General features: G+C 39.2%; 1 protein-coding gene across 3 annotated transcripts; it reads left to right on the plus strand.

Annotated features, from left to right (window-relative positions):
- The first annotated feature begins 13723 nt into the window (after positions 1 to 13723).
- Positions 13724 to 116925, plus strand: TP63 (tumor protein p63). 3 transcript variants are annotated; one of them, XM_047875897.1, is made up of 12 exons: positions 13724 to 13894; positions 32973 to 33227; positions 84312 to 84498; positions 87026 to 87141; positions 87915 to 88024; positions 88693 to 88829; positions 90924 to 91006; positions 93300 to 93436; positions 107089 to 107246; positions 109378 to 109522; positions 110843 to 110936; positions 113947 to 116925. In XM_047875897.1, the coding sequence occupies exons 1-12, from the start codon at positions 13853 to 13855 to the stop codon at positions 114241 to 114243; spliced, it is 1761 nt and encodes a 586-aa protein (XP_047731853.1). In that variant the 5' UTR covers positions 13724 to 13852; the 3' UTR covers positions 114244 to 116925. The 3 variants fall into 3 exon arrangements, with proteins under 3 accessions (XP_047731853.1, XP_047731854.1, XP_047731855.1); XM_047875898.1 differs by having other exon boundaries at positions 88693 to 88817; XM_047875899.1 differs by lacking the exon at positions 110843 to 110936 and having other exon boundaries at positions 113947 to 114106.
- Positions 116926 to 126749: the final 9824 nt, after the last annotated feature.

The raw sequence follows: 126749 nt of genomic DNA on the forward strand, positions 1-126749 counted from the left end.
AGCATTTATTTTAATTGCTATTTTACAGACATTTCATCCTGACTTTATAAACTTCATTAGTTTGTTGTGGTTATTGTTGTTTAGAGATGTCTCTTCCATTCTATCAGGATGTCTGAGGACAGATACTGATTCTTCTTTGGTTTTATTGTAAGACCATGTGCAATGAAGTATTCAGTTAATATTAGAAATGAAATGTGTATAGGTGCAGGTGTGTGTGAGAAGCAACAGAATGGTCTCAACCTATGATCTCTAACATCCCTTTTAGCATTGACATACCCTAAACGGATCTATGACTTAACCTTAGAATATAATTAAATCAATTAATGTTTATTTAAATTTAAAAAGCCTTACCTTTTATTTTTCTGTTTAGATTTCCAAGTTGGGAAGGGAGAGGAGGTAAAACTCAAGTTTGACAATTTTCCCAGTGATGTGAACCGATAAGCATTTTTGACCTGTTTCCCTCTAGAGTAACAGTGGAGGCATAAAGGGGAGGAGGTCTGATGGTTTGAGGATCATGCATGAGTTTTAATCTACCTTCATAGTCTTCTAGCTATTGACCATGACTAAGAACTGACTATGGTTGCTAAACAAAAATTGAAAGAATATACGCCAATGAGAAATCAGTTGGGAGACAAGATGCTGAATCTGTCTTTTAAAGAGATGCTCAGATTGAAGCCTCAGAGTTCTTGTTTGGTCGTAATCTCACTCATAGATTCAGGATATAACACTTACACTGTCATTGACTCAGCCCTTCAGCACTAGCTTAAATCCCTTAACTTGAAGAAAATCTATCTAAATCATAAAACCCAGTGAATAAAAAGGAATAATTAAAAGAATAGAGATAAGCTTTTGATTAAGATGAGAGTAGTCCACCCACTACTAGCTTCATTTAGCAACTGAATTACAAATAATTACACAGCTTTATTTTATTTTTTTATTTAAAAATTTTAAGGCTTATTTTATTTCTTTTGATAGAGATACAGAGTGTGAGCAGGGGAGGGTCAGAGAGAGAGGGAGGGGGGGAATCCCAAGCAGACTCTGCACTATCAGCACAGAGCCTGATGTAGGGCTCGAACTCATGAGCCATGAGATAGTGACCTGAGCCGAAGCCAAGAGTCAGACACTTAACCGACTGACCCACCCAAGAGCCCCACCTTTATTTTTATTTTACTGGGGCTGTTCTGTACCTTGTGTGTGTGGGGGGGAGTGAACTTTTGTTCAGGTTATTTATAATGGAACCTGACTTTGCCACATGGTTCTGTGATTTGAACTCAACAATTTGAAGTGTACTGGTTTCCAGCTGAAGAAATGATTTCTGCATTACTATTAGGAAGTTATTAATACTTTGCTTTTCTTTACTTTTAAGCAACACATATTTTAATCCTAAAGTAAATTCCTGTCTTTACTGGAAATTACCTGTATTTTTTAGATGCAGTACTCCTGGGTCCTTTTTCTTTTTCTTTTTCTTTTTCTTTTTCTTTTTCTTTTTCTTTTCTTTTCTTTTCTTTTCTTTTCTTTTCTTTTCTTTTCTTTTTTTTTAATCTCTTTGTGACAACTGCTGCAGAGTTATCCAGTTAATGATCAATGCAGGTAATGTGTTGTTACAAAATCAAACCAGCGGCCTCCGTAGGCCAGAAGATCTGGCTTAACCACCTGGGTCACAGAGGCACACCTACTTGGTTGCACCACTTTTTAATCGAGTTGTGAATCAGGCTTGGGAAACTGGAACTAAGTCAGTTATTGTGTCTGTGACAGTAGGAACCTCAGGAGATCAACATGAAGGAGAGGAAAACTGCTAAGTGGGAACGAGTATCTTGGGGAGTCATTTCTGGCAACAGGGACCTCTCTTTTTCTCCTGCTGAGCATATAAACAGATTGATTTGCTCTGAGACTAGACTTTCTCCCCTTCTTGGGGCCTGCGTGTGGGAGGGCAGTCTTTTTTGCACAGGAGCACATGCAGCCTTAAGCATAGTTTGTGTGTAAACTTGAATATAACATCTAACCCCTCTGTAACCTGGCTTCCACATGTGAGAATTGGGTGTAATAAGGCCATGACTGCTTCACAGATGTATCTCAAGGCTTGAACCAGAATGGTCACCTGGTGAACAGAATTTGAATACCTGTTATGTACTCTGTCCAAGCCGCACGGAGTACAAAACTAAGTTGGGCATCACCCTTGCCCTCAGGCTCATATTTTAGTGTGAGATTCATGAAAACAGAACAAAAAATAATGAGATGAGCTCTATAATAATGCAGGTATTTCCAGGATTGGGTCATTTGAGCTGAGATAAGTGGATGCCTAGAGTAGACATTTGATCCACAGGTGTCAGTGCAATGCTGGGTACACAGTGGACACTCAGATGTTGAACAAAACGGAGGAAACAAGTTATATGGGTGTTGAAGAGCTCACCTGACTTTGCCTGCTGGAGAGAATAGAGATGCAAGGGTGTGCAGAGATGCAAAATTGTGAAATATAAGAGCTACATGCTCTGAACATTAATATCTAATGTTCTTACTGCAAAACTCCAAACTACTGCATCCTTGTTAGCCCATTAATAAGAGTGTCAATAAAATACGCAATTAGGACTATCCTAGATAGAAAGATAGACTGTTTTAAAGCCAGAATTCATCATGGGGTTTATACCACAACATTTTTAGGTTCTCTCTTTTTTTTTAAGTTTATTTATTTTGAGAGAGAGAGAGAGAGAGCTAGCATGTGCATGAGCACACATAAGCAGGGGAGGTACAGAGAGGCGGGGGGGGGGGCGGAGAGAATCCCAAGCAGGGTCCACACCATCAGCACAGAGCCCAATGTGGGGCTTATTTCATGAACTGTGAGATCATGACCTGAGCCAAAACCAGGAGTTGGGCACTTAACTAATTGAGCCACCCAGGCACCCCTTAGGTACTCTTAAAGTTGGATTTGGTTTTCCATTTTTGTAGACAATGCCCAGGATTTACCTCCAGACCTTATTTACTAGGTCCTGCCTTCCAATTCTGTGAATGCTTCACTTTCTTCTCTATTCAGGGTGCCTGGGGCAAAAATGATACCAGGAACCATGTTTTCAACTTTATTATTTTTTAATTTTTATGCCTTTTTCACTATTATTTTTAGATCAGGGCCTCCTATGCCCTATACTTAGAATGAGTGGAAAAGTGTTCCAGTGACGGGCACTTTTTCTCCCATGGCCTGTTGTCACAGAATGAAGATTACAGCAGTCTGGTGACTTTGGTGCCTGGGAGAGCAGCCAGTACATGCTGCTTTGCCAATTCTGAGAAACACCGTGGTTTGTCATGCCTAAATTATCTCCACCCCTCTCCTGGAGGTGGCAGGGATAGTGATCCTGTGTCCAGCTAGGTCTTCAGGCTTTCTCCGTCTCTCTCTTTCTCTCTCAATCATTCTGACTTATTTTTTAAAAGTAGCTTTCCTTGTTGAATTTTGTGATAAACAGCTGTTTTCTGCCCAAGCAGACCTTATCTAAGTTGCATAGTAAGAGAGAAGTTAGTGCCCCTTAGGAGCCTATGGAGAATCTGAGAATGTCAGGCCAAGAAGGGACTTTAGAAATCCCATTAGAATTGGCCAACCCTTTGTTGTACTTCCAGGGGACTGTACTTCCAGAGAGGTGTCAAGGTCACATAGCAAGTCACAGGGTGCATAAAGTGAAACTTAAAAATATATATAAATCGCATTTACATACACCATTTTTTCGTACTTCAGATGTAGACATAGTGCAAGTGTGAATAATGTAGAAGAGAGAATGAGTAGAAACAGGGCTCCAGGAATGTTTAATTCATCCACCACAGTCTCTGAAGTATAGGTGATGTAGATATAATGGAGGGAGATTCATGGATGAGCTCATGGATATTTTCCCAAAGTGACAAACTGGTGACTTCTCCATTCAATTTCCTGGAGCTGCACTGGGTTTACCAGTTGAACACATATCCTGTAACTAATGGTGAGTGCAGACCAGTGATTTGAAACCCTAAAAGGACATTGGGATTCTCAGAGGCAAAAATATGATTATTCCCTGGAGATCATCCAGGACTCCAAAATAAATACACCTCCTTTTTATTTTGCCTAGGGATTTTTTTTCCTGGAAAGGGTGGAGAGAATTTACGTAAGAAAGAAAGCTGAGTTGCCTCAAAGTACAGCCTCCAGGAAGAATGAGGCATCCATCACCCAACCTAATATTCCTGCTGAGGAAAGAAAAATAGAGGAACTAAAAGTGAAGCCTAAAATCTCTATGGCTGGAAAGTTGATAGAAATCAACTTGTCTGTAGAATCAACTGCCTCACAGGCTTTTTAGGAAGGAAATACCACAAGGAAAAGATGTGAGATATAAAGTTGATAGGGAAGTTGTCTGTCTTCATCAATAGTAAAATTCAGATTTATGGTTAAATAGACAAACACAAACTTCAAGGAAACTAGAATCATAATAAGATAGGGTGCCAAATATATAACAAAACTAACTCCAATGAACAGATTGGAAACTGCAAAATGGACAGGGAAATGTCTTGTTTTGTATAATATAATCAATCTACTGTCAGAGCCAGAACTTAACCCAAAATCCATGACTCTTAGGATGATACCCTTTCATGCATGATGCTTAAAGGCAAGATGGGCTGCCTTTCTAGGGTTTCAGGTAGGGTAAATTATTTAAAAGCTGGTATTGTATTGGAATATATCTCAGTATTGAACCATAAAGAAGGGTGACATGTTATGCAATTGGCTTGAATGAATATTTGTTCATAAAATATTCAAAAAAAGGGACTCACTTAAAATCACAGAGGTGGGACCTAAACCCCAGTCTTCTGCTGATGATTCCAGGGCTCTTTCCTCTATTCCAAGCTGACAATTGACTATAGACCAGTTACTCTGGCAGCAACCATTTGGAGGCTATGACAGGAAAAGAAGGAAAGATAGTCTGATTAAAATGATCTATTGAAACACTAAGAAATCTAGTATTTATGGAAATACGAATTTATAAAGGATATTCAGTAGCCATGTTCAGAACTACAGATAGGAATAAATAAAAGAATAAAATGGTACTGAAACCTATTTAGACCCTAGTGTAAACTAAGCACTGCTATAGAATTGGTTAGGAAGCTAAATGTTATAATACGGCATGATGTTTTGATTTCATAGATGAAGGTTCTAAAAACCTAAGTGAACACACCAGTATTCAAATGCAACTTAGTCTGATTTAAAGACTTGCACTCTCAAAAGCAGAGTGGTCAACGGGGATGGAGATGAATATATTCATTTTAATGAATAGTGTATAATAGCAATAGAAGGAAATTAATTTTGTTTTTTGTATTTTTGCTCTAAACTACTAAAGAAGTTGAAATAATAGTAGCTGCTAATGACAATGATGTTGCAATAGGGTAAACTCTGTTTTATATAGTCGGTCTAGAGATAAATTGGTATAATGTCCAGAAATGAATGTAGTATTATCTGTTGGCCCTTAAGCTACTGAATGTCTTTACATTGAATAATCCAGCTTCTAACAATGTATCTTAATTCATAACGTAGTACTTTTTGCTTTATAGTGTTAAAGAAAAATAGAAGCAGATGAATGCCCAATTACTATAAAATGGCTAAATTAATTCAATGACATCATACAGCAATTTTAAAACAGTGTTTCAAACAATACTTGTGATGACTTGAGTATTCATGTTAATAACTTCAAAAAATAGGAATGCACATATATTTGCACAGACACATACATGCATACTTAACAAATACATCTTTAATGTATGCTATCTTATGTACAGAGTTGTATGGAGTATTAGTATCTATGGAAGAGAATGTATCAAACTATTAACAGTGGTTACCTCTAAGTTCTGGGATTGATGATATAAAAGAAGTAATTTTTATGTAATAAAGTAATCAGAGTTCTTATTTTAATATGTATAATACTAAAAAAGGGAAGAAACTTGGAAAATATATGACAAAAATGTTCCTTATATTATTAATGAGGAAACCACTAGTGTTCCAACGGGGTAGAGATTGGAGGGGAAAGCAAAGGATGTTAACACATCATTTAAAGAAGAAATGCAAAGGGCTAATAAATGTATTGAAATATATTTAATCTTGCTCATAATCTAGGGGATTGATATTAAAATAAGAAAATAATTCTTTAGGTGCCTGGGTGGCTCAGCCGGTTAAGCCTGCAATTTCGGCTCAGGTCAGGTCATGATCTCCTGGTTCGTGAGTTCAAGCCCCGCATCGGGCTCTGTGCTCTCAGTTCAGAGCCTAGAGCCTGTTTTAGATTCTGTGTCTCCCTCTCTCTCTCTGCCCCTCCTTTGCTCACACTCTCTCTCCCTTAAAAATAAACGCTAAAAAAAAAAGTGAAAAGAAAAAGAAAATAGTTCTTTTTTATTTGTAAAATTAGAAAAGATAATCCGTAGTACTGTGGCCCTTATCCTCCTACAAATGCAATCGATGCCGCCTTTTTGGAAAACAACGTGATTCTATACCCGTCAAGCAACTTAAGTTCATAACCTTTGACCCATTACTTGTTTTTAAAATTTACTGATTTATTTTGAGAGAGAGCGAGAGATAGAGAAGGAGAGTGAGAGAGAGAGAGAGGGAGGGGGGAGGGAGAAAGAAAGCAAAAGTGGGAGAGGGGCAGAGAGATAAGGGGGAGAGAGAGAGAATCCCAAGCAGGTTCTATACTGTTAGTGCAGAGCCCAATGTGGGGTTGCACAAACCATGATATCAACCTGTGCCAAAATCAAGAGTCACATGCTTCACTAACTGAGCCACCCAGGTGCCCTGGCCCAGAACTTTTAATTTTAGAAATACTTAACATGGGAAATGCTCATAATACTATGATAACTAATATGTATATGTATATATGTATTATATCATACTATATTATATCTATATTCTTTATAGATATTCTATATATGTTCTCTCTATATATTCTATATATGATTTTAAATTTGTTTATAGAATACATACATAAACAGAGAAAGAAGATCATGGCAAGTCTTAATAATTCTCTCTGAGAATTATGCTTGCAGATGGTGTTTAAATTTAATTTTTAATTTTTAATTTTTTATTTTTGCTTCTAAATAACCCATTATTTTTGTAATCTCAAAATTTTAAATGCAAATTAAAAACAGTGCTAGGAGAGACGATCTTTGTGCATTTGTACATCTATTTACCTGGACTGTTTTTGAATCCTTCCAAAGTGAGGCACTATCTAAATAGGGGGAAGTGGTTAACAATACTGTTATTAGTATAATCATAGAATGGGGCATCTGGTAAAGGAGCTACAAACATGACATTGAAGAAGGGTTAAATATTGGGGTGGGAAGAGATACGAAGACGTAATCTTCTCAAATGGCACAGGGTTTGTGTGGATTTGGGAGTCAAAGTATATAGGTTCTAATCTTGATTTCATCACTTAGTATTTGTCTGTATTTCAATGTTTTCATCTTCATTTGTGACATAGGAATAATAACTACCTGAATCATAATTTCATATGAGAATAAAATAAGTTCGGGGCACCTGGGTGGCGCAGTCGGTTAAGCGTCCGACCTCAGCCAGGTCACGATCTCTCGGTCCGTGAGTTCGAGCCCCGCGTCAGGCTCTGGGCTGATGGCTCAGAGCCTGGAGCCTGTTTCCGATTCTGTGTCTCCCTCTCTCTCTGCCCCTCCCCCGTTCATGCTCTGTCTCTCTCTGTCCCAAAAATAAATAAATAAACATTGAAAAAAAATTAAAAAAAAAAGTTTGCGATATATCAAGTGCTTTGAAGACTACCTACCCCATTAAAAATACAAAGAGTACAATGTCACCATTTTACGTTTTACTTGACAGTTTACAAAAATAAAGCATTATAGCCTGAGTACATCTGAAAGATTTAGGACAGAACTTGGCTCCCTTTCTACGTCTGTAAGACTCATTTTTCAGAGTCTAGCTAGTGGCCCCAAAATGGATGTGATCTTATATTTTGCTTTAGAATTTAGCTGAAGAATAAAGAGAGCATTGATTTGGTGAATTAATTAAGTGATTTTCAGTAGCTTCTACAAATGCTAACTCTTCTCACCTCTCCAGAGCAGGAGGAAAATGAAATCACTTGGGATGGATAAGATCACTGAAAGTTACTTGGGGTGTCCTGTGTTGGCCATCCTTTATGGTGGCTGGCATTGAAGTGATCTAATTGATTTTGTTCTGTGGCAGCTTGGAAAGTCCCAACATTTCTTAGCTTTCACACATGTTCTATAAAGCCCCAATCATTTTTAGCTAGCAGTTTTATTATTCCGACAATTTTCCTTTTGACAAATAATTATTAAGAACTTGAAGTACTATACTTGGATCAAAAGCATCATTTGTTTTCCCTTTTCATTTTAATTAGATACTGCGCATTGATTCCCACAGGAAATGCCTCTGGGTCCTAATAAATACTTTGAGTAAAAGAATCTACTGTTTAACCTTCTAATTCTTTTGTACAGAATTAAACTGTTCAATTGAACTTATATCCGTCAAGCTTTTAGACCTTCCATGTAATATGATGAACAAAAAATGTACTCCAACCTCAAAGTTCACACCTGCTGGGGGAGATAGAAAAGTGTACAAAATTTTGCCTAGTCAGATAATATCTTATTACTTTTTAAATATGTATTCTTATAAAATAAGAGAAGTTTTAACTTAGGGAATTGGATAATTCGTCATGCAGGTGGCATTTAAGGAAAAGGAAAATGTATTAATTGATCAGGTAAAGAAATGAAAGCATTCTAGACTGAGGAGCCAGACTGAGCAAGAGGGCAGAATGGTCAGCTGGGGCCAGCATGTGGCAAGCAGAGCGGAATATATGGAAAGGGAGGCGAAGAGGATTGCTTGGAGCCAGACTGTGAAGGGCCCTGAGTGTCTGCAGAAGTACAGTTAACCCTTGAGCAACATGAGGGTAACAGGTGCCAGTCCCCCAATAGTTGGAAATCTGCATATAACTTTTGGCTTCCTTAAAACTTAACTACAAATAGCCTCCAGTTGACTGGAAGCCTTACTGATGACAGAACAGTCGATTAACACATATTTTGTATGTTGTATGTATTATATACCATGTTCTTATAATAAAGTAAACTACAGAAAATAAAATGTTATTAAGAAAACCATAAGGAAGAGAAAGTACATTTACTGTAGTATACTGTAAAAAATCTGCAAATAAGTGGACCTGTGTAGTTCAAACCCATGTTCAAGATTCAACTGTAGTTTGTTTTGTTCCACTGGCATAAGGGCTGTTGGTTAGGAAAGATACAGTGATGGGAGTGGGGCTCTAAAGGGAAGGGGGAAAGTAGGGACACTGCTAGATATTCATTTTTCTAGATTTGTCATTAACGCATAGAAAGCTCAATATGTTTAAAATCAGAATATTTAGAATATTCTTTCTTGGAGTCTCAGCTTGCTGCTATGAAAACAGGTCATCAATCTGTGTTTACTTTAATAAATGTCTACCTAAATCTGGCCAAATTTACCCAAACCTCTTTAACTTCTCTTTTCTCTCTATTCAATAGAACTGAGGGCTTCATAAGGGAACCCACTACAACACCAGTCTCCAATTTGTAGCTTCATGAAACCTAAGCATTTCCCTACCCTCTACACCTAACCTACCTCCAACCATTGAGGGCAGACGTAAATCCAGGAACACAAAATTGCTTCCATTTTTTTTTTCTTTCTTTACTTTTTAGAATGTCGCAGGTACCATGTTATTCCCTACTCAGCTTCACACAGAATGGATTAAGAAATTCAAACAAATGTTTTAAGTGTCTCAAGGATTTATATAGTTGCTTCCATAGAGGTATAAAATGGAGCCATTGATATTTGGTATATTATAAAGATTACATGTCAAATCAGAAGGAAAAAAATTGGTAAATGAAAAAGGTATGTTACCTATTCTGGGAGGGAGAGGATCTTCATTTGTTTCTCATACCAATATAAATTCCAAAGGATTGAACAATTTGCATGTAAAAAAACACATCAAAAGCCTTAAGAATATGAGATGATAATATGGTTGCAGAATTTTATAATGTTGGGCTGGGAAAGGCCTCTCAAACTCTGAAAAATAGTAAGTCATAAGGGAAAAATTGATAAATCTGACTATAGAAGAATTAGGATTCATCTACCCCAGAAAGCAACCCATAAAACCACATAAAGTTTGCAAGACCAGACATACACCAGCACACAGCAAAGTATTTCCAATGTTTATGATAAAGGGTTATTATCTATATTATACAAAGAGCTCCTACATGAATAACTGTTAAGGAGAACCGTCAACAATATGTAAACAGTAGTATTTCAGGAAAGCATACATGCTAATCCCACATCTTGGGTGACTTCTCTTCCCAATGCACTGGATTCACAACAATGATGTTTCCACCAATGTACTCACCGCTCATTCTGAGGTCATGAATCTTTGAAGAATCTGAGTGAAAGCGCTGAGAATGGAAAGTTATGAGAGCTAAATACAGTTGTTCTGACTCCTGAGGACTCAGGAATCCCACTTCAAGCCTTTGAGTTTGTTTATTTATCTGCAAAATGGGGATAATGATACTTACATACATCACTAAGTCATTAGGAAAATTAATGCACATTACTAAACCTTTGAGATGCAAGGATAAGCATTGTTGTGTGGGGGAGTGCAAGGCATTGTTGCTTCTCTGTAATCTGTTTAAGGGAATGCCTGATATTTATATTCCAATTCTGAAATCAAACATCTGATGCACTTTGGTTAACTCTTTTATGGAAATGTTTGTGCTAAGTTCAAATTTAGATGAATTGGTAACTATTAGTAAATTTTTTATCAGGAGGCTACATAAAGCTAAAAGCACAGATTTCCCCCCACAATACATTGTACCTATTTCTTTAGGTCATTTAAGCATCTTAGAGTCTGGACAACCTGACTGCTTCAAGTATACAGTTTGGAGATGCACAGATTGTTGTATGAAATATACAAGTAAAAAAAAAGAAGAATGCAAATAACCCTCCAAATCACTTCCTTCCTTGGATTATGGACAGACACTCTTATCTTTGTAATGGTCTTTAGAAATCATTTCGTTCTGCCCCTCATTTCACAAATGAGGAACCTGAATCCAGAGTGGTTAAGTGACCTGCCCCAAAGGCACAGAGCTAACTAAAGACAGAGCTGGGATTACAACCTGTATCTCCTAGTTACTCCTGTAACCCCCAGTCCTGTGTTCTTTCCCCTCAGCTACCCAGAGCACCCAAACAGCAGTGGCAGATAGGGAGATAAGATACACATGGCTTAGATTTTGTCCAGAATCTTAGTAGCTATGTTAGATACAGACCATCGTCCTCAGACTTGATTATGCTAAAGGCTGAGGTGGTCAATAGAAAGAATTTGGCATTTCAGTCCATCCAATCCTGCTGGGAATCTTTTGATTTTGTAAAAGATGACATTTGTTTACATGTTGATAGAATATTATCAACATTTGAGTCTGTGAGGCCTAGATTTAGGGTTCAAATAGTTATGCTACCCTATTATTGTAAAAAAAAAAAATGATCCAATATTGACTTTCTGAGCAGTTATCCTTAATGGAATTTACTTTACGGCATTGATTGCCAAGCCTGACTCATTCAGAAATGCCTCATGAGCTGCACAAAATACAGCTGTAGAGGTCACATCCCTGCAGAGTCTGATTCAGTAGCTCTGGGACCAGATCCACAAATCTGTTTTTAAGAAGTACTCTGGATGATTCTCAGGGTCACCCAAGTTTTTGAACCACTGGAATAGAGCACAGATTAAGGAAGCAACAATCGGCTCTTCACTGTTGACTCTGAAGCTGTCAGTGGGTGTAGAATTTAAATACATGGTGCAAATAATTATAATTGTGTTCTGTAAGTAATTTCTTCTCTCTTTTTTTCCCTTGTACCCAGAGCTCATGTCGTTCATTACAGGCAGTAAGAAGTCATTTTTTCCCAATACTTCAGAGAAAAAAATGAACATTATGTCTGACATAAATTTGTAGTGTCACAGAGTGTTGTCATATTCTTGGACTCTTGAGATCAAATGAGGTTATTGAAAATATTTTTCAAAAAAATATTAGTGACTGGGGGCTTTAAAATAAGTGTGCCAATAATCACATCATCCTTTATGTGCATGTATTTAATGGGTGCAAAATAGGAGTAAAAAGGGAGGCAAATCTAAGTTCATGAATATATTTGCACACTTTATTTCTAAAGTTTATAAACTGATGTAGCCTGGCTTCTAATTTTCTTCTAGTCATCTTATCTTTTAAATTTTTTAATGTTTATTTATTTATTTTTGAGAGAGAGAGAGAGAGAGAGAGAGAGCAAGAGAGCACAAGCATGAGTGGGAGAGGGGCAGAGAGAGAGAGGCAGAAGGAGAGAATTCCAGGCAGGCTCTGAGCTGTCACACAGAGCACGATGCAGGGCTCGAACTCACAAGCCATGAGATCATGACCTGAGCTGAAATCAATTTTTAACTGACTGAGCCACCCAGACACCCCTAAATTTTGGAAAAAACCTAAATATCCACTTCCAGCTGTCTTGCCAGTTGTACCATTCAGGCAGGATACAGAGGGACATGGCTTTCCAAGTGGGGGGGTAGGGAGTGGTGTTTTGATATAAATCTAATTGAATTACATAGAATACTCAGCAGTAACAAGAATATTCTAGTGAATCAAACAATAATCATCAGGGTGCATTTCATCCTCACTACATTATGGCAACCAAGGTTAGGCCAGATTCTACAATACGGTTTTTATGTATTTATGTAAATATATTTTATGGCAGAGCTAACTGGTTTCTCAAACTTTAAGATTTACTCTTTCTATTTAAAATTTATTATCCGTTTATAGAAAAGATATTATCATTGAGCATTAATGAAAACTAGATACAATAGAGAAAATAAATATTCAAATAGATAAACTATTGTGTTGATTCCATGTCCCAAGAAATAATGATGGAAAGAAGCAGTGCTTTTTTTTTTCCTTTTAAGAGCTTAAAAAAAAAAAAAATGGGCACTTTTCCCAGGGTTTCTATTTCCTGTACATAATATGGATGTTTGTCTTTACAAGTTAACGGGACCAAACGTTTTAAATTGTTCTTTAACTATACTCTGAAAAATCCAATGGCTTATGTTGGCATAACTTTGTATTAAACTATTTCTCTGTGGAGAATAAGTTAAAAACTTTTTAGCTATCAGGCAGTGGATTTTAATTTTTACATTGAGGAACTATAACCATGGAGTTGAGTATTTCTTCCTAATTTCTAACTTTGTGGAGTCATTCTTAAAACTCCACATCTAGTTAAAAAAAAAAAAAAAAAGGCCTTCCAAAAGCTTTCCCTGAAGTTTTACTTTTCAGTTGCAAAGTGTAAAATAACCTTCTGAAATGCCTTCTCTAAGTCCTGGTGGTGGTACAGGTTTGTGGTTTGTTTGGGGAGATTTTGTTTTGTTTTCAGGAGAGAGTGCACTTTCTTGTGAAAGAGACAAGGGAAAGTTTTACCTGTCTCTCTCCTGTTTTTTTTTTTCTTCTTTCTTTCTTTTTCTTTTAAAGATTGGTGATAAGGAATTCTAACTACTTAATGAGATGGGAGAGGCCTCACTCCATTGGAGTGAGGACTCCAGGTGGAAGTTGATGGATTGGACAGGTAAAGACAAGAGTCCCGCCCCCTCATGCCTATAGTTGGGTATATATTAGGGAACCTAAAATTATGTACAGAGAGAGAAAGAGAGAGAGGGACTTGAGTTCTGTTATCTTCTTAGTAGATTCCTATTGTCAGGGTCTCAGAGGGGGTGGGGGGGTTGGCAAAATCCTGGAGCCAGAAGAGAGGACAGCGGCATTGATCAATCTTACTGCTAACATGTTGTACCTGGAAAACAATGCCCAGACTCAATTTAGTGAGGTAAGGATTTTAGATTTTAGCACTCCATTTAGAGATGCTTTTTTCATTTTTTTATTTTTAAACAAAAGCTTACATATTTGTGGTTCTTGGTCACCCAATGTAATGGTTTTGCAAATCGTGTATAGGAATCTCCTTTTCTTGGTAAATGTTTTCTGTGGTGACTGTAAGATTTTTTTTCCTTTAAGTGGGAAATGAAATAATAGGAGAAAAGACAAAAGAGAAATTTCTGGGTAATGTTATGTATTTGAAGAAACCCAATATTCAGGAGTTTGTAAAATCCCTTTTTGGAAGAACAGACTGGAAGAGAAGCTCACATTCTGCTAGATACATTGAAATGACTCCTCTGTTGTGTGCTCACGTACCAGTAAGATAAATTAGTTGACTGTGTCTTAACTCAGTTAAGTTGTCAGTTCTATCTCCAGACTTCATCCTAAAAGCAAATGAAGCTTTTTCAAAATAATCCAGGTGAGATTTTTTTTTTTTTTTTTTTTTGTTAAACCATCTTTGTTTTGAATCCTATCAATCCAGAGACCCATCGAAAATCTTCAGGGGACTTCACTAATGTTCCTATTGTCTGGTGATTGACTTAAGACTTTCACTGTGTAATTACAAAGTTATTTTTGGGCAATGCATGATTAAATATTTATACATGCGTACGTGGCAAATGTGTATCATCGCATATAGGATTGGAATTGATGATTTGGCTCTCTGATCTCTCCTCAAATTTGTCTCAGGGATTTAAATCACTGGGCAAATGGATATAGGGGGAAAAAAAAAAACTCCTGAAGAGACTATAAAGCTTTGAGGAAGTTTCCTATGGTTGAGGGAGGTCTAACAACAATATTAGTTTACATTCCTCAGAATAGGGCAGCTGTGTTGACACTAATCAGATTGGGGGAGGGGGGGACGGGTAGTGAGCGTGAGTTCAGTTTCAGATGAAAATGCTTGCAGGGGAATGCTTGGAAAAGTGGACTGGAGGACTGGAGGACTCAAACTGAGCTTCTTAAAAATCAAAACAAAGTGCATAGGACTCGGTGTGCACGGCAAAAGGAAGAATCGCACAAAGGGCAGCAAAGCAGGGCCTGCGTTGTCATACTGACCATGCTATCGTCTAGACACCTGGACTGTGTAAATATAGCAGGGGAAATATCGAGTTATCTACAGAAGGAAAAGGAAGTGCCTATTTTCCTTTAAAACATTCAAGCAGGCTTGCTCGTCCTCAGTGGAGAAACTTGAGTTTCTTGTTTGGCTTTAACATTGAAAGTTAGCTTAAAATGTTACCAAACAGTTAACCAAAAAAAAAAAAAAAAAAAAATGGAGGTGACTTTAAAGATTGATCCCACCTTGGCGAGTTTTCATTACTAAATAAGTGGTCTGCCGGTCCTGTCATATCTGACTTTATGTTTGTTAAGGAGCTATTTCACACACATATTTATAAGTAGGCTGGGATCTGACTTTGGCTCCAAGTAGAAAGGGATAGAAAGAAAAGGTGGTTTAGAGATATCTGTAAGAAAAGTATGAAGATGCCAAGTGGAAAGTAATGACTATTTCTCATGAAGGAAAAAACTGCGTAAATGTGCATAGAAGATAACCTGTAGGAATGATTGCCTTTTATGGAGGCAAAAGAGTCATGTCATATGTGAGAGTGTAGCACCCTTATCATGAGAGAAAATACCTTTCCATGGTTTGCATTTTTCAAAACTTTAGGTGAATGTGTATAGTCAGGTGCCCAAGTGATCTGTTTTCTCTTAGAATGCTTTTTTTTTTTTCTCTTAGAATGCTTTTAATGTGTATAGAGGATATCTATGAAAGAATATGGCTGAATTTCTCTAACTTCCTGCCTCTTTTTGCGTGTTGCCATTGTGTATTTTATATCCTTCCAATAATGTGTATATTATGCATAATTTTTATAGCTTGATTTTCATTCTATTACTTAAGCACAGCTTTCTTTGCTGTATAGTGTTATGTTTTAATATCTAGTCCTCCATAAAAAATGCAATTCTATATCTGACTATACAAAATATCCTGGGACCGCATGGCCCTGAGAATCCGGGAATTTAATATAAAAGTTGTAATGTTTCTTAATTTATCTTATGATAACGTTTCTTAGTAACCCTTGATACAGAAAGAGTGATCTATTATCCCACAAAAATTGTTAAAAATTGGGTAGATTAAGAATAAAAGCCATCTGGCTGCCCATGAGAATGAAAATTAGTTTGAAACAATAACCCACTCTCTGACTTCAAATAGTTTTTAAAATTAATTTCCTAGTAGCTTCTTTGGGTTGATAAAGACAATGTAAGAACACTGTTCTTTCTCTACCCCTTTTTCCACATCTCCGCAATTTTTTTTTTCCCTCCAAGCAGAGCTAGATTTTGGGAAACTGTTAGTGAACAGTTAGTGAAAGGGTCTGGAAGGGAGGAGAACATGGGCAGGATGTAACAGGCAGAATTTCCCTTGGGTTACAAGGGAAAGAGGCTTCAAGGAAGCACCACTCTGGTGTGTCAGGCGCGGAATGACCCTGCCTCTGGGACTGGTCTCAGTCTTGGAGAAAAAGTCTCAAAAGAAGGGAAATACTTCACAGATTAAGTTTCAGTTCAACCTTCTTGCCAAAAAAACCCCACGAAAAAAAACAAAAAAAAAAACAAAAATAAAAAACAAAAACCAAAACTGGGCTGTGTGCGTGCATGCATGTGTGCGTTCAAGAGAGAGCGAGAAAGAGAAACAGAAAGAGACTCCTAACTCCTCCTTAGAAGGACATTTAGGACATTTTTATTAAAAATGTCTGTCTGGGTTCCTGTGTGAAGATGGAAAGGTACTTTAGTGAATGGGTTCCAGTATTCTAGAAGTAAATGGGGCTTCAAGGCTCCTATACAGAAACACCTCATTTTATAAATCAGGGTTAATGATCTCTCTCTCTCTCTGTCGTAGAGAGAGGTATAGGTGGATAAGTGAGTCCTGTTGACTTACTTGAACCTTTTTTCTCTTTCACACCAAGAGAGACAGAAAGCATTCTGAAAAGAGCTTTTGTGATCCATAGTAAATGCTCCAAAAAAGTTTCCTGAAAGAACTGATGTGCAAATCTACTGGAGAGGAATGGTCAAGGGAAAAAGTCTTTCCTCCCTAATACAGTCTCCACGAGACATTTTTCCCATGGGAGTGATTTTTTTTCTCTTAATAGTTAATAAATGTATTATCTTAAGTTTTCTGATGTTTAGCACCATATGTAAAAGCATAGTAGGTTGGAAGCAGAATCTGCAGATTTAATTCAGCTGTCAGCCAGGCTGTGTTCCTCTTTCCATGCTGTAGTCTTAGATTGCATTGCTTCTTTTACAACTGGTTGCCCTCAAGCGCAGAGGGGACTGGGAGAAAGAGATCTTAGATCACAGATGAGAGACCATACCTTCTTTTGCTACTATTGGAAAAATGAGTGGTGATAATATATCACTTATCCTTTACCTAGATAAGGAAAAGCATGTTTGTTTTGTTTTGTTTTTGTTTTTTTGTTTTTTGTTGTTTTTTTTTAGGAGAGCAGTGATCCTCAACTGGGGTATGGAGAGTATACTGAGAAACATGAATGAATGTCTGGTTATCTATGGCAACCAAAAAAATATTGGTTGCTTTTGCACCATGCCACATACATCTTCTGAAAGCAAAATTACTAAATTTTCCTCAGATGATGAATAATATCAATTTGGATTCTGTATTCTTCCCATGAAGGGAGGATCTGTCTGAAGTTAGTAGGTGTTACATTAAGGAAGGCTATGGGTCAAACAGTTAAGAAATATGTTGCCCCAAATGTTCCCAAGCTTTCTTTGAGGTGCGTATGATAGCTTTGAGTGAGAGCTGAGCTTGTGGGATAGAGGAGTATAAGTACAAGTCCTCCCTTCATAGTAATATTTTGAAGTTAAGCTCCCCCCATTGAATACACTATTTATTCTTTGAGTCAGTTTATGTCAGTAAATAAGAAAGGATAAACACAGATACCAGAAGACCCCTCTGTAGTCTTATTATTTTGAAGATGAAAAGTTTTCCAAATGATGGACTCAGAATTCTCTTTTGAATGTATGAGGAAAAAAGTCAGATGTCTGATGTAGCATTATTATTCAGCACCAATGTGGTGGACTGAGTTGCTTATGCAGGACATCCGACAGAGTAGTGGATTTGGCTTCTGAAAGAAAATGGATTGAAGTGTCAAAATTAAATAGTTGATGCAAACATTAGGTTATGAATTTGAGTCCCAATCTTCTCTTAAGAACACAATTTGGAGGCGCAAAAAAATAGTAAAGCGTAGATTTTTAATGTACTAACTCTGTAAACATCTTATAATTTTCACTGATACCTTTTGATGAATTTGAATTTCATCAATATTCGTGAGTGCTAGTATGGGGGGAGGGAAACTTTGGTTAGAGGACCACCTTACTCTTTTCACAGAAATGTTTCCTGAAGCATCCGTTATATAGAAGATGGTATGTAGGAGGGGAAGAAACAGTTCCTACAACAAGAAGTTTACAGTTCATAGAGGAAATGAGTACATAGAGTTATAATACAGGGCAGATCCTCATTGTCATATGAGAAGTATGAGCAAGATATATAAAGGATCAAAGAGAAAGAGAGTACCTTGAAACAGGAGGATCAAGAAAGTCTATATGTATAAGTAAATTGCAGCTGCACTTGTAAGGTTGGGTAGAAATTTCTAAGTCCTTGAAATATGAGAGGGAAGGAGGATTTAGGGTGAAGAAACAAGCATCAGCAGAGGCACAGAGCTGGGGTGAATGCTGGTGTGCCCAGCAATGTCAGATAGCTCAAATGGAAGTGAAAGCATGAAAAAATTAGGAAATAAAGTTAGAAATATAAGACAGAGTGTCTCATGGAAGGCCAAATCACATTTAATAGTGTGGCAGTGATGAACCATGGAAGGATTTTGAACAGAAGAGTGGTATAATTGGAGCTGTACTAGGGGAACACTTGTTCAAGACAGCCTAGAAGTATAAAAATGCATTTCTCTGCATTGCACATTGGCCATCTTGCAAGAATATCCATTGCTTCTCTGGGAACTTTGGAAGGGTAGAAATGGGTCATGTCTAAAGTCTTATACAACTTATACATTCTCTGCGCATTACTCTCTTTAATAGCTATGGTCCCTGCCATGGATAAGTTGGAAACAATTGGTTTTGGTTTGTCCTAATTTATGCATGCCATTCAAATGTAATCATGAATAGCACCACTTTCTCTTTCAAAAGTGTTCCACTTACAAGACAAAGTATATGATCACCCTACAAATGAAGGCCCACTCTTTATTTCATTATCTCCTCCACCTCCACCCCAAAATGGAAAAGTAGTATAAATTTGTTGGTAAACAGATACAGTAGTTTTGATATCCTATCCACAAACCATTTAGATTATTTCCACCATGAAAGAAGCATTTCCTTACAACCCAACATTTACTAGGGGCTAATTAAGTACAGTCATATTGCTAGGCAGTGTAAGGAAAGCAGAAGTGAACAGTTGTAGCCTCTGGTGTCTGAGAATTCGCAATTCTAGGTGAACGTAAGGTATCATGAATGACTTCAGTATGAAACAGAATGTGGTAGGAGACACTAAAGACTTTCAAAGACAATGAAATGGTTTCAAACTGCTCAGGTTGAAGGTAATATTTTATGTAGTTTGAGGACCAGAATTCAGCCAAGTTGCAGAAGGAAGGTCATTCTGAGTAGAGTAAAATTAATAAAAATATAAGGAAAAACTGCATAGGACCAGATGACCAGATGCTGATATACCAGCATGATATATTGACTTGAAAAGAGAATGTTGATTTAAACACAGATCTGTATTTAGCATGTATGTCAAAATGGAGAGCTGTTGTAGAAATAGCAACAAAATATGGTAGGGATTCCATGTTCTGAGAACTAGAACCTATGAATGTTTTGAAGGCATGGACAAGGTTCAGAATCCATGATTCAAAACTTTGTCTACATGCTGTAGGAGTGACAGGTGTCATCCTGCAGGGAAGGAGAAAAAATAGCCCACATGATTTCTTGGGCTAGGTGAAGTTGAGAGTTTCCTGATCCCATTCCTGAGACCTCTACAGAGACAGATAAATTATCTTATCCTTATAGGGACTCAGTAATTACATTGTTATTTTTATTTTTTACTTTTTTTTTTAACATTTATTCATTGTGGAGAGACAGAGCACAAGTGGGTGAGGGGTAGAGAGAGGAGACACAGAATCTTAAGCAGTCTCCAGGCTCTGAGCTGTCAGCCAAGAGCCTGATGTGGAGCTTGAACTCACAAACCAGGAGATCATGACCTGAGCGGAAGCTAGATGCTTAATGGACTGAGCCACCGAGGCACTCCAGTAATTGCATGCTTAAATTAATCAAAGCTGGAACAGAATCCAGACTGATTGCTTCTATTATTTAGGATTAACTTTATTAAATAGTTATCTTAGAATCAGGATGAGAAAACCATTTCTCTGGTCACTGCTAGAAATGCAAATAATAATCCCGGAGGTAAATGTGAGAGAATATACCAAGTATGATATTTTTCCTACATGAGAATCCCAACCAGGAAATAATAGAGCAGAAGCAAATGTGAATGTCTCATTTAAGAAACAAACACCCTGCCCCCCCACCCCCAATTAAACAAAAACAGCAATAAAAAAAAAGTCAAGATTTTGGAATCTCAAATTAAAAACTCTTTGCCATAAATATCTCAAATTTCATTTTGGTTGAGGTGACATATTTGCGTTTGAGATTTGAACAGAAATATTGAGGGAAGACCTGTCTTCACCTTCACCCATATTAATATCCTTTCCTTCCACAACCTCCTTCATCACTTCCATCTCATGTAGGCAATTACAGAAATAATGGAGGGGTAGGTGAGGGTGGGCTCAGGGTGGGAGATGACTCAGTGACTTGATTTAAATGTAAAGGGGAGAGGGTAGGATGGAGAACTGGCCTCAGTGATAAGTGGGGGGAGAAGTCTAAGCTTATATCTCATCCCTTTCTCTTCCTTACAAACCTAATCCTCCACTAACAGAAAGTGGATTTTGAAAATACCCAATATCGAAATGTGGTTGTGCTGATTTCATCTTTGTGCAGACATCAGGGGACACAGCAAAGTAACATCAACGACCACATTGCTTACAACCTCCTTTGCAGAGCAAAGTGGTTAGAGGGAGTGTCTATACAGTCTTTTCTTTCTACTTCCCTGTATTTGATTTTCTTACTTGGCCTGATACTAGAGCACATCTATCCCATTCAAAAGGCATACCTTTTCATACTCTGGGAAAAACAAAAACAAAACACACATCTTGGGAAGCTCTCATTTCTAAATGTATTTCTTACTTGATAATGACTAAGTTTATACAATCTGCTCAGGTTTGCTTTTTCAAAGACAAAGTAAAATCAGGCTGTCATGTCCATTCTGAGATGGCTTTGCCAGGTAATACTTACCTGTCAATTTAAAGTTCAGTAACTGGTGTTAAGGTAAAGCACATGTTGGTTCTAGGTGAGGGAATATTGGCAAGAAGAAAACATTTTTGGAATGTTAGTGGATGTGGGTAGAGTGTAAATTGATATCTCATGCAAAATGTGCGATCTGAACTGCATCTTGTCTGTGTTGCTTAAATGGTAAAAAAAAAAAAAAATCCTATAAAAGCTGAAAGAGGGAATTTTGAGTCAAGCTGTAGTGTGTTGCCAGGGGCGGAAATTTATGAAACGCTCTCGTCAACTCTTCTGGAAACACTACAAAAGAAATGGTTCTGCTTTCTTATTGGTGCTAAAGCCACTAATAGGTGCAGTTTAGTGTAATACCACTATGAGAATTACCACCCCCAAAGTCAGCTTGCCTTGGAAAGAACTCTGTACAGGCATTTTCTTTTTCCTTTCAAGCTTGCGCAAAAACACCCAAAGGGGCCATTTCCAATCCAGGCAGTGAGCTTTCTCAAGTTTATTCTTTCTCAGATCACAGAGACAATGGAGAATATGCCCTGTTTACTCAAATCAGTCTGGATTAGTGTCACTCTATTGATGGAATCAGAATTAAAAGGAAAACCATTACCCTCTCAACCAACGGGCAACATCAGATGTTTTGGGAACGGCTTGATTATTTTTAAATGGACCATGTGAGACTCTGTCACCAGACTAAGGTTGGGGACTCCACGGGCATACACACAGAGAGAAATGGTAACCCTGGGTGAAGCAGAAAGCCCAGAATAAGCCTCGGGCTGGGAAATTATTTCAGTAGCCAGTCCCAAAGTATCCGAAAGGCTGAAAAACAGAATAGTAAGTTTCCAGAAAGGGTATTTTTCCTAGCTTTTTTCTAACCCCCAACACCAGCCCCCAGATATTTATCTTCAGATCAGATTGTTTCCAGTTCTTAAGATCCTGCTGGGAGGCTACTTCACCTTTAACATTTTCTCAGAACTGCCCCCCTCCCCCCATTCAGAATAACTTCTCCCTCCCCTGAGCTTTGGTGCACTTCTCTGTTCATCCTTCACTGCTCTCTGGGAGTCCCAGATGCCTTCTCCCCAATCCTGGTGGGTAGGGCACGTGAGGTACTTATCTCTGTATCCTCTCCAGGGCCACCTGGAGAGTGATGTTCCTGAATGTGATGGAGGCATGTTCTGTTGCTGTTGCATGAAGGGGTATCTTCAAATAAAAATTTGGCCTATAATATATACTTTTACAGAAATGGCTCTTTATAACTAACCTGTGCAAAAAGTAAAGTGACTTCAACGTTGCACAAACCTTGTCTCCTACCTGTACGTTCTGAATCATATGGTTTTCCTTGACTTCTTACAAGTCCCTCTCCCTCTCTGTCTCTCTCTCTTTCATGAACCCTGGTATTTATTTCCATTATACCTTAAGTGGCAAGAAAGTTTTTAAGACAGGGAAGTTTCCCAAGTAAGAAATGACTTCTACTCTGACAGAGGTAAACAGTGTAAAGTGTGTGCTGCTTTCATTTAATGGGTTACCCATGAGGACAGAGAATGTGTTTGATTTTTTAAAAAACTGAATAGATTAGATTGTTATCTTGCTTTGCAGTCACTTCTTAAAAGTGTTTACTTGCTTCCACACTGATTAATTTTGTCCCCTGATTCATTTTGTCCCCTGCATGGCTCTTGGTCATCACCAGAGATTTGGGTGGTTTGCTCTGGGTGAATAAGCTTGATGATTTGCAAACACTTTCCTGTTTTATTTTCAATGGTGTTATTATCACTAAAGGATGTCTGAGAAATCTTTAAGTCATTTTGTTCTTAACCGTGGTGTCCTAGTTTTTTGTTTGCTTGTTTTTTCGTGTTCAAATAAGACACCAGGGGCTGTTGTAATTATTAAACTGATTGACTGTTACTTTCGTGATTGAGTAAATAGGATGAAATGAATAGATGGCTGTCTTTTCAAAGTAAGGCATGTCTTCTGCATAGCTGGAAACTTCGGTTTTATTTTGCAGTTAAAGGTGACAGCTTAAAGGAACACTCCAATGTTATGTAAGTCACCGTGTCTAATTACAAAGCGTAGTAAATCACTAAAAACTTTCATCTCAAATACAATGAAAAATGTAGCAATCAGCAAAGAACTTGACAAGCAAGAGGAACACAGAACCAGTGTTTCTCATTTGAATATATATAGGATAGTAAAACTGAGTAGTGCACTCCTTGTTTCATGCTTTACTTTTCTATCTGCAGAGAAAAACTAGTGTTTCAACCTCTCTGTGTGTATTATAAAGTCAGGGAAATGAAGTCATGAACTTAGACCATTTGCAAGAAAATGGTGCGTAAGTCTGATAAAGTACAATCTCCGTTCCTGAAAACATACACTGTAAGCCCTTAATTATGGCATTATTCTAAACTGACTTCTAGCTAACAGGGCAGAAAATCATGGAAATCAGAGAGGGAGGGACAAACTTTGTGGCCTATCCACCAGAAACGAACGTCTTACTCTAAGTTTGTTTCCGGGTGGTTTCTTCCCAAAGAAATCTGCATTCGGCCACAAGCACCGTCGGTAGGAAGTGAATAATTATATGGCCACAAAGATTTGGATTCTGACTGCTGACCTAGATGCATTAGGAACAAACTCGAGGCCATGAGGGAAAAGACACTGCCCTGCCACGAAAACGTGTATGTGTTTGTTTTAAGGAAGTAGGAGCTCATTAATAAACTTTCCAGCTAGGTGTGAGCTACTGAGTATTACTCACTGGCTTATGAGTGACAGGACTGGCTATTCTGCTACTAGTTCCCATAAAAGCTGAAGCTAAAAGCACAATCCCACCTACCAAAACAAAGCAGAGCACAGAGTAAAGGTCATAGAGATTATTTGCAGATGTACCATGACATTTAGTCTGCAGTAGTGTGTAAAGACATGAAGCCGATTTGAAGGCAGGCTTCCTTCAGCATAAAAGTCAACAGTTAGGCGCATTCGAATAAAAAGAGATATCTTCTGAAAGTGCTTTTTACTGGAAAATATTTTGCATTTATTCTTTCAATAAATATTTCCCGAGCAGCCACTGTGGCTCACACACCGTTGCAGACGTGAGACCCGGTGATGAACGAGATACAATCTCTCATAGATTTATGGTGTAGCAGAAAAGACCGATATTTAAAAAAAAAAAAAAAAAAATATATATATATATATATATATATATATATTTGTACAAATAATTTCAGTTATAATGATGTGATGTCGAGGGAAAGTCCAAGCAGTAAGACCGTGTGAAACAAAGGGGAATGCCTACCTGGGTGAAGAGGGATTCTCCTGGGGAGAATGGCATTGAGCTAAAACTACAAGACAAACTAGGATACAGCCCACCAGTGGGAGGGGGCTGCGGACTGAAGGAGTCTGCCTTTGAAAAACTTGAGGAGTGCCTGTTTGCAGGTTGTTTAGTGAGCAAAGGAGAGAGTTTCAAATAGTGTGGCAAGGCCACTGGCAAGACTTGGGGGGGGGGGGCTTTACTCTAAGACAGTTGGGACCTGCCCATGGTCTTCAACTTGAGAGAGACATGATCTCATCTACACTGAGCTGCTGGTGACAGGCTCCGAGGAGCTGGGTCTCTCACTGTCTGCAGTTATGCACAGTCTAAGAATGGTTAGTTTTATATCCTGTCCTTAAAATGGACAACTGTTTTTTGTTGTTGTTGTTGTTGTTGTTGTTTTTTAAGATCTAGAATGGTATGCTTTCATTGAATGTAAGTTTTAGATAAAAATTCCAGGCAGAAATCTGAGGGACTCAGATTTACATGCAATCGGAATGAAAGATAAGTAAGCAAGCGGGTTCTCAAGCCAGATTTACTGGTTTCTTATTCGGGCTGTGTCCCTTACTACCTTGAGCAAGTTACTTAATCTTGCGGGGCTTCGGTTTCCTCATCTATAAGTTATGTATAAAACATGGGATGATAATGCCACCTAGCTCATGAGGATTAAATGAATGAGCAGAACTTGAAGACTCTAAAAAACATAGGTAAGGACTCAGAAAGATTATTCGTAGTAGAAGTAGTAGCTACTATTCTTTTTGTAGACAGGATTGGATATGGATGCTCCATACGTTTCAGACTTTTAAAACATTTGAATGGTCACTGTTTATTGAAACGGCTGTGTCTTCAGTTTCACATCATGGTAAACAAAGCTATCCTCTGTTATACAATGATAATCACATTTAATCACTCCAGCTGATCGAAGTCATGATTTCTGATATGCCCTACACAGATATATTACAAAAATTATTTTTAAATACCTTAAACTCATTTTAAAAACCAATGAAACATTATCGATGATCTTCTAAAATCACCATGGTATGCTTTCCATATAAGTGACCTAACCTTCACTGAAAATTTTCATTACTATGTACTCTCTTCCTTCCACGTTACCACTTCTGCTAAATAAAGCTATCAAAATAGTGATTGTGAGAGGCTGAAAATGTCCTCAAACATATTTTTTCCAACTTTGAAAAAATTGGAACTCTGTATATTTTTCCTTAATATCCGCATCTAGAAGTGATTGAATTTAGAATTATGCCTTTCTGCTAAGCCCCATGCCGCCTTGGTATGTTGATGGTGACAAAGCCCTTTGAAGAATTTAGATGCTTGTGATTATAATTTTGCTCATTTGTCATTACTGAAAAGGAGTACTGACTGAAATAAGAACCTGAAGTTTATTTTTTCTTGGTTGAGCTCTCCGCAGTGTGCATTCAGTAAATTTAGGCAGAGTTTTAACCTCAACATGGTCCACCACCTGGATTTGCAAATGCTGTTGTCCAGTGTTTTTCGACATCGCTGTCCACCTGATCAGCCAACTGTGTAGTTATTCATCTCACCTGAGGTTGTCTGGCATTGGCTTTTAGGGAGCTCTTTCCTGAGTTACGGAATCTCGGGCCTCAAAGGAATCTCGGCACTTTGTGTCAGACCATAAAGCATTCTAGTAAACTCTCTGCCTGCTGCCAGAAGTTCCTGTGCGCTTAGGTGCTTTATTCTTACAGGCTGTTTATTGTAAGGTATGAGTACACTTTACCTCGAAGCATGTGCTTTGGGGGATCATTTGGTAGATAAAAGAAGCGAAATATTTTACAAGGAACAAAATCTGGTCTTGAGAAAAATCAGATGCTGAATATATTCTTAAGGTTGAAAGATGGTACTTCAACTTGACGTTGTTATACAAATATCTTCTTGGCCGCGAATGGAGCATTTTAACTCAGTTGTGTTCAATTCTAGCATAAAACAAGCCATCATTCTTTCAGGTGAGGCAGGCAATAGAAAACTAAAAAATGACAAGCATTTCTCCCTACGGCAGTGCTTGTTGAAAAGTCACCATCCTGCTGATATTTGGGGATGAAGTGTAGAACTGTCTACTAGAGCATATTCGAATGAATGCTTTGTAAAGCCAGGGTCACAAGGAAAACTGCTTTCTTTTCCCAGGAGGGGCTTTAGAATGTTCACAAGAGCTCCTTCAGGAAACCCAAGGTGAAAGGTTTAATCAGCTGAGGAAAGTGTATGCATGCTGCTGATTTCTAGGCTTGGCTTGGTAAATCTGGATAAATAAAAAAGCAGGTTATCTCATGTTTTGAAAGTAATCTCATGGCACTTTAATATAGCTTTGTGGAGGAATGTGGTCATCCATCAGAATGCTAGAATTGAGGCACCTTTTATGTTTGATCATGAGATTCAGTCTCCTTGTAGGAAACTAAGGTCCAGGTGGTTCATGTACCTTGCACAGAGTTTTCAGCACATTAGTGGCAGTGTTGGGACTTAGACCCCACATCAGCAAGTCTAGGTTCCAAGTTTTGTTCCATTACTAGGATCCATTCAGGAATGGTAAGTGCTAAAGAGTATTCAATTCCCTTCCCTAGCCTTGTCTAATAATCAGTCAAAGATTATAAATATCATTTCTTCCAAATGAAATTTGGGCAACTTATTGTTTCCTGTGACAAGGAAACATTTAAAAATTTGTTTAATGTTTACTTATTTTTGAGAGACAGAGAGAGAAAACGAGTCGGGGTGGGGCAGAGAGAAAAGGAGACAAAATCCAAAGCAGGCTCCAGGCTCTGAGCTGTCAGCACAGAGCCCGATGTGGGGCTTGAACCCATGAGCCGTGAGATCATGACCCGAGCTGAAGTCAGAGGCTTAACTGACTGAGCCACCCAAGCACTCCTCAATGGAAGTAAATTAATTTCGATTACATATCCTGACAGCAACCTCTCCTATTCCTGATTTGGCTTTCATTCCTTTTCTTCTTATTTTTTGAATTAACCTCTGGCCATAGACTGTTAGCTCTTGTTGCCATGCTGCCATAAATTAGCTATTACGGACGGTAATGTCTAGTAAATAGAACTTATAACTTGTCTCTTATAAATTGGAGGAGAAAGTTTTCAGAAACACAAATTATGTCTAAGTCTCTCTTTCCATTGCACTGGTCAAATGACTTGATGGGGATCCTTTTTTTTTTTTTTTTGATGCTAAATTCTTTTATAGGAAAGTGCTTATTACATTGTCAACTTTAAGTATAAACCCAGGTATTCAATATTGAGTTTTATTTACAGTGATATATACTGACACAGTATTACTGAGCAGATGAGAAGAAAATTTAGGTTCATATTATTTTCAGAGTTTAAGATCATTTAACAGTGTAACCCGGGGGGGGGAAATAGATGAAACTAAATAGGGATTGCATTTATAGGGCACTCTTACAGCAGTGTCCACTCAGGAAAAAAAAATCTAATCTTCTGTATTTTAATTCTTAAAATTTTTTTTTCAACGTTTTTTATTTATTTTTGGGACAGAGAGAGACAGAGCATGAATGGGGGAGGGGCAGAGAGAGAAGGAGACACAGAATCGGAAACAGGCTCCAGGCTCTGAGCTGTCAGCACAGAGCCTGACGCGGGGCTCGAACTCACGGATGGCGAGATCGTGACCTGGCTGAAGTCAGACGCTTAATCGACTGCGCCACCCAGGCGCCCCTTCTGTATTTTAATTCTAATAATCCATCCAAATTGAAGTTTAGTGAAGAAACAAATCAGAGCCTATAGATGGCTATGAGAATGTGAAGGGTATAAGAGAGGAGAAAAACAAGAAAATACTTTTATCTGTATTTGGTAATACTACTTATCTAAACTTACTCTTTCCTAATGGTAAAAGCAAGCAGTTTAAGATTCAGCCCCTGGGTATCCCTACACTAATCATGACAGCTCCATGTTTCAGAACACCCCCAATTTGTTCTGTGATTACCAGGAGTATAAGTCTCTGTGACCAAGGTGTGTTTCATCCTTTCTGCGGTCAGATCAACTAGTGTGTGATGAAACTGAATATATTCTAGTTACAGATGCTGGTAAGAAACCTAGGGTCCAGGTGGTGAGTCTTCTGTTTCAAAGTTATTTTATAGGAAATGATGCATCTGTTTGAATTCAGAGGAAATCAGTTGTTTTCAGGCTTACAGTAGACTTCAGACAAGTTGTGTTCATTTTGCCTTTCAGGTTTTGTGGAAACAAGGCTGTCTCCTCTTTCAGACATGATAGGGCAGATATGTGACATTTTTTATTCATTCATTCATGCATACATGCATTCATTCATTCATCGAGTGTCTATAGAATATATTAAGTTTATTTCAAAATCAAGATGCCTCACGGTTTAGAAAGGGACAATCTAGTTTCTATTTCATTTCAAATATGCTAATAGTTTTTATTACATCAGACACATGGGACATAGACGACCCCATACAGTTCTTCTAAGGGCAGTTTTTTGACTGATGTGCAAGTGCCATGTTCTAACTTTTCACACTCTTTTACTGGTCACTGTAAATAGGCATTACATGAACATCCAAGAATAACACAAGATCCCCACCCCCTATATTCATGGAATTATAGTAAAGAAGGGGCACAGGCATTGCTCCATTCATCCCATCAGCTTCCCTTTGTGGAAACTAAGGTATAAATATTGTTCTCATTAACCTGGTACAGAGCTAGCTTCATGGGCATACAAGGTATGTAGTAGCAAAGGGTGCTGTGCTTTGTTTAATGCTCTGCTATCACCATTTTTTTATGTTTATTTATTTTTTTTATTTTATTTTGAGAGAGAGAGACAGAGAGGGAATGGGGCAGGGGTCGGGGGGGGGGCGGAGTGCAGAGAGAAAGAGAATACCAAGCAGTCTCGGGACTGACAGTGGGGCTCGAACTCAGGAACCATGAGATTGTGACCTGAGCTGAAATCAAGAGTCAGACTCCTAACCAACTGAGCTAGCCAGGTGCACCACCATTTTGAAACTTAATAATTTATGAACAAGAGGGCCTGTATTTTCATTTTGCACTGAGTCATGCAAATTATTTTGCTGATCTGGCCTATGGAGGACTTGTTCTTCTCGGCAATGTTGATCTGCCCCTCAGCCTCCAATGCTGCTCTGTCCACATGTCCACTCTCTTGTCAAATCAAAGAGGCAAATAAGAAACTTCTCTCGTTGTTGTTAACTAAATGCTTTTTAAATTAACTTCAAAAGTACTGTTTCCCATGGCAGGCTTATGACATTGATTTTTAATAAAGTTAAGCAAAGTATCCAAGTAGATTTCCTTTCATGGAATTCTTTGGGTTTGTTCTTGTTTGTATTTTCGGCTAATTAATTTAAAGTTAGTGCTGGTTTTGTACTTTAGATTTTTTTTAAGACAATTGAGTATACTACTTGGTTATGTTTCTTTAAAGTAACATTTAAGAGGGGCGCCTGGGTGGCGCAGTCGGTTAAGCGTCCGACTTCAGCCAGGTCACGATCTCGCGGTCCGTGAGTTCGAGCCCCGCGTCAGGCTCTGGGCTGATGGCTCAGAGCCTGGAGCCTGTTTCCGATTCTGTGTCTCCCTCTCTCTCTGCCCCTCCCCCGTTCATGCTCTGTCTCTCTCTGTCCCAAAAATAAATAAACGTTGAAAAAAAATTAAAAAAAAAAAAAAAATAAAGTAACATTTAAGAAAGGTTTGCATTGAAATGTGTTTTTCCATTTTTATCTTCGATAGTGAGCAGCTCTTTGTCTAAACCTAAGAATTCCAGCTTTATGATGCATAAAGAAACCTAGGCAGTGGAGGCACACTCTGTTGTTATTAAGTAAAATTTTTCACCTAAACTGATTGGAATTAAAAATGATGGGATTTCAAAGCCCAACCATCAGCACCCACAGTGCTGTTAATAACTGGGAATAAGGCTTCTGTTTCTTTAGAACCACCCATTATGTTCAGCCTCACCGCAGTCCCAGGGGTCTCCTAGGTGCCTCTGAGGTGAATGCATTTTCCCTTTCTCTTAAGTCCTTAGAGAAGTGCTGAGTGTTTGCTCACTGGCTTTTAAAGCTGGTCCCAAAACTTTTCTCTTTACATATATTGAAAAAAAAAAAAAGAGTTTTCAAAGGGCTATGTTTCTTTGTTCTCATCCAAGCCCACAATTAGCTGAAGTTCCAATTCTGCATAGCTGGAAGGAGGAGGGAAGGGTGGCTCAACAGGCATTTTACTGCCTGTGAGAAAGTGCTCGGCCCAGTTTCTTTGTCCTTTATGTCAGGGCCCGCCGCTTCCCTAATTGTACTGCTGTAGGGAAGCACGTGCCTCTGGAAGCATTATCTGATTCCTCCCGGACGTTCAGGAGGGCTTTGCATGCTGACCCTTAACTTGAACACAAATAATATCTTTTCAATCCCATTCCTCCTCTGCTGCTGCAGGCTTGGATGCCTGGGGACTTTGAATTCAGCCTGGGGGTGGGGGGGTGGACGCTTTGTGGGGCCTCGGGGTTTTATTTTCTTCTCCCCTCCTCATCTCACCTGCAGTCCTGCCTCACCTGTCAAGAGGGGAGAGCTGAAGATGGAAAGAAGGAGGGGGGGGGGGATAGGAGCTGCTGAAGTCAGAGGGGAGAGGAGGCAAGACAAACAGCTGCTCTTGTCAGCATGGGGATAAGTGTCAAGAGATTAATAGTTATTTGAAGAGCAAATGGGGACGTGGCATTCGGCAGTGGAATGTGAAAGTATAAATGTAATGGAATGGGCATGCGGCCTTTAACATTTAGACAGATGCTCTCTGGACTGAAGGGAATGGCAGAGTTCTTCACTTCTCCCCCCGCCATGTGAAATACCAAAAGTTTGGTTAAATAATTTAGTTTCATTAACATTTTTGTCAAGCGTCTATTGCTTTTGTAAGTTTGTTCTTCTCCATCGTTTTACTGGGGCTAGGACTCTCAGAGTTCTTTTTCCAGGGAGGAGCCAGTCTCCTGGGTGCCCACAAGACTGTTTTTTCTCTTCTTGCTTTTGCTTGGTTTCCCCTTCACTCCCTTGAGGAAACAATGAGATTAACCTGTATAAGCAAACCTGTCCCATACAGTGGTTGCCCCTTCTGGAAATGTGTCCAGTTTGACTCAAGTTTAGGAATGACTTGAATTATCTCCTCAGGCTGACAGGTGTGATGGTGCTGGGCAGGGCTCTAGACTCAGAGTCAGAAGATTTGGTTTCATAATTCCCACTCTTTGCTTATTAGCTGATGCTTGAGCAAATCACTCCCCCTCTCCGATAGTAATACTTTTTTTTTGCAGATTAAATGAAAAGTTAATCCATTCTTTCCGTACATGCAGATTTAATGAAAAGTTAATTCATTCTTTCCATACACCATGCACAGAATGCCTACTGTAACCATTTGCACAGAAGGCATAAAACATTAGGCAGCGGAGTTACCCGAACTAATGTGCGCCTCAATTACATCAAATATAGAATGTTTATTATAACTAAGTGATATTTCTCTTACACATGTTCTACTCTGGCAAAGAACAAACTGCTGCAAAGAAAATGAAAGAACAGAGGAAAAATTAGGCTGTGTTTGGATGGTATACTAGCATGTTACTTTTAAAAACATATAGGTGACTCACCCTTACCTTGCTACCGATACTTCGCCAGTCTTGATGAACTGAGACCTTGGTCGGGGCTTGGGGGGCACTCTTGGTACCCTGGGACAGAATTTAGATAATAAGACTACAAGGAAATTTGGAGAACATCTGCTTTTGTTCCATCTGCAGGAATTTGATGCTCACATCCCTTTTATAACATATCTATCCAGTGATCATTCTCATTCTGAATAACATGGCAGGAGGGGGGGGAAAGTAGCATGTGGTATTCATTTATTTTAAAGATATTCTATACAGCTACTAAACACTGGACATTTCTGCCCAGTTTGTTAATGAGCACGCGTTCCACATTTTCTTTAATTCAAATATAGTTGCCACACAATGTTACATTCATTTCAGGGGTACGATATGGTGATGTCAAGTCTATACCTTATGCTATGCCCACCACACATGCAGCCACCGTCTGTCACCCTACAATGCTACCTCAGTATCATTGTATATATTCTACTTTTAGTTGCTCTTCAGGAGACCACAGTCTCCCAAGGCTGCACCCTTACAAGGCACGCACAGGCCTCAGACTTCCCTTGCTGTTTCCGTGTATCGCAAATTGGTCCCTTTACTTGAAATATGAAGTTTCATAGACCCACGGTGGATTTCTGGACAACGCATGCACCAAATGACGCCTTTTTGGAGCAATGATGGGCAGCTGAAATGGCTAACTCTGGGGTTTCTGGGTGTCCTGCAGCCACAGTACACGAACCTGGGGCTCCTGAACAGCATGGACCAGCAGATTCAGAACGGCTCCTCGTCCACCAGCCCCTACAACACAGACCATGCGCAGAACAGCGTCACGGCACCGTCACCCTACGCGCAGCCCAGCTCCACCTTCGATGCCCTGTCGCCTTCCCCCGCCATCCCTTCCAACACCGACTACCCGGGCCCGCACAGCTTCGACGTGTCTTTCCAGCAGTCTAGCACCGCCAAGTCGGCCACCTGGACGGTAAGAGCCCCGGGCACCTGTGTGCCCTTAAACCTGACCCCTGCCTCCAAGGGTGGTCTTCATTGCCATCCCCCTCCCCCGCAGGGACTTCTCAACTCTGTCAAGGCTTAGAGATTCATTTCACAGTTTCTCTCTGTCCTCCAAGGACATTTTGGTTTTAACTATTTAACACTGAACCAGAGAAAGAAAAAGTGCCATTGAGTGGGCAAAGCCCTGATCTGGGGACCAAAGTCCTGTGTTCTGGCTGGCACGTAGTATTTTCAGCAAATCTGTTCTCCCCCTCCCGGCTGTCAGGGGTCCTTGGTGTAAAAGTTTTTGGAAAGCTATAAAGCAGTATGCCAACAAGAAATATCATAGTCGTAGGATGTGTATTTGCATTTACCAGAATGTAGGATAGTTACCAGTCTCCTTATTTTAAAGAAGTAAATGCCATATTAATATGTGGTTAAAAAATAAAATCACAGGCATGAGGTAATAAGAAATATAAATTTCATTTATTAAGGAAGGGCTAAATTTGTTTATACGTGTAGGTTCTATAACACGAATCGTAATTTATTGATACAAATAGATTTATCACCTTTATAATTTTTCCCCCAAAGACCCTTCTAAAACTGTACATCAGAGTCCTGAATTAGTCCAAAGACATTATGATTAAAAATGTTGAAAAAAAGAACTTTACATATGTAACTTTTCCAAGAAAATATGGAAATATTTTCAAAAATTAAAAAGGTACAAGAATGTTTATTCTATTTCAAAGTTCATATTGTTAATGTATTATAAATAAGGTTTGTATATAAGGGAGGAGATGCACAAGGCTTGTTTTAATTGCTTGATCAAAGAATGGCCAATACCAAAGTGGCATGCATGTTTTTCAAACAACTTAATATTTGCATGGATTCTAAAAGCACTTCCAAATATCATCCTCTTATTGAAAAGTAGCTTTAGAATTGTTTTAACAGGTTTTTTTTTTCCTCTTTGGCAAATAGCTTTCTTTGGAAAGTGTTTTACTTCTATATTATAGCATCTAGTTCACTATTGCTTTAATCCAGCTGTATATGGTTCATAAAACAATCTACATTTATAAGACTACATCCCAATGTAATTTCACATGTGTTCCCTCATTTTGTCTTCACTTCTTTGTGAGCTAAGTAGGATGAGCTGTATACTTCCCATTTCACTAGTAAGGAAAGCTAAGAATGTGGAGGTTAAATGACATCCCTAAACGGACAGAGGCTTTTGTGTAACAGGACCTATTTCTGATTCTGACCTGCCCCACCAGATTGTGTTCTTTCTTTCTTTTTCGTTTTATCTAATTAATTTTTTTTCAATGTTTATTCATTCTTTGAGAGAGCGAGAGAGCGAGTGTGAGTCGGGGAGGGGCAGAGAGACAGGGAGACACAGAATCTGAAGCAGGCTCCAGGCTCTGAGCTGTCAGCACAGAGCCTGATTCGGGGCTTAAACTCAGGAACCCTGAGATTGTGACTTGAGCTGAAGTTGGACACTTAACTGACTGAGCCACCCAGGCACCCCTCTTTCTTTCTTTTTCTACCGTTCCACATAAGGATGTTCAACACTTGCCTAAAATTTTATTTTAGTGCTTTTCTTTCATGATTGGAGAAGCGGTTCTGTCATGGTTCATATTTCAAACATAAAGTCTAACTATGAGCCTACAATTTGATCTTTTTTCCATCTGTTACTCACCAACTGTGTTATAATCATGAGTGTCTTTTATATTAATAATCCTGGAGGTGGACACTAAAGGTGAGTAAACTTAGAGTTCATAGGCCTTAATAAATATTGGTTGATCAATCTAAGTAATACTTTGCTGAAGATCTGCCCAACTAACCATTTTATAAGTGGAGCATAATGTGCTTTAGAATAGGGTTGCCGATTGGGTGTTCATAATCCCTGATCTCCAAGGCTAACAGTTTTTTGTTTGCATACCCAGGCCAAGCTCTGCTGTGTTAGGAATAAGCACATCTGAAGGGATGATGGGCATATGGAGACCACTTAATGATTGCTCACTTCCCTTCTAAAATGGTTTAAAAACCATGGTGATAGATCTTGTTGCAAGTGGAACATTAAATCAGCCACCCTTCGCCTCCTGTATCACCTCCCATACAGAAGTCTTAAGGTTTATTTTTTTTTAGATTCAACACAATTCTGAACCATCAAAGCCCCTCTCTAGGACAAGTAAATTGTCACACACACACACACGCACACACACACACACACACACACACAAGGTTGGGGATGTATGCCTAAGTGGCAGGTTAAAAAGAAAATAAAATGTCTTGTGGAGTATACTGGTAAAATTTCCTTAGGTGGGACAACAGTGAGGTCCGTACCCTGAATAAAGGGGTAGGCATTGCTGTTAAGGGAAAGGTCACTCTTTGGGGGGCAGAAAACCTGGATTCTAGACATGATCATCTTTGTGACTTTAGCCAAGTCACTTGGTCTTTCTTGTGTTCGATCTGTGTCTCTGATGAGGAAAAAGAGGAGTCTGGTAAAATTTGTTTTCTTTTCTTCTGGTGTGCTAGTGTTAATAATCAACATAGGACACTTCTAGAAGGACTTAGGTTCTTATTAGGTGTTTTGCCTGCCATTTAGTGAGTGGCCTGGGTTAAGCTCTTTTGCCTCTCTTGGATCTTGGTTCATTTGTCTACAGTCTGCCCTATAGATTTTACAGAACCATATAGAATTTTACAGGTTGTATAGAATAGGTTGAATTAGATGTCCATTCTCCCCTACTGGTGTAGCGTGTGGTGTCTAGAGTTTTCCTAAGTAGTACTTTCTTGTTCATCATCAGTTTTATTTTAGGCCCAGTTGCATTTCTTCTAAATTTAGGGCACTTGAACCCTTATCTGAGTAGCAGTTGAAATCACTTGAAAAGACCTCAGATCTATCCACAGACACCAGTATCTTGTACATATCAACATCTGAGTCTCTAAGCCAAATTATATATCCCCGCACTTATACATTGACCTCACTTTTGTTTGTTTGTTTGTTTTTCAAAGATCATTTATTTATTTTGAGGGCAGGGGAGAGAGAGAGAGCGAGAGAGAGCATGAGTGTGCAGGGGAGGGACAGAGAATGAGCGAGAGAGAGAGAGAGAGAGAGAGAGAGAATCCCAAACAGACCGAGCACTGTCAGCATGACGGCAGAGCTATCATGAGCCGTGAGATCCTGATCTGAGCCAAAACCAAGAGTCGGATGCTTAAAGGTCTGAGCCACCCAGGTGCCCCCATAGACCTCACATTTTAAAAAGTATTGTCCCATACATTTATTTTAGTTGAGCCTCACAACTGAGGCTGTTAGCCCCACTTTTATAAATGAGGAAACTTAGAGAAGTCAAGGTTCCAAGGCTTATCACCTGTCGAGGAGGGAAAGGAACTCAGGACCCCTCACTCCCAGTTCAAGTCTGTCTGCCATCCTGTCTAGACTGTCTTTCCCCCTGATTGATAGAAGGAGACATACAGGGACACACAGGCCCTGTGTAGTATGGTGCTAAAGACCAAGTGATGGAGGGATTTTTATTTTATTTTATTTTATTTTATTTTATTTTATTTTATTTATTTTATTATTTTTTTAATATGAAATTTATTGTCAAATTGGTTTCCATACAACATCCATTGCTCATCCCAAAAGGTGGATGGAGGGTTTTTTAAATGTCCTATTATACAACACCTATTTCTTAGGCATATGTGCATTTTAAAGCAACTTTCAAAATAAAACACTATAATTTAAAACCATGCACAAACGGGAAGCAGCAGAAGCAGCTGTCATTAGGAAGAGCCACACTTACTACATGGTATTCTGGTAATTCTGTAATAAAAACTGTTTAGTACCATTTTATCACTTGTCATTGTCCTTTTGTGTTTTCTCTTTTCATTCTGATTTTACGCATAATCACTGCCAAAACACAATGAATACATTTAAAGTGTATATGCATATTTCCTTTGGTTTCTCTATTTTTTTTTATGTTTATTTATTTTTGAGAGAGAAACAGAGACAGAATGTGAATGGGGAAGGAGCGGAGAGAGAGGGAGACAGAATCCGAAGCAGGCTCCAGGCTCTGAGCTGTCAGCACAGAGCCCGACCCAGGGCTCAAACTCAGGAACTGGGAGATCATGACCTGAGCCAAAGCCAGACACTTAACCCACTGAGCCACCAAAGCACCCCTCTATTTTTTACATAACAAATACAGTTGTGTGTCCAGTTCCATAAAAATATGGTATTTATTTTAAACTTCTTCCACTGAAATAAAATGAAGTGTGATAACATTTTCCATATTCTCTGTTTCACGGACACACACACACACACACACACACACACACACACACACACACACGTATTCAAACCCAAGCAGTACTGAATTCAGGATTTACTTTCAGACTCTTTGCTTATTTCTACAATGTAATTGCTACTGCTAAGAGAGGCCTACCACTTATTATATTAAGGTGCTACTCCAGTATTATAGCTAGGAATCATTAGCTATAAGACAGTTGACAGAATGGTGTTTTAGAAATGGCAGGAAACTTAGGTACAGATTTCAATTCTGAAATTTCCTAGCAGCCTAAGCGACCTGCCCAAAGAATCCAATCTCTTTAAAACTCGCTTTTTCATGTCTGCAAGTGGCCATGTTAATACATCCCTTATTATGAGAATTGCATGATCTGTCTAGAGCACTGATCAGCGCCTGACTGGCCATAGGCATATAAATGTTTATGAATCTGAATTTTGATCCCTTTGTTTCATGAGTTTATTACAGTTTTGTGAAGGTTCACTCGTACAACAAGTAATAATTTGAAAGGACGCAGAGCAGAATGTTTCTACTTTTTTTGCTTTCCTTAGTGCTTTCAGGCATGCATACATACTCTAGCCCCAAGGGACTGTGATACTATCCACTATCCAAATATATGAATAGATGCTAGAGAATGATTACAGGCCGCCCCATACGCAGACTTCTGCAGGGTGGCTGTGCTATTTTCCTATGCCTGCCCAAGCCAATGCAGCCTCCTTGCCTGCACAAGGCAGGACCCTCTCCATATTTTAAGAACCTGTTGACTTCAGCATTTATTTTTCATTGTTAATCTGTCACTTCATTTATGGGGATGCCTTTTGTAGTCACCATGGTAAATAAAACACAACAGTGGATTTCACTTATCAAAGAGTCAACATATTGATTTGCGATGGCAGAGTACTGGGAGCCTACACGCTCGCCAGTGGGGGACTTTCAACAAATTGGGGCAAATCCATATAACGAATTACTCTGGAGCCATTAGAAAGAATCATATGTACTGACCTGGAATGTTTTTGGAATTGGTGGGGAGGCAGAGATCAGCTTTCTGTGGCACCTACCTGAGAACCGAGAGGTCTGATCAGAACACCACTTCTGGGGGCAGAGTGTTTTCTTTCCCTGGACTCCAGTGACCAGGCCTCTTTGTGAATATAGGTCAGTCTGTCTCGATTATAAGCCTCGCGCACCTTCCTCAGTTTGAGAGCTGTTTTCTCATAACCCATGGCACACAGTATTATCTGTGTGCAAACACTGTGAAAACCTCAGGTTAGTGTTTTCTGTTGTGCTTAGTCTGAGGTAATGACCTGGCCTTTGGACATACAGTCATTTTTGCTCTTGTGACTTTCTCCCTTCATAGATTTCAAGGTCTTAGAGGTCAGGCATCCTGACCTGGTGCCCAGCACACTGTCCAGCATACAGTAGGCCCTTAATAAATATTATGAGACTTTGTTTTCTCTTCATGGTTAAAGGAAGCAATTATACTTCCAAGCAGTATCCCTCAGTTCTGACCTTGATTGTTAACTGTCTGTAAATTTGATGCTTTCTCCCTCCACCCATGATTTATAGAGAGCATTCTTTCTTTGCCTCTCCTAATCATGCCAGCCTCATGTCCTGTTCAGAGCTTTGAAGAATCTGACTTGAGCAAGTGGAGAGATTAGGGAGGTGGCATTTGAAAGGGGAACAGCCAGTTCCCCGGAGAGTTTCATTGATCCCAGCATATCAGTCTTGCAAAGCTCTCTCCCCTTGGCTTCACAGGCGAGCTGAGATGCATGCCTGTGGCCCACCCTCCCTGTCATCAGGTTACCTGTAATGTAAGACTTCCAGAATAAGGCTGCCAGCTTTGCAGAAATCTAATGCAAGCCAGCCCATTGCGTGGCCCTCTGGAATCTTGGGACTCTTAAGAATAGCCCATCAAAGGACATGATGTACAGACACACTTTTTCATGGTGAATATGGTTTATCAACTTCTTTTCACAAAGGAAACACTTTGGTCTTCAAAGTTTGAGCTTTAATTGGGACTTGAGCTGATCTCATAATTGAGTGGGTGTTAGACTTTATTGCTGAGGGATCGAAGTCAGTAGACTGGATCCTGCCAGTGTTACATTTGTTACCCATAACAAGGTTATTTTCACTTCTTGACATAGCTTTCCTGCAAATCTCCTTTTTGTGCCTCTCCCTCATGATGAGGAAAAAAAAGTGCCTTTTTGTGCCTCTCTCATGATGAGGAAAATAATAACATTGATCATATTCACCTGCTCTCCAGCTCTTCCTTAGCTTACCAAGTATTGAGGAAGACTCTCCTAAATAAAGAACTTGAAGATTCTTGGTGATGGTTTGTATGTCATACTCAACCCTAGATTGGATTTAAAAATGAGTTTCCATTACAAGACATCCTGCTGGGGTATTGTCCCGAGTGCAGAGCAGAGTCACTTAATCAGCACGCTTGCCCTAATTTGTTTAGACTGACTCTAGATCAATGTATTTGTGAAAAGCCAGTTTCACCTAATCTAATGTTTATGCCCCTCCCACACTATTCTGAGAGATTTGTTGAACACACTATAGTTTTTATTTAAAAATGAAAATTTTGGGGCGCCTGGGTGGCGCAGTCGGTTAAGCGTCCGACTTCAGCCAGGTCACGATCTTGCGGTCTGTGAGTTCGAGCCCCGCGTCGGGCTCTGGGCTGATGGCTCAGAGCCTGGAGACTGTTTCTGATTCTGTGTCTCCCTCTCTCTCTGCCCTTCCCCCGTTCATGCTCTGTCTCTCTCTGTCCCAAAAATAAATAAACGTTGAAAAAAAAAATTTTTTTAATAAAAAAAAAATGAAAATTTTGGCATTGACTTATTATATCTAATATGAGAACTAACCACTAATTAAAAAGAAATAACTAGCAAATTTAAATAAAGCTGGCATTTCTTTTTCTATGACAGTTTCCTTTTTTTCTTCTGGTCCTTCCCTTCTTCCTCTTTCTCCTCCTTCTTTTCCTCCTTTACTGTGTTACCATTAGTCGTGGTCAGTTTCTCTTGTGGTTTTTGGGACTCGAGGGGCGCCTGGGTGACTCAGTCGGTTGAGCGTCTGATTCTTGATTTCTGCTCAGGTCATGATCTCGCAGTTTGTGGGTTTCAGCCCTAGGTCCTGCTTTGTGCTGACAGCGTGGAGCCTGCTTGGGATTCTCCCTCCGTCCCTCTGTCTTCTCTGCCTCTTTCTCTCTCAAAATAAATAAATAAACTTAAAAAAATAAGATAAAATAAGAATGGGAATCCGATCATCAGGCCCTTTTGTTTAACATATCATTTGGACTAGAAACGGGCTACCTTAGAGATGGTATACCAAAATATCAGCCGGAATCAGATGATGAGAACAGGGATGGCAGCACATACAGTGGTAAGTGCTTTGCAACCCCAGCCTGTTGTCATGCGGGAAAGCCCATCTGGTGTTGAAAGAATAGTTTTTCAAGAACAGCTGGAAACCTGGGTTTGCATGTAATATCTCCAGATCTTTAAATGACAGTAATGATTTTATTTTTTAAAAAATTTATGAAACACTACAGACCAAAGAAACAATAGATATGCTGAATGTTATCCTTGCAATATATTAAACAGTGACCAGGGAAGATGGTGTGGAGTTTAAATAATATAACTGGAAACTAAAGCAAGCAAGTAAGGGAAAGATTACTAGTAAACATGTTTCACTCAGAAGTAAATAATTCTCTATCCCTTTAAAAACCTGTATAGATTAATCCCTTTGTACAATAAACTAAGCAACACGTTGTCATGGCAGAATTTTCTCAGTGTTTTTCATGCAATAAATGACTTTCACCTTCTCATAAAATAAAATTAAAATTTTAGTTTATAAAAAAAAATAATAGTATTCATTTTTGGTCTCTCATCTAAGGAAAAAGTTATTGTTTGGCTTTTGTTTTTATCATTAGAGAATTCATGGAACTCTATAACTTAACTCTCCAAAATTGGCCAAAATTGTAATCCTAAAACGGCAGTGAGATTTAAAGAGTTCCACATCAATTTTCTCAACTCACTAACTGATAGCTTATTTTTAACTGGCACATAGAGAGTGTGCCAGAACAAAAATCATGAGGTATAAACCGAGAATAATGTTATACAAAATTTTTAATGACTCAGAAGAAATGCAGTATATCGTTAAACTTGACAAAGATCCCTTAAAATCAGCCAGAATGGTGTGTGCATTTACTGAGGGAATGTTGCACTTGGTGCCTTCTCATATTTGAGTTCTGCATCTTCTCCCACTTGTATCCCCAATATCAGCCATTTCCGTAGTGTGACCAAGTCATGCAATGGTTCCCGCCCCCTCTAATGGAGAAAGGAACATGTATTTTTCTCAGGAAAGGGGTTTAGTAATCAGCTCTCGTGTCATGAGTAAAAGCAACTGTGTGTAAAATAAATCCTTGTAGTTTTCTATCAACAGCAATTACTACATCTACTCAGGTCACCAGAACTGGAAGGTGACTTGAGATAACATAGCTTTATGCCCACCCATTTCCAATTTTTTAAGATTAAAGGGGAGTTTATTGTAAGAGAAAAATCTTAGACTCTTTGAAGCCCTGCAGACATTCTGTAGACATGGAATGGCTTTTAAAACAAGGGGTCCTGTAATTAAACACACGGAGGTCTAAAGGTAATGATCTTAGCAGCAGTCTCTTCTGTGGTTTTTAATAATGATGATGGCCCCATCATCAGGCTCCCCTCAGGTGAAATTTAAAAGAAAATCTGATAGTAGCCAGAGATGCTAGATCTCATTTATTGTGAGGTAAATCAGGGAGAGATTCTCACTTTACAAACAGAATGAACATTCTCATTCCACGTTGAATCTATAATGAAAACTCATGATTTCTTAGTGAAAACAAAAATTAAACGCCAGTATAATATGCTACCTTGTTAATGTATTACCAAGGTCTGCAGACTTGGAATGTAATTTCTAATTGTGATATGAGGAATAGTGAATTTTGAAGTTCATCAGTCAAACAGTGGTTCCTTCATGGGCTAATCATTCAGTTTTTATTTCTACTTTTTATGCTGTGTAAACAATATCATCTGCTGAGTCTTAGAGAAAAATAGAACAAAGATAAGTACTCCATTTCAAAGTACGTTTCTTTTTATTTGAATGGTTTCCAAGTTATGTTAGATAGGAAGAACAATGATTACTTAGCTTAAGGGTTCTCATTTGAATCTGAGAAGAAGAGTGTGACCCATGAGGTAGAACACAGGACTCAGAGGGAGACTTTTGGGTACTGACAAGCATTGTGATCCGGGGACCTTGTTTTGTCCCTGCCCATCTGTTCAATGGGTCTTATGGTATTTATTTGGCAGTATTGTTGTGAGGCCTCATTAAAGTTCATGAAACTCTTTGGAACCTGAGAGATCAAGTTCTCAAAACATGATATGTTATCTTATCCTGGATTTTTGTGTTTTGATATACCTGCTTGAATGCTTACAGTTTCATCAGTTTTCCATTTATAAGCAAGGATGGATGAAACAGTATAGATATATCAGTCCCTAGAAATAAAAGTGGGATGAAAATATACTCTCTAAATAATATATGCATGTATATATGTAGTTTTTTATATTATAAAATAATTTCTTCTTAAAACATTTAATTCGATCCTGCAACTGTTAATCAGTTACTTTTTTTCTTAGTGTTGTATTGGTAACATTTCAGCAGAACCAATAAAAAGCTTTTAAATTATGATTTATTTTATGTGGTCAGCAAAAGAAAAAAATACTCTCTTTTTCTTAAAAATACAAAAATACATATTAACGTTTATATAAATACAAATATGTTACTCTAGTTGAGTAACAAAGGAATTAACTTACAATAATTATAATTTGGACTTGAAAGATATTTCTTCCTTCTCTCTCCCTTGCTTCCTTACTTTTCCTTCTTCCCTGTGTTAAGACTTTATTTTTCCTTATTATTTTGTTTTCTTGGGAAAGCAAATCTCATTTTCCCATAAGAACAATATTGTTACTATAGATTGTATCTCTGACCAAGGACTTATCATCAAGTAAGTCATAGATATGATTAACTGTATGTCATAAAAGCAAAATTCTGACTACCACGAGCCACTGTAATAGTTTAAAAGAGCAAAATACTTCTCATAATCCTATAAAATTTGCTTAAATATCTTCAATGACTTGTATATTAAGTTTACTTATAATTTTTTAAGTTATTTTATGAATTGATTTATCTAAAACTGGTATGCTATTATAATAACCATTTTAACTAACTTTTCGATGCCAGAATTTTATTGGATTTGATGTATAGGAATCTGAGACACCTGTGTTTCTCAAAATTTTCCCTAGGAAAATTAGAATGGATACTTAAAAAACATCTTCCCATTGCCAAGATTCTATTCAAAAAAGAATTTTGTGGTGTAGACCATTCTTTAGTTTCAGGGTTTGAATGAATTTTTAAAGGTATTGAAGATTTTTCTTGTAAAGAAAAAAGAAAAAGGAAAAACTGGATCTTATTGAATTTGAAAGTCTACTTTGTGTCTGTGTTTACTATCATGACTGTCACCACAATCTCTAAAGCAGAGCTGTCTTGAGAAGATAAAATGTCCCTAAAAGTAAGTACTTATGAGAAAGGTTCTGAGTGCTAATGGACAGAGTTCTGTTCCTTTGCCTGAATGTTTGGTCATGGAGTCTTTGAGGATACAAGTTGTATGTTAGATCCAGGATTTGTTACTTACCTTTACATACTATCTCTTTGGGGCATCTGGGTGGCTCAGTCAGTTGAGGGTGTGACCCTTGGTTTTGGCTCAGGTCATGATTCCAGGGTCATGGGATCGAGCCCCATGGTGTGCTCCATGTTGAGCATGGAGCCTGCTTAACATTCTCTCTCTCTGTTTCTCTCTCTCCCTTTGCCCCTCTCCCCCTCTCTTAAAAAAAAAAAAAATTCTCTCCCTCTGTTCTTCTACCCGGGTTGTGATCTATCTCTCTCTAAAATTAAAAACAAACAAACAAATAAATACATAAATAAATGCTGTTGGTTCACATTTATCACCTACACTCACTCTTTTAACCTTTCCATAATAAACCATATAATTTGTAGGTTAGACCTCTGGGAAATGGTGTTTGATAATTAGATAAAACAGATTGATCAACAGGTACCTTAGAAAGTGTTTTCATAATAGAAATTTGGAATAAGTTTTTTTAATATTTCCACAGAATAGATGTGTAGAAAATGTATCCTAATATGATAATTAAGAAGTTCTTCTTAATTAAGAGGTTATAGATAAATAACCTCTTTCTCCTTTGCTTATTCTTATGCCTAGAATGTATTGAAATTATACAAGTATAAATCAATGCACACTCTTTTAAAATGATTTAGTTTAACTTTATTTCCTTTGAGTTTAGAAAGGCACTTGACGGGGGTGCCTGGGTGGCTCCGTCAGTTAAGTGTCCCACTTCAGCTCAGGTCATGATCTCATAGTCCGTGAGTTTAAGTCCTGCATCGGGCTCTGTGCTGACAGCTCAGAGCCTGGAGCCTGCTTCAGAATCTGTGTGTGTCTCTCTCTCTGCCCCTCTGCAGCTTGCACTCTTGTTTCTCTCTCAAAAATAAATAAACATTAAAAAAAAAAGGCAACTTGACAAATTTTAGTCAGTCTTTGAAAAATATATCATCACCCTCTAAGGTTTACCATAGATAACTCCTTCTTTAGGCTTATATAGTTATTGCATTATATTCACTGGTTTGGGATCATATTTCATGTTTATCTTCAAAGACTACAGCTTATACTTTTGTATAGAGGTGTAACAAAGGCATATTTTTAAATGTTTATTTATTTATTTTGAGAGAGAGAGGGAGAGAGGGGGAGCATGGGGGAGGGGCAGAGAGAGTACAAGAGAGAGAATCCCAAGTAGGCTCCATGCTTAGTGCAGTGTTTGATCTCACAACCGTGAGACCATAACCTGAGCCAAAATCAAGAGTTGGACACATAATTGATTAAGTCACCCAGGCCCCCCCAGAAAGGCATATTTTACAGGTATTTATATTTTACATCTGACAGTCATCACATAATTTAACAAGCAGTAACTCATCTGTGCCCTTTTTTGCTGTAAAAGCTACAATGGCAAGTGATGGGGCACTCGAGGTCTAGGGAAAAGAAGATGTCTCACTTAGCAGAACCAGAAGGAGATGTAGACTTCTTCCAGTCTAGTTTCCTACTCAAGAAGCATTCAATAGGTAGCTATTTGCAGAAGTTTCTGTAACGTATTCATAGTTGGGAATCGATTTCTTGCCTAGTGCCCCATGGTTTTCTGTTATCCTGCTTGTCTTCACATGGTGGTATAGACATATGTGTAAAAATTATGCTGAAAAACTTTTTGTTACATTTTTATGTTTATTTTATACCACCTCCTTTCAGCCGCTACCCACGTGTACTTGGATACTTTGGGATTAGAAGCAGGGAGGGGAAAGGCTAACCAAAAGGAAGAAGAGGAGAGAGCGGAAGGGAGAATAGTTTGTTAGAAAATGCCAAGTGGGTTCTTCTGTAAAAGTATAATGTGCACACTTAAAGTTTTTTGTTGAATATTTTCTAAGATGCTTTTATGGTATATTTTCATAATACAGATTTCCAAAATGAGGAGAAAGCCGAATCAATTGAAATTGAATGTTGAAATTCAGTCTAAAATCTTGGCTTCCTTGACGAATCCATTCTATGTAATCTCCTGGATGTTGCTTCAAAGTATAACTTACCCCTTATTTCCTTCTGTGTTCTTGTTAGGAAAGTTGAACTCTTTGAGGAAAGGAGAGGAAAGGGGACTTCTTATTTTCTTTTACCTAGCAACTCTTGTTCCTCTTTGAGAAATATGCATTTTATATCAAATGGTTAGGTGGTCTTCATCAATGAACATGGTAAATATGTCATTCCACATACTTCCCTAAATGCTTTGAAATTTCCGGGAAGGAAGGTATCCATAATAATCTGCTGGTATGTTAGTGAAGTAAAGACAAGCAATACGATTTTAATTTTTTTTTATATTTTATTTATTTTTGAGACAGAGACAGAGCATGAAAAGGGGAGGGAGACACAGAATCCAAAGCAGGCTCCAAGCTCCAAGCTGTCCGCATAGAGCCCTACGCGGGTCTCGAACTCATGAACCGCGAGATCATGACCTGAGCCGAGGTCGGACGCTTAACCGACTGAGCCACCCAGGCGCCGCCGAGCAATATGATTTTAAATCCCCTTTTCTGTGTGTAGTAGTGATGGTTTGACTTCGGTAGCTGTGAGGCTTAACTTTTTAGTTACTGCCACAATGTAACCGAAGCAATATCTTAATGTAGATGCATTTTTAAAAATTTTCTATGTTCTTTCTACATGTTAGAAGTATTCTTTTATTATAATTACTTTTGAAATTAAGCTTTCCTTCCCACTGTCTCAGAATACAACTTAACTTCACAAAGCTTAGATTTGAACTTGACTTTCATAGTGTCTGCTTTTGAGGGTCCTAGTGTGTATCCATATACACAAAGACACGGTCAGAGCTGCTTAGGTATCTTTTGTCACCCATCTCAGTAGTGGGTCAGTTGTGCTCACCACGTGGATAAAGCTTCAAGACAAAATAAATTAGAAGTGGAATGGATTAGAATGGATATATTTTGCCTGGGTACTGTCCATGCTGTTATATGAGCAGTGTGAGAGGTAACAGCCTTCTAAAACTTGCTTACCAACATTCCCAAATTAACAGGTTTTCTTTTTTATTTTTATTTTTATTTTTTTTTAATTTTTTTTTAACATTTATTTATTTTTGAGACAGAGAGAGACAGAGAATGAACAGGGGAGGGGCAGAGAGAGAGGGAGACACAGAATCTGAAACAGGCTCTGGGCTCTGAGCTGTCAGCACAGAGCCCGACGCAGGGCTCGAACTCACGGAGCGTGAGATCATGACCTGAGCTGAAGTCGGACGCTTAACCAACCAAGTCACCCAGGTGCCCCGGTTTTCTTTTTTAAAATGGTTTGAAAATTTGTTTTGAAGTTGTCACTTGGACATATGATTGTGGGGCATAGATTAGCTCCTAATTTATTGCTTTCTGAATTTGGTTGACATCAGAATTTTAGACTTCAGAAACAAAAAATGTAATACTTCCAAACATTTAAACAGAATAAGGGGGTTATCTCTTTTCTGTAAATTCCCAATTTAAGATGAAAATGTGCTACCAACTGCTACCTTACAATGAGATATGATATGGCACATATAATCCTATAATATACGGAAGATGCTTACAGAGTATCATTTTCAGTTATCGGACGGTGACAAGTACTATGACCATCCTGGTAGATATCCAGCACATCTTTGCCTCTTCCTGAAAACAAGGACTGTGGCTCCTTTGCTAAAGTGAGGACAAACTGATACCGAAGGAGGCAGGGTGCTTGCTTGAGTGGAAAGTATTCAGCCTCTCTAAGTAGATAGACCTGGAGTTGAATTCTGCCTCCCTCCATCTGTGTGGCCTTGGGCAAGACACTATGCCTAAGGCGGTTTCTTCATCCTTATAATGGGAATAATAGATCTTTAGGTAGCATTTTATTAATAGGATTAAATATACTGAATGCAAAGTACCTAACACTGTGACTAGTCACTGGTGATTTTTAATTGCATGGGTCATAATTGGATAATTAGGATTAGAATATAGACTAAGCTGCTCGCCACACTCATGGATTCCTTGGGAACTGTAATAGGGAATCCTCTCTAGGGGTACCTCTATCTCCTGGTGCGTAGCTTTATACCTTGTGGTGGAAGTGATATTGAAACAGTACTTTAAAACTTTTATCACAATTAGGAGCAGAAAAAAATGAATCTCTACCTTGGGCATCCTGAGGATATAATCTAAGTTGGTCCTGATTCTTAGAAGACATATACTTTCTGGGTTTTTGTTTTGTTTTGTTTCTGTGAAATATTTCATTATTAAAATCTTAATATAAACATACCTTTAAATATACATATTCCTTCTCCTTATCTTAAAAAAAAAAAAAGTCTTTAAAATCGAAGCTCCCGGAAGATGAATAACATTTATCTTATGGTTTTGAATTACACCCAGACACACTGACATGTCTATTTCTGATTGTCCCTTGAACAATTATTCAATGAGAACTATTTTGAGATAAATTAATGTCCTCTGGAAGATAGCACTGGGGAGTAATTATTTGTACAGCCTCAACCCAAAAAGAATTGAGACCCATGCTATGAAAGGGGGATATTGTCAATCAGTTGCACAGAGGTCCTTTTTATTGCCAGCTTTCCTGGAACTAGCCACATTCTATGCTTGTTTAGATGGCCACAGAGGGCCCAAGTGCCACAAAAGAGAGGAAGTCACAGGGCAACAGATTCCAGCTCAAAGTGAAGAATGGTCTCGGTTCCATAGGGTTGGAATGCACTGCCTCCAGTGGTGGTGAGCTCAGCTACCACAGTGTGTGAAAACAGAGGAGACCCTTGACTCAAGTTTCAGATGAGAGAACCAATCAAGTAGCCTCTGAAGTTCCTTTGAATTAAAAATTCTATGCATCCAGAGAAGTGTTTTGTGGCTGGAAAGAAAGAGAAAGACAGCAATGGATGCCCTCTTCTGTGCCAGCCTCTTGGTTAGGTGGGGGAAGAGAGTGAACCTTACAGACAGGCAGTGGAATAGAAACACAGGGGCAAGACTACTGTGCCCTTTCCAGGACATCAGTTCTACTCTTCTGCCTGTGGTCATGTATGGGAAACTGCAAAAGTTAAGCCTCGAAAGGTAGAGTGGGGCCAGCCTATGACGATCAAGGCTTTTGGACTCCATACCGTGGGCAGTGTGCTGACACTGAATACTTTTTTGAGCATAGGAATTATCATGCTCTGATCTACATATAAAGCCCATTAACGCAGCAGTGTATGGAGGCAGATTGAAGAGAGACTGGAATGAGAGAAGCAGAAGTCGTGCAGACCCTTGATGGTGGGGCCTACCTTTCACTCACTGATACGGTGCACTTGAGACGGGAAGGACAGATGTTGAGAGAGCACAAGAAGCAGATGTGGACGTCACTGCCTCCAGGGACTACATAGCAAGGGAGGGAGGAGGAATGGAGAGCCAAAGCAGAAGCTGAAATGATCAGCTATCTTACCAAGGGAAATATGTTAGTAAAGGGTTGGCAGCCATTTTCTAGCTGGGGACTTTGGAAATCACTTAACCTCCCTAGTGCCTCAGTTTTCTCCTCTTTTAAACAAGGATAATGACACTTCCTGTCCAGGGTTGCTGTGAGGGTCGAGAGAGGTAGTGAAGTGCTGTGTGGTCTGTAAACTGGGAAGTCTATCCTCATGCAAACTGTCACTGCTGCCTTGGGATAGAGGCAGCAGGTGAGGCTTACAGTTTCCTGTCTTGCAAAATTAACATCCACATCCTATTACTGATGTCCAAGCTGAAGGCTCTGCTTGAATGAGATGATTATTATCCAGCCTATTTCAAAACTTCCTACCATGTTCTCTCTCACCCCTGGTAATAAAAGCCAAAGCCTACTAGCGTCCAGACACTTGACCCTCTGCCTTCCCTCTCTCCATGAGGAGAAAGCCAAGTAGTCTCTAGAATAGAATTCACACTCTTCTCCTGGGCTGATTGAAATGGCTGGCTGTGGGGGATAAGGACCTCTTTGTAAGGCTCTTCTAACTGGAGTGTGCCGCAGGTGTGAGCTTATGGAGTTATTTTCTCACTAGGGCGGCTGTTGTCACACAGAAAGTGTTGCCCCTCTTCACGGCGCTTGATCACAGATACATTAACATTTGTGCCTAGGTCCTAAGCCATACCTTCCAGGGACTGATTTCCCCCTTGAAGCACCAGTGAGGGGAGAGGCCCTCGTCAGAATTCTCACGACTGAATCATTGCCATGAGCTAATGTCTCCAGCTTTATGAGTCACTGCTGGCCCGGGCATCAGTTTTGTAGGTCAGAAAAATTCACATGCCAAGCTAGACTCCCCTCTTGTCATTAGCTTGCATGTGGGACAGCAAACAGTCATCATACGGTGGCATTCTGGAAATCAGATGTTTGGTCTTCTCTGTGAGGACATAAATTAGTCAAAGAGTTTAGGAGTTCATAGTTGTATTTCAAAAATCCTCTAATTTTTGTGTGCGTTTTGTTTTGCTTTGGGCAACGTAGGTGAAATGATGTGTTTGGGAAATGAATGTTCTTGTAATAGGCAAGATATAGCTTGCAGGAGAACATCTGTAACCAACCCATTCTGCATGAGACAGGGCCAAGGCTTGTTTGTGTTTCAGTGCCTGTTCAAACATGTCGAATTTTTACAAGATTTATAAAGTTTTAGCGGATTCTCCTTAAAATGTCATTTCTTCATGTAACAAGTATATGCATTAATAGCCTGGTGGTTAGAATATATACCCTTGTGGTGTGTAGGCAATGCCAGCATTGAGCTGAGTGGTATAAAAATAGTTGCCAATATGAAGTGGATATAAAAATATTAGGAACGTCGGGAATAGCTCATGAATCTACCTATTAAGCTAGCAGCAAAGAAATTATGCTTTCCAAACTTTTTAATGGTTATGATAGAGATTTTGTGCAAAACAGAATAAGAAAAATAGCTGAATATTTGCTCCCAAGTACTCAGAGGTATTGCTCAAAACTCTATGAAAAAGAAAATAACAGAAGCAGGGAGAGGAGCCAGTTGGGGGATAAGGTTAAATGCTATAAATATCGATTGAATGACAGGATTTTTAATTGTCTTTACCTGTCTCCATGCTTTGTCTTTATCATATATATATATGTATATACATATATATATGTGTATATATATATGTATATACATATATATATACACACACATATATATATAGACATACCCATATACATACCTGTACGTATATGTATGTATATGTATTATATGTGTGTATTGTATGTATATGTATGTATGTATAAATAGAAATACCCTGTGGGAGTGAGAGTGGGAAGCCAAGAAGCCTGCTTGCTATTTTGTTTTGTTTTGTTTTGTTTTGTTTTGTTTTAATACACATTACTTGAATACCTTCTTAAATCTTTGTGCTTTAAAAAGTAATGACATTTTGGGACAGTGATCTTCTTCTTGATACCTTTTGGGCACAGGGTTGGGGGTATGTGCTGTAATTTATTAAATATTCTGAATTCACAAGAAAGACGGCTCTTCCCCATGAGTCCTGCAGCCTCTCATATTTTCCCGTGTGTTCCCCCTTCTGGTTCATATTTTTGTTCTGTCAAGGAAATGAGCTACATAGAGAAAAGGGCAAAGAAAGCGAGAAAAGGACAGGGAGTGGTAAGAAAAATAGTAAGGAAACTGCCCAAAGTTAGAGTGTAGCAGTTCTTTTTAGTGAAATGAATATTTTGAGTTTCCAAAGGGGAAGTTGTGTAATGAAAGTTTTCTTACCCATAAAACTGAATTTTTTCATACTTTCTGAGGCATCTATAAATACTGTATGCATGAAGGACAGGGGTTGCCCTCTGTCTTAGAACTTTCTAAGGGAGAAAATGCTTCACTTCTGTCACTTCAATTTTGATTATATTTGATCAGTTTCTTGGAAAAGGCATTAGTTCACATCCAGACACTTAGTTTCTCTTTTGTTCATACATACTTTAAAAATCATATTTTTGGACACCAAAATGTTAACAATGAGTTTCTCTAGGAAATGAAACTACACATATTTTTAATTTTAACAATGTTTCCTTTTACTATTGCTCACTTTTCTTGGTATATCAAGACACAGTTTTTATTTTGAGGGGAAATATTAATAAAATACACTATGAAGGAACTATACAGAAGTAAGGATCTGAGTGAAATACCCCCAAATAAAAAGATAGAGGACTTTTTTTATCAGTAAGTTTTAAGAAACACCAGCTATGTGGAGAGCTCAGTAATTATGTGAAGAACGCAGTGTTAATTTATTTTCTTGCAGTATTTACAATGTTATCTTCTCAGAAGCTTCAGAGTAATTACTCAGCCAGCCTGGGATGACCAAGTACACAGTTACCACTGCTGTCATAGTATTGCCCATCTTATGCTTCTTAACATTTTATATCATATGCATGTGGACTCACGTCCCCAAGTACTTTTGTTGAAGCTATGTTGAAGGCCCCGTATCAATAGGTCTCCGTTGTTCCAATGCACTGACCCACACCTTTAGTTGTTTATTTTTTTTTTTATGTTTGTTTGTTTTTGAGAGAGAGAGAGAGAGAGAGATTGACAGAGCACAAGTTGGGGAGTGGCAGAGAGAGAGGGAGACACAGAATCCAAAACAGGCTCCAGGCTCTGAGCTGTCAGCACAGCTGTGCTGGGGCTGCACAGATGTGGGGCTCAAACTCACGAATGCGAGATCATGACCTGAGCTGAAGTCAGATGCTTGACCAACTGAGCCATCCAGGGGCCCCCACACCTTTAGTTTCAAGGTGCATTTCTTGAGCACCAGAAGGTGCACTCTGAAGAAAAACACACATACTCCATAGTTTATTAGGGTGATGAAGCTAGTTACCAGAGCCCTCACTTTCGGGTGTAAATCATCTTGCTTGCAGGTTGTTAAGAATGCAGTGCGTGAAGCCCATGGTCCAATGCCTGGCACTGAGCAGGCCCTTGATAAATCAGCCTTTTTATTATTAAAGCTGTAGGGTAATCATATTAATAGATAGGTGAGTTAGCCTTCTTCAAAGAGCTCACAGTCTATCAGGCAAACTGATAAACCTAGCTGTAATTCAGTGTGACAGGTGCTATAATCTGTCTGGAATGTCCCCCTACCCACCACCCTCCTTGTCTGCCAGGCAGACTCCTGCTCATCCTTTAAAATACACTGAAAGCTGTAATTGTAGATGAAGCCTTTCCTTGGCCATGTCCCTCCCCCTGACATGCACACACACACACACACACACACACACACACACGCATGCATGCACGCACACACACTCACTCCCTCACTCAGGATTTCCTTCTCTTACATTCATTACACTTTGTACACATATTCAAAGTCACAATGTATGGCATGCCTGCCTCACGATTATCATGTGAACTCAGAGGCAGTAGCTTTCTCTTTTCATCTCTGTATCATAATGCTGGCATATATAATGGGTCTCAATAGATATGGTCCGATCATATTCCTTGTCTGAACAAAGTGTGGTACAGCATGGAAAGCAGACTAATTTTCCCACCTTCACAGCAGACTTCACGTTTAAAGTTGGCTTTCCAAAGATGAACAAGATCTTGCTATAGGGAAATAGAGAAAGGACACTCCAGATAGAGGAGGATTTAGGTGAGTAAAAACATGGGGACATGAACATGCCATGTAAGTCTCAGAGGAGGGAATAGTCTGGTATACCTGGACCATGCAATATTTGGGAGAACAGCAGGGGGCGTGGGAACAAGGGGGAAGGAGGAACCAGTAAATGAGACTGGAGAAAAGTCCACAGAGCCAGATAGAGGGGGGCTCTGAATCATCTTTTGGAGTTTGGCCTCAATCTGGCAGGCATTGAGCTGATACGGAAGGACTGTGAGTGAATGGGGGGTGACATTAAAGTCTATTGGAGGAAGATAACTGGCAGCAGTATGAAGGCAGGAAGACTGAAGGCAGAGACGCTGATTGGGTGACTCTTGCAACGATCAGATCAGAGATAAGGGAAACACAGATCAGTGTGGGGTTTGGAGAGGATTTGCAGTATATGTTTCAGAGACAGAACCTTGCTGTCCATAATCGGGGTCGTTTTTTCCTCCTAACACAGCATTTTCTGCACACTGTTGTTTTAAAGCTCTATCAGGACTATAGTAACAAAGAAGTCAGTGATGTATTCCTCAAGCATTTGGGAAGTTTTTGGTGCTCTGTTTACTGTTTTTCTCTTAGGATTGGTCTTGGCTATTTACCCTATTGCGTTGTATGTGTGAGAAAGTACCTACATGTGTGTGGTGGCCAGATGAAGAAACACTGTCTGTTCACTCTGCTTCTGCCTTGCATTGGAAATGCAAGGAGGAAGTTTTATAGATTGAAGCAGGAAGAGCTCTGGACAGGGAGCCCATGACTGACTTGATGGCCTTGGCCAGGCCATTCTGCTGCTTTGGGCTTCAATTTTCTTACCTGTGAAAGAAACATACTAGACGAAAAATTTAAACCTTATTCCTGCTTCCCATCCTAGGTATAAGAATTAACACTGTTGGTCTTGTACTGGGAAAAAATAGTATATTTAATAGTAGCACAAAGAAAATGGAGGCATCTTTTACTTCCGTTTTGGGCATACTGGGGAAAAATGTGCTATTAAACATAGAAATGGTATTTAACAAAATCAGTCACAGGAAAAATATATTTGTGTTTTGACCCATGGTTGACCCTCAATGAATGTTCAGTGAATTGAGTTATAAAGTCTCTTCATTCTTTTTACTGAATATTAGAGATCATACATTTTATTGTATTTTTTATTATTTTTATTTTTACTGGTCCCCTCAAAAAGGATTAAAAATTCGTTACAGGTGCCATATTTCTAAGTCTGCCTATAGAAATTGGACCGGAAGAGATTTTGTTAATCATCTGCCTGGAGACCCAAGTATCTGAAAAGAATTATCAGTTACATGCTTCTTCCTGCTTTAGTGCCTGGGACATGCTCCTTCTGGGAAGCATACGACAGCTTGCTGTAGATATACTACATATAATATGGTTAAGAGCTTTAAGCATTTATTCAGAAAGCTAGATCCATGCAAAGAACTTAGAATCTGACTGTCAGTTTTTAAAGAACCAGCTTCCCCTTCTTCTCTCCCTGTTTATTTGACCCAGATATTAAGGGAGGGGATGGCAGAGCTAGAGAAGGGCACATGTAGTATTTCAAAGGTGAAACTCGACAGTTTTTGGAGCAGCTTCTTTGAAAATTAGTTCATTTCACTCCTCAACTAACTTCAGTGTCAGTGACTCCTACACTTCTCTGACAGTTTTCTTCAAATATTTACCCTTTCTTTCCTTTAATTAATAAACCAAAATGTAACCTTCACTTTTTTCAACCAAATACACTATTTTTTTTTCGGGGGTAAACTTACATCCATTTCACAGGAATACCTCATCTGATATACAAGCTCGCTTTACACAATGTGGGATTAAGTATCTGATTAAGTATACTGATTAGGTATCGGATGCATTGTCAACCTTCATTTTCCTGGACTCTGGAAAGAAAGGCAAGTGGTTATTCAGTGTGATTAGACGAGGATGGGGGTGCTGATGAGAGAGTATCAAACTATTATTGACACAAAGATAGTTCGGCATATCTGGAGTTCAGATTTTAGATCTGACAAAGAAAATCTGAGTGCTGAAGAAAGCTAGAAACTTTATAGATAATAGTGCAGAGCTGCCCTTTTAACAGTCTGTCCCAGTTCTTGATACAAAGGATTGATAACTTGTGGGTTTGAAAAACAAAACAAAACAAAAAACTATCTGCCTTTCAATTTGATTTACAGCACCTCCCATTTTCATGGCAAGGGCTAGGGACAAAGTTCATTTTATCGCGTTAAAAAATATTCTGAAATCATCTGGAAACTGGATATCAGCATTTATTTTACTGGAGTGAGAAACTTCCAGTTTGATAATACAGTTTAAAAATCATTAGCCTCTTTCCTTTTCAAAATAGTGAGTTTGTATCACAGACCTCAGTGATATAGTTCTTCAACTCAAATGAGTTTTTTATTTGTTTTGTATGTGTAATTTCCCTTTACATAGCATGCAGATTTGTTCTTATTTTCTTATGCTTACTACTTGAGTGAAAGATGCATAAAGTAAGGTCTCTCTCTAGAAGTTCAGAGTCTTCTAGCTAGGAAGACAAATGAAGACCTCTAGTTATAACAAAAGACAAATTAGTATGTGTCACAAGAAAAAAATAAAGATACATTTTCTTTGGGCTTGGAAGGAGTAAGAGACTATACGGACAATCAGTAAATACTGTCAGGATACTGTCAGTGTATAAAAGTGGGATGGGCATGGCTTATGAGGTCTGGAACAGTTGAAACATGAAACAATCGTGTAGAACTCCATAAGGGTTAAAACACCGTGTGTAATTGTGTAATTCTGAGATAGTACTAGGGAAATGGAAGAAAACTCGAAGTTCCTGCACCCACTTTTCCTGGATGAGATGGGCCAGAAGTGGTCAGTCAGAGGAACAGCCTGCCCTTGTGTTGTCTGTGTGGTTCCTTGCTCAATGCCAATGCTACCAACTTGCCCTGAAATGAAAACTGATAGGGGCTCTGGAGCCTAGTTAGGTGAGAACAGGCTTGTGCCCTCTGTGACGACAACAAAACCCTTGTAATTTCCAAGTGCAGGATAGTTATTTAAATCTGCTGTTTCAGATTCCTTGGCTCCTGAGTTCTTTCTGTGCCTATTAAATATTTCGACGTGAATTGATTAATGACCTTTATTATTAATTTCCCAGCCAGTCATTGATGTAAATATAAACCTAGCACAGACAGTAGCTTACGTAGGCAGAAAGTTCCACCCTTTCCAGAAAGTTCTTTCTGAGAGTACTTTTTACATTATTTATTTCATGGTTTTATCTCTACATTTGTAATGTGCAAGTTATTTTCATTTCCACGATATCACTGGAGCCTCACAACAGCATCCAGTTTCAGTGTTGTTATCCCCATCTTCCTGTTGAAGATCAGGGCACAGAAGTTTGCAGGTACAGTGAGGAGCCTGAGTGTCCAGGCAGCTGGATGGTGGAGTTAGGACTTTGTTCTTGGTCATGTGCTCACCTTACAATAGTGATGTTAGTCTGTCCTTGTCTGCAGTCTTTGAGCCCCCTCCGCCTTCCTAATCTTATTTCTCTATTATAGGAACACTGTAATCAAAGAAGCGGGCATTTGGCCTATACGTGGTAGGTTTCGATTGACAGCATATAGGTCTGGCGTTTTAATTTGGGGCCTGGAACTTGGTGTGCTCTGAAAGTTATCATGCTCTCGTTAGGGGAAATAAGTCCTCAGACAATGTGAACATTCACATTTCTTCTTGTCCTTGGGTTTTACTCAGTGACTAGCTAATGAACATTAGCTTTGACTTCTCTGCAAAGGGCTTGATGGGCTAAACTCTTCTTATTATAGTAACCCCTGGGACTGGCAGATGGACAGCTATTAGAGTCAATGTCCTGAAACCAAGGGGGTTGCTCAGGCCCAACTTCCCAGAGGGTGGAGATCAGGTCCCTTAGCTCTGGTCCAACTCAGATCCAATAGCTGGAGCTGGAGACAGCTCACCAGCTAAAACCAGAAGCAATGATTTAGCAAGGAAGGCTAAAATAAAAAGCTCTTTGCCCCTTCCTTCATTTTCTAATAAAATATAATGTTTGACTTAAACATTTTTACCTCTGGCGGTATAGTTAATTATGCTTATTCTCCTGTATATGGTATTATGGTGTCAGAATTTGGCATCTGATGACCAACTTCAAGATTTAGATGATGGGGATGAAATTGGTAGTTACCATTTATTGAGCATCAGGCCAAGAACTCCACAAGACACGTCATATCATGGCAACTGATTCATGCGGCAGTTCTTCCAGGTAAGTAATTAATACTCACAGTTTACAGATACAGAGTTACTTACCTCTCTAGGCTTAAAGTCATCTAGCAAATAAATAGCAAAGCTATCCTCATAAGCTCAGGAATGAATGACCCTTGAATGAAAGGCCCTTTTTACTAGTATCTGGACTTTCACTCTTTTGTGTCTGTCACCTTTCTGCCTGCTCAAATGTAAGTTCTTCTAATGGGATCAAGAAAGCAAGGGCAGAGGTGAGCTGGATCCTCCCTTATTCCCTGCTGGCAAGCAATAAATAGGACCGGATTTGCTGAGGCCCCTCCCCTCACTCCTGGCTCCTTTACTTTGCTCCCATGTCCCTGCCCCAAGGGTGGGGACATAATAAGAGCTTCCACTCAGGTTCAGCTCTATATCACTCATTATTTAATTTCCTTTTCATTTCCCTGTTCTGCCTAAAACAAAGTAAGTATGGTCGGGGAGGCAGAAGCAATGACAGTGATGACACTAGGAAGGAAACAGGGTAAATGAATAGGGGCAAATAGACACTTTGACCAGTATGAAAATAAGTTCATCTCTACTCTAAGAGAAAACAAAACAAAAACAAAAACAAAAACAAAAACAAAACAGAACAAAACAACACAAAAACATCGTGCCTTTGGCTTGAAAACTGCCTTCCCAATTTGTGAGCCTGTTTAGGATTATGTAAGTGCAGTGTCTTCTTAACAAGAGCAACACCTCTCACCCAAAGAATGCAAAGTGCTTTGCAGACAGTAGAACTCACCATACCCCTGTGATTTAGGGACTTTTTTTTAATGCTCTAATTTATAGACTGGGAAGTCAACTCAGGAGATGCACTGCTTTATTCATATAGACAAGATAGATCTAAGACTAATCTCGAACTCCAGCTTCCTGTCTCCTTAGAAATAGACCACACTGAAAGATTAATCAAAGATAGCAGTTTCTCTAATTTCCTTTTTTTTTTAAGAAGGGAATCATACATTACAGAGTAGATATATTTGCATACAAGGCAGACCTTAAAAACATTGTTTAAGACAATAGTACCTATTTCCCTAAAAGAGAGAGGAAGAGAGAGAAGTCAGATCTCTGCTCCGCGGCATTTAAAAACTACAGCAGTTTTAATAATTGGAAAAGATTATTCTTTTGCATTCTGCCATTTGTCCGCACATGAAGAACCCATGAATTCAGAGTGGAAAATATTTTATTTTGAAAGGTGCACAGGAAAAAGAATTGTTATATGATTTGTTCCAAATATTTGTATATATTAATTGCAGGTAAAAGGAAGAAAAACACATGGATGTGTGTGCAAATGTGTGTGTGTGTGTGTTGCGGATAAAATAGAATTTGAGGGCTTAGAGACATGACGATACTTGTAAGGTATGAGGAGACAAGACCAGAGGCGCCGGGAAGCTGGACTACTGTGGAGTGCTGGTTGAGACTTGTCTTTGCCCCATGGCCTGCAGCGTTTATGTAGAAATTGGGGACGCTTTTACTCGTTCCAAAGCCTTACCTGATCAGACCTGCCCAGGTTCGAGTTTGGGAAAAAAAGTGTTTGAAGTAAACAGGAAAATTACTCACCTTAATGATGTGTTTTACTGGCACTGACAGTGCTTTGATAGTCTGACAGATTCTTTTTTTTTTTTTTTAAGTCTTGTAGATGAGAGACTTGGGGGGGAATTTATTAATATTCTATTTGGAAAACACAGATTCTTAAGGCATGTTGGCAAGGGGGAGAAAAAGTGGGCTTTGTGCCATTCAGATTTCATGAGGTTGCTTTTCCTCCTCCTAATGTCTAAATGAGGGATTTTCCAATAGGGATTTCTACTGAGAATGAACAAAAATGCATGACCAGGGGTTCTATGTACTTTCTGTGCATGTATCTCCCCAGTCACTCTGCTGCTGTTCTTACGGAACAGATCCTTCCTTGCACTTGGGCTGTGGGTTCCCAAACTTGCAGGTTGCTTTCATCTATGATGGTGATTAAGACCAAAATCCAGCTGGTTTGATGAGAGAGTTTACTGCACCAAATGGCACACTCTCACCCCCCCCCCCTTTTTTTTTCCATCAGGAACACAATTCCTAAAAGTCTGCACCTAAATCTGTGCTCGGGTTGGGTCATGTTGGCTAGGAAAAGTGTGTATTTTGATACTTTGTTCAGATACAATCATTATTTGTGGATTTCATAAATTTGTTTTTCATTTCTTTTGTTTTTTTTTTCTAAATTGTTAAAGGGCACACACTTCTTAATTTTGAGGACTGACAACTGGATCATTCATTTCTTTTTTTTTTTAATATTTTTTTTCAACATTTATTTATTTTTGGGACAGAGAGAGACAGAGCATGAATGGGGGAGGGGCAGAGAGAGAGGGAGACACAGAATCGGAAACAGGCTCCAGGCTCTGAGCCATCAGCCCAGAGCCTGACGCGGGGCTCGAACTCAGGGACGGCGAGATCGTGACCTGGCTGAAGTCGGACGCTTAACCGACTGCACCACCTAGGCGCCCCTGGATCATTCATTTCTAAGTACTTTAATGTTGATTGTGATAGAGTTGGGTGGTCTTAATCTGATTATGTCCCTGATTCCCTGTGACCTGGGTGAAGTTCTGCCTTGTGCCCAGATTAGGATCCCATACATACAAGGTTTGAGAATTAAATCCCTTGGGGCTTTGTTTCTTAGATTCTGTATAATTTATGAAGCTACATACAGTGTGACTTGTAAGAATACATAGGGATGGTTAATGTTGATAAACTTCAACTCCTAGTGCTGATATACTAAAAGAGGGAAGGATAAATTATAGGTTATGAGGCTTTTAAAATAAGACACCTTTTCCAGCTCTCTCCTCTGAGTTCTCTGATTGGGAATACCTTGAAGATCTTTTTTTTTTTTTTTCTCAGTCCTAATTAGAAATGAATCAGGTGGCCAGTCAGGTAAATGAGCAGAAATATTGACTCTGGTATGTATACCAGCCTCCTGATGTCTCAGATATAAGGAGCATAATGAAGGCATTGCAGTGCATCCATTCTGCCTGCTTAATCCTTGTTCTGTTAGCCACCATTTGTCTGCCAGCAGGGCAAATCTAGGTTCAGACCATGATGAGATGGTCCATAGAAGTGGGTTAGGGGAGATTTGGCTTACTAGTCAGGTGTTATCATCAGCATGTCTGACTTTGAAGCAGGTGCTCAGAATGTGCATGCCTTTGAATGGATGGTGGTTTATTTCCATGAGTATTTGTTGTTTTCAAGAGATTTCATTCTTGGTTTTATCCATATTCCACATTCAGGAAAATGTCAATTTGGAGAGAAGAGGGTTTTTTTTTGTTTGTTTGTTTGTTTTGTTTTTTAACTTGGATCTTCTAAGGAGATAAGTCAAACAAACATGTACAACTTAGAATGTCAAGGAATCCCTCTTCTGAGAGTAGGCTTTGTTTTTTCAGTGGGCACATGATTTGAAATTGAATGAGCCCAAAGTGTTGGAGGTTTACGAGAATCATCAACATTTATTAATGGCAATCCTACCTAAGGAGAATCGAATTATTTAGAAAGGTAGTTTCTAGTATTATGAGTGGTAGACAGTTGGAAAGGAGACCTCTTCTGGGGTTGGACAAACTGAAAAGGATATTGATCAGCCAAATGATATTACCATCTCTCATGGCACGCCCCCTAGAAACCTAGACTTAGTGGCATCCTGCTGATTTGGTCTCAGCAGTATCCCTCCTACCTCTTCTCACAGTCCCTGTTCTATAGGGAACCTCTACAGCTCTGGTTCAGCTGGTGTAGTGGGCTCCATCTCTGCTCCTCCCCAATCCCCACACCCTCCTCTTCTGTGTCAGGTGAAGGGATCTCTCCAACACACAGCTCAGATGCAAGATCACTGATGCCCATTGTCAGTGACTGCACACTGACCTCGGAGCACGTCATGCTCTGATCAAAGTGTTCCTTTTTGGCCCAGACTCCCACCAGTAACAATAATCTCATTCTGTTTGTAAAATGCCTTATATTTTTCAACACACACACGTATATATTATCACATTTAATCCTTGTAACAAACCTGTCACGTTGGCAATTATTACCCTCACTTCTCAAATGAAGAGTTATGTAACCTTTCTTGAGATTTGACACCAATTGGGTGCATAGGGAAGCCAGCCCTCTGCCTCGGTGAGTATTGTGTTCCTCACAGCATGCTGCGATTCCAAAAATATACTCTGCCCAGCCGCCAGGAGTGATGTTTCACAGTCATCAGAAGACGATTTTTGTTTTGTTTTCCTACCCCTGTTCCTGGTCTCCTGCTATCCCCTCTGTCCAAAATATTGCCCTCTCTCTCTTCTCATTCCTACCTGTCATACTCCCCTCTATCCTGAAATAAGATTAGAAAAATGTTAATAACTGTTGAAGATAGGTGACGGGTGTGTGGGGTTTGATAAATTTGAAAATGTCAATAACAAAAATTTAAGAAAACTTCTGTATGTCCTTTCCGGTTGGGGTTGTCAGACTTAGAAAAAGATCCAAGATATCCAGTTAAATATGAATTTCAGATAAACAACAAAAATTTTAGCATAAGTACATCCCATCTACTTATGGGATGTCCTTAGGCTAACAAACGAATCATTGGTTTTAGATTAAATTTTAAGCGGGTATATCTGGCAGTCCTATTCCTCGCTCAAACAATAACTCTTTAAGCACAAGTGAATTTTTCAGTCCTCTCACGACAGCAAATTCAGCATTTGTGACATAACAAAAAGTCTGCACATGCATTTAAATATACACTGAACTAGCACTCTTCTCTTCCATGGCTATGGGGCCTCCTACCCTCCTTCTCTTTTCCTTTGTGTCATATCTGTTTCCTTCCCGATACTCTTTCAGATTTGTTAGTAAAGATAACTGTTCTTAACAGGTTTGCTTGATTATTTTTCTTGTTATTGCTAAAACATTTTAACAGGTCTACTCTAACTCCATAGCATCACTAAGACTGTATATTGCATTCTTTTCCCCACTGGGGCTACATAGAATATTAAGTTTATAAGGAATGGAAAGAGAAAGAAAGCAAGAAAGCAAGAAAGTAAGAAAGCAAGAGAAAGAAAGAAAGTAAGAAAGCAAGAAAGAAAGAAAGAAAGAAAGAAAGAAGAAAAAAGAAAAAAGAAAAGAAAGAAAAGGAAAAAAAAAAAGCCACAAGATGAAGTATGTTTTCATCTTAAACAAATGAACTGTAAAGAAATAGGAAGTAACATTATGATAAGCTTTTAGGAGGTGTTGCAGGTAGAGGAAAGGATTTGTTTATGTCTCTCCCCTCCCCCTGCCTCCTTCCCCCACCCCCAGCAAACACAGACACCTACGTATTAGTTGGCCACACAGTCCCTAATTATCAACCATGGAAATAGACATCTCAAAATTATTGAGTTCTTGTGGATTTATTTAAAAAGGGGATGGGGAACAAAAGTTTAAGACTTGGCTTAAAGGTATCAAGCAGCAAATCTGATCTAATTTATTGAGTTACAACTTTGCTTGGTAGTATCTTAACAGTTCCCCCAGGATCTCAGTGTTTCCCCATGGTGATTTCCTATACTTATATGTTGTAAAGAAACATCACGGTTTGCCTATGTGATGGTGTAGCCTTGAAAGAAATTCATCTTGTCATTGTCCACTTGGAATGGTAGGGTACCTGTAGTTGAAGCAAACTGTAAGTCTCTTAAACTTTTCACAAATTCACAGTAGCACACTTAAAAGCGCCTGGTATCTTAAGCGTAATAAAAAAAAAATACAGTAAGTCTAAGGAGATCAGCAAGCATGACCTCTGTTTATGTTTTGAAATCCATTGGGTACTCATCTCCCTTATTTTTTAATCCCATTGTATTTACACCTGGGTGTCTATTTCTCTGCGGCAAAAGGGACGAAGGATATAAAATATCAGAGTAATAATGATTCTCAACAATTTCTGGTACTCTTTCATGGAGAGATTTAAACCTGTTTGCTAAACTGAATTTCTGTCAGAAGGACAGTGCATTAGGATTACAGTTTATATATTGTAGGTAGAAGCACAAAGAACCTGTACGGCTCCTCCCTCACACGTACAGAAAACAATAAAACAGGATGCATTATTAAGAACCTCAGAAAGAGAGTTAAGAATCCAGTTACCTAGGTTTCAGTTATAGTGGTAAAACTAGCCTTCCAATTTCCTTTCTTTCTGTCTCTACTTTTTCTTCTCTGTTTTCTGATTCACCCCAGAAACATACCTTGAGTCAAAGAGTAATCTTTAGAAGTTTGCTTGGAAAATATTTTGTCTTGCTAAAATTATGTTGCTGGTCACTGGTCTAGCACTAAAGCTGTACAGTGGAAATAAGTACCGAAGCTGAACACAGTGATACCACGGTGAGAGTTGCTGTTCATCACGCACTTAGCCGGCCCCACCGCTGGATGGTAAACACTGCCTGGTTTCCCCGTTCAACCCTCACAAGTTCAAAGGGGTTAGTGGAATTATCTCTGTCTTGGAGATGAGGAGTCAACAGCTCCAGCAGGCTAATCACCCTGCTAAAGTCACATAAGGATTGGCAACGGGTCAGAGGGTATCTCCCCTAGCACCCTGAGCTGTGCCCCGCAGGTTAGGAGCAAGGGGGTTAGGAACTGCCATCAGGAGGACTTGGAGTTCAATTTGGCCCTGCTGCTTAGTAGCTGTGAAAGATTGGGCAACTTTTTAAAACTGTCTGGGTCTCAGTTCACTTATCTGGCAAATGAGAGTCATAATATCCACTTCACAGGTTACTGTGAAGGCTATATTAAGACAAAAGAATTTAGCAAAGTGTCTAGATTAAATCATGTTCAATAAGTATTAGCTTGTGTGTGTGTGTGTGTGTGTGTGTGTGTGTGTGTTTAATATACAGCAAACACGGGTCCTACTTTGTACAGTGATATCACCAAAATATTCAGCTATTTGAATACTTGAGCATGCATTAGGAAATTAGGGATGGCAAATGCTAGGGTTCATTGAAAGGTACAGATTCTAAATTTTTCTTTTTCATACAGTCATCCTCAAAACTGTAGACGTCTGTTCATAATTTAGTCTGCTAATTGAAGCCTGAATTTGGAAGGTATGCAATATTTTAGGAGTGAACTGAGTCGTCTATTTTTTTTCTTCTTAAAAACGGCTAACCTCTTTTGTTGTAAAACAGAGCTTAACTCTGTGTGTGTGTGTGTGTGTGTGTGTGTGTGTGTGTGTGTGTGTTGGAGAAAGGGAAGGAGGGAGAGAGAAGTGACGGATGGTAAGCCCATATGTTAAGGGTTTGGAGAATACTTGCTGCAACGTTTATAAGCCTCCATCCTTGAGAGGCGATAACAATTTTTCAGAGTCTCAATAACTTCCTGGGACTTTGAAGCCAGAAAGCACTGTGGTGTTCATGTTTCATTACATTTGTATCTTAATTTTATATTCTATTGTTTGTCAGCATTATTTATTTCTATTATTCTTTCCTTAATGGTAAATTTCTGGAGAGTAGGGACTTGATCCCCACCCCTTCCTGTCCTAACATATAGAACAGTGACTTGAACACAACAAGGACAACATCAGTGCACAGGGAGATCTCGTACAATGTCCCATGTGGTGTATATATACAGGTACAGTAGGTGCCCTGGATTTGATGCTTAAACCTAGATTAGAGGCCTGACCTTGTCTTCTACCCCTGTTTTGTTGTGAGCACACGAGTTTATCTACCTGAGCCTCTGATTCTTCATTGACCAAGAATGGAGAAGAATGATTTACTCACAGAGTTAGCTGAAAATTAAATGGATAGCGTGTCTAGGGGCGCCTGGGCGGCGCAGTCGGTTAAGCGTCCGACTTCAGCCAGGTCACGATCTTGCGGTCCGTGAGTTCGAGCCCCGCGTCGGGCTCTGGGCTGATGGCTCAGAGCCTGGAGCCTGTTTCCGATTCTGTGTCTCCCTCTCTCTCTGCCCCTCCCTCTTTCATGCTCTGTCTCTCTCTGTCCCAAAAATAAATAAACGTTGAAAAAAGAAATTTTAATAAATGGATAGCGTGTCTAAAAATGCTCTATAAGCAGGTAATGACTCCACATGGCGAGTGATGATGTCATTTCTGAAAATTAATAGACGCTATTACCGTCCACACTGTCAAGATAGAGTCCCACATCTCTTCTCATAAGCCCGGTCCACCTAGCCTTCCAGTAAAAACAGTATCCTTCAGTTCCAAACAAGTTACCACACTTAGTAGAGAGTTTACTTTTAGGGTTAATTTGCAGATGACACTTCAAAACAAGCAATGAATCTAGCGAAAGGGAACTAATAGGTTTGTTATTATCTTGCAAAGGGTGCCCACGCCATTATATAAGGCTATGAGTGTGTCTGGCGGTGACAAGTTCCTAAATGTGTTTCTGTTCACTGGAAAGATGCAGCCTTCAGCAGGGACTAGAGGTTTAGGAACTGTGTACCCTGGGAGTCATTTTCAAGGAGAGCACAAGAGTCTGGGGAAGCATAGACAATGACCTTCAACTCTAGCATCCAAGGGTTGAAGAAGAATAGCCCTGGGATGGATTTGTGCCAGTCTGAGGGCCACAGTATGAAGCATTGCCCTGGATCAGGGATGGGAAGCATTCTTGGTGGACAGTGACCTGAGCTCTGAACAAGCCTGGCACCTTTCTGACCCGAGGCTGCCTTCTCCATATGCCAACGTAAGGGCTAAGGAAGAAGTGGGGGCGTTGGGTTTGGCCCCTGAGTTTGAGAGAAATAACAGGTATAAGAGGAAGCCCCTGCAGGGCTTTGCAGGGTGCCGGGTACAGTGAGTCACCCTGAGGGGGAAAGAAGATGCTTTCTCTCCCTTAAGGGCAAATAAGGGCTAAAACCCAGAGCTGTGCCCTGGAAGGTAGCCTTGTTATGTTAGCCAGACACGCTCCTGCTGCAGTGAAAGGGAAGCGACAGGTGGCATAGACTGTTTCTTGTCCAAAGTGTGTGTGCGCCCCCAGGAAGCTCTCCTGATATGCCCACCAACCTGCCCCCCAGATAACACCTTTTATGAAAGAAATGGATAGGAATGTTTTACAGTGAAAAGATCATGGGGTTGGAAGCTGGGAGTCATAGGTTCTAATCCTGCCCTACTGCTGGCGCTTGGTGTGACCTTTTCCCTGAGTTTGTTCTCTTATTTAGACACCGGAAAGTTAAACTAGGTATGTCTGATGGGGTGCCCTGTCCCCCAGGGTTTCTGCTCACCCGCGTTCCTGCTGGAAGAATTTTTTGTCCACAGATAATTGTATCTTCCCGTATTGCTGGGGGGTGTCCAGGTTTGTTTTGCGGAGGGCCATGCAGTATGCAGGACACGCAGTCATGAGGGTTTTTCGCAGGCATTTCGTCAGCACTGAGAAGAAGACAAATTGCCCGAAGTTCCATGCTCAGCTCCGGCATTTATTGGAGTGTTGCTTTAAACATTTGAGCCCCCATTTCTGCACATGTAGAACAGGAGAGTCACCTCACCCCTTGAGAGTTCTCAGGGTTGTTGTGACTTGAGGAAACATTGGAGGTAAGCTAACATTTATGGAGCACCTGCTGTATACCAGTCACTCTGGCGAATGCTCTCCAGTGTCTGCCTTGTGAAGGTAACTGCAGATGGTATTACTGGTCAAGCAGGGTTGGCAGGGGTGGCCCTGACAGGAGACTCTACCTGAAAGGTCATTTTACCCTCCTGGGTACCTGTCTGGGGAGACAGAGTTGCAAAATTAGCAATCAGGTCTGTCAGATCTTTTTAAACTGGCTTTCCAAATTCATACCCTCAGGCATCTAGAACCAGGCTGGCGGGCTCCACCCCCCACCCCTTCCCAAGGTCTGTGCCAACACGCTGTCCTCCAGAAAGGGAGGCTGCAGCTGTTTCCCAGCTAGGTCAGTGCCCAGGGCTGGCCACAGAGCTGCCTGGGGCTTCCCAGAGAGGTATCTGGGCACATCCCTCCCTACCACGGTTTTGTTGCTCTATGGTGCAGTCTGAATGTCCCAGCCCCCACCCCCCCCCCCTCCACCTGCCAGGCCTCGGTGGGCTCCGGGCTGGTCTTCAAGGTAAGCAGGTAGCAGATAGCCCACCTGCTTGATGTCAACATCTGTGGGCGCGGCCCTGGGAAGAATGTGCCGCTCCCAGCCTGGGCTCAGGTAATTAATCCCCACAACTGACAGGTGGCAACAGGCGGCCCTTTGGCTGGGGCCATCGGGGAAAAGTGCTTGGAGGAAGGATTTTTTTTTTTAAACTATCAAGCACACAATTCATACATGTCTGGCAGCTAGACGACTGTGGCAGGAAGGGAGACAGGGAGGAGAAGTTGAATGCCTTGCCAGAGGACTAGGGGGCCAATTTTGGAATCTCTTCCTGCCCAATCATGATGATAGATTCAATAGGAGGTGGTGGCCTGGGCTCTGTTTGCAAGCTCACTTTGCAGATTTCCCCTTCCTTTGAAGTAGATGCAGTCCTAAGTGGGATGCCTTCCTTGTGAATGAAGAAGTTGAAGGCCACTAGGAGAAGTGATTTCCCTAAGATGATGCAGGAAGTCAGTGGGCAAGTGCATGACTAGAGTCCTGCCCTCCTGCCTTCCTGTCAGTGAGTCTTTGGGCGATATTTACCACTCGGTTGTACATGTGCAGTTTAGAAATGAGGTGATTAAACTGTGGTGTAGTCACAGCAAGGATAATCAGTTGGTTCTTGAATGATATTTTGGGTTTTCACCTAACCTTTTAAAGCTGATTTCTCAAGAAAATACCCGAACCTGCCCCCAAACTATATACATGCATTCACTTGCTAGTTTTGCTTTTGGTATTTTGATACATCATCCATCATAGCCATGACAGAACATTAACCTGATGTTTGTTCAGAATGTATTTACTTAACTAAAACCTTTAAAGTGACCACCTTTTAATTACTAATTTTTTTTAAAAAAAACCTCTCTTCCTAAATGTGAAATTTATAATATTTCTCAAGTGAGTTTATTTATAGAGGACAGACCCGGAACATAGTATATAATTAGCCCATACAATTATATGTGAAACGGGTTATTCAATCAATTGCAAGCAGATCATACTGGAGCTGTATCTGGCTCTTTCCAGCTAAGACTGTTTTTGCATTTTAGCAAATTAGATAGTTATAGTTAATTTTCCAAAGCTTCTTGATTGAAAATTATGTTTGACCCTTATATTTTTATTTTCAAGCTTCTCATTTCTTTAAAGAAAATGTTTATTTATTTGGAGAGAGAGAGAGAGAGAGAGTGAGTGTGTACCGTTGGGTGGAGGGGCAGAGAGAGGGGGAGAGAGAGAATCCCAAGCAGGCTCCATACTGTTAGCCTGGAGCCTGATGCGGGGCTTGATCTCACAAATCATGAGATCATGACCTGAGCTGAAATCAAGAGTCAGACACTCAAACAGCTGAGCCCCTCAAGCATCTCATTTCTGCTCCTTAGTAGTCTTTCCCTCTGCCAAGTCAGTTGCCAGAACTTTATATTGTCCTCTCTGAATATCCCATCTGTTTTATAAGATTTTATTTTCCACCAGTTCAGTTATTGCTTTTCTCATTCTCTTACCCTCTTAAAAGGGGCTTTTTGACTCGGCCATTCCAAAAATACAGTTTAGAGAAGAAAAAAATTGAAATCACTGAATATTTTAGGATAAGTCTGACTAAATTCAGACTAGCTTTGCACTTGATAATGGCCATATTTAGATGAATAGTGTTGTGACAGCTTTGGGACTTGCCCTTTTTTTCTTGTCAAATATTATAGGTTATCTGAAGTTGTAAAGACCTTTCACCTTTCACCTTTCACCTCTTGTATTCTTTGAACTCTCTGCAAATAAGAACCATAAGTTAGAAGGACACCTTAGCATTTCTTACCGGTGAGTGGTAATCATCTTTTAGATTATTCGTAAATCTCATTATTTTTAATTTTCTTTTACTGCAATCATCTCAAATTCATGCAGAAGCCAAGAAAAGTTGTTGGTATATTTAAGCCTTGGCATAGATTTTACTCTGCTTTTTAGACCCGGCCATCCTCACAGTAGGTAATTTGCCCCCAGCGTTCATGGACCACAGTTGGATCTTGTTTATATACTAAGGTCTATTCTGTGGACTAATGGCCAATAGGTCATAGTGTACATAGTACTAAATTAGAAAAAGGGGTGCCTGGGTGGCTCAGTCAGTTAAGCATCTGACTCTTGGTTATGGCTCAGGTCATGATCTCACGCTTCATGAGTTTGAGCCCCACATCCAGATTCTCCCTGGGATTCTCTCTGCCCCTCCTCCATTCTCTGTGTCTCTCAAAATAAATAAAAACTTAAAAAAATAAATTAGAAAAAAAAATTGAGATATTTTCTTTTAGCATGATGGCTTTCCAGATGTGGATTTATCTGCAAGCTGGCACTGTAGCATCAGAATGGCTTTGACACTATATTATACTGCTGCTTCCCTTGAGAATGGATGGAGTAGTGGGGTGGGTTATGTAGTTACTGGTCTGTCTATTCCAATGATGTTTATTCCTTCCATATTCTTGGACATTTGTAGGTGACGTTAGCCTTGCAATTTGGGATTTGCATACGGTATGGTATTTCTTCTGGGAGAGGTTGAAAGAGTAAGTGTTTTGTTTTGCTTTTTGATGGCGTGGGGAGGGAGGGTCTGTGTTGCACCTTTAGGAAAGCGAGCTGTTGAAAAATTATGCAGGTGTGTGCTGATATTAGCTGGCATCTCTATGCATTGTGATACTGAATTACCAGTCTGGCAGCCAAGGGCATGTAATATAGTATGTCTACTGAGGCAGGTGGTGACGGTGGGGTCGTAGTTACTGGAATGCTTTTCTCCCCACTTCTCTTTGCAACATATTATTAGTAGAGGAGCTGAATTTACTCTTGTTTTCCAAAATCCCCTGGAGTTATTTTATTTGAACATGATATTTGGCTTTGTGGAGTTCACTCCTCAGTATGCCAAACCTTCACCCCTCCTTCACAAAGTGAAACAAAACTCAGGCAAAGCTTGCTTTTCCATTTTGTCAGGGATATTGTATAGCAAGAAAGAGGTTAGTTCATTTGTCAGTTTTGAGGCACCTCTGTTCCATGACACTGTAGAAATACTTTGTTCATGTGGATGCTCAAGATTGTGGAAGAGGAAATTTTGTTGAGGCCCAACAAAAAATGTGGCTCTTTGTTCTTACTCATAGGCTAGTAATCCTTAGGAATAAACACACTATTGGATATGCATACATCTATATCAGTACACACATTGATTCCTACTATTTTTATGTACTTCTGATCAGAAAGATTATCAACACTCTGTTTTCCAGATTCTTTTTAAAGAGGTACCTTGCCAGTGTGAACCTGGAAACTGAATTCTTTGACAGATTTGCATCAGATCATAAAATATTCAAAACAAAAGAAGCATAGATCATCTAATGAAGTTCCCTCATTTTCCCCTATGGATGATTATTAGCTCAGTGTTCAGAGAGATCACGTGAGTTGCCTGAAATTCCTCAGTGACAGAGTGGCCAAAGGCTATGACTTTCTTTGAGAGATCAATTACTTTATCTTTGGAAGTAAATTCTTTCACATATGCTTTTTTCTTTTCCTTTTTTTTTTTCTTTCTATATCACAATATTTTATTTTCTGATTTTACATTAAGATTTGCCTAATTTTAAGAGCTACAAGTTCATGTGGTATTTTACCTAAATACCATATATAAAAAGATTAATACAATCCACTGCTGACTTATCAAATCTAAGACCAGATGGGGTAAAATTGGTTCTTAAAACAATTGGTGGGCATTTCCTGATATTCTTACATTCAAGATCCCATTCTGAAAATGTACTTACCTTTTAGGAAGAAAATCACAATTCCTAGTCAGACTTATTTACTAAACTAAAAAGCATGTGATATTGAAACAAATAGCAGTATGGAATATCCTTGTAATCTTGCAGAAAATGGTGATCAAATTTTATTTTTTAGATGAACTCTGAGCTTTATACTTGTTTTTCTAATCATATTGAATGTTTATGTAAATTCACTCTGGTATGAAATACACCAGTTCCACTTGGGCCCCATACTGCTAGTGTTAAGACTGCATGGTGCATGAGTTGGGACATTGGCCTGTGTGTCAAGATGGTCCTTGTTGCTAAGTGTGTTTGAGCAAGTCTCCTCTCCTCTCTGGGGCTTGGATCTTTCCTCTGGAACTGGAGTGGCTGAACCAAATCATCTCTAAGCTGATCTAACTTTGTAAGAAAAGCTTAGCCATGGTATCATAAACTGAAACTGCCTTGATCTGGGCTGATGGCTCAGAGCCTGGAGCCTGTTTCCGATTCTGTGTCTCTCTCTCTCTCTCTCTGCCCCACCCCCGTTCATGCTCTGTCTCTCTCTGTCCCAAAAATAAATAAACGTTGAAAAAAAAATTAAAAAAAAAACTAAAACTGCCTTGAAACAAGTGATTTGATAATAGAAACGGAAAACCAAATCCTTGGCTTACAATGTCAGTTTGGTTTTATATGGAAACTCCGTCATCAGGGTGTAATGAAGTTGTAAAAGTATTAGTTTTTCCGAAGTAAGGAAATCTGAGTTCATTCCTACATTGCCTAGGTTTAGTGCAACCTTTAGAAATCATTTCTTCAGGGATGCTCTCCTGACCATCCAAACTAAATAGAGCTTCACATTTTGCCTTGTGTCCCTCTGCTTTTTCTTTAGAACATATATCACATTCTTAGAAATAATTTGTTTAATGTCATTGCTTCCTCTAAGCCAACTCCATTAGCCCAAGGTATACTGCTAGTTCCCTGGAATTCAGGAGAGAGCCTGTCATGAAGCAGGTGTTCAATAAATATTTGTTAAATTAATGAACCAACTTCACTAAGTTTTATATCTGAAAATTAATGGGAGAATAAAGTTTGGACAAGACATGCTATAATGTTTCTTCTGGGTTCTAATATCTTATTTCTATATTCTCCATATTCTAAAATTATAAGTCTGCAACAGACTCACAGGTACTGCCCATATTAAATTTATTTATTAAAATTTTTATTAGGAAATATTTCAAGCCTACAAAAACAGCAAATAAGTTTAGATACCTGAGTATCTACCAAAATTCATATTGCTTCAAATATTGTTTTTTTTTTAAATTAATGTTTATTTACTTTTGAGAGTAAGAGAGAGAGGTGTGAGTGGTGGGGGCGGGGGGGTTGCATAGAGAGGGAGACACAGAATCTGAAGCAGGTTCCAGGCTGTAAGCTGTCAACACAGAGCCTGACGTGGGGCTCAAACTCACAGAACATGAGATCATGACCCGAGCTGAAGTCAGATGCTTAACTGACTGAGCCAACCAGGCACCCCTCAAATATTGTTTCTAAATAAAATATTACAGATGAAGCTAGAAGGTCTCCCTCCATTCTATCTCATTACCCTCTCTTCTTCCTTCTATTAAAATGAATGAGTATGTCCACATGTAAGAACACAGATAAATGTTGAAAACAAGAGAAATGAAAAGAGATTGCTGAGATTAAATGTTGATCAGTGTAGCTTAAGTAAATTTTAAGGACACATAAAATTATATTGTACTTACTTATGAATCTATACATGTGTATATAAAAATGTATGGAAGCAGATAAACCAAATCCATTCATTTTCTTAAACAAATGAACCCAGTAGCTTGACATGGTCTAGAACTTAGTGATCACTACCAGGTAAATAAGAATTGTCTGATTTCATTGTAAATGGTTAATATTCAAACTTAAGCAGATTTTTATTATCTGGCAACCACTCCCTCACCAGGTTGAAATAATGTTTTCACAATGCTCCCCAAGTTACTTAAGCTACATTAAACACTTTATGTGGAAGATCTTAGAAATATGAGGCTTCAGTAATAATCATAATTCACAGCTTTTATGTTGGTCTTTGCAGTTGACTAGGGCTTCTCCTATCCATCCATGATTTTACCCCTCCACCCTAAGAGCTATAGAAGTTTATATGTATATATTTTAATTTTATGTTGGTGAGAAGTTAAGTGATTGCATAAAGACCCAGGGAATGAGTAGAGGAGGCAGAATTTTTAAATCTTGACTCTTGACCCCTAGCTCAGTGACTATTGCTTACAATTGATGGGGTTGAGTAAGAGTCCTTCCCTAATGCTCTTGGCTTTGATAACTAAGCCCTTACTTCTTTCACAACAAAGTTGGCCTATGAATTCCAGTGTTACCTCATGTTATTTTATTTTCTTGGTCCAGAATTAAAGCTAACTATCTTTTGTTTTCTCTATTTGTTGAAGAGTCCATTGACTAAGCCAAGTCTTATTTTACTACTGACTGTTGGGAGGACTAAACTAACTCTCGTTCATTTTTTTTTTTTTTTTTAGGAAACGTAATAAGCAAATAACTGGTCTTATTTTTGCAAGCATCTTTTGTTCCAATGAAAAACAATTCTCAGTCTGTTTTGGTGCTTTCATGATGAAAACTAGAAGACTGAGTTTTAGTGAGTCCTATGTCCTCCGTCTCTCCACCTTTTTAGTCATTTCTATCACCCTAGTTTGGGCCCTCCTCCTTTCTTGCCTGAACACCTCCTGACAGGTCCCCTTCCTCTTACTTTATTCCAGTCTCGCTCCTACTGGCTTTGCTTTACTTAATACATCGACCTGATAGATCCGTCCCTTGGTATGCAATCCTTAGTGACTCTTCTTTGCCTGCTGGTAGAGTCTAGCTGTTTCTTCTGACATCCAGGGCTCCTCAGAATCTGGCAACTGCCTTCCTGGCTTAACCTCATTGCTTTCTGTTCTGCCCCTCTGCCTCCTGCCTCTCCCCCTCCTGCCTCCCCCCACCTATAGTTTAGCCATAGTTAACATCTCTCTGCTTATATCCATGATATTCCCTCTTTGTGGAAAGCCTGCTCTCTGTCTCTTGGCTCTTCCATTCTGGCATCCTTGGGTATACCATATAGTTGGTGAATAACTTGCTTTTTAAGGCCTCACTTAAATATCACTGCCACTGTGAAATATTTCTTCTCCAGTAGAATACATTTACTTTTCTCTTTCTCTCTTATCTCCAACCAATCTGCCAGTAAATCTGGTTAAAATATATCCAGAAACCAACTGCTTCTCACCAACTCTACTGCTGGTCTAAGCCACTGGGATTTTTTACTTGAATTATTTGCAGTAGCTTCTTTACTGATCTCTCTGTTCCATCTATAAAATCTGTTTTTCACATAACAGCCAAAATACTATTCAAGTGGAAATCATATCATGTCATTTTCTCGGACCTCTCCAATGACTTCCTATCTCACACTAAGTTGAAGTCTTTCCCTGGCCTGTAAGGCCTTACATGGTCTGGGCCCCATAGTCTGTCTGCTTCAGATCTTGTCCCTTACCACTGCAGCCTTTGCTTACTGGTCTCCTTGACAGACATACTCTCCTCAGGACCTTAGCATGTGCCAGCTCCAGTAATTGAAATATTATTTCCCTAGGTGTATGCATGGCTCAGTCCAGTGTATTTCCTTCAGATCTTTCTTTACATATCAATATATCAAAGAATTCTTCCCTGATGAAATAATATCCCCCTCACACCACATTACCCAACTCCTGGTTCTTGACTATATCCTTTAATTTTACCCTGACTTTATTTTCTTTATAGCACCTATTACCATCTGACATAGTATTTATTTGTTTATTCTAGAGCAATGACACCTTTAGAGCATGGACTTTGCTTTTTTTTACTGCTGAATTTCCAGAACTAAAACAGAGTCTTGAATATAATACTAAATAAATAGCAAATTTATTAACAAATATGTTATTGCTCTATCCTCTGTAATCCCATAATACATTCTGTATACCTCTGCTATGCTCAGTGGATTGTTTCGCTCTACCTCTAAACCATGATCAATTTGAGGTAAGACTAAGTTTTTCTTTCAGTTTATGTTTCAAAAACTGCCCTACACAGCAGGGATATATAAGTTCCTGCATTATGGGGTTTTGAATCTTATTTCTCTATGTTCCTTGTATAGAACAGAGTATCTCACCGTAGGTAGTATGTGCTTAGTAAACGTTTGTTTGGTAATTATTGAATGATGTTAATATATAGATCTCATGCCTAGTTTACAGTGGCAGCTGATAAGCAAATTCTTATATAGAATCTTAACTTTCCACTAAAATATTATGAATTACAGGAAAAAGCCCAACTAAATTGGACACTTATGCTATTTATAATAGTGTAGCAATTTTTATTTTTTAAAAGGCTTATAGAATCAAATTGAAAATTGACATTTGTCAAATTTTCAATTGTCAAAGAGACATGAGGGATGCAAATACTAGCCCTAGTTATATCTTATTATGTTCACAGAAAACTATAAAAGTGATTACACACCTATATCAAAACAACAACAACAACAACAACAACAACAACACCAAGGGGGAGAAGGAAGGGGAGGGGGAGGAGGAGGGGGGAGGAAGAAGTAAAAGAACTCTAAATATAAGGGAACAGCATTTTAATGAACCAAAGGAAGCAAAAACATCCTAGCAACCAGAAAAAAAAATTAGAAGATTGCTTCAGTACAAAGCAATAAAACATAAGCACTATAAATTGGTGAAGAAAATAACATACCTAGAACAGCAGGCTGTGATGGAAAGATGACTGTATAAGGTAAAAAGGGAGATTAAGCAAGATAAAGAACAACATTTAAGTGCAATAGAAGACTTACAACTAATTGTAGTAGGGCAGAACAGAACTAACTCTAGAAAACCCTACACATGATATGTACATGACTTTGACAAGCTTTCCCTGAATGCAGACAAAAGGAAAAGATGCTAACAATTCATGTTTGAGTATATAAAATGTATGAAAGATAGACAATGTGGATCCAAAGTAAGACTTACATGTTTCTGAAAATTAATGAGTAGAAAAAGCAAAAATATAAGTAAAACAAGAAAAGTAAATTATATTGAGTTAAAGTATGTAAGTTGAAAGAGCTCACCAATTCCCAAATAATTTCCAAAAAAAATTAGAAATATTCTCACTTAAAAGAAAATAAAAATAAAGAAGGAAACAAATCCTGTAAGGACCTAGGGAAAAATAAGCAGCTTACTTAAAGGAAGAAAATTCAAATTGACCTTGGACTTCCCTACAATACTAACATGTGCATTGACTCAACTATCTGGTTTTAAGGGATACAACTGAAACTAATTTATGTGCAAAGGATTTGTGAATTAAAATGTGCACAGCATGGGCACCAAGGTGGCTCAGTCAGTTAAGCATCTGACTCGGTTTCGTGAGTTCAAGCCCCGCATCAGGCTCTGCACTGACAGTGCGGAGCCTGCTTGGGATTCTCTCACTCCCTCTCTCCCTCACTCACACTGTCTCTGACTCTCTCAAAAATAAATAAATAAACGTAATTTTTTTTTAAATGTGCACAAGAGCATTATTTTTAATATTTTTAAATTATAATAAAATTCATATTCTATAATAAAGGCATGATTAAATAAATCATGGTATGTCTCTTTTTAATACTATAATTACAGCCCTTTAACATTATATTTTTAAATTAGACACACTCACGATATGTTAAATAAAACAAGATACCAAATTTTTTTATGGTGTGTTCCAGTTTGTATAAGGGTGTGTGTGTTTGTGAGAGAGTGTTTGTGTATATGTATGTGTTTATATGAATAGGAAAAAGTCTAAAATGTTAATGGTGTGCATCTCTGGGTGGGGGAAATATGTCATATATTTCTGTTTTTCAGAATTTCTGTGTGCATATGTTATAATTATGAAAAAAGCCAGACACATTTATGGAAAAAGAAGTTGAGAAATTTATAAGTCTTTAATCCTTCATAACTGCTTCTAATAGTGACAGCATTGTGGGAAGAGATAGGTTATACCTTTAAACATAAAGGTTGGAATGTTTGATATCTACCCAAAGAGCTGCTGGAGATTCAATGCAATGGACATGCATCACCAACGAAGTTCTTAGATATAGGAGATTCTCTTTTCAGATATAGACTCAACTCGGTTCTTCCTTTGATACCTATAGTCGAAAAAACCTAGCTACAGAAAAAAAAATGACCATAGAACAGCAATGAAAAAAATCCATTTGGAATGATAAGAAAATGGTGCAAAGGGGAGACAGGTTAGAGCCAGAGACAGAACCCACTAAATAAACAGAAGTTTTAGAGGAAGAATTATCTTTCTCAAGAATGTAAGTATGGTCCTTTATTATATTGAATATGAAGACTCCAAAAGAAATTATAATTGGATGTCAAATTATATTGGATAATCCAACCTCCAAAAGAAATGCTTATATATTCCTCCATATTAAGAATATATCAAAATGTTGTAGATATAGCCAAAGGGATGCTTTAGTTGTACCTTTGCAGAATTAAATGCTTATATTAGGGAAACAAGTCTAAAATCAATGGTCTAAGATATCAATTTAAAAAATAAAAATAAAACAATAACAAATTGGACCATAGTTCAATTCTTGCAGTTGGGCAAGAATAAAAATTAAAAGTCATGCATATTGGAAAGGAGTAAAACTGTCTTTAGTCACAGTTAATATAATCATCTATGTAGAAAATCATAAGATAGCTATAATAAATTACTAGAACTAATAAGTTTAGCAAGGTCACAGGATACATAGTCAATATACAAAGATCAATTATGTTTTTATATACTGAAAAAATAAAATTAGAAATTAAAAATTTTGAAGTAGCATGTAAACAATTAAAAAAATACCAAAGGAGCAGTCTAACAAAATATGTGCAAGATTTACATACTGAAAATTATGAAACATTCCTGGGAGAAATTAAAGGTTCCTATTTGGATATATACACCACGTTCATAGATTAAAATACATAATATTGTGAATATATCACTTCTTTTCAAGATGACCTATAAGAAACAATTTCATCCAAAATTTTACCAAGTATTTTGTGATAATCGACAACTTGCTTGTAAATTTTAAATGGAAATTCAGAAGACCTGAAATAGCCAAAACAATCTTGAAAAAGAACAAAATTGGAGGTTGCCATTTACCTGATTTCAAGACTTCCTATAAAGTTGGAGTAATCCAAACAGTGTGCACTGATGTATGAAGACACGTAGATCAATAGAAAAGAGCAGTGTCCAGATAAAAACGTGAATGCATTTGGCCAATTAATTTTCAAAAAAGATGCCAAGGCTATTGAACAGAGTCCCAGAATGTTTCTGGAACAAATAGATAGTTGTTAAAAAGAAGAGGAAAAGGAAGAGGAGAATTGATTGAACATAGATATAGAACTACATGCAATGGCTAAAACTATAAATCTTCTACACGCAAACATACAAAATCCTTCTGAACATCAGGCTAGGCCAAGATTTCTTAGGACAGAAAGGAAATGAGCCTTAAAGGCAAAATACTGATGATTCCTCAAAATTAACTGTTTTGGAAAAGCACAGAAAATTGGTAAAAAAAAAAAAAAAAGACAAGCTACAGACTGGGGAAAACATATTTTAAAAACATATCTGATAAAGGACTTGTATCTGGAATATATGAAGAACTTTTTCAACTCAAATTAAGAATACAAGCAACCCAATTATAAAATTAAAATTTAAGGGATGCCGGATGGCTAAGTTGGTTAAGCGTCAACTCTTGATTTCAGGCCAAGTCATAATCTCAGTTTGTGAGATCAAGCCCTGCCTCAGGCTCTGCACAGCATGGAGCCTGCTTGGGATTCTCTTTCTACTTCTCTCTCTACCCCTTCCCCACTTGCACTCTTTCTCTCTCTCAAAGTAAATAAGTAAACTTAAAAAAAGTTAAAATTCAAAAAGTATGAAAGATTTGAACACTTTAAAAAAGAATAGTAAATAAGTGTATGAAATAGTATAAAATGAATATAAATCTATTTATATTTTCAATTTTATACTTTAATTTATTTATATAAAATATTTATATTTAAATTTTTTATTATATAAAAATATAAATGGAGTACATGAAGTAAGTATATGAAAAGACACTCAACATCAGTAATCATCAGGGAAATGCTAATTTAAAACACAGTAAGAACCATATATACCCGCTAGAATGGCATTAACATGGACAGTAACAAGTGCTGATGAGGATGTGACACCTTCATACATTGCTGGTGGCAATGTAAAGTGACAGAGTCTCTTTGTAAAACAGTTTGGCAGTTTCTTATAAAGTTAAGCATACACGTACTGAACAATCATACTTCCGGGTCCCTATCCAGAAAAATGAGAACATGTGTCCTCACTAAGATTTGTGTATGAATGTTCGTCAGAGTTGTATTCATAGTAAATACAAACTGGAAATAAATGATGAATTGACAAATAATGGAATTTCATTAAATATGAAATGCTGATGCCGGCAAACACGTGGATGAGCATTATGCTAAGTGAAAAGAAGCCAGGCATCTAAGATTATATACTGTATCATTCCATTTCTGTAAAATTCTAGCAAAGTCCAGTGAGAGAAAGCGGGTACATGGTTGCTTAGGAAGAGATCAGGGAGAGAATTAACTGTAAAAGGGCAAAAGATAATCTTGATAAATAGGGTGTTGGTGGTGATGGTTACACAACTGTGTGCATTTGTCAAAAGTCATCAACTTGTATACTTAAAATTGGTATATTTTGTAGTAAGTTGTATCTCGAAGCTGATTACAACAAAGAATACAGACCCAAAAGAAGAAATTAGACCTTAGAATTCAAGAATGTCAAGTCAGTGTTGGGAGTGGTTTAGAGGTAGATTTTAGAAGTCCCAGGGAGAAAGAGAGAGACATTAAGAGAAACCAGATGTGTTTCAGTTTCCACCCTGTGCCAACTTAAATTACCAGTGTATTCTAGAATATTGGCATAGATCAGATTCCCATTTTTTGTGGTCATGCAGAAGCCTGGGAAATTGGTGACAGTGGGCTATTTGGTAGAGGATAAGGGACATGGGCAAGTGTAAAGAATTATGAATACACTATAGGCCAGGGAGCCCGAATTTAGTGCTGGAAAAATATTAAACATCATCACAGGTTGGATTTGCCAGTAAAAGAAACAGAGTAGCAGAAGCTTGGCTTTGTAAAGAACCAAGCGCGCCAGGCCTCTTCAGCTTCAGCCCCTCTAGTTACTGAACAGCAGGCCTAGTAGTTTAACCAGAAGCAGTAATCAAAGGGATCTTGGCCCTGGTCTGATATTTAGATTTAGATTTGGACTTAGTCAATATGAAACCTGCATCATTAAAACTGGAAAATGTGGTCTATGGTACTAGATGCAGTCCTAGCAGAGGGCTAGGACTAAATTGTCCTCGCTTGGTGTGGAGAACAGAGGAAGAACATGAGTTGTTCTAGACCGAGTGGCATGATTGAATTGTGGGTGATGAGTGTAATGTGTTTGAGGCATTAAGATGTCTGCATGAGTAGAATACGTGGGAGGTGAATGTATTAGGAGGGTACGGGGAGGGGCGGAGAGAGAGATGGGGTCAGAACACAAAAGGGCCTTAATAAACCATGTGAAAGATCAGGGCCTCCTACGTGAATTTCCCTGAGCTGTAACAAGAGTGCTAACACACAGCTACCAGCTAGCTGGTAGTATAGCCTCCAAGGACGACCTCCTCCTCATCCAGGACTTTTCCAGCTCTATCGCTTGCTCCCTCTCTCTGCAGTTCAGTGAGCAAACATTATTGCACTGAGAAATAAAGAGGAATGGTTGATGGTGAGTCAACTGCTGTTGAGCCCATTTTAATGTTAGAGAAGATTGTATACCTTTTAAGTTGGTTCAGAAAATAGTCATGCTGTTGGGAAATAGAAAAATGTAAAAGTACACGAATTAGCACTGCTGAGCCAAGAGAAATAGAGACAAGGAACCGTTGTTAAAAGGCTGGGACTAGGACTCTTCTACACTGGTTGCTAACCAGCTCTCCTTGGTGACCTCAGGCTAGTCCTCTCCATGCCTCGATTTTCTTATCTATAAAATGGGGGTAATAATGCTGTTTCACTATCTGTTATCTGCGATTCTGAAATCCCAAGAGCTCCCAAAACCCAAAGTTGGTTTGGTTCGGTTTTAGTTTCGTGGAGTTTGTGGCAGATTCATTTGGTGGTGAAATCTAGCCTGAACTCTGAGACCTTATGCTTATTTCCCAGTTGGTGTGAATGTTCATGAATTCTGAAGTAATGCTAAGGTTTGATTATGGGGCGCTGACCTAAATGCTGCTGGAGGTGTTTATAATATATGCTATAGGAACTCTACTCCCTTTCTAAAATCAAAACGGTTCTGGACTCTAAAACATCTGACCCCAAGGGTTTCAGATAAGAGATTGTATACCTGTAATACCTTCCTCATAGGGTTGTGTGAGGATTGCATTTCTGACAACAGAACTCAGGAAATGGTAAAGCTATGATTATTTATCGTTATTCAGACTCAGAAATTAGATTCCCTTCCCCCATCCCTGAGAACGAGCGAGGATTAATACCTGATGATGCCTACATTTGTTTTTAGTACTTTCATATTTTAGTATATCAGTTATTGAAATGGTATACGTTTTTTAACTGTCCTATTCTGAACACTTATCCTTCTTTTTTTGCAGTCTTTACATAATTGGGTAGGTATCTTATATGCCTTCAGGTGACAAACTTATTTTTCAGTCATTTGTCCTAAGGTGAACCTTATGAAACCCATGGTTAGATTATATATCTCCTAACTAAAACACACAAACAGCTATGCTTCTTTTCTGAGAGTTCTCAGTAAAAGTGAGTTCTTAACACATCCCAAGGCAGTTCCTTTGTTTTGTAAAGTCATTGGTTAAAAAATACTAGCACAAAAATATTCTTCTAGATTCCATTCAGTGTCTCCCAAGTAGAATTTTATTTTTGTGGTCAATTTTTGGCATGCTCCCTATTTCTTCAGGCTATATAAAACCCTTTTGCTGTGTTTAATCCTTGACCTGTGGGCATGGAGAGCTGATTATGCAACACATTTCTAGCATTAGGAAATTTTTAACTGAAAATTTCATATACTAAAAGGCTTGGGATGAAAAGAAGGATTCTTTAAATAAAATATTTCAAAAGGAAAGAGATAAAATAGTTATTTTAAATGTACGTTTTAGTAGGACATTTGCCTTTTGTCAGAGTTGGGCTGAAACATATCAGTAATAAATCTTTTTGCCATTCTGGCTCCTGGTCCCCAGTGTCTTTCCCCTGGAAGAATGTCATTGCAAACTGAGTGTGTGTGTGTGTGTGTGTGTGTGTGTGTGTGTGTGTGTGTGTGTGTGTTTACCTTTGTTTGGGTGTTACTAGGTGCCCCACTCTTGGCTGGCAATTCTGGTGCCTGGGTGGTTTCACTTTAGCAACAGAATGAGAAGGAAATACCATGATGGGGAATTGACACAGAGGATCAGGACACTAAGATTTAATAGAATGTAGGGATTGGAATGGAGACTTTCTACATTGGTTCAGAGATGGGGAGAGGAAGAAGCACAGGATAGGGCTTTTTTTCTTCTATTTGGTTCTAATTCTCATGCTTTTTCCCTATTTTGCCAGTTCTACAACCGGCCAGCCAACCAACCAACTACTGAATTTCCTTTCCCTGCAGAAGGATTTATGGGCAGGAAACATTACAGTCACTTATGAGTGAAGAGTTCTGTATCTTGATGGCTTTTGCCACCATGATTTGTGGCATTACAACAGGCCTGTCCTTTTTCATGAGAGTATAGAACCAAATGACCCCTGTCAGCTTTCTCATGGTCTCAGGCTATGACAGGAGAACATAAGTACAGTAGTTTGGGAGAACTTTTGCTTTGTAATTTTCTAGTTGGTTGACCTTGGGTAAGATCTCTTTACTCTCTGCCAGATATTCCATTCCATCTTAATTTTTCCATAAATCCTATTTCCTCTGAGTCTCTCTAGAGTCTTGTAAGGGCAGGGTAAATTACAATCTCTGAAATATTACTCAGTACATGAAAACACTGTTTTTTCCATTTAGTTTCTGGAATTCCATAAAGGTGTTTATGGTATTAATTATTTAAACCCCTCTGAGACTCAATTTCTTTATCCTAAAGATAACAGGAAATAATGGCATAAATATGTTTTGATAAATGCAAACTCTTCTTTTGCCATGGGATTGTATTTAAAGTAGGAAAAATGATTAATTTGATTGATGAATATGACTTCTTCTAATAATATTGCTCGCTGTCGTGTATGTAGTAGCCAACTGTGAGCATACATCTGTACAAAGTGAACATGTTGTCCTTATTCTGATTTGGAAAGTAATGGTATCTCCTGTTGGTTCTTTCCTTCCTGCCACCATCGGCCCATCTCTAAGCAGTATTCCACTGAACTGAAGAAACTCTACTGCCAAATTGCAAAGACATGTCCCATCCAGATCAAGGTGATGACCCCACCACCACAGGGCGCTGTCATCCGTGCCATGCCTGTCTACAAGAAGGCTGAACATGTCACCGAGGTGGTGAAACGGTGCCCCAACCATGAACTGAGCCGTGAATTCAATGAGGGTAAGAATTAGGATTGGTGGCTGTTTAGCTAAGCTCTTTGAATATAGAGATCCTGTGGAGATTTTTCTTTGGAACCCATCAACTGGGTTCCAATCTGTGCAATCCGATGGCAGGTCAGTCTACCTTTATGTCTAATGGGCTGTTTGAGAAAAATGATAAACTTGTGGCTTCCATAATGATTGGGAAGTTTAATTTCATATTGGTGATTACTAGATGACCTGGACTTGCCTCTCCAGTCCCTACTACTTCCCTCCTTTTTCTCTTTTATCCTTTTTTTGAATGAGAGGATGTAGAAGGGACAACCTGACTTCCGATTTGTCCAGCCCAGGCAATGGCAACCCTCAGCTTTAGTGCCTTTCCTAGAGTGATTATTAAGATTATATCAATTCTGAGCAGGAAGGGTAAGTGGAGGAAGCATCAAAGGTGAGAAACATGAAAAAACAGAAGAGGAAAGTGGGAGAGATGAAAAAGGAATGAAGATGAATAATGGATAAAAGGAGTAAATAGAAGATCTAGGACATAAGCTGGGAGTGGGGACAGCAAAGTAAAGGACTATGGATCAGGGAACAGGTATCTTGGGGTCTCCTTTAAGCTTTGTGTCCATAGAAATGTCAGGCCCCAAGTTCTGAGCCTCATATCCAACAAGGGCTTTACAAAGGAGGTCACTATTTCCATGGGTTCTCTTACATTGAATATTCTAAGGTTCTATAAAAGGAGGCTAGGTAAAGAGCAGAGGAAAGTGGAAAGGAAGGACAAGAGAACAAATAAATATTCACCAAAGAGTGATCTGGGTGCAGAGGCTTGCAAGTTAGGATACTTTAGATAGAAAATATGTTAAAAATAGAAATATTGGTAGGTAGCTAGTATGGATGTAGGAATAGATAGTGAAGAAAAATTAATGGAGGAAGAAAAAGAGTGGGTAGAAATTTCAAAAGAGAAAGTTAAAACCCTCCCACCTTAACACAACTACTTTTTACAAATTAACTTCTAGTCCTTGTCTACATGGCCTCATTTTCAATACCTTTCTTTTAAAAAAAGGAGTATTTATTTTGAGAGAGAGAGCATGTGCATGTATGCCAGTGGGGGAGAGGCAGAGAGAGAGAGAGAGAGAGAGAGAGAGAGAGAGAGAGAGAGAAAGAGAATCCCAAGCAGGGTTAGATCTCACAAACCATAAGATCATGACCTGAGCCATAATCAAGAGTCAGAGGCTTAACAGACTGAGCCACCCAGGCTCCCTTCAATACCTTTCTATCTTGTTTTTCACTTAACAGTATGCCTTAAAGAGTATTCCTTATATGTAGACTCCATTATAGGTTTCTATAACTGTCCTTGATCCATCAAGATGATACAACTATATTTTGTTTTCTTTCGCTTTCTCATTGTTTGACATGATAGCTATTTTTAGTTTTTGCCAAATAGGTGATTCTTCAGAGAGCATTTTCACACTTAATGTTTGACTTTTATTGAGTATAAAATTGTATAGAATGGTAATATGTATCCAAATGTTAACAACACCCTTATGGCTCCCAATTCTCAGATCAGCTTCTTTCCTTTGGAGCTCTGTCAGGTATCCCAATTTTGTGAAATCTAGCCTATGCTCATTTTTATTTTATTTTTTTAAAAGTTTTATTTACTTCTTTTAAGAGGGATTGGGGGGTGTGGAGAGAACGAACATGAATGGGGGAGGAGCAGAGAGAGAGGGAGAGAGAGAACCCCAAGCAGGCTCCACACTGTCAGCAAAGAGCCTGATGCAGGGCATGATCTGAAAAACTGTAAGATTATGACTTGAGCCAAAATCAAAACACGGCTGCTTAATTGACTGAGCCACCTAAGCACCCCTGGCCTATACTCTTTTAAAAGCATGCTTCCTTTTTCTTATTCTCCTACCTGGAGCTCTTTCAGCACGACAAAGCCAATGAATTTATCTTTATGACCAAAGCAAGTGTAAAACCAGGTGCCTGGCTGGCTCAATCAGTAGAGTATGCAACTGTTGATCTCAGGATCATGAGTTCAAGTCCGACATTGGGTGTAGATCTTAAAAAAAAAAAAAATCAGGTGTAAATATGGATACTTTGTAGCAGAGAAAAGAATAGGCAGTGAAATGCTTATCCTTATTGAATGTTTTTGCTAGTCAATTTGAGGGAAGCATCTTCTCTCAAGCTGAATTGTCTTTTTTAAATTAACCCTTTCCTTCCATTTCCCATGGAAGTTAACATAATCCCCTCTATGGATCAGGGCAGAGACATAGTCATGGAGTACTATGAAAGCTTGAATTATTTACCTTAAGCACCAGAAACAAAGACTATTCCTTAAATATAGATGAGCATTACAGCCATTTCTATTGCTACAAAGGTACACCTTCATTTATTAGATATCTGGCAATGAGATCTGTTCCTTTTTCCAAGGATGTCTATTTTCTGTATTAAACAAACTATTTCTTTAGCCATCAATATTTTGTCCATGCAGCTTCATTTTTTTAAATTTTGAAGGCAAAGAACTAACTATTTTGTCTTTCTCTGTTCTGCAGGACAGATTGCTCCTCCTAGTCATTTGATTCGAGTAGAAGGGAACAGCCATGCCCAGTATGTAGAAGACCCCATCACAGGAAGACAGAGTGTGTTGGTACCTTATGAACCACCCCAGGTAAAAAGATAAGTACTGGGCTGACTTAGGAGAACATTAGTGTGTTTTGAGCATCTATTTCTGCCTTAGTCTTTGTCATCAAATACAAAAGTTTTTGTATTTCCCCTCTTCCGCTTTATTATAGACTGTCTATCTCCTTAAGAACTCTTTAATTTGCACTAAGTTAACTTGGTAACATTGCTCTGTGCCCCTGTTCCCAGACCGGTTCTGTGGGAAGAACACTGGAGCAGTGAAACCAGAGTCTTTTGGTTTGCTGGCTTCCTGTGTGGACCTTTAGCCTGTGACTTTCCCTCTCTAAACTTCAGTTGACTCACCCATAAATGACCACTTAGGACTAGGTGATTTTTAATCCTGAGGGCCTTTTTAGCTCCACAGTGTTATTTATGGAAGTCTACATTTAAATCTGTATTGCACTGTTTTATTCACATAGGGGAAATATCCCTGGGGTGTTGCTGTTGTTATGGGTAATTTTTCATCTCCCCCCCCCATTTGAATTGGGTGATAGGGATTAGCTTACAAATAAATAGGATCAAAAATTAGTATTTTTAAAGCCCATTTCACCTAATGTAGTGTCCAATGTTGCAAACATTAGCCTTAAGTTTCCCAAGAGGCAAGGCAAAGAGGAATCTACAATGGGTTTTAGAGTTTGTCTCCCTAGAGGAAAGCATATCACCTCATGAGAAGTGAGTTGGTTACATAGAAGAACTGTGAAGGAAGAAAGAACATCAGTTCAAACCAGTGTTAACCCAGATTCTTTTTCCTCCTGTGTTCAGGTTGGCACTGAATTCACGACAGTCCTGTACAATTTCATGTGTAACAGCAGTTGTGTTGGAGGGATGAACCGCCGTCCAATTTTAATCATTGTTACTCTGGAAACCAGAGAGTAAGTGGCATATGCAGAATTGTCATTCTGTAAAACACCGTGGGCAGAGGGCAAAGTGAAATTGTGTTTGCTCTCTCATTAACTTCCCATGTATAGCAAAGAGCTAACCTTGATTTTGTCCTTTGTGCTTTAAATCCTGGCTGCAAACACTGACATAAAAGATCTAAGAAGATGGAGACAGAGCAGGGTGCGTTAAAGTAGAGGGGAGAAAAGAACCAGGAAGACATGCAAGTCACTTTATACCTGAATTCTTGACATTTGACTACAGTAGTTTCTGATTAGACAGTGTTTGTTTTCATGTGGCTCCCAAGGCAGTTAATAACTTCTTTGAGTAAGTCTGGGCTGCCTAAGGGGGTTTTATCCAGAGACATCCACAAGCTCAACTCAACTGTCCTTCAAAATCTGTAGTTAAATCCAACTGTTCAGTTAATGGCTTGGGGGTTCTTTGCGGAACAAATGGAATCATATTTACTAATGTTGTTTGTGGCATGCAAGCATTTTTGTGTTCTGCCAAGCGCTTCTGGGTCCATTCTCGGAGCAGCGATGAGTGAACTGGTGGTCATGGTGGATGGGTGATGGCCAGCATCAGAAATGGAATTGAGAGAATTCCAGGGCTTTTAAGGGTCTTTTCAATTTCGCCCTTTCTCTCCCTCTTCTCTGATTCCTAGTGGGCAAGTCCTGGGCCGACGCTGCTTTGAGGCCAGGATCTGTGCTTGCCCAGGGAGAGACAGGAAGGCAGATGAAGACAGCATCAGGAAGCAGCAAGTCTCGGACAGCGCAAAGAACGGTGACGGTACGAAGCGCCGTAAGTAGCTGTAGTAGCCAAATGGGGTAGGGCTAAATTTTCTCCAGATGTGGGGACTAGGAGCGACATTTGAGAAGCTGCATAATAAGACCTCAAGCCTTTGGGGCAAGTATGACTGGAGGCCCCACAGCCAGTGCAAACTGCTGTCCCATTAATGGAGGTGCTGAAATGGATGCCAGCTGTGCACCACAGCTTTACAAAAGCAAATCCTCATTGTGAGGATTTCTTAGTCCAGCGGTCCTAAAACTGTGACTCCCAGACCAGTAGCATCAGCATTATCTTGAAACTGGGTAGAAATGCAAATTCTTAGTTCCCAGACTTCTTGAATCAGAAACTCTGGGTGTCAGCTACTGATGTCAGTTGACTTCTCTGTAATTGAGCATCAGGGCTGAAAATAGCATCTACCTACCTAATGAACTCCTGGGAATAGTGAGATTTAAGAATATATTTCACAAAGCACAGTCTGGGGACTCTGAAGATCTGGGTTGCGTTGAATTTTGACAGTTCTTGGGGCCTTGGGGCCTCAGTTACCTCATTTACAGTAAGGCTAACGATTTAGGTCTGCTGTTTTCAAACTTCTTTTGTTAAGCATTAAAAGCTTTTTTTTTTTGCTTTAATGAAATATTTCAAAAAACCTAAAATGCATATAGATGAAAGCAGAGTGACTCTATTTGAAGGGGACGGGAGTAGGGGATCGTCTGTGGCTCCATGCTCTGCTCACAACCATCCCTTGCCCATGCGGTACAGCCCCAGAGGGGCCCAGACCTCCAGGGAACAAAGTATGAAAACCACTGATCCGCATGCCCGTCTGATTGCGAAGTTGATTCTAGGAGGTGCCCCATGTCAGCCTGTTATCACTACAGCAAGTATTTTAAAATGCACCACCCTATGACTTATATCATGAAAAAAACATTTTAATCTTATTTGGATTAGTATTCCGAAGATATATAAATTGTATTGTGTTATAACAGCTACTCATCATCAACTTGTAACTGTTCAGTATGATTTTCCTTCCTGTTAGGGTCCTTCTTTCCCTGATTATTTCTCAAAAAAGTATGTATTATACTTTTATTATAATGGTATTATAATGTCATATATATGGCATTATTTGCCCTTTTCTTAGGCTCCTTCTCTCCCTGATTATTTCTCAAAAAAGTATATATGTATGTTTGACATATATCTTACATATATACTTTTTATAGTATTATTTGCCCTTCTTGTTAGACTCCTCTCCCTAATTATTCCTCAAAAAAGTATATATATATATATATATATATATATATATATATATACACACACACACACACACACACACACACACACACACAGATATATGTAGACATATATATATGTATATATATACATACACACACACATATACATGCCTTTACTTTGTATACATACACATATGAAGAAAGTTATATCCCCACCCTAATTTTGCTCTTGAGTCTGTCTGGTGGTATAGCTTCTATATGCTTCCCTGAGCACCTCAGTTACCTACAAATTAATAACTTTTAGTAAGAATAGATTATCTTAGCTTCGGTAAAAGGATCAGCTCTATATCCTGGATATATGGTGTAGTTGCTAATTTTGGAAACTTTATGGATTTATGAGCTGCATTCACTCACTTTCCCAAAGGGAAAACAGCCCCGGAAATGAGACTGCATGTCTGAAGTTCCGTGATGTATGCACTACCACGAGCGGGCTGAACACACAAGCTGAATGCATGGCCGAGACAACTTCCACAACACACATTTCCCTCCTTGGAAGACAAATGATCTGAAACATGAAACACCAAACCGATTTATCTTCCTTTCCTTAACAGCTGTTCGCAGACGCAGGCCAGCAAGAAACAGGGATTCCTGCACATGACTTAAGCCAGCTCCCCTAAATCTTTCTTCTGCTCACTCCCCTCCCCCACCTCATGATTGTTAGGTGTGCCCTTAATGCAAACGCGATTATCACCAAGTAAATGGAGGTTTAGGACTGGCAACTCAAATCTCATAGGTCTTGCGGAGGCTACTGTCTGTTTAATGAATGTATTAGTGCTTCAGAAATGTTCCCAGGATGAAACTTGCATTTTCCCTCCACTAGCTTTTCGTCAGAACACACACGGCATCCAGATGACATCCATCAAAAAACGGAGATCCCCAGATGATGAGCTGTTATATTTACCAGTGAGTCTCCTTTGAGTATTCACAATTACTTCATTTTACCTTCTCTGAATGAGCTCTTCCTCTGTGTCATCTTATTATCTGTGACAATGAGAAAGGGGGATGGTGATGAGGGAAATAAAACAGGGAGAAGCTATTGTTTGAAAAATCAGGAAATGATCCCTTTCTTCCCCAATGTTGAAATACGTCAGTAGTGCAGGCTCCTCTCCCGCTACCCATCCAGCCAAAGTTACTGTTCTAATATAATTTTTCTTACCCAAATATTTATTATTAATTTGCAGTTCATTGTTTAAGAATCGTAAGATTCCCCTAGACAGCATGGTCATGCCATATCGTCACCAAGACTGAAATTTTGCCAGACAGAGTTCACAGATCTGACAGTACAACAATTCCAGACTCGACTGTGACTTCTTTTAGGAAGTGCTATAAAGAAGGCCAAGCAAGACAGAGTCCTCAGTTACGTGTGAATGTCCAGGAGACTCAGCCCAGTTGCTGTGTAACAGCACTGTTCATTCCTACAAGGAACATGAGTCTTCTTACGGTCGCTGAGGCTCCCTGTCTTAGACTATGGTTGAAGTTTGTTGGATTCTTATGACCTTAGGTTTTGGTCATCTAGAGTGGCAGTCAAGTCTTGGTAACGAGTATAACCCTTGACTCCATCTTGACTGACCTGAGAGCCAGGCAAGGAAGGCCAGGAGATCTGACTGGGAGCTGCCGCCCTGTATGGAAGCTAAAGCAAACCAACAGGTTTGGGTGTGCCATACCTGCTTCCCTACCTTCTTTGGGCCCTGACCTTCAGGGCAATAGACTGCTTGCTAGTAAAACAATCAGGCAGTGAGTTGCCAAGATTCTTGGTGTCTTTTTTCTCAGGCTACATATGGAAACTGACTTGTGAACTTTAAGTTAAACATTTTCCTGGTATCCCACGTATTCCAAAAGACCTAATATGTTTTCAGTTGCTGAGATAGGAACCACTTGAGAAGCTGTTTTTAATGAAATTTCAGTTTGTGCTAAGGAAGGAGGTCCCGTGTAATCAGTTACATCTTGAACGTGCAGTGAAGAATTAGCCACAGTGGATTGTGTGAATTAAAAAAAGGCGGGGCGGGGGAAGCTTTTAATTTCACATGAGTTTAGTTGGTGTCTGTTGGGGTGGCAAATATGCTAGGCCTTTAGCATTTGCAGATCAGTAGAATACAACTCTTACCTTCAAAGAGCTTGCCTTCTAGCGAGGAGACAGTTAGGATATAATGAAATAATTGCCTCTGGAGCATCAGGCATGATGCAGTAGCAGCACCTAGAAAGGACAGAAGACTCATGAAAAGACTGAGGTCAGTGGGGAGCTTCGCAGAGGTGATCACAGAGCTGGGGCAAGTAAGAGTTAAGGGAGAGGAAACCTTTCCATTTCTGACTTCTGACAAACCCTGCCTCTCATCCTCAGGGAGGGGACTGGGGTGAGGCAAAATGCCTAGGGTGCAGAATTTAAATAAGCAATCACTCTTGGGGCCCTGCAAGTGCTCACGGGCCCTGCTTGCCTTGCTCCAGTCCTGGTCCTGCTCATACTTTTAAACCCTTTTCAGAGACTCTTTTAAAGAGAGAAGAAGCCTATTTTGCCTCAGCTGAATGCCCTTCCAGGGATATTTAATTACAGCTCATTCCCATTATTTTGGGTAGTTTTGTCTTCTAAAATCCCTGCAAATGCTATCTTAAATACTGAATCATTGCTCGTAGGGAAATATAGGATTAAGTTCCCGTGAGCCTCTGGGCACGACATTTTCAGCAGCCCATCAGTAAAGACACCTTATTTAATATATACTATTGATTCATTTTAACACTGAGCTCATGACCAACAGCACTATAACTTGTGCCTACATGAAGCTCATCTAACACATTTTCTCCTTAAGGCCCACTACAGCCTTCTGGCACCTGAAGTATTAGACAGCACCTCAGCACTACTCTTGGGGACCACTTTAGAGAACAGGTTCACCAACAAAAACCACAAAAATATGCAAAATGTGGCAGTAAAGAGACCATGGAAAGGATACTCATTTGCAGCACGAACCGTGAAACAGGATGGCGGAGCATGCCCTTGTTCTCCTGAGCAACCAAAATGTGTTGCTCTGCGCACGTCCACGAATGACCACAGGGCACCCCCCGTACCGATGTTCACGTCACCAGTGAACATTAGCGAGCAGGCAGATTCGTCAATGCAGAATGCACAGATAAAGACGATTGACTATACTGCTAATTGTTCTAGAGTTCTTCATGCTTCCTTCTCCTTCCTGTGTCCTTCATGTAGGTGAGGGGCCGTGAGACCTATGAAATGCTGTTGAAGATCAAAGAGTCCCTGGAACTCATGCAGTACCTTCCTCAGCACACAATCGAGACATACAGGCAACAACAGCAGCAACAGCACCAACATTTACTTCAGAAACAGTGAGTGTGTTGATGTGTCATTTTAGGAGGTGTGAGTAACAGTGGCTGTTTGTTTGGGGTAGAAGCAGGGCAATGGGTGGATGGCGTAGAAGAGGCCGTGAGGCAGCAGAACATGAGAGGTTCACATGAGCTGGTACGGGGCCCCTTCTTTAGTTTCGACCACCTTCTAAGTTTCTTTCCATACCTTTAGAAGTTCCGCCCGGCTTCTGAAATGAAGCTAAACCATTTCAAGTGAATTACAGAGACTCCTACAGAGAGAGTTTGTTCTCTCCACGCCTCAACCATACACCTCTATCAATAGAAGAATTTTGGGTATACAGGCTATTCTAGTAACAATGTGTATATTTTAAAACACGTCATCTTCCCTTATCCCAGTGGCTTGTCCTGTACCTTTCTGGGGATGCAAACAACCCACTTTTGGGAAAACCATCGTAGACTGGGGTTAGCGCCTAGGTTTTCCTCTAAGTGACTTATCTGAGCACTGTGTTGAGGATTCTGAGACCCAGTGTGTGCTCATTGGGAAACTGCCCGGATGCAACAGGGCAAAGTGGAGTCTTATGGCCAGGTTTCAGCATCTCTGTTCTAGGTTGTCTTCCAACAATACATTTTTACATACATTGGGCCAGAGTTTGCAACCATATTAGAATCAGCATGCAACCTATTTATATGTTGATTTTTACCTTGACTCTTGGATCTTCAATGCTATTGTTTTGTGACTAATCAGAATAGCATAGCTCTTTTGGGAGAAAGGAAAGTTATCAAGTCAAGACTCTGTTGATCTGTGGTTAAGAATAATCACTTGTTACCTTCAGTAAGATATTGTGTCTCTACTGAAAATATTGCCAGAGTCTCTGTAGATAATGTAAAATGTCTAAGTAATTCAAACATTTGACTCTACTCTCCAGACAAAAAGAAATGAAGCCAAAACTATCTTGCCTAAGGCAAATTTTGTCTTTTACAGCAAATGAGCAATAAATAATGGTTAATTTCTGATATATTATTAGCAACTATACAGAACTACGGAAAGTGAAAGAAAGAGGTCTCTCATTCTTTTTTTTTTTAATCGACATAAATGCAGCTGAGGAGTTGGACTACATCTGGGATAGTCAGGAGGCAACCTCTGAGCACCCCTGCCTATGGCGTATGGGGTGAGCAGCAGAGGGGTGGAAAAGAACTGTGCTCTCCCTTAAAAGACTTCAGCCTTGTTGAGCATTGAAGACCTTTTTTGCCTGGAAGGGATCCCACCATTTACTTTGAGCATGAAGTTTTGCAAATCATAATTATAAAGTTTTATAGTAAGGCTGAGTGGGAAGTTTAATCAGGAGTTTTCTTGGGGACACAGAATATCCCAAAGGAGAATGAGAAATCAGGGTTGCAAACAGAATTCCCATTGCCAATCCTACATATTCTTTAGGATATCAGAAGAAAATGTATGTTAATATATTCAAGTTTAAAACCGATTTAGTTCTTGTCAAATCATACAGCAAGGATCAAAGAAACAGACCCGTAACATCACTTACAGACCGAGAGAGGATAAGTACCTTTTCCCAAATATGCATGCCCTGGTATTAAAAAAAACACTCGGAAATTGCCTCCAGTGCACTCTGGAAATGTTTGGCTCAGCCAAAATGAACTCAGAAAGATTACATAGTAGCATATCATGCTGAACTAGTTACTCTGTGATAGTCCTTCCTGCCTTCCACCCCCCCCTCCCCCCCCAGTTAACAGCAAAAGTACTGTCAGGCCACATTGATACTTATTAAACGATGTGGTTTATAAAAGCCTGGCCATCTAGCAAAGAGGTTGGCAAACTTTTTTTTCCTGCAAAACACCAATAGTAAACATCTTCAGCTTTCTAGTCCATATGGTCTCTTGCAGCCAGCTGCCCAGTTCTGTCTGTGTAGCACAAAAGCAACCACAAACATTGTATAAATGAATGAGAGTGGCCACTAATTTTTATGGACACTAAAGCTTGAATTTCATACAATTTTCATATCATGATATAATCCTTCTTCTTCTGAATTTTCATACCTCTTAAAAATGTAAAAACCATTCTTAGCCTATGGCCCAAACTACATCCACTGTAGTTTGCCAGTTCTTGTTGTAGGTAAATGAGTGGGATCATCCTTCATGCCTCTCAAAGCTCAGATTTTTTTCTAGAAATATTTGGAAGCTAATACATGTATCCTAAAGTAGAGAGGTATGAAAACGTTTTAGGAAAGCCTCCAGTGATTTTTAAAGTGGTATTTTGGCATCTGCCAAAACGACAGCCTTTAACAGAGATCTCTTTTGTCTGAGAAAGTTAGGGATGCCCATCTGGACACAAAATATGGTTAGTGTTGTGACCTTATCATCAGCTAAGTCTAGAATAGTTGAGTTGATTCACCTAACAAACTTTTATTGAAGATCTGTTATGGGAAAGCATTAAGGACAGAGGGAAAAGTTCCTACCTTTCCATAGTTTACAATTTAGTGGTGAATTCCTAATCAGACTACCTTTTGAATCCTAAGAAAGCTCTGGAAATTCATTCTGAGCATTGTATAAGTTAATAGGACAACTTTAAACAACGTCTCTAGATCATACCATAGAAGGAATAGTTTAGTGCCATAATTTTGGAGATTTGATAAACCAGGAAGCTCTACCTTAGTCAGCTGGGGGCATAGGCAATTTGTTCATTTACATGGTGTACATGAGAATACATAACCCTGTGCTCCCACGTGAGGAGTTATCCAGCGCTTGTCATCTGACTGGGTGGCATTGCTCTGAAGGGAAATTATTTTATAATTTGGATTTCATAAAGCAATCTATTTCATCAAAGAGAAACTGCATATTAAACTTGTGTTATTTTTAAAAGCCCCAAAGACATTAGAAACATATCATCCCTTTTTTGCATGTGTAGCCACAGATAAATAGTGAGGAAATAGTAGCCTCCCCCTTCCCTGGGGTGTCCATTTAAAAGCGTCCTTGCATGTTTTTGAGTTACTAGCTCACAGTGTGTAAGAGCTAACTTCAGTGTGGTGCCTTGTGCATGGAAGAATGTGACACTGCAAATGAAATCTTTGCAAAATACAGACATTTGGCTTCATTCTGTCTTTATTGTATCATATATACATGGGTCTCGAATGAGTAATGTACATCTGCATAAATTCTCCGGTAGCTGCGTTCTTCCACTGGGTTTTTTTTTCAGCTCTCTTGTTTATGTGTAAATCTCCAAGAAAGGGTATGAATGACTAGACAAAGAAAAATGGAAATCTAATTCCCTGGCAATCATTTGAAAAGAAAAAAATCAGCTTGGAAAATGCCTATAATAGCCTGTGATTTCCTTTCCAAAAATATAGTACCAATTTTATGCTGGTAAGGGATCAATTTTGTGCTTTTCTTTTTAGTAGAGGGAAAATTAGTGGGAAGAAAATACACAGTTTCCACTAAGTGGCAATAAAATATTTTCAGCTGAGTTACTTCTGTTTCTCACTATGTGTTTTCTCTCTGCTTGCTTTTCATTTGTGCATGGTTTTCCTTTTTCAAAAATTCCTTCACAGTTACCTTCATGATCATAGGCTTTATGGAAAATAAATTTTACACGGAGTTTTTGTGAATCAAATTGGTATAGATATAAGTAGGCTTTATACACATTTGCAAAGAAGTGTGATTTTAGTTGATTTGCTCACATTGAAATAAACATTCTGGGGTTATGTTTATAGAAACAAGAATCTCATGGGAGGACAAATTGGACCCATTCTTGACACTGGACTCTGCCTTCATATTTTCAAGGGACATTAACTCTTTTTTTTTTTTTTAACAAAGAAACTACAGGTTTTTTTTTTTTAAGTTTATTTATTTAGAGGGAGGGAAGAGAGCGAGCAAGCGAGCATGAGCAGGGGAGGTGCAGAGACAGAGAGGAAGAGAGAGAATCTCAAGCAGGCTTCGCACTGTTAGTGTGGAGCCCAACCTGGGGCTCGACCTCAGGAACCGTGAGATCATGACCTGAGCCGAGATCAAGAGTCAGACACTTAGCCAGCTGAGCCACCCAGGTGCCCCAAGGGACATTAACTCTTAAGACAACTTTGCAGAAGCTACTTGAGACCTTTTTAGCAATCTTTTGATGTGCGCACTTTGGACCAATAGCATTGCTTTTTCATTTTTTTCCTGTAGTTTATCCTCCGTCTTGGCTTCCACCATGATCTCAGGTCAACATCATTTTGTTAAAATTATACTTAGCCTTACTCTTGTTTTCTCCTCAAAAATTATTTTTGAGTTTCTACAGTATGGATTTATTTTAATTGTAATACAAACGTGGCATCCTGAGGAGTGTTTCCTTCTCCTTGGTGATCCCTTGATGATTGTAGATTATCAGTAATACAGGTCAGAGAACAGTGGAGCATAGTGGGATCTGGAAGGTCATGGTTCTAATCTCATCCTACCATGGTTGGGGAAACTGAGGCCCAATGACTGTGCCTGTGATTTTATAACCAGTTTATAATCAAGGTGAGATGAGAGTCAGATCTGGAAGACACAGCTCTTTGCAGTGTTTTGTCTGCTTCATTGGTTAAGAAAGTTATAATAATAAAACTAAAATAAATATCTCTGCCCACTTCTATATCTCTGTATCAGTCAGTTGGTATGTATCCTTGTGGTTTCAGTACAAAGCCTTACCTCTTTAAGCTCATTTGGCTATGGCCTTCTCTAAGAGTATTGGTATTTTTCCTCAGATTACATAGCTGAGGGAGAAGCAAGCAATATTTTCAGCATTATCAACATAGGAGAGAGGAGAATACACAAATCTCTGTCTTGTTGATAGGTATGATTTAGACCATATTTCTAAGTTTGATTTAGAAATCCTTCATATGTCCAGAATATTTGTTTGCAATTGCCAATCTCATAGAGGAAAAAATAGGTGGATATTGACAATTTCATTTTGTTCAACCTTCCAAGTCAAGGAACAACACAACTTTGACAGTTTATACAGGGTTACTTTTTGAACATCACAGCTCTGTTAGAAAGTTTTCAGGGCAGAGATTTATTAGCCATGAGTTGGCAATGAGGAAAAACCTGTGACTAATTGAATTCAGATAGATTAAATCACTTTTCTAAGTTCTCACATCTCATTGCACCACTAATCTCAGTTCTAGATCTCAAAGTTTGGACCCTCGTGGTCCATATATATACTCTTGTCATAACTAAAAGACGATTCCTGCATGTTGTCCCATCCAGTCCTTGCGTCAAGAGAAGCCCCAAAATGTAATCTCCAAACAAGAAGTCAGTTACAGTTCTTTATCTGAGAGTAAATTGTGCCCCTACTAATTCGTATTCTGGCATATTCTTTAAGATGATCTCAATTCTTGCTGGTGAGATGTTTTACTGAATTCCAGCCCTAACCAAATGAAAATGGCTTTGTTCCTTTGTAAGGAATAACCAAATGTGACTCAAAGCCATCTGGGAAATAATTCCCAAACAGTTCATAGGGTTACACAATCTTGAGCAAAGTAGAAGGATCTGTTCCTGGCATCCTTGTGGCATAATTGATTTCTTAATTATGTAAAAGTTGCTTTCATGAGTTTGATATGTGCATTTGGAGGCCAAGTTTGTGACTGAAAGGATTAAGATATTTATCCACCTCAATCTGGGCACATGCAAAATGCTCATTAATAGTTCTTTACAAGTACATGTGATGCAGTCCCCACACTGATAAGATCGTATTTCTTCATGCTTCGTAGTTAGGCTACACAGGAACAATAATGAGGTATCATAATTGGGCCAATGACATTTTATAAAAGATTATTGTTAATTCTTGTCTCTGCATTCCCTTTTCAAGTCATCGAGTCCAATGTGCCAAGCACTGTACTAAGTACCTTGACCTATCCTGACACCTTAGTCCACAACTGAATCACTTGAAGAACTTGTTAAAAATGTATATGCCTGGGCCCCAGCCTGGTCTCTGAGGGATCTTGTGTTTTTGTTTGTTTGTTTGTTTGTTTTTTAAAGTTCTATGGGTGATTCTGATAATTCTAGTTAACTACCACTACTTTATCTCATTTCTTCACAAAAATCTTGAGAGGAAGGCATCTCTGAGAAATTTTAAAGGAGGATAATGAGGAAGGAGCAAAAATAGCTTTGTAGGTCATTCTATTCTGTCTTACTGTGATCATGAAGGTAGGAGGGTATTTCTGTATTCAGTTGATGTGAATATATGAAGTCCTAAGTCTTCACCTCTTCTTTTCTCTGGTCCTCTCTGCAGTCTCCTTTCAGCCTGCTTCAGGAATGAGCTTGTGGAGCCCCGGAGAGAAACCCCGAAACAGTCTGACGTCTTCTTTAGACATTCCAGCCCTCCAAACCGATCAGTGTACCCATAGACCACCCCCCCACCCCATATCTGTATTTTGAGCGTGTGTTTCTTGTGTGTCCATGTATGTGTGTGTGTGTGCGCGCGTGCACGTGTGTGTGTGTGTCCAGCCCTCGTAAGCAGAACTTGAAGACACTTTGGCTCAGAGACCCAACTGCTCAAAGGCATACAGCCAGTAGTGAGAAAATCTTTTGAAGGGACTCAAAACTTTACAAGAAAGGACATTTTCCACAGATTCTGCATCCTTATATCTAGCACTGGGCAGTCAGGAACCCCTGTGTTTGTCTGTGAGCTTTGTGTTTTTCTTAGAAGGGAGGGGCTCAGGTTGGAAAGAGGGGCATTAAGATGTTTATTGGAACCCTTTTGTTACCTTCTGTTGTGTTTCTAAAACTCATAAAGAAGCTTTTGAGCAGGTCTCAAACTTAAGATGTCTTTTTAAGAAAAGGAGAAAAAAGTTGTTATTGTCTGTGCATAAGAAAATTCTAGATGACTGAGAGCTTCAGTCAGGCCCTTTTAATGCTGGTCATGCAATAATATTACAAATAGTAACACACTAAAGTGTCAAGTGTACTGCTGGGCAGAGAGATGATAATTACTATAAGTAGCCACTGTGGGGGGATGTTCTTTTCTTCTTTTAGAGAGTTTGCATTATTAGTGTCCTCCCCTCAATATGTAGATAGAAAGTTCAGTAACACTGTGTTAGATCCTACCACTGCCACCTTGTTGGCATCTGATATGATAATCTTCCTGGCTCATGGAAACCCCGGGGCCCTACCCCGCAAGCTATTGTTAAGACCCCAAGGCAGATAAACCTAATTTGTCATTTTAATACGAGGGTAAAACCACCTCAGTAATATTATTCCAGGCAGTTAAAGATCATATTTCAATGGCCGAAATGGGGTTCAAAGGCCTCTCACCAAATCTATGACTAATTTGCTCATTGGAGCCCCTATCTCTCAGTCCTACCATGAAACTAGCCATATTGCTGATACTGTTCCAACTCCTTTGTCCAGGACACTTACATTTTATTTAAGTGATGTCCAGGTAGACAATGTGAAAATATGCACTCCTGGTCTGAAATTTAAAGATAGAAAGAATAGATGATTTTTCTTTTGGCTCAAAGAGTTTAGAGAATCTATTGCTTTCCATTTTAGAAATGTATTTTAAAATAATAGTTTAAAGACTTGAAAACTCTCCCCCCACTTCTCCCCACACCAAATCACCAGCCCTTTATTCTGTGTCATCACAGCAATGATTTCTTGTTATTGAGGCTGTTGCTTTATGGATGTGTGATTTTAATTTTCAATAAACTTTTGCATCTTGGTTCATCTTGCAGTTTTTCTTTCTGTCTCTCTTGCTTTTTAATTCCTTAATCCTAGAATATTTTCCCATCAATGCTTGAAGTACCATGTGTGAGTTTAAGAACAAGAGTAATTAAACAGTCCCTTTGGTTTTGTTCCACCTCTGTCAGTATTTGGTGTTCTTATTTAAGATGCTCTGTATTAAGGTCATCAGTTCTAAAAATAAATTTCAATGCCTACCTCAACTTGAAATATATTTTAGCCCTGTGGGTGTTTAATTTCACCATAAGGAGTCAGGTACTATAGCATCATTTGTCTACCTCTCTGAACAGCTCTCCAGCTATATATGAAATTGCCAAACTTAAATCAAATCCAAATCCCAGTCTATTAGATAATTCGGCTTCTGTGGCATGGGCATTAGCAAATCATCATCCAGAACTCTGTAGTGGAACCTGTTGTCCAATTTTGTTTTAATTACACTATGTTCTAATCTTTGAGTAATTATTCTTAAAAGCTTCAAAAACACTTGTTCTGAATAAAAATAAGTAATCTAGTAGCTTGAAAAAATACTTAAGAAAAAATTATGTTCAAGACAAAAGTATATTAGTAAAATCTGATGCACTCATTATGCTGTTGAGGTCTTTTCAAATAACTTTCCAATCCCCTTTTAAGAGGTTCACAAATCCCTAAAAGGGTTAATGAGTATGTTTAGGTTTTTTTTTGCATTTGCTTTTTCTTTCACAAGTTTTTTTTTCTTTCATCCCATTTTTATGCAAGTTTTTAATGCATGTATAGTGACTTATATAAATGTGTATACTTGAACTAATGGAAAATATTGTATAATTTCAGTTGATCTATCTAGAGAATCAATGCCGCCTTTTGTCTTTAGAAGCAAGATTACCCAACTGGAGGGTAAGGTTACTGGCAGGGCAGTCGTGGGCAAAATTTTGAGGAAGAACACTTCCTTTTCTGATGTCACATGGCTTCCCTTTTTTTTGACCTTCCTGAGATAGGGGGTATTTTGTTTTATCTTCATTATCTCTTTCCCCTCTCAAATTCTGTACTCCAGAAACAGTTTGCTGGACTAGATTTACCCTCAGGTATCACCAAATTCTACCAGAGAGTTGCTTTCTAACCAATAATGAAAGATTTAAGGCAAAAAAAAAAAAAAAAAAAAAAAAAAAGGAATCCTTTGGCGGAATTCTATATATCTCCATCAAGATGGAAATGACTTTGAATTTGTCTTTTTAAGAATTTGGGCTCTTTGCCATGGATATAGGCACGAGGCTTGTAATCAGGAAACCTGTGTTTTTCATCCTAAATGATTTAAGGTCACTTACAGCTCTGAGATACTGAATTGTTTTCTTAGCAATGTACACAGAAGCCTGAGCTGTTAAAGTTAAGACCTAGGATTTGACTTTTCCAGAATTTCTCCTCAAAACTAGAATTACATGAAACATGTCTTTCTACATCTCTGTTATGTTGGATTTCTGCAAAAATCTAGAGAAATCTAGAGAAAACAGCCTGAGGCTTACTCCTGGTTGTTTTTCTGAGGATTGCTACACTATCGCTTTTTTGGGTGTGTGTGTGTGTGTGTGTGTGTGTGTGTGCGCGTGCGTGCACGCACTGGGAGGGTGGAGGAGGGCAAGAAACCCATCACGTCACAGATCCTTATTGTCCTTGTACACTGTTTCCTTCTCTTCAGATTCCTCAATAATCCTTGGGACTTTCCACTCAATGACTGTGACATTATATGTGTAAGGGGGGTGGGGGGTAAGGTGGTTCTTCAAGGCCTTTAAATTGGTCACAGACTTATTCAGTCTTGCTCCCTTTTCCACAGCACATAGAGCTTATCAGAATACTCTTTGTATTTCACTGTATTTCAGGCATTGAAAACTTAATGATAAACAGACTGCCCTGACCTTGCTCCCTGTGGCTTTAACCCTCTCTTCCACATTAAAGGAGAGGCAATCAGAATTTCTGACTTTTTTGCACTCTCTTACCCCATTTATCCACTCACCCTAATTCCTGGACTTGTTCAAGAAAGAATAGTTTTCACCTCCTCCTGTTAATTCTTAAACTGATACCTCTCACTCCCTTGACCAAACATGAGAGTATTAAACATTTGCTACTGAGGGTAAGAGTAAAAAGAACCAAAGTTGCTTGAGCATCTACAAATTACAGGACAATGTCCAGGGCTCTCATATAATCTAATTTAATGTTTTCTTTTTAAAGAATATAATAGATTTTACTTTTTTATTTTTTTAATAATTTTTACAAATCTGGTATTACTGGGGCACCTGGGTGGCTCAGTTGGTGAAGGGTCTGACACTTGATTGCGGCTCAGGTCATGAACTCAGGGTTCATGGACTTGAGCACTCTGTCAGGCTCTGTGCTGACAGTGTGGAGACTGCTTGGGATTCTTTCCCTCCCTCTCTCTCTCTTCTCCTCTCCTATTGCATGCATGGGCTTGCTCTCTCCAAATAAATAAAAAAACTTTAAAAAAACCTATTATTATTATTATTATTATTATTATTATTATTATTTGATAAAGAGAGAGAGCATGTGAGTGAAGGAGAGGAGGAGAGGAAAAGAGAGAGAGAATCTTAAGCAGGCTCCACCCTCAGGGAAGAGCCCCACACAGGGCTTGATCATGCCCTGAGCCGATGATCACAAGCTAGATGCTCAACCAACTGAGCCACTCAGGTGCCCCTCTATTTTTTTTAATTGAAATATAGTTAACATATTATATTAGTTTCAGGTGTACAACACAGTGATTTGACATTTATATACACTACAGAATGCTCACCACGTTAAGTGTAGTCACCATCTGTCACTATACAAAGTTATTACAGTATTATTGACTGTGTTCCTTATGCTGTACTTTGCATCCATGTGACATTTATCTTATAACTGGAAGTTTGTACCTTTTAATCCCCTTCACCTACTTAGTTCATTCCTCCAATCCTTGGTCCCTCTGGCAAATACCAGTTTGTTCTCTGTACTTATGAGTATGTTTTTGTTTTGTTTGTTCATTTATTTTACTTTTATATTCCACATATAGGTAAAATCATACAATATTTTTTTTCCTATCTGACTTATTTCACTCAACATAATACCCTCTAGGTCCATTCATGTTGTCACAAATGGCAAGATCTCATTCTTTTTTATGAATGAGTAATATGTGATTGTATATATGCAGAATCTTTATCCACTCGTGTATCGATAGACTGTTAGGTTGTTTCCATATTATTCCATGTTAGTCTTTATAGCAGCTCTTCTAGAGTAAGTATAATACCTGTTCTACAGATAAAGAAAATAAGACTCAAGAGCCTTGCATAACATCCAAAATCAATTAATTTGTGTTAAATCTAGAAGATGAACCTGGATGTTTTGTTTGACTCCAAATTTCATGTTCCTTCTTTGTTCATCTATGGTTTTTGAGCTAGCTTCCTAAAATAGTTTAGGCTGCTCATAATAAATGACCTAATAAAATGGTCAAAAATACAGACCTCAAAAAGAAACAGAGGAAAGAAGTGTAATAGGATTTGGAAGAAGGAATTTATTATACTAGAGCACGCAGGAAAAATGCAAAGCTTTAAAAAATATTTTTATTTTCCTAAAGGTGAATATTAATGGTTCAAGCAATGCTTCCATAAGCTCTTGCTTTGCATTTGACTGATTTGGGAAAATGGAAGAGAAAGAGAGAGGTATCTTTAGGCTGCAGAAGATCAACCTGCCCCTGGAGTCTGAACAGGGGGAGTTTTTCCCCCTGGAGTGGGAAAAAATGGAAAAAGCACCTGGCAAAGCATCTCTTGGCCACTTATCCCTGTGCTTCTCTGCACTTTGATATGGATTTACAAGTGTTCCTAAGTATATCCAACGTGCTAACTCTTAACACTAGGCTTCAACACAGGGATAGATGATAGTTGGATTGATGATAGTTGGGGGGACTGACTGCTAGATCCCTTGCCCCCTACCATATCTCAGTCTCTCCCACTTCTCTTACCACTTAACCCATTTCCTGATTCTGTAACCTAATGCATAATACTGTCTTGTTTCTGGAAAGTTACCACAGAATAAAAGAAAGAAACTCCTGGACTAGGAACCAGGAGACCCTCAACTCATCATTTAGTAATGTGTGACTCGTGCCCATTTATTCTTAAGACCTTATATTTACACATATGTAAAATAGGCATAATAATTTCTGCCCATCCCTGCCCTGCCAGACCATGTTCTCCTCCAGAGGGATGTGGAAATCATTCAGTAAATGGATAAAGGAGAGCTTAGTAACCTGAAGTGTCTTGCAATTGGGAGGGTTTATTACGTAAACACCTGTTTATACAACATGGACCTATAATTGTGAGTTCTTGAAAAGATCTAAACAGCAAAAGCAATGCCCTCCTACCTTAAAGTCAGTAATTATAGAACGCAGTTGAATTGTTAATTGTACACCAATTGCCATACTTATTTATGCAAATATATATATATATGCACACACATACAAATATATATATATATACATGCACACACATACAAACACAGAAAGTTTCTCTCTATATATAATACATATATATAATTTATATAATATAGAGTTTTTATATATGTGTGTATATATATATATATATATATATATAAAACATAGAGTGTTTTATATGCACATATATACAAAATAAAATGTTAGGGAAACTGTTTTTTCACTCTCTTATCTACTATAATAAATATGACTGCAGGAAGGAGACAAATAGGAAAAAATAACGCACTTTGTCTGAAAATTGTAAAAGGGGAGTTTTCCCACCATAGTTTCAAAACATGCTTAAGCCCAATCTCTGTTTTGTGGTCATAATTACTCACTGTAAATGGCATATAGCCCATAAAGTTCTTCCTCATCTTATCTTTTCCAGTTCCCACCACAGCCTTATAAGGTAGGTTGGATTGTTATCCCCATGTATCCACTACTGTATGAGCTTCTCACAGATGGGACTGTTTCTTACTATTTTTCTACCTCTAACATCCAATTTGAACAAGTGTGTATGTATTTAATGTATAGAGTTTTTTTGTGATAAAACAAAAGCAAAGATATTTAGTGGCCCACACGGGGACCTATAGATTCTAGTATATGCTAGAGGAAGTATTAAACTTTGTTTTTCTGATGCTATATCCTGCTCCGATGATCGTAGATATCACTAGTTCTGTAATCAGAGAGTGAGACGTGACAGTTGGTAGGGAATATCATATGTGATATGATGCATAGAATGACAAGCCAATCCGAGTAAATTTCCAAATTGAAGTTATGCTCAGTGGAATTTTTTTGTTGGTCTTTGTCTCCCAGGAGACTTGTCAAAAATCAACAGAAGAGTTGTTTGGGCTCCGGGCTTCTCCTGTGTAGAAAGGCGGCTGGCATCCCCATGGGTTTTCTCAAAGGCCCTCGAACACCTAAGCAGAGGAAGCACATTTCCATGTTGTGGCCTCTGCATGACAGCAGGCTGTGCTGCCAAATTCCCGATTTGATGGTGCTCATAGTCATTTTCTGTATATCCCAACTGGCCTAGGAAGCTACACACAACAGGCCTCAGCTGCAATTTGAAATTGGCATCTTCATGTCTTTCTTAAGCCTTTGGGTCTTCACTGACTTCTTTTCCCTTATTGATTTTCAAATTTGTTTGAGTTGAAGGGCCAGAGAGGGGAAAGAGATGGAGAAAAAAAAATAATAGAGGTAAAAAGAAGATGCAATTGTTTCCCCTCTCACAAAAGAGATTCTTTAGGAAGATATGCAACTTCATACTCTAAATTCAGGAGAAATATGACTTGACCTTGCAATCCCTCCCTAGTTTACAAAAAAAAAAAAAGTTCTCAGACAGAAACAAATAATTTCTTGTCATAGGTCCTGGAGGAATATTTTTACAAATTGTAGTTCAAGGCCACGTTTCGATCTGAGACCTGTGGGATCTGACCAGTCCGCCCTGTTCAGTATGACCCGCTCACCATCATTGCCATGTTTGTGTTCCCAGGACCTCGATGCAGACTCAGTCTTCATATGGTAACAGCTCTCCACCTCTCAACAAAATGAACAGCATGAACAAGCTGCCTTCTGTGAGCCAGCTTATCAACCCTCAGCAGCGCAACACCCTCACTCCTACCACCATTCCTGATGGCATGGGAGCCAACAGTAAGAGCATCTCCGTTTAGCTGCGCCTTATGGGTCCACAGGGCTAGTGTAGGGGAGGACTCCACTCCGGGGTGCGGGGAGAGGCTTGCTTTTTAAGCTGAGGAAAGGCACAGTGGAACAGACAGATCACAGCCTAATGGCTTGAGTTCCTCGTGGTGAGCTTTTCGTCGCTTTTGAAGTGTATGGTTCATGGCAAAGCACATTGGTAGAGATAGAGGAGACTGTTCCTTCAGTAGAGAAAAGGATCTCTGTGAAAACAACCATGAATTTCCCATCAACCTGGTTGGGGGACCTACCTCCTATATCCTTTGAGATAGTGAAAAGGAAATATATCCAACATGTGGGAAGTAGCATGGTGTGGTAGACTTAAAGTCTAGAGAAATAGATTGTCCTCTGGATGCTATGGCAGGACTAGCCATGCAACTATGGACAAGTAACCTCTCTGCTCTAATGCTCCGTTTCCACTCATAAAAGTATCACTCTTCACTTTTAACATCTTATGATTGTGTGTCCCTGTGATCTTAGCCTTCTCATCTTGTCCACGCCATCCTATATACAGTCATTAAGGAACTGACATAGAGAAAGGAGTCTCCCTTTTACTTATTCACGCACAGATTACTCACATCGACTAAGTATAACTGTGAGAGGCAATGTGAAAATTGGGCCTCCAAATGAATGGTGATTGCTATATAGCTTTGCTGTAAATAGAATTATCCACTAGAACTAAATCTAGCAAAGTGCATACCCAAACTAGAGAAAATCAAACGGATGCTAGAAATGCAGAAGGATGTATTATAAGGACACAGAAGTCTAAACACTATACATGTATCCTACAGTGCCCCTCATAAAATAATGCCTCAATCTTGTCCTTTGAAATCCTTCATTATTCTGATCAAGCCTTTAAACCTGCATTTCAGTATTACCTTGAAGAGATTAGAGGTTTTGTTTTGGTTTTGTTTTCTTAAAGTTAAGGGAAGCTAGGGTTGTGACTCTCTGTGGTCCGATGGCAAAGATTCAGATTTAAATGAGATACAGATGTATGTGGTAAGGTTGCTTGGTTTGGTAACAAAGACTTTAGAGCCAAACTGCTGTCTCACTAGTGATAAATTCATCCTACGGCTCCAAACCTCACCCCCTGACAGGTCTGCTACTCTGACAGCAAAAGGAAAAAGTGTCATTTTTTTTTTTTTTACTTTATTTTCTCTCTTGTGACATCTTAGAGTCCATTTGTTCCTTCACATTTGTGTAATTTACGGTTTGCCTACTTTTTCTTTATACTTCACAATTTTCTTTGATAGCACCGGCAAAGTCAGAAGGGAAAGTGATAAGATAAAATAAGCCTGTGCTCTTTAGGGGGCTAGTTGGTGACAGAGGCCTTTCCTTTGGGAGCATATTGCTATTCACAAAAATAAAAGCAAATCGCATTAATCTTTTAGTAGCAATGTTCCTCTGTTTTTTTGACCTGAAGACAAAATTTGCTTCATAGATATGATCTGTATTAAGCGCTTCTTCTCTATAGGTAGATGTTTCCAGTTTGTAGTTTAGTAAAAAACCAATCAGTGTTGCTGGTGTCCCTGAATACAATCCAGAAATGGACCATAAGAAAGAGCTGGAACCTTTCATTTCATTCTTGCTTAATAGGCCTATGGTTCCCAAATATTGCAATAAATCCTCCTGTTCCCAAACAGTTATTCCAGAGGTCATTCTCATTCACAGATCTGTTTATTTGTTCACCTCACCTCAGTTTACCGAGCATGTGATCTGTGCCAGGCCTAAGGAGTTAGCCTAATAAGGGAGACAGAAATATAAGCCATGAAGGCAAATGCAAAGAGGAATATATTAACCTCAAGGAGTAGTGTGCAGTTGAACAGAGCATTAGAAAGAAGTGGGGGGAGATTGTCCTAGGAGCACATGCAGGGTTCGAGAAATGTGTAATTAGTTTGGAGTTTGGTGAACGTTGTCTTCTGTTGGATGAGACATAGGGTGCTTAAGGGGTGCAGTGAGAGAGAAGACTGAAAAGGAAGGCTGGCGGATTAGGCCCTTGGTAACATTAAACCAGACAAGATGGACCCCTGGGAAGCTGGTACTGATGACGGCAGTAACCCTCTCTGTTCCTCCTGCTTCTGTTCAGTTCCTATGATGGGCACCCACATGCCAATGGCTGGAGACATGAATGGACTCAGCCCCACCCAGGCCCTCCCTCCCCCACTCTCCATGCCATCCACCTCCCACTGCACTCCCCCACCTCCGTACCCCACAGATTGCAGCCTTGTCAGGTGAGTCCACGGCATGTGCCCCCGGGGGCCTGTCCTCAGCAACTCGGGGTGGTGGAGGGCGGACGCTCTCAGAGTTCAGTACGCAGTTGGGAAAAAAAGAAAGCAGCCCTTCCTATGATGGGTGTTCAGCACTGTTATCTCTGATCTGTGGAGTGGTCAGCAGTGTTTAATCGAGGAAAAGCACTATAATCCATAGGGGACAAAGTGAAAATGTGAGTTTATAGGCAAATCATTTTTCATGCCTGTTTCCCCTCATCTTCACTTACCCTCTTCCTCCTCCCTCACAGTTTCACATGGTCAGTTGTGGCCTTCAAACTGGTGCTCAGGGCTGGGGACCCAAGAAGGGCCGTAAACTTGCTATCTCGCTCCCTTTCCCGTTCTCCAGGACTCCTAGCTCTCAGCCACCATGGCCTCGTTATGTTGGAGTGGGATGTCCGTAAAGAAGTTTTAATGGTTACAGAGATGACAGGGACTTTCAAGAAGCCAATGGCCACTGTTACACTGCCATACACAAAGCAGGCACACCTTAGGCAAGGGGGTTCAGACAGCCAGAAGAGGGAAATGTGTGAAGCCTGAAAGATCGCTTCCCACAGAAGTGAGAGTGGGTGCCACATCCACGCCTAGTGCACATCATCTGCCCCTGCTTCACGTGCAGAATGACCCTTTCGTTTGGCTGTTGGAACAATGGGTACTGATCCCCATGTGACTGATGCGGCAGTCCTAAACAGTGTCAGAGAGACGGCAAGGCGTGTGGCTTGTGCCACCCAACCTGTGGCTCTGTGATGGTGGCATCACCAATCTGAGACCAGCGCCAGAAAGGAGGGGTCTGTATTCTGAGTAGGACATAAATCAGAAAGCATTCCTAGTAGAGTAGCCTCCATTTTTTTCTTAGCCACGTGAACCATTCTCAGAAACCCCAGAGACAAAGCAATTCGAGTAGAGGTGCTCTTTTGGACGTGAAGAGGCAGGAGGCAAGAGCGCTGGGAACCTGACCACTGGGCTCCTTCCTTTCACCCCCCTGCAATGGCTCATAAGGCACTTATCTATGTAGAACCCCTGAGAATTCCACCAATCACCTTTTGAAAATCACTGCTCTGCAGGAATCTTCAGAGTTGATTTTAATTTCTATAGACCTAAAGTTCAAGTCACTAACCATTCCCAAACCTCAAATCCAAGGCCTCCGTATGTTTCACCTGCCCCTAGTCTTTCCTGTAGGGCATCCGAGGGCGATAATGTTGGGTTTTCCTGTATCTCGCCAATGCAGTTGGGGTGAACTTTCTGTTTCTGTTTCCTCCTTCCTCTTCCCTCCTCCCTCTGCAGTTTCTTAGCGAGGTTGGGCTGTTCATCATGTCTGGACTATTTCACGACCCAGGGGCTGACCACCATCTATCAGATTGAGCATTACTCCATGGATGTAAGTAACTGTTAGACTTTTCTCTTGAGTTTTATTTCTTCATTCCCTCCCCCTGGTGACATCCACCTTGTAGTTCAGTTCCCCCTGGTTTTAAAATTTGTTATCATACCCTCAGTCCCCAAATTTGGTGGAAACCATTACCATATTAGAAAGATTCCCAGGCCTTAGCCTACATACGTGAGAAGTTTGGTGATCAGTCTTCCTCTGCTTGTCAGATCAGCCAGTAATTCTCTATACCACACATACTGTATTCAGAGTGGGAAAGAGGAAACCCAATTCCCACCTCCAAGATATTTATAATCTCGAAAGAATTTAGAGAATTTTTTAGATGTGCTCATTAATCAGTATGAGACCCCAGGGAAGCTATCAGGAATCAGGTGATATTATCCTCACTTTAAATCATGGAGAGACAACATTATAATCATTTGCATGATGAGTTGATGACAGAACTAGGAATAGAGTCCTAAGGTGGAAGCTTCTGGTCTTTAACTCTGTTAACTGGCTTCTTCTGCCTTTCCTTAAAGTAGGACCTTAAGGAGGATTCAGCCATTCCTCTCAATTAGAACCATATGTTCCCTCATTTTCAATTATATTAGAATAGGGCCAAGCCATCCCTGATCATTGAGAAAATTCACTGGTCATGGTTCAAGTCCCATCCATGCTTTTTAGTAATAATGAGACTTTGGGTTATCACTTTGCCTCTCTGAGCCTCAGTTTATCAAACTGGGTTCAAAATCACTCCCTCTGGCTTTGATATTCTTTGTCTTTTGCAGCAAGCTGGATGGAAGGGGACTGTGTGTGTGTGTGTGTGTGTGTGTGTGTGTGCACGTGTGTGCTTCCTATACCACTTCATGACTGGCTTGTATTCTTGGGAGCTTGTATTGTTCTGGCTTATGGCAATCTGATTTTCCTTCCAGGCTTCTCTTCATGCTGCTTTCTTTGGGGTTTACTGTCCTCTCTTCCAGCTTCCAGAGGGCCTTTTGGACTAGTGGAAGAAATATTCTCTGCTTCTGCTGCTGTTTGTGTAGTTGAGATCTCTTCTTTCCCCTCCTTGAGCACCGATGCTAGAGATGCCCCTGCAGCATGAGAATGCCCCAGCCCTTGTGATGACAAGTACATACTGCACTGCCTCTGTGCCCACCCCTCTCCACCCCACACATCACCCTGGCTGCTGCTCCCTGATGGAATAAATTATAAGTGAAAACTATAGAGAATGCTTTAGTAGTAAGTTTCGACAGGTTTTGGGTAACTTTACAATGATGTCCATCCGTTGAGGAGAAGAGAGTTGCCCTGTCTTTGATAGTCCTATATGATAGAACAGAGAATCGGTCCCTTCCCTATTTTTTTTTAAAGTTATGCCATCCACTTGCTCCCTGTCCCCACTGGGGAGTGTGTCAAGGTACTCCCTTGGCTATTAGGATCTGCAGATGTTCTCCAGAAGTCCATCTCTGTTGGTGTTGGCTAGGTCTTGTGCCGGTCTCTGGACAACAATTTCTTCATCTATCATAAGTTAAAATCTATCCAGAGAATCATGAAGATTGAGGGAGGCCAGTTTACAGCGTTAGAGACTTATTGAGAGCTCCAGAAGAATAAAGAGTTACACTTACTCATCTCCATGTGGGTTGCCTTCTTTATGGTGTATTCTTCTGCCAGAATGGGAAATCGGAGTGCCCATACTGCAAACGTCCAAACTGGGAAGTAATTGGGAAGCTATCTCATTTCTGCATCCTCACCTCAGCTTCTTCCATCTCATTACTGGAAATAGAAACTTCTTTTGCAGCTTGTCTCTCAATACCTGTCTGAGTCATTTGGCATCCCTTCCTGGGAAAATGATATGGTTACATTTGGCAGTTTTCATAAGTAGCCCTTCTAAGATGCCAGACTGGGTTAATAATAATTTAATATGGTAATAATGCCAATGGTTAAGATTTAGATAGTGTCATTTATAATCGGTCTAGTACTTTCACATCCATATTCACACAAGAGCCCACAATGGGTGCTGATGTAAAAAGGAATTTGATCCCATTTTATCAATGAAGAAACTGAGGCCAGTAGGGAAAAAGTGACTTGATGAAGGTCTAGAGTCATTCAGTGACAGAATAAGAACCTCTGTCAAGGTCTTCTTACTCCAAACACAGTGTTCTTTCTACCCACCATGCTGCTCCAAAAAAAAAACCAAAAAAACAAACAAAAAAAAAATGTGAGCCATCACTGAAACAAGCTAATGAAGAGATAATGCAGATAAAAATGTAAGAGATGTCTCCACAGATAGTAAAGCTCGGGCATATTTGTAATGCCTTCTACCCCCATTAATAGAGGATGGACACATACTTTGCATTTGGATACCCTGGTTTATCCAAACACCAAGAGACCTTCTGGCCATTAGGGCAGTTTAGGCTCAGAGGCTGTCCTGAGTCCCCATTTCATTTACTTAGTTGTATAACTTTAGACTTGTCAACCTCTCTGAACTTCAGCTTTTCAATCTATAAAGCAGGTGCAATAGTATCTACCACTAATCTGAGCATTAAATGAGATCATGTATACAAAATAATTAGTTCAGTTCCTGGTATACAGACAGTGTTCATTACCTATTAATAAGCCTTTTTTTTCCTCATCTACTCATTTGAGCAGTGGTGATGTTCCATTGATATCTTTCTTCTAGTGACTAGAGCCAGGTAGATTTAAGAGTTGGAAGGTACCTTTATCTCATGTTTTTGGTTTAGGACTTTTGCCCTCTGATCTAACTATCCCTACTTTACCAGTGAAAAAACAGACCATTAGAGAGCAAGTGGGGTGTTATCCACAAGCAGAAATGGCACCTCAAGGCTGTGCCTTTTGCTTACATATAATGGCAAGTGTTACCAGAGAATTAATTTTATTTTCCAATTTGGAGATCAATCAATTCCAGACAGTTAAATCAGAACACTGGGGAATGATAAAATGATGTGGACTAAATAGTCAGTCTGTCCCTTTGTCCTAAATCTGTTTGCTCCCCTTTCTTATTGCACAGGATTTGGCAAGTCTAAAAATCCCTGAGCAATTCAGACATGCCATCTGGAAGGGCATCCTGGACCACCGACAGCTCCACGACTTCTCCTCCCCTCCCCACCTCCTGAGGACCCCAAGTGGTGCCTCCACAGTCAGCGTGGGATCCAGTGAGACCCGGGGCGAGCGCGTTATTGACGCTGTGCGCTTCACCCTGCGCCAGACCATCTCCTTCCCGCCCCGCGATGAGTGGAATGACTTCAACTTTGACATGGATGCTCGTCGCAACAAGCAACAGCGCATCAAGGAAGAGGGGGAGTGAGCACCACCGTGTGAACTCTTACCATCCTGTCCCCATCTGTCTGCCTCCCTACAAAGCACTAGTGCTTGACCTTCAGAGCGTTTTCCCTAGGTCTTCTCCTTCCTCTTCTCAGTCTGGTTTCTTAAGGGAAGAAGAAGTAAGAGGCTACCTTTGATTTAATGTCCAACCTGGCATCTGATTCTGATTCTGGCTTTAAGCCTCCAAATCTATTGCTTGCAGGACTGAAGTTACCATGGCTAGGTGGAAGTGAGCAAAAGAGCAGTGGGTGTCTCCTTAAGCTGCAAAGATTTCTCATTGACTTTTATAAAGCATTTTCACCCTTATAGTCTAAGACTATATATATAAATATATAAATATACAGTATGTATTTTTGGGTGGGGGACATTGAGTTTTGTTTAAATGTAATTTAAAGGAAAGGAAATTGAGTTGCACTTATCAACTTATTATTTTTTTTTTAATTTACTTGTTTGGATGGTTTATCTATACCCTTTATTTCAAGGGGTATCATGTATGGTAATAGGTATCTGGAGCTTGACGGCACATGTGAGTGACAAAAATGTCCCTTCACTTATTTTGATATTAAACAGTTGGCACATCAAACCTTTGGATGCATCCAGTTGTATTTACCATTGCTTATCATATGGGAGAGACTGTATACATATATCCACAGTTGTGTATGTTGGCGTACTTTATGTTACTGGCACTGCTGTTAGTGACGCTTGTTCACTTTGGGGTTATTTTTAGTCCAATCACAAGAAAAAAAATCCACGTTCACACTGTCACAGGAGTGTGGCACTGGAAGAAGGGAAATAGCCTCTCTTGCTTTTGGTTGGGAATGGGGAATGTAGGTAATGCCTAATAATTCTTAAAAGGTGTGTGGCAACCGGGTCAAACACATCTGGTATATATATCTGGGTATATCAGCAATCCACTTACATTTAATACCAGATGCCTTATCTCTTAATATTTATTGGGAAAACATTTGTGGCCATTACAGAAGCCTGAAAACTAAGTTTCAGTACTGGGTTGACTAAGTCAATTAGACATTTGCTACCACTGTTCAAATTAAGTTTGATTTGATTAGAATGAATGCCCTCTATCTAGTTCTTACACTGAAGTCATAAGGTTTATTAAGAATATCCAGGAAAAACAGGAATCATACAGAAATACTGAATCTCCTCTAAACGGTAAGCAGTCAGTGAGCTGTGAACTGAAATTCTTAGAAGACCTTTTGAAACACAGATAATATTATTTGGTAAAAGTTTCTTTTGGAAATCCTCCAATGATGTAAAACTCCGCAAGTAGAAGCTCGTTTATCTTTCTCTCTCCAAGGATGAAAACAGTAGTGATTTGGAAAATATAAGATTATGAGATCAGCTTTCCTGTGGCATCAGTTGCATCACTATATAACTTTTCATTTTTGATCAATAAGAGTTTGAGTTTGTTGGAAAATAACTGTGAGAATCCAATTTCCCGTCCATCTCTCCTCTGGACTGTCATAGACATAAAAATGTCCCCACAGATGAGGGGGTCAGCCTTCCAAGGGAGGCGTTGCTTGAACCACTTAAACATAGAATTGTCTTCAGACTTTGAGAAAACCTGTAAATGACGATACTCCTATAGATCTTTCAGAAAGATACTTTTTTTTTCCAAACTCTAAAACAAATATTTTGTACATATCCTAATGAGCTCTAAAATCCTTCTGTGCATTCTAGTAAAGGGCTTTGATTGCACATAAGCTTCCATTTCTGTTTTAAAGTGCAAAAGGGCTAAACTGGCTCAAAAATATAATGTGTGAGTTTCATCTGAAATGTGTACATATGTTTTGTGTGTGATATTGCCTACTTTGTGTTTCAATTTTTGTTTTCTTCTTGGGATAGTGGGTTTTCCAGAACCACAGTTCAAATTTTTTTTATTATTATTATTATTATTGTTTTTATATTTTCATGGAAACACCGCTTAGTAAGATGACAATGTCAAATAAGAAAATAAATGCCATAACTGTAAGATAGGGGGATGGGAAAGTTGTTTTTTATTATTATTTTTATTTTGTATGTTAAAAGAGAGTGAGTCCTTGATTTCAAAGTTTTATTGTGCTTAAATGGTTGTGGGCACTGTTACTTTGTGGAATAAATATGTGGATTTGAAAACCCATTAAGGGGAAGAATAAAAGCTGTGCATTGGCAATGCGAGGAGGGAAATAGCTTCCTCTACTGTCCTGAGTGTTTGAACAAACCTAGGACTTCTTCTGAGCTATTTCAGCACTGTTCAGGTAGCACTAAGGACTCAGAAATCCCTGTACTGTATCATGTGTTTGGCACTAGCCAAGGCTAAGCACAACTACTGGCCTCATGTCCTGGTGGCAACTTGCACTCTTTGAGTGTATGAGTAGCTAGGATAAGGGGTGAAAGAGTATTAGGGACAGACAAGTGGGAGTGGGCTTAATGGAGTTCTGGTGGCCTCAGCTCAATGCAGTTAGCTGAGGAGTAGAAAGGTTTTTGTTTGGAGGTGATTAGAAACAGAAAAGGAGAATAGAACTTTCTTCATTAATTCCACTGACCTCTTGTTTTCTTGACATTCTCCTAAAGTACAGTATGTGGGATGTTAAATGTTAAAGGTTGTGTTTTTTTATTATTTTTATAATTGTACAAAAATTAAATGTCAAATGTTTTATATGCTTTATTAATGTTTTTGAAAGTTTCTTTCTTATAGATGTGATACTTTTTTTTTTTTTTTAAGCTTCTGTTGCTTGTCTTTTGGTATTTTGTGTAATGGGATTTTGGTGAGCCAGAGGCACACCCATGTTTGCCAGGGCATGCAATAAAATTTACAAAATAAATAAAAATGCATCAAGAAATGGTGTTGACGGTGTGTGTGTTCATGTGTGTGTACATGTGTGTATGCGTGTGTGTGTGTCTGTCTGTCCTTTGGCTTTATTTTTATCATTGAGGGAGAGGAAAGAGACATTACAGAGATTCAAATATTGATGTTTCTCATCTCAGAGAAAATTGTTATTATTTTCTTATTTTCACCAATCTATGAGGTAGGAAAGACCGGGAAAATACCCTCATTTGGTACATGAGATACTCACAGATTTAATACTTTATTTGATTGAAATCAGAATGAGTTTGCTTTGGAATAGGAACTAAACTACAGATACTCCTAATGTCTATTTAGTGATTTTCCCATGACAATGACCTCAGCAGTGTTGGGAAGGGATGCAGATGCCTGGTTGTATGTGGAAACGGCACTACAGATGGTGGGCTCTGGGCATGTTCCCCTTTAAACTCAGTGTTAATCTCAACTCTCAATTATATACATTGATTCAGCCAATAAAATATCTACTATCAAAATGGTTTGATGATTTTTACTAAAGAAATAGGAAAGTTTGTTCTTTTATGGGCTACATTAGATGGCATGAAAACAGTTTAATAGCTTAGATTTATAAATAACTATGGAATGACATTGGATATAATACATAACACTTTAAAAATATCAGTTTGTTTTCCTGTTTATATATAGAATCACATCATGTATATGTACATTCAAATAGGCAAAGAAGATTCAGCTTAAATTAGGGGTACCAAAAAGTTCAAAATTCTTATTCCTTAAAATCTAGGTGATAGAGCCTCCAAAATGAAATGATTAATACAATGTTTCCAAGAAAAGAAAAATAAAGAGCAAAGAAAATGGTTAATTCTTGATATGCTATTAAGGCACTTTATAATCAAATAAACTTATTTTTTTGAGCAGTTCTAGCTATTCATATAGATTTCTACTTCATGGCTTTTATTGTCTCTTAGAAATCTTCTGAAGTGTAAAACAAAAACTTGATAGAAACATTTTAAGACTTTTTTTTTTCAACGTTTATTTATTTTTGGGACAGAGAGAGACAGAGCATGAACGGGGGAGGGGCAGAGAGAGAGGGACACACAGAATCGGAAACAGGCTCCAGGCTCTGAGCCATCAGCCCAGAGCCTGACGCGGGGCTCGAACTCACGGGCCGCGAGATCCTGACCTGGCTGAAGTCGGACGCTTAACCGACTGCGCCACCCAGGCGCCCCAAGACTTTTTTAGTGTAGTGTTTCGTCGTAAAATTGAGAGGATAGCATAACTTTCCCATGTAGCCTCTGACCTCACACATGCACAGCTTTCCTCATTATCAGCACCCCCCCACCAGAGCGGGCCATGTGTTACAATTGAGGAACCTTCATTGACACCTCATAATCACCCAAAGCCCATGGGTTCCATTAGGGTTCACACTTGGTGCTGATTTGCTATGGGTTTGGACAAATATACAGTGACACGTATCCATCATTGCAGGACCATAAAGAGTAGTTTCACTTCCCTGAAATTCCTCCCACCCCAAAACTCCTGGCAACCACTCTTACTATCTGGCAATCCTCTTACAATCTCCATGGTTTTGCTTCTTCCAGAATGTCATATAGCTAGAATCATACAGCATGTAGTCTTTTCAGATGGACTTCTTCCACTTAGTCATATGCGTTTCAGTTTCCTCCATGCCTTTTCATGGCTTAATAGCTCATTTCTTTTTAGTGTTGAATAATATTCCATTGTCTGGGTGTACCCGTTTTTTTGTCCTTTCACTTTCTGTAGGACATCTTGGTGACTTCCAAATTTGGGCAATTGTGAATAAAGTCTCTATAAACATCCGTGTGCAAGTTTCTGCATGGGTATAAGTTTTCAACTCTTTTGAGTAATTCCAAGGAGCATGATCGGTGGATTGCATGGTAAGAGTATGTTTAGTTTTGTAACCAACTGTCAAACTGTCTTCCAAAGTGGCTGTACCATTTTGCCTTCCCGTCAACAATGAATGAGAGTTCCAGTTGCTTTACGTCCTTGCCAACCTTTAGTGTTGTTAGTATTCTGGATTTTGACCATTCTAATAGGTATACAGTGGTACCTCATTGTTTTCATATGCATTTCCCTGATGACATATGTGGAGCATCTTTTCATAGGCTTATTTTTCACCTGTATATCTTTTTTAGATATGTCTGTTCAAATATGTTTAGATATGTCTGTTCAAGTCTTTGGCCCATTTTTTTTTCAGTTTTATGTTCTCTTACTGTTGTTTTAACAATTCCACAACTACTTAAAGAAACAATTAAATGTATTCCTTACGATTATCACAGCATTTATATTATCATATAAATCTAAAATGCAGTATGGAAATTTAGTGGTTTTGCTTTTTCATATATTGAGACATTTTGTCTCTTTACCATGGTAGGAATTACTTTATTCTTACTTGTCAATTCTAATGAGCCAATAAACAAAAGGCTAAAATTTTTAAAAAAGGAAGAATGGTGGAATTGTCCAAAACCGTGCTGATATGGTAGCCACTCGCTGCATATGATTGCTGAGCACTTGAAATTGTGGGTATTTAAAACTGAGATGTGCTGTAAGTGAAAAATATATATTTGATAGCAGAGGCTTAATAAAAGTAAAGAATATGAAATATCTCATTGATAATTTTCATGTTGATTACGTGTTAAAAGATATTGTGGATTAAATAATATGTTATTAGAATTAATTTTATCTGTTTCTTTTTATATTTTATGTGCCCATTAGAAGATGTAAAATTATACAAGTGACTTTCATTACAGTCTTATTAGACAGCTGGCCCAGAAAGATGATGCAATAAGAAACCCAGAAGGGTAGTGAGATGAATTTACTGTTGCCTAATATCTAGTTTTCTTGCCATGTTGCTCTAAAGTACTGCATCATCTTTCAAGAAGGGATAGTGGTCTTTGTAGTCTCGTCTTTGTAGTCTGTTTTTAGTTTTTCCTAAGAATTCATAATCTTTCATTTGATCCCCATAAAGAAAGAAATTAAAGAAATTAAAGAAATTTAAAAATTGACATAAAAAGGTGTTTCAAAATTGTTAAATCAGGAGATGAATATAAAGAGACAGCGCCACTTTGGACTCTAATGTTGATGGTGAGGTTGATTAAGTTAAATGTCAGACTGAGTTTTCATGTGATTATCTCCTAGATGAATTTTCTCAAACAAAAGGCTCAATGGTTGAGCAATATAGTTCTAGGGATACAAAGGATATATGGTACTCATATGGTTAATTATTCAGCAAGTAGAATTTCTCCATGTAAATTTTGGTGACAAGAGCTTGCCCATCCTGTGTTTCTAAAAAAACATGAGTCATTATTCTTTAATACTTCGTGTGCACCAAAATTTACCCGATTTGCATAGGACTTCTGAGGACCATATTTCTGCTTTTGGGTGTACTGTTCGGATTCTTTAGGAAGGTAACCCAGGGATGCCAGTTGGTATACAAGGCACTTCTGATAGCAAAATAAAAGTATAGAATAAAGGGCTACACGTGAGTGGTGGGTACATAATCGAGCCTTCCTGAATCAGGGAAGATACTCTTAATCTTGAATCAGGGCACCCACAGATTGGCATCCTCCCTTCAATGACTCTTTCTCTTACATATTCTTTGGTTCTCTTATAAGATAAACTAGCACATAAGGGACTTCTAGCCTTAAGTTTAGATTTCTCAGCATCCTCTTTGTACCCCCAAAAGCCATAGTGTCCATTATTATTTTTCCGAGCTTGATTGACATTGTCTTTTCTCCTGGTGCTTCAGGATCATATCAGAAATGGTTCTATAGAGGGGCACCTGGGTAGCTCAGTTGGTTGAGCATCCAACTTGGGCTCAGGTCATGATCTCGTGGTTCAGGCCCTGCACTGGACTCTCTGATGTCAACGCAGAGCTCACTTCAGATTCTCTGTCCCCCTCTCCCTGCCCCTCCCCTGGGTTTTCATGGAAATACAAAGAGATGGGGTTGAAAGAACACTACACTGAAGTAAGTCTGGTGACTGGGGCCAGGTGCTTGATTTTCTGCACCTCATCTTCACATCTGTAATCTGAGGGTTGTGAACCCCTGGCACATATTTCAGCAATATCCGTTAAAGAGAGCTTAAGAGTGTCCTGAAACAAGTCTGCCAAAATAGATATAAGGTTATAATTTTAAGACAAATTACAGTCACAAAGCCATATATATATATACATATGTACACATATATATGTATATATACACACATATATGTGTACATATGTATATATATATATGTATATGTATATATATATGAATCATTCACAATTTTAAAGTATAGATTTTAGAGTCAGTGTTGGGTGTGCACTTGAAATTTATGAGATTTGTAATTCTGCACACTGATCCTGAATCCATGTGCCAAGTGGATGACAAGTACTGGCAGGTAGGTTTCTCCTTTGCAATTGTGAGATCAGAATTCTCGGTCTAGGACCTTGGAGGGTATAGTATTTTGTAATTCGAGTAAAAGCTACATGCTGAAGGCCAAGAGACAGGAAGAGATTTCTAGCAAAGAGAGTTTTGCATAGGGAGCTGCAGAGAGTATAGTAAGAATTTTATGGTACTTTAACTCATCTGACATTTGCTCTAGAATTTGAGGAATACCAAATTTTGTCTGTAAAAGAAATCATAATGATTCGGAATAATGGTTTTATATTTCTAAACTCTAGGTACTACCTTTTATAAGTTGGTCATCCTGCCCTACCGTTTTTCAGCTAGGTCTGCATCAAACTGTATCTAATTTTTTGTCAATTAACCAATACCTTCCTAAAAGTTAGAGAAAGAACTTGAAAGCACTCACAATACCTAGGGTTTAGAAAAGCCTGGATTTTAAATGAGATTGAAAAGAAAAAGAACACAAAGAGCAACCCATTGTCAGATTCCGGGCTGTGAAATAAATAGAAATTCTGCTGTGTCATTCTACAGGGCCTCCTGCCAGACGCATTTTGGATATGTTCAGAACATCTGTGCCCAAGGATTCTAAAACTGGAGTGTCATCAAGGTACCAGTGTGTTTGGTATAGTGAAACAAATCCTGGTATTCATAAATATCCAATATTCTTTTAAAATAATGTTCTAGGAAATTCACCTTTGTGAAACTCACCCAGGCAGGAGAAAGCCCTAGGAAGTCTAACACCTGGTGTTCAGAGTGATTCTCGGGCCACTGGGAATGTGTGTGTGTGTGTGTGTGTGTGTGTGTGTGTATTTTTCTTTTACTACTTTTGGGACAGGGGTCCATCTTTTCCCTTTGTCTTTTGCTTTTTCAGGGACCCTAAAGTGTTTTACCCTACCTGGTTTACTCATAAGCAACACAAACTCAGCAAAATGATGTGAAAATTATCTTTGAAACAGTCCCATTTCATTGCCTAACTCCCTCTCTTTACTACCAGAGACATCCACACGGTATTTCATTCTCTGTGCACACCTGATATTCCCAGAAGAGTCGTGATTCCCTCTACGGTGGATAGGGCTCCAGGGTTATTCATACTTTGTCAAGAACTTCAGGCCATTCCTTGGAGGCAGTTGCCTCCATTCATATCGACCCCTACCTTCAGACCTGTGATAACTTCAAGAGTCACATGCAGGACAGGAAGTCATATCTAAGTGTAGCCTTACCAGGACTTGGCAGAAGGCATCATGGTGTCCCCTAGCTGGCTAGTGTTCAATCAGGATTCAGTAATCAATGGGAGTTCTGTGTTTTCATATACTGCCCTTTTTCTTCTTCCCTCATATAATATCCTATTCATGAGAACGTAGCTTGGCTGCCTCTCCCCTCCGTCTTTCATCTCCTCAGCCTCATTACTTCTTGTCCTGGGGTACAATACCACAGTCTTTGCTCATCATCACAGCCTCTTTAACACTTTGACCTTCCTTGGTGAGGGTGGCAGGAGTGGTGAATGTCTGCCTCTCTCTCATGATTATAATGCATTTTTTTCCTTTCCTGAGGAAAAGAGCGCCTGTCTCTTGGCTGAAAGACTATTTTCTTGTGAACTCCATCCCAATTATTTCCATGGTACTCTTGTGTAATACCAGGCACTCTTTCTCATGTGGAATGGGTCATGTGCATTCACAATGAAAGAATCAGAAGTAAAAACTTTGTTAAGGTATGAGAATCAGACGGACAGGCTGAGATCGGCAAAAGTCTGCACAGAAGTGGTACATGGGCTTTGGTGCTGAGGGTTCCCTCAGTGATTCCTGTTCAAAAGATTGCTCAGCTTCCCTTGATACTTTTTGGTCTGTTGCAAAGCACTGTGGACAAGTCAGGGTGGAGAAAAACACAACACTATGATATTAGAGGTATAGACCAAAAGGAACTTAGGAATCATCAGGTCTAATTTCCCCATTTTCTGGAGGAGGAAACCAAGGTCCAGGCAGGAAATAGGACTATCCTGCATCTCACAGCAAGGCTGCATCCAACTAGCCACTAACAAAGAACTGCTAGTCCCAACCTTCCTTTCCCACTTTTAGTGCAACACAATACAACCTCTGCTTAGAAGAGGTCTCTTTTCCATGCCACAGCTAAACCCTTGTTCTTGTTCTTTTTGACCCTCTTTTTCAGCGTAATTTGGCAATGAATACTTTGGGTGCTGCCTACAAATGGATCTTTCTCTCCCTCTGTACTTGCTTTACTGTTTTCCCACCCCCATGCTTTTGTTTAGCCACAAACACTCCTGGCCTAAAGCACTTTCTGGAATTCGCACTCTGGGAGTGTTGGAACCAATTGTGGCTTTTATGCTCATGGTGCAAAACACCTCTTACACTTGCTTTGATCTTCTTGATTTTTTTTGGTTTTGGTTTTGAATGCAAAAAAAAAAAAAAAAGAATATTCACTGCAGTACTTGGATTAAGGATTAACAACTTCTCTGCTTACCCAAAATTTTTTAAGGAAAAAAAAAATTATAGCCAGTTCCATGGCCTGTCTCCCAAAAATTCCTTTCGAAAAACCTAGGTAGTCCTTAATGGCAGAACGTTGTCATTCTTACTTTAAGCCTACCCTCTCCTAGAGAAACTGAGGCAAGTGTCCTTCCCAGCTGGACAATCCCCTGAAGCCCGAGAATGCTTGACGTTCATGAGGATGTATCGTCTCTCCCACACTACGGCAAACCGGTGTCTGCACTGAAGTGTGTGTGTAGGAAATACGAACAAGGACTTAGCTGTGCAGTAGGACCCTCTATGTTCCCACTGCCAGCTGGTGACTTTGGGAAAGCTCCTTAACTTCTCTTTGCCTGAGCCTCATGTGTAGAATGGGGGCAGTGTGGTACCTTGTAACTTTGTTGTGAGAACTAGATGAGTTAATACCTGCAAAGCATTATTTTAAAAAGCCTGAAGCAGGGGTGCCTGGATGGTGAGTTGGTTAAGTGTCCAGCTCTTGATCTCAGCTCAGGTCATGATTTCACGTTCTTCACAGGCTCTGCACCATCGGTGCAGAGCCTGCTTGGGATTCTGTCTCTCCTTCTCTCTGCCCCTCCCCTGCTTGTGTGAGCTCTCTCTCTTTCTCTCAAAATAAGTAAATAAGCTTTACAAAAAATCTAAAAAGCCTAAAGCATAGTTAATGGTCTCTAGGCTTTTATTTTACTTTATTTTATTCTATTCTATTATTTATTTGTGAAAAGACTTTTATGTATCTGTCATAGGTGAATCCTGGGAACCTACCAGATTAAAAAACTCCTAGTCTGAGTTTCAAAATTTTGCAGGCTTTCTCTGAGAAAGACCCTCCCACACTTTGGAAGGAAGACATTAAGTTTTCTTTTCCACTTCTTGTTCATACGCATCAGGAATCCAAATCTGAGATGATGAGAATGTGCTAGGGATAGAAATGAGAGGAACTGAACTACAAGGACTCTAGAGTACAGAGCTCAGGTTCTAGTCATCTCTCTGCTGTGAGCTATATGAATCCTTGGACAAGACAGGTAGGTCTTGTTCTTTTCTAGCCCTATTAGAGGAGTAGAGCTCTAAGTTTTTTACTACCATGAGTATTCTAGAAGTGTGTAGTTCTACATGAGGTAGCCCACCACTTGAGGAAGACCACAGGGCTGCATACTGACATAAAATTAAGACGCCATAAGAATTAATACCACTTCGAGGAAAGCTGTGGGAGTTTCTGGGATAAAAGCAAAGAATTGTGCAACAGCTGAGGTATTTTCCAGGACAATATCTCTCCATAACATGTCTCTCCCAGCTGAGGCATCCTGGTTTAATCTCTCAGGGGGGAAATATATATATACGTGTATATATATACATATACATATATATGTATGTGTGTGTGTATAATGTAGAAATGATATGTAATCATATATATGTATATGAAATATACATGTATATAAAATACTATATATGTAGTACATATATATGTAGTATATATATATATACTGTATATATATACATATATATGTGTGTGTGTGTATATATATATATATATACAGCTATATACAGCTCCTCTCATATATGTATGTATATATATATATATATATGCAGAAAATTAAGAAAAACAAAGATAAAGGAAATCTGGTAAAGGATCTTATGATTGATTACACAAATAAATTTGAAATCTTTCTATTCTTCATATACACTGATTCAAAGTTTTCTAAGAAATTTCATATGAATTGCCTCTTTTGACTTCTGCAGTCTTATGTAATAGGCAGAGCAAACATTATTAGTTATAGTTTACAGGTAAGAGCTGAGGCTCTGAGAGGTCACATCCATGTCCAAGTTCACAAAGCTAGGTAGGGGTAAAGCCAAGGGTTACACCAAGTCCTTCATTCCATTTCAGAGTAGTAGATGGTACTACTATCTCTAAATTAGCAAGTAATTTTTCAGTGGATCACTCCTCTTGGGAGGAACACAAACACACATCCAGAAAGCAGATGCCTGTGGTCTTGTGCTAGGCAGTTCCAGAATCTGTCACCCCCCAGGCTATCTCCAATGCACCCAGACCCCTTAGTGGAGGGAGAACCCTTCAACTGCTGGCCATTGCTGAAAAGATAAAGCCCATCTACAGTCCGCCACTGGTTCACTCTTCAAGTCTAATGTCATCCAACCAATTCTGCCTATACCACTTTCCCTGCTAGAATGTAATTTGACTAGACAGGCTTCTGTGTGCTGTTCACTGATGAATCTCAAAACACTAGTCACTTGAGAACTATAAAATGAAAAGACAATCCTTGAATTTTCATGCTTCTGTGCCTTGATACACTATTCTTTCCAACAGAATGCATTGACCTCACTCTCACCCATCTTATCTATCTTTAAGATGACCCAGCTTTCAAGATTAACTTTTGAAACATCACCTCCACAACCAAGCTTCATTGATTATCCGCCATAGGTATGACTCTATAGCCCTGGCTTATATTCCTGTTTCTGTGACACAGTTCAGATGAACTCTGCTATTCATTTTGATTTTTGGCAGGGGATTGTTTCTGACCACTAGAAAGCATTATAGTTGTTGTGATGTAGAACATAACACTTCTCTTACTCTCCGGGGGAAAAAAAAGAGAAAGTAAAAAGTGAAATAGAAAACAAAACAAATAGAATAGATGGCTGCCAACTACACTGTCAAAAATGCCTTTAAAACCCAGGTACTCCTTGATGCAAGAATGATCCTTCCTGCCTCAGAACAGTTAACATTAATTTTTTTAGGGCA

This window comes from Prionailurus viverrinus, chromosome C2, assembly GCF_022837055.1.
Source record: "Prionailurus viverrinus isolate Anna chromosome C2, UM_Priviv_1.0, whole genome shotgun sequence".
NCBI lineage: Eukaryota > Metazoa > Chordata > Mammalia > Carnivora > Felidae > Prionailurus > Prionailurus viverrinus.

What these genes read in the sequence shown, in the direction of transcription:
- TP63 (XM_047875897.1), top strand. Translation starts at nt 13,853, where the DNA reads ATGTTGTACCTGGAAAACAATGCCCAGACTCAATTTAGTGAG. An exon ending in CCCAGACTCAATTTAGTGAG is followed by an intron (nt 13,895 to 32,972) that starts GTAAGGATTTTA and finishes GGTGTCCTGCAG; the next exon opens with CCACAGTACACGAACCTGGG. An exon ending in TGATGGCATGGGAGCCAACA is followed by an intron (nt 107,247 to 109,377) that starts GTAAGAGCATCT and finishes GCTTCTGTTCAG; the next exon opens with TTCCTATGATGGGCACCCAC.